General features: G+C 40.7%; 5 protein-coding genes and 3 long non-coding RNA genes across 21 annotated transcripts in view; 5 read left to right on the forward strand and 3 right to left on the reverse strand.

Annotated features, from left to right (window-relative positions):
* Positions 1-11,418: 11,418 nt before the first annotated feature.
* LOC117516997 (torsin-1A-interacting protein 2-like) lies at positions 11,419-33,088 on the reverse strand. 9 transcript variants are annotated; one of them, XM_034177899.1, is made up of 10 exons: positions 32,988-33,088; positions 22,422-22,511; positions 22,230-22,286; positions 22,055-22,102; positions 21,822-21,878; positions 21,647-21,715; positions 19,472-19,663; positions 19,083-19,199; positions 15,543-15,719; positions 11,419-12,801 (listed from the first exon to the last, which is right to left on the reverse strand). In XM_034177899.1, the coding sequence occupies exons 2-10, from the start codon at positions 22,456-22,458 to the stop codon at positions 12,041-12,043; spliced, it is 1,515 nt and encodes a 504-aa protein (XP_034033790.1). In that variant the 5' UTR covers positions 22,459-22,511; positions 32,988-33,088; the 3' UTR covers positions 11,419-12,040. The 9 variants fall into 9 exon arrangements, with proteins under 9 accessions (XP_034033790.1, XP_034033789.1, XP_034033785.1 ...); XM_034177898.1 differs by having other exon boundaries at positions 21,822-21,881; XM_034177894.1 differs by having other exon boundaries at positions 21,822-21,881; positions 22,055-22,123.
* A 4,900-nt stretch (positions 33,089-37,988) lies between these two features.
* ankzf1 (ankyrin repeat and zinc finger peptidyl tRNA hydrolase 1) lies at positions 37,989-51,954 on the forward strand. Of its 2 annotated transcripts, none has more exons than XM_034177902.1 (15): positions 37,989-38,171; positions 39,570-39,688; positions 39,766-39,868; positions 41,016-41,203; positions 41,290-41,402; positions 41,646-41,793; positions 43,455-43,677; positions 43,761-43,856; positions 43,962-44,135; positions 44,260-44,385; positions 44,680-44,977; positions 45,062-45,173; positions 45,251-45,418; positions 45,550-45,620; positions 51,803-51,954. In XM_034177902.1, exons 1-15 carry the CDS (start codon positions 38,036-38,038, stop codon positions 51,927-51,929), a joined length of 2,202 nt encoding a protein of 733 aa, XP_034033793.1. In that variant the 5' UTR covers positions 37,989-38,035; the 3' UTR covers positions 51,930-51,954. The 2 variants fall into 2 exon arrangements, with proteins under 2 accessions (XP_034033793.1, XP_034033794.1); XM_034177903.1 differs by having other exon boundaries at positions 43,965-44,135.
* Positions 51,955-53,205: 1,251 nt separating this feature from the next.
* On the forward strand, positions 53,206-66,467 carry LOC117517914. Its single transcript, XM_034179045.1, has 8 exons — positions 53,206-53,390; positions 54,816-54,935; positions 55,031-55,183; positions 61,170-61,271; positions 61,373-61,534; positions 64,895-65,023; positions 65,106-65,156; positions 65,259-66,467. Exons 1-8 carry the CDS (start codon positions 53,342-53,344, stop codon positions 66,041-66,043), a joined length of 1,551 nt encoding a protein of 516 aa, XP_034034936.1. The 5' UTR covers positions 53,206-53,341; the 3' UTR covers positions 66,044-66,467.
* Positions 66,468-70,799: 4,332 nt separating this feature from the next.
* LOC117516512 lies at positions 70,800-81,669 on the forward strand. Its single transcript, XR_004562438.1, has 3 exons — positions 70,800-70,899; positions 73,837-73,946; positions 81,485-81,669. It is a non-coding gene; the product is annotated as an uncharacterized LOC117516512 (long non-coding RNA).
* A 1,644-nt stretch (positions 81,670-83,313) lies between these two features.
* Positions 83,314-92,598, reverse strand: LOC117517002. The gene is made up of 3 exons (XR_004562610.1): positions 92,514-92,598; positions 88,782-88,786; positions 83,314-83,326 (listed from the first exon to the last, which is right to left on the reverse strand). It is a non-coding gene; the product is annotated as an uncharacterized LOC117517002 (long non-coding RNA).
* Positions 89,779-112,329, forward strand: slc25a14 (solute carrier family 25 member 14). 3 transcript variants are annotated; one of them, XM_034177906.1, is made up of 9 exons: positions 89,779-89,908; positions 90,431-90,532; positions 97,955-98,093; positions 103,842-103,936; positions 106,888-106,973; positions 108,849-108,944; positions 109,701-109,825; positions 111,046-111,259; positions 111,911-112,329. In XM_034177906.1, the coding sequence occupies exons 2-9, from the start codon at positions 90,469-90,471 to the stop codon at positions 111,950-111,952; spliced, it is 861 nt and encodes a 286-aa protein (XP_034033797.1). In that variant the 5' UTR covers positions 89,779-89,908; positions 90,431-90,468; the 3' UTR covers positions 111,953-112,329. The 3 variants fall into 3 exon arrangements, with proteins under 3 accessions (XP_034033797.1, XP_034033796.1, XP_034033795.1); XM_034177905.1 differs by having other exon boundaries at positions 89,793-89,908; positions 90,410-90,532; XM_034177904.1 differs by lacking the exon at positions 89,779-89,908 and having other exon boundaries at positions 90,286-90,532.
* A 9,972-nt stretch (positions 112,330-122,301) lies between these two features.
* pof1b (POF1B actin binding protein) overlaps positions 122,302-144,179 on the forward strand; it is a 111,346-nt gene continuing 89,468 nt past the window's right edge. Inside the window, exon 1 of one of the 2 annotated variants that reach the window (XM_034177907.1) lies at positions 122,302-122,889. In XM_034177907.1, the coding sequence (XP_034033798.1) occupies positions 122,509-122,889 (381 nt within the window). In that variant the 5' untranslated portion in view covers positions 122,302-122,508. The remainder of the gene's footprint in view (positions 122,890-144,179) is intronic. The other variant, XM_034177908.1, reaches the window with a different exon arrangement.
* LOC117517004 lies at positions 127,354-142,596 on the reverse strand. Of its 2 annotated transcripts, none has more exons than XR_004562611.1 (3): positions 142,554-142,596; positions 131,689-131,691; positions 127,354-127,562 (listed from the first exon to the last, which is right to left on the reverse strand). It is a non-coding gene; the product is annotated as an uncharacterized LOC117517004 (long non-coding RNA). The 2 variants fall into 2 exon arrangements; XR_004562612.1 differs by lacking the exons at positions 131,689-131,691; positions 142,554-142,596 and adding exons at positions 130,573-130,581; positions 131,051-131,065.

Here is a 144,179-nt window from a genome sequence, read left to right on the forward strand (position 1 = left end):
GAACCCTAAAAAATAGTTTACTTTGGGTTTTTGACCTTAAATACATATGGAATTGTAAAGAGAGTTTCCCCTGGGGCTCCAGAGAAGGTCCTGGTGAACTTCTAATGTCAAACTATGAAGGGCATTTTGGTGGATCCTTGAAAAAAAAAAAAGAACTGTGGATGCTCAATAACACTGTCCAGATTGGTTCCTGGTGGACAGTCATCTTTTACAAAGATGAAAGATGTGAACAATATTTGCTGTCTTGGGTTGTTCCAAGAGAATGTCTACTGTAAGCAGAGGTTCCAGGTAGATAGTGCGAGTCCTTAAGCAGAGATTCTTCATTCTCTGGATGTTGCAACTTCATCCAAACAAGCAATCAACCAGCTATCCTTCGCGGACTTAATGTTTTGTCCTCCAAGAAGAACAACGGGAACTATCTGAAGCTATCTGCAGGGGAAGTGTGTGTCAGAAAACTAAAATCCAATGAAAAGTCAGCATAGTCCATGTCCAGCTTTCTCCTCATACAACCCATCAGTCCTCTGAGATGTTCTGAAGAAATCAAAGATTTCCCAGATTTCCAGTGATTTTGGACAGGAATGTCAAAATGTCATTGAAGCATGTCATGCCTGTGCTTCAGAATGTTCCATGTAGCTCAGTGCAAATACTTCTCCATGGTGGTAGGCTTTTGGTTCCTCGCAGTAGAGTGGACATCAGTCGACACAAAGACCTTAATTGTCCTTTAAAGCAGGCCCAGGTTGGGGAAAAGCATGTCCACACTCTAGAACTAAACACTGCCTAACATTTCTTCAGAGGGACATATCTGGACTTTCTTCCTGTATGTGGTGGTGAAGATCGCTGTCTGGTTCATCTTTAAGGATGCAACGCTGAGTCTTATTCTGTTGGTCACTCTCTCTCTCTCTCTCTTTCTCTCTCCTTTGTCCATTTGACAAAAACTAAACCTACCTTCCATGTGCATTTCACTCTTTTTCTCGACTCTTCTTCCTGCCCATGAGCCAAACTACTACATCATCCATAACGACATTGACGGACTCAGTAGTCTTTGTCTCCAGCCGGACATCCTGACCACCGAATGACCACATTTTCTGCACGGCTGCCACACTTCTTCCATTTTTCACAGCTCCACACCATTTCTCACCGTCCTCCTTCAGTCCTTTCGTTACCCCCTTTAATCTGTCTCTCCAGATCCTCCTCACTTTGTCCCTGTCCTGGTTGGTCCTTCGCTCTCTCTTTTACTATCCTCAGTCTCTCTTGCTTTTTGTCTCACTGTCTATTCCCGCTTCCCAGCAGTGTGTGTACCCCCTTGTCACCCCCTCCCCATTTATCTCATCAATAACTGTACAGTGTGTGTGTGTGTGTGTGTGTGTGCTTGAAGGCTGTGCATTAGCAAAATTGGTTCTCTGCGACGCAGTGCTGTTTTACTGAAGTAATCACAGCTGATGGTGGTGGTGGTGGGGGGTTTCCTGGCTTAAATTCCAGTGGTGTTGAACTACGTTGCAACGCACGCACACACACACACACACACACACACACACACACACACACACACACACACACACACACACACACACACACACACACACACACACACACACACACACACACCATAATTCACACAGGCATAAAAGAGAAATAGGCTGGTCAACTTTTGAACTCCATTAAACTATGAGGACTGTGAGAAAGCTGTCTGTCTGTCTGTCTCCATCTGTCTGTCTCTCTTCCTCTTTCTTCAGTGCAGCTGCATTCACTGAGCCTTGTTGGTATGAAGTATAATTGAGTGGTGTGAACAATGAGTGTGTGTGTGTGTATATATATATATATATAATATATATATTTTTTTATCTATATGATAATAGCCAAGTGGCCCCTGTGTGCAGGCGTGCGTGTGTATAGCCTGGTTCACACAGGAGGATCTTAAAATTATCTTTAGGTTCCCAAAACCTGAGAGACAACACATGTGAAGATAAAAAAAAATCATGGATCTAACAGGTTTGGTCGTACAGTGTGTGGTGTTCAGCCACACGGTAAGGACAACAACACCACACACGAACAGATTTCACACACGAACATTTACAGCTCAGACAGGAAATCTCGCAAAATCTCTCGAGATTAAACGTGACTTCAGAGTAAACAAACGGAAGTACTTTGTGGACTATTTAAAACAGAGGGAAAACGATACCAAAAAGAAAAAGAAAAGGCGTTCTTTAAAGGAGTGGAGACAGCACGACCACCGGACTTTCTGGTAAGTCAGAACAGCTGTTTTGATTTTATTTTCCGCTCCGTGCGTCCGTCACCTCGCTTTCTGATTGGCTGCACGTCGCATTGCGCAGGCTGCGTGCTCGTTTGTGGTCGGAGGACACAACACACACTGCGATATCGGGCCAAGAAAATCCAACATGTTGAATATCCTCGATTTGCGATCAGAGCGCTCTGAACACACCACACACGACAGGAATATCTGATAAGATTATCTTTAGCGTCATCACGATTGTCGGGGCGTCCTTAAGAATGTCGGAAGGGGAAGATCGGGTCCGATATCGGCCTAATTATCCTGCCGTGTGAACCCGGCCTATGGCTTCAATCACGCAAAAACCGGGGACAACTGACATTTGCTGTTTGGTATGCTTGTGTATTTTGAATCAAGGATGAACTCTTTAAAAACAAAATGATAATAAGACTAATATTTTTGGAGAAATGAGCAATTTTAGCTAGCCAGTAAACAATGGACATTGTGCTGCAATGCACCATGGGAGCTCGGCGTTAGTTTAACAGTGTTGTTAGTGTTGTTGATTTATTGTGTTTTTGTAGTTAAATTGGTTTAGTCAGTTAAGGCCGAGTTCACACGGACCCGGTTTTCTCCTTCCGACATTCTTAAGGACGCCCCGACAATCGTGATGACGCTAAAGATAATCTTATCAGATATTCCTGCCGTGTGTGGTGTGTTAAGAGCACTCTGATCTGCTCGGAAGGATGTCAGGAGCGCTCCGATCGCAAATCGGGGGTATTCAACATGTTGGATTTTCTTGGCCCGATATCGCAGTGTGTGTTGTGTCCTCCGACCAAAACGAGCACGCAGCCTGCTGAATGTGACGTTCAGCCAATCAGAAAGCGAGGTGACGGACGCACGGAGCGGAAAATAAAATCAAAACAGCTGTTCTGACTTACCAGAAAGTCCGGTGGTCGCGCTGTCTCTACTCCTTTTAAGAACGCCTTTTCTTTTTCTTTTTGTATCGTTTTTCCCTCTGTTTTAAATAGTCCACAAAGTACCTCCGTTTGTTTACTCTGAGGTCACGTTTAATCTCGAGAGATTTTGCGAGATTTCCTGTCTGAGCTGTGAATGTCCGTGCGTGAAATCTGTTCGTGTGTGTACACTGTACGACCAAACCTGTTTGAGCTATGATTTTTTTTTTTTTTTTTTTATCTTCACGTGTGTGGTCTCTCAGGTTTTGGAAATCTAAAGATAATTTTAAAATCCTGTCGTGTGAACCAGGCTTTAGTTAAGTCATGTTGTTGTTACCATGTCTCTGTTTGTGCATGTGTAAAAATTAAAAGCACCTGCTTGCAGCAGGATGTAGAAAAAACCCCAAAAAAGTTCTACATGCATGCATGCATGTGACTGGGGACAGCTGACATTTGCTGTTTGGTATGCTTATGTATTTTGGTCAAGGATGAATGGCGAGAAAATGGAACGTTGATAGGACTAATATTTTTGGAGAAATTAGGGATATTAGCTAATGTTGCTATTTACATTCTGGACTAACACTCCATTCTAACGGGGTGGTAAATCATCTTTATATTAAAAGCGTGTGTGCATGATTTTATTTAGTAAGATCAATGTAAGTACAGAGTTATTACATTACAATTATTATTACAGAAGTAATAATAAAATAGAATAATAATAATGTGTATCTGATAACAACAAAGCAATTTATAAATACATTAAGACAATAAATTAACATTACAAAATTGCATAATTAACAGGAAGTAAAGGGGTTGAGTTTTCTAAAAACTTGATCTAAGGTTCTAAAAAACATTCGAGAATCACACGCCTTTCCAACTCATTATAGAAACTTGCACAATTTATTACCACCCTTGAAAAATATCAGCTACCTATTTTATAAATGTTACCCAATCTAGAGCCCATGGATCCCCACGGACAACACACTAGTTTTAATATAATGTATGTTCACAGGTACAGTTAAAAACAAAACGTAACAGTGATCACCCCTCAAAAGGCACCAAATTGCATTCATTCTCTGCAATTCTTAACATGTTTGCATCACCATGGCAACGTTAATGTCACAACAGTAAAAGGTTCTACCATTTACTAGTTTGGTTTCTGTGCCTAATCTAAAAGTAAGAACTGTTCCTCACTGGTGTAGATTAAAAACAAACAAACAAAAAAAAACAACTAATGAATGAAGTAATCAGCACTCACTGTAATACTTCATTTTGACACAAATTTATTTTTCAGAGATGTTTTTCAAAGTGTTGCCACGTTCTGTCAAGTTGAATCCAAACAACAGTAAGGTCAAACAGAACAAACATCAGTTTAAAGATATTTCAGCTTTGCTTATTTTAACTTTTAATACGTAAGCACATTTAACATGAAATATTATGTTTGATAGTTTACTTCATATTTATAAAGTCTTACCTGTGGTATTCCTCTCATCCGCTTTCCTAATCCTGTCCTTCCTCCTGTCTACCAAGGAAGAGGGCAGCATTTTCAGCTCCGTCTCCAACCTTTATGATGTCACAAAAAACCTTAAATGTGTAAAAGCTCAAGGGGGTGGCAAAAATTAATGAACAAGTATTACTACTTTTTTTTTGGTCATGTGAGCTTAAGGCGTAAGTGCAACTAACTACCTTGTCAGAACATTTAGGAACTGCATAGAAATGTAAACATTTGTCAATTAAAACATTGACGACTCTCCGTCAATCTGTCAGACTGTGATTGAAATCCAATCACAGCTGAGCGCTTTCACATCCTCTTGTCAATACAGCAACTGGACCGCCCACTCTTCAACACAAAATACTGAGTGTGCAGATCGGTGCGTGTGTGTGTGTACGCGATCCACTCAACAATTGAGTCAGCATGTGTCCTTTAATGTCTGTAATGACAGGCATAGCATATCTGGAAAGTATTCACAGTGCTTCACTTTTTCCACATTTTGTTATGTTACTGCTTTATTTCATAATGGAGTAAATTCATTTTTCCCTCAAAATTATACTCACAGAACCCCATAATGACAACGTCTAAAAGTTTTTTATTATTTTTACAAATGTATTAAAAATAAAAAACAAATAAGAATAAGAATGATCTTTGTTAATCCCGAAGGAAATTGTTTTGCCAGTGTGCCAAAACAGTGACAATGAGAAAAAAGGTTTTTCAGAGTGACCATTGGGTTCTTGTTCACTTCCCTGACTAAGACCCTTCTCCTCCGATCGCTCAGTTTAGATGGGCGTCCAGCTCAATGAAGAGTCCTGGTGGATGAGAACTTCTTCCATTTATGGAAGATGGAGGCCACTGTTCTCATTGGGACCTTCAAAGCTGCAGAAATGTTTCTGTACCCTTCCCCAGATTTGTGCCTCGAGACAATCCCATCTCGGAAGTCTACAAACAATTCCTTTGACTTAATGCTTGGTTTGTGCTCTGACGTGCACTGTCAACTGTGGGACCTACATGTAGGCAGGTGTGTGCCTTTGCAAATAATGTTCAATCAACTGAATTTACCAGGTGGACTCCAATTAATCTGTAGAAACATCTCAAGGATGATCAGTGGAAACAGGATGTACCTGAGCTCAATTTTCATGGCAAAGGCTGTGAATACTTATGTATGCATGATTTCTTCGTTTTTTATTTTTAATAAATTTAGAAAAATATCAAAATTAAAAAAACTTGACCGATAGTCAAGCCTCGGATTCAGGAGGAGCAGTGTGGTTTTTGTCCTGGTTGCGGCACACTGGACCACTCCATCGGGTGCTCGAGGGTTCATGGGAGTTCGCCCAACCAGTCCACATGTGCTTTGTGGGTCTGGAGAAGGCGTTCGACCGTGTCCCTCGGAGCACCCTGTGGGGGGGTGCTCCGGGAGTACGGGGTCCGGGGTAACTTTGCTAAGGGCTATCCGGTCGCCGTATGACTGCAGCAGGAGCTTGGTTCGCATTGCCGGTAGTAAGTCAAACCTGTTTCCAGGGCACGTTGGCCTCCGCCAGGGCTGCCCTTTGCCACTGGTTCTGTTCATTATCTTTATGGACAGAATTTCTAGGTGCAGCCAGGGTGTAGAGGGGGTCTGGTTTGGGAACCACAGAATCTCATCTCTGCTGTTTGCAGATGATGTGGTTCTGTTGGCTGCGTCAATTCAGGACCTTCAGCGTGCACTGGGGCGGTTTGCAGCCGATTGTGAAGCATCCGGGATGAAAATCAGCACCTCCAAATCTGAGGCCATGGTTCCCGACCGGAAAAAGGTGCTTTGCCCTCTTCCTTGCCTTAAGTGGAGGAGCTTAAGTGTCTCGGGGTCTTGTTCACGAGTGAGGGATGGATGGAGCGTGAGATCGACAGACGGATCGGTGCAGCATCTGCAGTGATGCGGTCGCTGTATCGGACCGTTGTGGTGAAGAGAGCTGAGCAGGGGGGCAAAGCTCTCAATTTACCGATCGAGCTACGTTCCGATCCTCACCTATGGTCATGAGATTTGGCTCATGACCGAAAGAACGAGATCGTGAGTACAAGCGGCCGAGATGAGTTTCCTCCACAGGGCGCTCCCTTAGAGATAGGGTGAGGAGCTCGGTCACTCGGGAGGAGCTCGGAGTTGAGCCGCTACTCCTCCACGTCGAAAGGAGCCAGTTGAGGTGGCTTGGGCATCTTTTCGGGATGCCCCCTGGATGCCTCACTGGAGAGGTGTTCCGGGCACGTCCCATCGAGAGGAGGCCCCGGGGAAGACCCAGGACATGCTGGAGGGACTACGTCTCTCAGCTGGCTTGGGAACGCCTTGGGGTTCCCCCGGAGGAGCTGGGGGAGGTGTGTGTGGATCGGGAGGTCTGGGCAGCTTTGCTTGAGCTGCTGCCCCCGCGACTCGACTCCGGATAAAGCAGAAGAAAATGGATGGATGGAAAAAAAACTTGTTCACATTGTCATTCAGGGGTATTTTGTAGAATTTTGAGGAAAAAAAAAATTGAATCCATTTTGGAATGTAAGATAACAAAATGTAGAACTACAACCCCTGGCAAAAAATTATGGAATCACCGGCCTCGAAGGATGTTCATTCAGTTGTTTAATTTTGTAGAAAAAAAGCAGATCACAGACATGACACAAAACTAAAGTCATTTCAAATGGCAACTTTCTGGCTTTAAGAAACACTATAAGAAATCAGAAAAAAAAAAATTGTGGCAGTCAGTAACGGTTACTTTTTTAGACCAAGCAGAGGGAAAAAAAATATGGAATCACTCAATTCTGAGGAAAAAATTATGGAATCATGAAAAACAAAAGAACGCTCCAACACATCACAAGTATTTTGTTGCACCACGTCTGGCTTTTATAACAGCTTGCAGTCTCTGAGGCATGGACTTAATGAGTGACAAACAGTACTCTTCATCAATCTGGCTCCAACTTTCTCTGATTGCTGTTGCCAGATCAGCTTTGCAGGTTGGAGTCTTGTCATGGACCATTTTTTTCAACTTCCACCAAAGATTTTTAATTGGATTAAGATCCGGACTATTTGCAGGCCATGACATTGACACTATGTGTCAATGTCATGACATCACTGAATATGACTTTCATCCAGTCATCCACAGTCCACGATTGCTTTTCCTTAGCCCATTGTAACCTTGTTTTTTTTTCTGTTCGGGTGTTAATGATGGATTTCGTTTAGCTTTTCTGTATGTAAATCCCATTTCCTTTAGGCAGTTTCTTACAGTTCGGTCACAGACGTTGACTCCAGTTTCCTCCCATTCGTTCCTCATTTGTTTTGTTGTGCATTTTCGATTTTTGAGACATATTGCTTTAAGTTTTCTGTCTTGACGCTTTGATGTCTTCCTTGGTCTACCAGTATGTTTGCCTTTAACAACCTTCCTACATTGTTTGTATTTGGTCCAGAGTTTAGACACAGCTGACTGTGAACAACCAACATATTTTGCAACATTGCGTGATGATTTACCCTCTTTTAAGAGTTTGATAATCCTCTCCTTTGTTTCAATTGACATCTCTCGTGTTGGAGCCATGATTCATGTCAGTCCACTTGGTGCAACAGCTCTCCAAGGTGTGATCACTCCTTTTTAGATGCAGACTAACAAGCAGATCTGATTTGATGCAGGTGTTAGTTTTGGGGATGAAAATTTACAGGGTGATTCCATAATTTATTCCTCAGAATTGAGTGAGTCCATATTTTTTTCACTCTGCTTGGTCTAAAAAAGTAACCGTTACTGACTGCCTCAATTATTTTTCCTGATTTCTTATAGTGTTTCTTAAAGCCAGAAAGTTGCCATTTGAAATGACTTTAGTTTTGTGTCATGTCTGTGATCTGCTTTTTTTCTACAAAATTAAACAACTGAATGAACATCCTCCGAGGCCGGTGATTCCATCATTATTGCCAGGGGTTGTAGAGCACCGCAGTCGTAGAGTGCAAACCGCCCCCAATACTAGTTTCCAATTCCATTTTCCAGTTTTTACCTTGGAAAAAAAAAAATTAGAAATTAGAAGTGACTTTTCATAAACTGCATTACATATGATCAAATGGCAGAAGTATGTATTTAGTTCATCCACTTGAATCAGTTTTTTTTTTGTGGTGTTGTCAGGGTTTTTTCAGCTTTTTCAGCAAAGAAACACAAACGGGGTGAAAGCATAACCTCTGCCCAACTTCCTTGGTGGAGGTAAAAAAATGAAGCACTCTGAATACTTTCCAGATGAATTTTATGAATGAATTTTTTTTCCACATAATTTGGTTTTCACACTTTCCTCTGTATTTATTTTAGTATTCCAAAAGATGTGGACTGAGTTCAACCATTTAACTGTCGTAGATGAACCGAACGTTGATCACTCCAGTCATCATCTATGTCAGCAACAGATATCTGAATCTTTTGTACAACAATCATTTCCACATAAATTCAACATTATTTCATCATAAAAGAAGGGAGAGCGATCAGAGTGCGACAGCAGCACGTCTGAGTCTGACTCTCTACACCCAAAGCGATCAAAGGGAATAATGTGATTATTAACCATCAGGTGATAAACGTTATCTTTCTAATATTCAAATTTAAATCATGTTGTATAGGGATTTGCATTCACCATGAGAATAAAGAACCTAATCTTAAAACACTTTGCATAACAAAACCCAACTTCTTTGAAGGGATGCCATTAAAAATATGTCCAAAATAAGTCCATGAGTACAGTGGGGGGTAAAAAAGTATTTAGTCACTCCCTGATTGTGCATGTTCTCCTACTTAGAAAGATGAGAGGTCTGTAATTTTCAACATAGGTACACTTCAATTATGAGAGACAAAACAAGAAAATAATCCAGAAAATCACATTTTAGGATTTTTAAAGAATTTATTTGTAAATTATGGAGGAAAATAAGTATTTGGTCACCCACAAATGAGCAAGGTTTCTGGCTCTCACAGACCTGTAACTTCTTTAAGAAGCTCTTCTGTCCTCCACCTGTTACCTGTATTAATGGCACCTGTTGGAACTCATTATCTGTATAAAAGACACCTGTCCACAGCCTCAGTCAGACACACCAGGTAGAAAATTGTAGATGTGCACCAGGCTGGGAAGAGTGAATCTACAATAGTCAAGCAGGTTGGTATGAATAAATCAACTGTGGGAGCAATTGTAAGAAAATGGAAGACATACATGACCATTGATAATCTCTCTCGATCTGGGGCTCCACGCAAGATGTCATTCTGTGGGGTCAAAATGACCCTGTGAACGGTGAACAAAAATTCCAGAACTATACGGAAGGACCAGATGAATGACCTGCAGAGAGCTGGGACCAAAGTAACAGGCTACACACTACGCGGAGAGGGCCTCAAATCCTGCAGTGCCAGGCGTGTCCCCCTGCTTAAGCCAGTACATGTCCAGGCCCGTCTGAAGTTTGCCAGAGAGCATATGGATGATCCAGAAGAGGATTGGGAAAATATCATGTGGTCAGATGAAACCAAAATAGAACATTTTGGTAAAAACTTGTCATGTTTGGAGGAAGAAGAATGCTGAGTTGCATTCCAAGAACACCATACCTACTGTGAAGCATGGGGGTGGAAACATCATACTCTGGGGCTGTTTTTCTGCAAAGAGGACAGGACGACTGATCTGTGTTAAAGGAAGAATGAATGGGGCCATGTATCATGAGATTTTAAGACAAAACCTTCCATCAGTGAGAGCATTGAAGATGCAACGTGGCTGGGTCTTCCAACATGACAATGATCCCAAAACACACTGTTTGGGCAATGGAGGAGTGGCTCCGTAAAAAGCAAAAGTTCCTGGAGTGGCCAAGCCAGTCTCCAGACCTCAACCCCATAGAAAATTTGTTGAGGGAGTTGAAAGTCCATGTTGCCCAACGACAGCCCCAAAACATCACTGCTCTAGAGATCTGCATGGAGGAATGGGCCAAAATACCAACTAGTGTGTGCAAACCTGGTGAAGACTTAAAGGAAACATTTGACCTCTGTCATTGCCAACAAAGATTATGTTACAAAGTATTGAGTTGAATTTTTGTTATTGACCAAATACTTATTTTCCACTATAATTTACAAATAAATTCTTTAAAAATTCTACAGTGTGAGTTTCTACATTTTTTTCCTCACAGTTGAAGTGTATCTATGATGAAAATTACAGACCTCTGTCATCTTTCTAAGTAGAGTTTGCACAATCAGGGACTGACTACTTTTTTGCCCCACTGTATGTAGACTTTTACTTTTTACAGCCACTTTAAATGGACCATGCTGTAAGCAGGTTTTTATAACCACGTTTAATTTTGTTAAGTTTCCACTGAGGTTGCAAATGTGCAATTTCAAAAGACCACACACTCGTGTTTGTGCATGTACAGACCCTGTACTGCCACCTTTCAACATTCGATATAGGTGATTTCTGAACCACCCAGCAGGTGTCAGGGTTCAACATGTCTTCTTTTTGATACAGACTCGAACAATTTTCAGCATTTCAAAACACTCCTGAACAGTGCATGAAGTTGGCCGGTACTAGTTCCTGGATGTTTAATTAAAGGAAACAATTGAGTCTTAATCATGCCAGCACACCAACACAAGCCGGCTGAATTAAAAACAAATATCTTGTGATGTGGGAGCAGTAGCGCGAACTTGTTCAACGAGTTCAGAATGTGTGAGTGCTACAGAAAGTGCAGGTAGTGTAGGACTGGATCCATTCGAAAACGGCACTGAAAATGCAAGGAATCTGAACAGCAAACATGTGACTTCTGGAGATCAAGCTTTTATTTTATTTGTACTTTAAGGCACATTCATGAGCAGATTTTCTCCATTAAAAAAGAACCGAAAAAAAAAACCCTTCTCCAGTGTAACGTGATCCAAAAAATTAAACAAAAAGTTCAGTTCCTGTGCACTGTGCCAGAGCTGTAATTTTTTTTGCAAAAAGATGTTGTTAAAATAATCATCTGTACTGTGATAGAAAAAAGTGCCATATTTTCTTGTCTTTATAAACAAAATTATCTACAGGAAAATTAAATTAAATACATTTTTACATGAAGGGAAACTTTCACAATCAAATCTCTCCACATAAATTTAAAAACATTCCCGCTTAATTCACTTTGCATTTGGTCTGTAGTTACATTATTACATTAAAATCATAAATAAAGTGCCACACATTTGTTAAAAAATGTGTAATTTAAAAAAAAATACACATCCCACATGATGTTCATGTGTTGTGATCATCTATTCATCAAAGTCTTTCAGCCTTTAATCGCACCTACAGGCTGAGTTGGTGAGACCTGTGAGGGTCGTGCTCACACGCACTAGTTTGGCACTTTGACCAGAACTTCAACAAAGTGTTTGCTTCTGATGTTACTATCATGTCCCTGAGCTAACATCCTTCATGTTCCACTGCTGCCTCTGCTGCCACAGGCAGGATGAGGTGAGAAATGCGACTCCACAGTCCCCCGTACTTGTTAATGTCCATCCTGTCAAAGGCAATGGGATGGTCATGTGACAGGAACCTCGTCTGAAGGTAGTCGTCCACCATCTCCTCCACGGCATTCAAACACATCTGAGGGGGAATCTCCTCTTCTCCTGCCAGCAGAACGGTGAAGATCAGAAAGGTCTTCTTGAAAGCAGCATTCTCATGGTCACAGTAGCGATAGAAAATGAGGGTGGAGCCTGGAGGTAGCTCGTCGAAGCGGTTAATGACAGCCACCGGTTTGTTTCCATCAAAAGCGCTCTGTAACTGACTGTCAATGTCGAGCTTGACCTGATCGCTGTCCTGGCCGGCTTTGCTGGCTCCATCGATGTGGAGGACAGAAGCATTGAGGGCAGAAGAGAAGGCGGAGCCTAGCCCACGAGCCAGGCAGCGCAGCGTCGTCTCACCTTTGAGGCCAGCAGTCAGGATGAGGCTGACGGGCTCTGTTGGCTGGACTGTCTGGAGATGTCTCTGGAGGTGGATCCGGCTCCTCTTCCACAGGTCAGGACGCTGGTTAGGGAACTCAGTCTTCATTTTTTCCAGCTCCGTGAGGAAGATGTCTATTTGAAACACATCACTGTTCTCACGTGGCGACATAGGGTGGAGGAGACGCACCAGCATGGCAACGAGAAGAATTAAGGCTGCGCCTGCCCACAGTCTTCTGTTTCCTACAGAGCAAAAACATGCACTAGCTCAAATACTCATTCATAAAACCATTTAGGAGTCGCTTATCATACATGTACCACACAAATACATACAGTATTCAAGAATACTTGGTTGCAGCCGATCTGCTCTATGTAAGCCTGATCCTGTCAGATCTCAGAAGCTAAGCAGAGCAGGATCTGGTTAGTACTGGGATGGGAAACTTCTTTGGAACACCAGCGGCTGTGTGTGTTTCTCCGGGTAAAACTGGAGTTGCGTCAGGAAGGGCATCCGGCGTAAAACTTGTGCCAATTACAGATGCGGATCTGGTTGTATCCGCTGTGGCGACCCTGGACAAAAAAAACTGGTAGCAGCCGAATGAACAACAACAACATTCAAGAATACTTGGTTGCTGGGACTAACAGCTCATGAATCTCAATTCTAAATATTCTCCTTTATTCTGAATATTCAGAACCTGTTGGCTTGAAGAAGACACGCTGGTTTCATGTTTACCTGATGGCTGCATCAATCAACATGGACAAAAAGTTATTTCAAACCCACAACGATGAGGTAAATGAAAAGCAGCGATGAAGTGGATGAACTGGCAGACATTTTAACAAGGAGGATACTTACGGGCAGGCAATGTGACCTAAAATTAACACCATAGTATTTTTCACTTTTTTGGATGGTGACAGTATTATATAACAGTATTACTAATTTTGTAGTATATCACTCCAATAAGTCATGTTTTTTTCTGCATTAGAAAAGTATTTTAACAGGTATTTTGAGTCACCACAACTCACGCACGCACGCACGCACGCACAAAACTTTATCAATCTCAAAATTAAGGGATATTTGCCATTACTTTTCATTATCTGGTCTGTTGTTCCTCCTTGGTATGAAAAAAAATTAAAAAAAAGCCCAAAGTATGTTCTGTATTATCAGTGTTCACTGTACTGCACAATCCATATCACAGCACACTACAATACCAGTGATGACTATGACACCAGCGTTCTGCCTACCCCTGGGACATGTAGAGAAGTTTTCCTAATGATAAGTTGCTCTCGACTTATATTTGCTTGAGTAATGTCACAGAATGTAGTTAAAGCTTGAATGGTGGCAGATTTTTTTTTTTTTTTCACAGCTACCTTAGGCAAGTCTGTAGGATTCCAGTCCTGTGGACAGTGGAGGAAGTGTGCACACTTCACATCACTGGTCCTTAATGACATCTTCATATATGATCATTTGTTCTTTCTCCGCAACATTTGCTAAAGTTGATAAATTCTTTTCAAATTCTTTTTATTAATTTTCCAAAGTGAATATAAAAACAGCAATGGTACGTTGGAAATGTGCATTACAGGTATAACAACAACAACAAAGAAACAAAACAACAACAAAAATCATCCTGAGTATTGGGCAGGTACAAGTCTTGAGCTACTCAAATGTCAGGGGCCTATCCCACAGCCACATTCTACAACACGAGCGTCATGAAAATAGGTCAGAAAAGATCCCCAGGTCTTATAAAATTTGCCCTCAGTGCCTTTCAATGAAAAACACGTTTTCAAGAGTAAGACAACGCATAGTGTCTCTCAGCCACTGAGTGTGTGTGGGCGAAGTTGCTTCCTTCCACCTAAGCAAAATGGCCCGCCTGGCCAAGAGGAGGGAGAAGGAGACCATGTGGTGCTCAGCAGAAGTTAGTCGGGGGTCATCAGGCCAAGAGGTACCAAATAGAACCATAATTTGGATAGAGTTCATGCTTCAGAATATTTGAAAGAGTATGAAAAATCTCATTCCAAAAGATGTGTAAGTGAGGGCACAGCCAATACATGTGAAAAAGGGTGGCAGCATCTAATTTGCATTTGGGACAGGTGGGGGTGACATCAGGGTATATGCTGGCTAATTCAATAAAGTTGTTAAATTAATTAGGAGTTTAGATCAGTGCAACTTTAGACCTGTTATTGCTCTTTAAATCTCCTATGGTTGTTTAAGTAGGGCACATTCCATGTCTGTAATTTTCATGATTCTGGTTCTTTGCTGGTCCACTGCATCTTAAATCTGGTGCATTTAGTCTCCACCCATTTCTGACCAGATTTTATTAACCTCAGGTTACTTTTAGGTCAAACTGGGCTCAGTTCTAAAAATGTAATTGCTGTTATTTAGTTGTCTGGCCAGTTCTGCCTGGTGGTTGCCATCTAAGACCCAAGGTTGGTCCATAGTGTGGTGATGCATGCTTCACCACACTATGTGTGATCATTGCATGCTTCCAGATCTGACGTGACATCAGTCGTGACGACATGTGTTGACAAGCTGAACTGTTTTTAATTAGCGTTTAGTCTGTGGAAGGCTGTGTGTTAAATTATCCAGGCAGAATATATGGATCCTGCACCCCAATCAGCATTTTGCCACCGACTGTCACTGAGCTTCACCATTTACCCTACGTGTTCACTGTGGGTGTTGAAGAACGAGGAGAAAAAAAAGCAGCTTACCTGCTCAAAATCAGAATTTTCTCAACCAGGTTCAAGAAGTCTTTCATTCAATAGTGTAATGCAGTTTCTTAAACAACCTGCTATTTTCTGTGGTGTTTTACTTTAAATTTTGATCACGGTGAATGGTTTTATTCTGGCTCTGTGGAATACTTAACTAATATAGCGTCGGTCAATTGTTACTTTAAATTTACAATACAGTTACTGTGAATTCAAACCCCCATTTACCATATAACTGGTAGTCAGACCATCTAAATAAAAAAATAATTTAAAAAATGAATTACCTCCAAGAATTCCAACAGCCACCGACATTGTAAAATTATCCTCATTGACACGACCAGTGGTTTCAACATTATTTGCCTGTTCAACTATGTTGTCTTCTGCTGGAGTCTCCTGTGCTGAGGAGGTTACAGTCTTATTTTCCGTCTCCAAAGCAAAAGCATTCCGAGCATCTCCATCATCTGAGCAATATGAGAGAAAAAAATACAGTTGAAGCAGGTGCAATCGTCATTTTTTGAGCAATAATATATCAAATAATTGTTTAATACAAGTATGTAAGGAGACCAACATGATAAACAATTGCTTTCTATCTTTATTCAAAGTTTCTCAGCCCAACAACTCATTGAGCTCATTAGTTTATTATCATGAAACTCAAGTTCTACAACTATAGACCCCATTTCCAGTATCAGCAAGATTCAAATCAAACTTTACACAAAAGCTTACAGCTGAATCCCAAAAGAAAGTCTGAGCATTTTTCATGTCCATTTAGATTAAAGTTTTGTTCTTTGCTTGACAGTGGTTGAGGTCATACTGATATACAACCCCTGGCAAAAATTCTGGAATCTCCAGCCTCGGAGGATGTTCATTCAGTTGTTTAATTTTGTAGAAAAAAAGCAGATCACAGACATGACACAAAACTAAAGTCATTTCAAATGGCAACTTTCTGGCTTTAAGAAACACTATAAGAAATCAGGAAAAATAATTGTGGCAGTCAGTAAGTTACTTTTTTAGACCAAGCAGAGGGAAAAAAATATGGACTCACTCAATTCTGAGGAATAAATTATGGAATCACCCTGTAAATTTTCATCCCCAAAACTAACACCTGCATCAAATCAGATCTGCTCGTTAGTCTGCATCTAAAAAGGAGTGATCACACCTTGGAGAGCTGTTGCACCAAGTGGACTGACATGAATCATGGCTCCAACACGAGAGATGTCAATTGAAACAAAGGAGAGGATTATCAAACTCTTAAAAGAGGGTAAATCATCACGCAATGTTGCAAAAGATGTTGGTTGTTCACAGTCAGCTGTGTCTAAACTCTGGACCAAATACAAACAACATGGGAAGGTTGTTAAAGGCAAACATACTGGTAGACCAAGGAAGACATCAAAGCGTCAAGACAGAAAACTTAAAGCAATATGTCTCAAAAATCGAAAATGCACAACAAAACAAAAGAGGAACAAATGGGAGGAAACTGGAGTCAACGTCTGTGACCGAACTGTAAGAAACTGCCTAAAGGAAATGGGATTTACATACAGAAAAGCTAAACGAAATCCATCATTAACACCCGAACAGAAAAAAAAAACAAGGTTACAATGGGCTAAGGAAAAGCAATCGTGGACTGTGGATGACTGGATGAAAATCATATTCAGTGATGAATCTCAAATCTGCATTGGGCAAGGTGATGATGCTGGAACTTTTGTTTGGTGCCATTCCAATGAGATTTATAAAGATGACTGCCTGAAGAGAACATGTAAATTTCCACAGTCATTGATGATATGGGGCTGCATGTCAGGTAAAGGCACTGGGGAGATGGCTGTCATTACATCATCAATAAATGCACAAGTTTACGTTGATATTTTGGACACTTTTCTTATCCCATCAATTGAAAGGATGTTTGGGGATGATGAAATCATTTTTCAAGATGATAATGCATCTTGCCATAGAGCAAAAACTGTGAAAACATTCCTTGCAAAAAGACACATAGGGTCAATGTCATGGCCTGCAAATAGTCCGGATCTTAATCCAATTGAAAATCTTTGGTGGAAGTTGAAGAAAATCGTCCATGACAAGGCTCCAACCTGCAAAGCTGATCTGGCAACAGCAATCAGAGAAAGTTGGAGCCAGATTGATGAAGAGTACTGTTTGTCACTCATTAAGTCCATGCCTCAGAGACTGCAAGCTGTTATAAAAGCCAGAGGTGGTGCAACAAAATACTAGTGATGTGTTCTAGCGTTCTTTTGTTTTTCATGATTCCATAATTTTTTCCTCAGAATTGGGTGATGCCATATTTTTTTCCCTCTGCTTGGTCTAAAAAAGTAACCGTTACTGACTGCCACAATTTTTTTTCCTGATTTCTTATAGTGTTTCTTAAAGCCAGAAAGTTGCCATTTGAAATGACTTTAGTTTTGTGTCATGTCTGTGATCTGCTTTTTTTCTACAAAATTAAACAACTGAATGAACATCCTCCAAGGCCGGTGATTCCATAATTTTTGCCAGGGGTTGTAGTACTCTCCTAAAGGTAAACAATATCATGTTCTTCCCAGTCACGCCTCTCCAGAACAATGGATTCTGCCACTGGAGTCCCGTACAGGACTCCAGCCAGGGACTCCAAGAAGGCTGAATACTCCAAACTGCTGTTCGGTACATACGCACAAACAGCAGTCAGAGTTTTAAGCAGTATTTTTATTGCCATGTTCATTTTCATGTCAGCCATTTTGTAACGTGCACTTCTCAGTTCAATGTTAAATTTGGCTTGGCGCCTCATCCAGACATGTTAGTCGTTACCATAAAAGGGAACAATTCAGGGGATGCTCACAGGAGACAAATGGTAACTTTTGAGAAGTCTGTTTGGGTGGTTGGCATCCAGGACCCAAGGTGGTTCAGTACTGGGGTGGATACAGCTATACGTGGCACCAGCACGTGCTCTATGGCCTGAACTCACCAGAACAGTCAAGAACGCTGGTTAGAAAATACCCTTTCATGCAGGGGGTTGGCTTTTAAACGTGCAGTGATGGAAAAGCAGCTTGTCGTTATATAGACATAAAAATTAAATTAGATATTCAGCCCTGGTAGATATATGTACAAAATTTTTCAACAGTGGTGTCTGAAGATATTCCCGAAAGAGCCTAGAGGGTGCAGGTTTTCTTCATCATGTGATTTCACTGATTAACAAATGTCTTTGGACACCACTGATTTAGAGACGTTGAAGGCCTGAACTCCGTTCAGTGCAATGATGAGTAATTATTTTATTTTTAATACTGCCTGAGAAGGGCAAAACAAAATACTCTAACAAGTAATGTGTACCATATTTTCCAGAAAATAATTACATTTTTTTTAATACGAGTTTGGGAGTTTCTGCGACTTATATTCCAAAGTGATTTATAGCTGAAAAAATACTACATTATCATCTGTGACCACAAAATAGCACTATCTACATGTGTGACAAGCTGCTCCTGTATACTGAAGAAGGTACTGTGATTCACACTCTGCAGCAGAAGATGGCAGTAATGCACTATTAAGCTGGATGTCAACCTCCGTAAAATAAAGCAGCAGCAACAGCAGCTCTGAATGAGAAAAACCTCTAGTATAATGAGTACATTTAAGAAACCATGCTCTCAAACGGAAAGATCACTCTCTAGAATAAAAGGGGGCAAAATAACTTCTATACCACTCGGAAAAACACTTGTTTGGACTGTGTGAGACAGCAAGAACAGCAATGGCATATAAGCTAATCTCAGTCTTCTCTTTTCCAATTTTTTTGTGTAATTTATAAATAATGTGCAGCGTTTGAAACACTTAATTACATTACACATTTACCTCACCTATGACTGTTTGTTCAGTGGCCACAAAAAGCAGATGTTGACTTTTCACTCCATCCGCTTCTTCGCCCTGTTTGTCACAAGGGTTCGGTGATGTTGTTTCTGAAGCATTGTTGAACCCTGTACGGTGTTTGCCAGATGGAAATGGCAACATTTTAACATTCACAAATCAAGCATAAATTACTCCAAACCTTGTTTAAAGTAAGATTTAAAACTCTAGGCTCTCTGCAAAGCTCAGAAGACACTGCATAAACATGAGTTGTGTAGCATTAAAGCTGCTGACATGGCAACAACCTTTCGACTCATTTGTCCCGTGATCAAGAAATCACAACTATCATTGCTTTAATAAGATCTATGATTTAACAATTCATTCATTCATTTAATTAAATTACCTCCAAGAATTCCAACAGCAATAGGCCTTGTAAATTTATCCACAGTTGTCTCATGCTCAGTGACACGACCGGTGGTTTCAACATTATTTGCCTGTTCAACTATGTTGTCTTCTGCTGGAGTCTCCTGTGGTGAGGTTAGTGTCTCTTTTTCCGTCTCCAAAGCTAAAGCAATCTGAGCGTTTCCTCCATCATCTGAGCAATGGGAGAGATAAATATAGATAGAGGTGGTGCAATAGTCATTTTTTTGAGCAATAAGCCTAATATATGGAATGATCTTCTAATATGTAAGAAGACCATTGTGATAAACACAATTATTATATGGCTACAACGCTACACGCACTCTGATTGACTGATTTCCAGTCTGATATTTTCCCATATCGGACCGGTTTCCTGACAATCAGTCCAAAATGCATATTTTCTTTACAAATCAAAACCTAAACACGCGATTAGAAAAGGCAAGTCAGACATGAACGTAGTCCATAAATATCTGAACACCATCTGAAAAAACACACAGATTGAAAGTTTACCAGCTAACAACCAGACCATCTGTTAGCAAGTTTAATAAAGTCGGTTAATAATCCTTTATTTTTATATGGCTACAACGCTATGTGCGCTCTGATTGGCTGATATTTTCCCATATCAGACCATTACTATGACAATCAGTCTGGATCGCGTATCACATTCGTTCCAAATCAGAAATGCAACGCTGACGTTACTGGAACTACGCAAACGATGAGGAGCTGTCAAGACAGAAAGCAAAACAGATTACAGATGAATTGAGGTTGTCGTCAGGAATCGTTCACATTTTTCAACAGTTTGAAAGTTCTGACGACGCGCCAGGTGCAGGAATGAAGCTGGACAACGGTTAAACGATGTCTCCGAAAGTCAACGCAAGTCCAGATTTCTTGTTTCGCTTTGGCGTCCTTCGTTAGTCCCGTGTGACCGGGGCTTAAGCAAGTTCTTCACAGAGGTGAAGAAATATATATATATAAAATACCCATATAATAAATGAATTATTAACCTCGCTTACTCAGTCTGTACGGGAACATCAGACCTCACTGTTTTTGCACAGACCTCACTAACGCTCAGCCTGATATTTTCCCGTACAGACCTTGCACTCAGTTAATAATACTTATTCTGCATCTTTCTTCAAATATGGCCCTGAAGAAGGAACCTGACTTTTGGGAATGAAAAATTGTTCTCCAGATGTTCTGACTTAATTATTTTACTTACTTTACATCCTCTCTCTCTCACACACACACACACACACACACACACACACACACACACACACACACACACACACACACACACACACACACACACACACACACACACACACACACACACACACACACACACACACACACAGTGTTCTGTTGCAAATTAATTATTTACTTAGGGCAATTTAAATAAATTAGCCTACTACAAATCAAGCCAGTAGACATTTAAGTCCAAAGATCATCATGATATTCCTATCACTCAAAAACTGTAATCAGTTTAAAACAAATCTCATCTCAGTCTTACCTCTCTGACTTTGTCTCCAAACCACCCTACCTGTTGTGTTCCTCTGATATGTTCAATCTGAATCCTGTGCATCCTCACCACTCCCCCTCCCATTCCCAGGGGAGGAGGAAAAAAACAGCATCTCCAGCTCTGCCTCCTGTCTTTTTGTTAGCGCCACCATCTCTAAGCCGTACAACATAGCTGGTCTCACTACTGTCTTGTAGACTTTCCTCTTTACTCTTACAGATACCCTTCTGTCATAATTCACTCCTACCACCTTCCTCCAGCCTGCCTGCACTCTCTTCTTCACCTCTCCACCACAGTCTTCATTACTACTTTGGATAGTTGACCAAGTATTTACACTCATCCACCTTCACCACCTCTACTCCTTGTAACCGCGCTATTAGACCGCATCCCCCTCTCATTCACACACATGTACTCAGTCTTGCTCCTACTGACTTCAATTCCTCTTCTCTCCAGAGCGCATCTTCACCACTCCAGGCTTATCTCACCTGCTCTTGAATGTTTAAATTAAACTCCATTGTGATGAATGCAAAACAATAAAAGCTGCACTGTTGTCCAAATACGTGTGAACCTGACGGTGGTGTTGCTAAAGATGCACAAACCAATCTGTGTGTAAATACTACATAAACTACACCGAATACTCACCTTGGAGTCCAAGCTGCTGTATGTCTTCTTCCTCGTCACTTTCAGCCTCTGCATTAGCTGATGATGTCACTGAATATTATAATTGTGAAACCAACACTATTATGTAGAATTATACACGCCCACACAGACTGCAAGACTTTTGACTTTACTTGTGTATCAGTATGTCTTATTTTACCTTGTAGATTTTGTTGTTTCAGAACAGCATGCGGTTCTTCCTGCTTGTAACCATCACCTGCTGAGATGTGATCCACATTTTACTTTCATTCTTCTTTATCAGTGAATATATGGCAATATTTTAAACCACAATGGTAAGTGTGTCCAAATACGTGTGGACCTGACGGTGGTGTTGCTAAAGATGCACAAACCAATCTGTGCGTAAATATTACATAAACTACACCAAATACTCACCTTGAAGTGCAAGCTGCTGTATGTCTTCTTCCTCGTCACTTTCAGCCTCTGCATTAGCGGATGATGTCACTGAATATTATAATTGTGAAACCAACACTACTATGTAGAGTTATACATGCACACACAGACTGCATAACTTTTGACTTTACTTGTGTATCAGTATGTCTTATTTTACCTTGTAGATTTTGTTGTTTCAGAACAGCATGAGCTTCTTCCTGCTTGTAACCATCACCTGCTGAGATGTGATCCACATCTTACTTTCATTCTTTATCAGTGAATATATGGCAATATTTTAAACCACAATGGTAAGTGTTTTCTCACTTAAACAGCCCAGGATAGCTGACTGTTGTTAGATGTTTTTGAGTACCTGTGATGTGCTGGTTGTCTGTGACTTGTTCTTCCATGTCTCTGAACTGTGGCACCTCACTCAGAATTCACTGGACACGTCAGAGTGGAGCTGAAAACATTCATGCACGTTACTCAGTTAACTGACAAAGCACTGCCAACTATTTTGATTAATGGGTGTGTCAATAATTCTCTGCTTCTTGCTACTCAGACAGAGTAATCATTTTCAATTTTCTGTGTTTTCAAGCAATTATTATAAATTAATAGCTTAACTGGGTGAAATATCTCAATGTTTCAGGCTCTTGGTCAGATAAAACAAAATATCTTAAGACACCAGCTTGAGCTAAAAAAAAAAACAACAACAAAAAAAAACCTGAAAGTGATCACCAGTTGCCCATCTGTTCTTTGCTTTCCAGATAATGTCAATCTCTTGCAGCACTCTTGCCAAGCCTGACTATTATAAGCAACTTTTTAAACCTCTGCCAAGAAGCTGTTTCCATTGCTGTTTATTTGTTTCTCAGCAAAATATCAAAAAAAAAAAAAATGCTGACAGACCTTAATGAAACTTTGTGGAAAGGTATGCCTTGAAAAGGCAAACCAGTCATTTGAGACTAATGTGGATCAGTTTGATCAGTCTCAAAAATCTAGGCGCAAGCATGGCACTTCATATAAATTTATCTTCCAAGTAGAAGACAAATGAGAAGATACAAACAATGGGTTCACAGTCCCAGACAAAATAATATTTCAAAGACCCAGCCAGCCTGCCACACTCCCACTCTTGATAATTTAGTCATAGGTGTCAAACTGATTCCAGAAAGGGCCAAGAGGGTGCAGGTTTTCTTTGTAACCACCAACTCCACCAGATGATTTCACTGATAAACTCTTTCCATCTGCTCAAAGTGATGTTCATCAGTGAAATCACCTGCTGGAGTTGGTGGTTACAAAGAAAACCTGCACCCTCTTGGCCCTTTCTGGAATCAGTTTGACACCTATGATTTAGGTGAATAAACTGCAACTACTCTTCATAAACAATTCAAAACAATACTTAACAAGGCAGTATTTAGTGTCATAAATCTGCTTTCTTATAAGTATGTAATAATTAATCAAATCAAATCAAATTTATTTATATAGCGCCAAATCACAACAAACAGTTGCCCCAAGGCGCCTTATATCGTAAGGCAAGGCCATACAATAATTACGTAAAAACCCCAATGGTCAAAACGACCCCCTGTGAGCAAGCACTTGGCAACAGTGGGAAGGAAAAACTCCCTTTTAACAGGAAGAAACCTCCAGCAGAACCAGGCTCAGGGAGGGGCAGTCTTCTGCTGGGACTAGTTGGGGCTGAGGGAGAGAACCAGGAAAAAGACATGCTGTGGAGGGGAGCAAAGATCAATCACTAATGATTAAATGCAGAGTGGTGCATACAGAGCAAAAAGAGAAAGAAACACTCAGTGCATCATGGGAACCCCCCAGCAGTCTAAGTCTATAGCAGCATAACTAAAGGATGGTTCAGGGTCACCTGATCCAGCCCTAACTATAAGCTTTAGCAAAAAGGAAAGTTTTAAGCCTAATCTTAAAAGTAGAGAGGGTGTCTGTCTCCCTGATCTGAATTGGGAGCTGGTTCCACAGGAGAGGAGCCTGAAAGCTGAAGGCTCTGCCTCCCATTCTACTCTTACAAACCCTAGGACCCACAAGTAAGCCTGCAGTCTGAGAGCGAAACACTCTATTGGGGTGATATGGTACTATGAGGTCCCTAAGATGGGACCTGATTATTCAAAACCTTATAAGTAAGAAGAAGAATTTTAAATTCTATTCTAGAATTAACAGGAAGCCAATGAGGAGAGGCCAATATGGGTGAGATATGCTCTCTGTTTCTAGTCCCTGTTAGCACTCTAGCTGCAGCATTTTGAATTAACTGAAGGCTTTTCAGGGATCTTTTAGGACAACCTGATAATAATGAATTACAATAGTCCAGCCTAGAGGAAATAAATGCATGAATTAGTTTTTCAGCATCACTCTGAGACAAGACCTTTCTAATTTTAGAGATATTGCGCAAATGCAAAAAAGCAGTCCTACATATTTGTTTAATATGCGCATTGAATGACATATCCTGATCAAAAATGACTCCAAGATTTCTCACAGTATTACTAGAGGTCAGGGTAATGCCATCCAGCGTAAGGATCTGGTTAGACACCATGTTTCTAAGATTTGTGGGGCCAAGTACAATAACTTCCGTTTTATCTGAGTTTAAAAGCAGGAAATTAGAGGTCATCCATGTCTTTAGGTCTGTAAGACAATCCTGCAGTTTAGCTAATTGGTGTGTGTCCTCTGGCTTCATGGATAGATAAAGCTGGGTATCATCTGCGTAACAATGAAAATTTAAGCAATGCCGTCTAATAATACTGCCTAAGGGAAACATATATAAAGTGAATAAAATTGGTCCTAGCACAGAACCTTGTGGAACTCCATAATTAACCTTAGTCTGTGAAGACGATTCCCCATTTACATGAACAAATTGTAATCTATTAGATAAATATGATTCAAACCACCGCAGCGCAGTGCCTTTAATACGTATGGCATGCTCTAATCTTTGTAATAAAATTTTATGGTCAACAGTATCAAAAGCAGCACTGAGGTCTAACAGAACAAGCACAGAGATGAGTCCACTGTCTGAGGCCATAAAAAGATCATTTGTAACCTTCACTAACTGTTGTGTGGGCCGCCAGAAGAGGAGGTACTGCTGGCCCACCACCAGAGGGCGCCCTGCCTGAAGTGCGGGCTTCAGGCACGAGAGGGCGCTGCCGCCACGGACACAGCCGGGGTTGACAGCTATCACTCATCAACTCATGACAGCTGTCACCCATCTCCACTTCATCAATCCACTCCATAAAAGCCGGACGTCATCTCCACCTCGCTGCCGAGATATCATCTACCTGTGAAGGTAATTTCTTTGCTGACTTAAAACTAAATAATAGTCTGAACTCCTTTGGAGCCGTTTTCCTGTGGTGTGCCTTATCTGCTGGATTGGCGTTTGGTGTGAACAGCGACAGCTTCGCTTCACACCCAAACCAGATAAGTGGTTTAACAGGAGCTGCACGAGTGTGTGATTAAAGGTGGAGGTGACTTTCCACCTTCTGACTGTTTTTGTTACTGGGTGTGCACACACCCACATCTCACTGTTTGTGCTCCTCGCCAGCAGTACCAGATCCGACAGTCGGGGACGGTGATCACCTGGGAATTTGGGACATGGCGGCTCCAGTATTCACCAGGTTCTGTGGCCGTGGAAATCGTGTGGTTCCGGCTCTTCTCAGGACAGACGTCTTCTATCCTCGAGCCTGCCCACACGTCACCTTTGTGTATTGACTGCTATCAGATTCTGTGATTGTCTGTATAATCATTGTGCACATTCACAACATTAAATTGTTACCTTTTGGCTCATTTATTGACCGTTCATTTGCGCCCCCTGTTGTGGGTCCGTGTCACTACACTTTCCCCAACAGGATATCTCGGCCAATGTCATGGATCCCGAGGGGCGTCAACCATCTGTTGGACAGCCAATGGAAGAGCAGGGTGCACAGGCGTCGGTTGGAGGCGTGATTGGTGAGTTGCAGCACATCCTCACCGCCTTTACCGCTCGGATGGACCTGATGACCGAGCAAAACATCATCCTTAATCGCAGGATGGAGGCTCTCACCGCACAGGTGGAAGCGCACGCTCAGGGCGCTGCTGCAGCTCCTCCTCCTGCCGACCCGGTGCCGAATACAGACATTCCACTGGTCATTCAACGACCCCCCCCACCATCCCCTGAAGCATACATAAGCCCCCCAGAGCCGTACGAAGGTTGTGTGGAGACGTATGCGGACTTTCTTATGCAGTGTTCACTCATCTTTGCACAGCGTCCCATGATGTACACGTCTGATGCCAGCAAGGTGGCTTACGTGATTAATTTGCTTCGGGGTGAGGCACGCGCTTGGGCTACAGCGCTTTGGGAACAAAGTTCACGGCTCCTTGCCTCTTACACTGGGTTTGTGAGGGAGCTCAGAACTGTTTTTGATCACCCTAACAGAGGCGAAACCGCGTCTACCGTGCTGCTGTCAATGAGACAGTGGCGCTGGAGCGCAGCCGAATATGCAGTCGCCTTCCGCATCACGGCTGCGAGATCCGGCTCCGCGCCGCCTTCATAAACGGACTGTCGTCGGTCCTGAAGGAGCACCTGGTGGCTAAGGAGGAACCGCGGGATTTGGCTGAGCTTATCGATTTGGTTATACGAGTGGACAATCGGTTAGAAGAACGCCGTCGGGAGAGAGACGAAGGGCGTGGTCAGGCACAAGCCGTCCCTCTTCCTCCGGGGTCCGAAAGGGAGCCGTCTTCCCCACGCTCCACAGCCACAGCGCTCCGTGTGGCTACAGCTCCCCCTGCAGACGATGCTAGGGACACAAGCAGGGCCACATTCAGACAGAGGAGGCTGGTCCGCGGGGAGTGCTTTGTCTGCAGCTCGAGTGAGCATCAGCAGAGAGACTGCCTCAAACGGTCAAAACACAAACGCCCACCCTTAGAGACTGGGCTGAGGGGGGGTCAAAACATTCACGTGGGTCATACACATCTTTCAACACGACTCCCAGATACAATCCTGAGCGGGGATTTAACCCTTCAAGCCCCAGCACTGGTGGACACGGGGTCAGAAGGGAATCTGCTGGATAGCATATGGGCAAGGGAGGCAGGGCTCCCTCTGGTGGTGCTTTCTTCGCCAGTGAAGGTGCGAGCACTAGATGGCACTCTTCTCCCTTTTATCACACACAAGACACTACGTGTAACCCTGGTAGTGTCTGGAAATCACCGGGAGGAGATTGAGTTTTTTGTTACTCCTTCTACCTCCCGCGTGATTTTGGGCTTCCCATGGATGATTAAACACAATCCCCGGATTGACTGGCCGTCTGGGGTTGTGGCTCAGTGGAGCGAAACCTGCCACCGTAATTGTTTAGGATCCTCGGTTCCTCCCGGTGTAAATGCTAATGAGGAGGTTAAAGTCCCTCCCAATCTGACGGCGGTGCCGGTTGAGTACCACGATCTTGCTGACGTCTTCAGCAAGGATCTGGCGCTCACCCTTCCCCCGCACTGTCCGTACGATTGTGCCATTGATTTGGTCCCGGGCGTTGAGTTCCTGTCCAGCAGGCTGTACAATCTCTCACGTCCTGAGCGCGAATCAATGGAGACCTACATCCGGGACTCATTAGCTGCCGGGCTGATCCGGAATTCCACCTCCCCGATGGGTGCAGGTTTCTTTTTTGTGGGCAAGAAAGATGGCGGACTCCGTCCATGCATTGATTACAGGGGGCTGAACGACATAACGGTTCGTAATCGATACCCTTTACCCCTGTTGGATTCAGTGTTCACGCCCCTGCATGGAGCCCAAATTTTCACCAAACTGGACCTTAGGAATGCGTACCACCTGGTTCGGATCCGGAAGGGAGACGAATGGAAGATGGCATTTAACACCCCATTAGGTCATTTTGAGTACCTGGTCATGCCGTTCGGCCTCACTAACGCCCCCGCGACGTTCCAAGCATTGGTAAACGACGTCTTGTGGGACTTCCTGCACCGATTCGTCTTCGTATATCTGGATGACATACTCATCTTTTCCCCGGACCCTGAGACTCATGTCCAGCATGTACGTCAGGTCCTGCAGCGGTTGTTGGAGAACCGGCTGTTTGTGAAGGGCGAGAAGTGTGAGTTTCACCGCACCTCTTTGTCCTTCCTGGGGTTCATCATCTCCTCCAACTCCGTCGCCCCTGATCCGGCCAAGGTTGCGGCGGTGAGAGATTGGCCCCAACCAACAAGCCGTAGGAAGCTGCAACAGTTCCTCGGCTTTGCAATTTTCTATAGGAGGTTCATTAAGGGCTACAGTCAGGTAGTTAGCCCCCTGACAGCCCTGACCTCTCCAAAAGTCCCCTTCACCTGGTCGGATCGGTGCAAAGCCGCGTTCATGGAGTTGAAACGCCGGTTCTCGTCTGCACCAGTTCTGGTGCAGCCCGACTCTAGCCGCCAGTTTGTGGTTGAAGTGGACGCTTCTGACTCAGGGATAGGAGCCGTGCTATCCCAGAGCGGAGAGACCAATAAGGTTCTTCACCCGTGTGCCTGCTTTTCTCGCAGGTTGACCCCAGCTGAACGGAACTATGACGTCGGCAATCAAGAACTCCTTGCGGTGAAAGAGGCTCTTGAGGAGTGGAGACACCTGTTGGAGGGAGCGTCTGTGCCGTTCACGGTTTTCACTGACCATCGGAACCTGAAGTATATCAGGACCGCCAAGCGGCTGAACCCCAGGCAAGCCCGCTGGTCACTGTTCTTCGGGCATTTTGACTTCCGGATCACCTATCGCCCCGGGACCAAGAACCAGAGATCGGATGCCTTGTCCCGGGTACACGAAGATGAAGTCAAGACGGAGCTGTCGGATCCACCGGAGTCGATCATTCCTGAGTCCACTATCGTGGCCACCCTCACCTGGGACGTGGAGAAAACCGTCCGGGAGGCCCTGGCACGGAGCCCGGACCCAGGAACCGGTCCGAAGAACCGTTTATACGTCCCACCAGAGGCCAGAGCTGCAGTCTTGGACTTCTGTCACGGTTCCAAGCTCTCCTGTCATCCGGGGGTGCGAAGGACCGTGGCAGTTGTCCGGCAGCGCTTCTGGTGGGCGTCTATGGAGGCCAACGTCCGGGAGTATGTCCAGGCCTGTACCACCTGTGCCAGGGGCAAGGCAGACCACACAAAGACACAAGGACTTCTGCAGCCTCTACCGGTGCCTCGTCGCCCCTGGTCCCACATTGGCCTGGACTTTGTCACGGGTCTCCCACCGTCCCAGGGCATGACGACCATCTTCACGATAGTGGACCGATTCTCCAAGGCGGCCCACTTCGTGGCCCTCCCGAAGCTCCCAACGGCCCAGGAGACAGCAGACCTCCTGGTCCGCCACGTCGTGCGTCTGCATGGGATACCAGCGGGCATCGTCTCGGACCGTGGTCCTCAGTTCTCCTCCCAGGTGTGGAGGAGTTTCTGCAGGGAACTGGAGGCCAGCGTGAGCCTCTCGTCCGGGTATCATCCTCAGATGAACGGACAGGCAGAGCGGGCCAACCAAGAACTTGAACAGGCTCTCCGCTGCGTCACGTCCGCGCACCCGTCGGCCTGGAGTGACCATCTGGCCTGGATCGAGTACGCCCATAACAGCCAGGTGTCCTCTGCCACTGGCCTCTCCCCGTGAGAAGTGTGTCTGGGGTATCAGCCCCCACTGTTCCCCGTGGTGGAGGGAGAGGTCGGTGTGCCCTCGGTCCAGGCCCACCTGCGAAGATGCCGACGGGTGTGGCGCACCGGCCGCTGTGCCTTGTTGAAGGCCCGGACGAGGGCTAAGGCCCATGCAGATTGCCGGCATTCCCCGGCCCCTGCTTACCAGCCCGGGCAGGAGGTATGGCTATCAACGAAGGACATCCCCTTACAAGTGGACTCCCCTAAGCTGAAGGAACGTTACATTGGACCATTCCAGATCCTCAAAGTCCTCAGTCCGGCCGCAGTGAAGCTGGTAGCTTCAGCTTCACTTCACTTTCATGTCTCACGTGTCAAGCCATACCACACCTCCACCCTCTGCACTCCTGGACCGGCGCCGCCTCCTGCCCGGATCATCGACGGGGAGCCTGCATGGACTGTGCGCAGGCTCCTGGACGTCCGTCGTAAGGGCCGGGGGTTTCAGTATTTGGTGGACTGGGAGGGGTATGGACCAGAGGAACGCTCCTGGGTGAAGAGGAGTTTCATCCTGGACCCGGCCCTCCTGGCCGACTTCTACCACCGTCACCCGAACAAGCCTGGTCGGGCGCCAGGAGGCGCCCGTTGAGGGGGGGTCCTGTTGTGTGGGCCGCCAGAAGAGGCGGTACTGCTGGCCCACCACCAGAGGGCGCCCTGCCTGAAGTGCGGGCTTCAGGCACGAGAGGGCGCTGCCGCCACGGACACAGCCGGGGTTGACAGCTGTCACTCATCAACTCATGACAGCTGTCACCCATCTCCACTTCATCAATCCACTCCATAAAAGCCGGACGTCATCTCCACCTCGCTGCCGAGATATCATCTACCTGTGAAGGTAATTTCTCTGCTGACTTAAAACTAAATAATAGTCTGAACTCTTTTGCAGCCGTTTTCCTGTGGTGTGCCTTATCTGCTGGATTAGCGTTTGGTGTGAACAGTGACAGCTTCGCTTCACACCCAAACCAGATAAGTGGTTTAACAGGAGCTGCACGAGTGTGTGATTAGAGGTGGAGGTGACTTTCCACCTTCTGACTGTTTTTGTTACTGGGTGTGCACACACCCACATCTCACTGTTTGTGCTCCTCGCCAGCAGTACCAGATCCGACAGTCGGGGACGGTGATCACCTGGGAATTCGGGACTTGGCGGCTCCAGTATTCACCAGGTTCTGTGGCGGTGGAAATCGTGTGGTTCCGGCTCTTCTCAGGGCAGACGTCTTCTATCCTCGAGTCTGCCCACACGTCACCTTTGTGCATTGACTGCTATCAGATTCTGTGATTGTCTGTATAATCGTTGTGCACATTCACAACATTAAATTGTTACCTTTTGGCTCATCTATTGACCGTTCATTTGCGCCCCCTGTTGTGGGTCCGTGTCACTACACTTTCCCCAACACTAATGCTGTTTCTGTATTATGATGAATTCTAAAACCTGACTGAAACTCTTCAGGTGATCAGTTAGCTGTTTTACAACTACCCTTTCAAGAATTTTTGAGAGAAAATTCTTATAATTAATTAATTAAATAATGAATTAACTAATTAATAAAAATAAAGCACAGAAAGCATCCAAAAATGTGGTCATTCAGTGTGTTTACTTGCAAGCTGTGCATCGCCATACTTGACAGAACATTACAATGAGACAATTTATGAGACAAGTTAAGACTGATACTCACGTCTCTATCAAATTGCTAACATTAGCCTACAGGCATTCCATTTGACAGCAGAGCTTTTTCCTGTGTTCTGAATGCAGCCACCATATGACTGGTGTTAAAATGCTTTTATTGTAGCGTGCAGACAGGAGAATAATAATAGTTAATAATTGGAGCTTGTAGACCTTTCACCCACAACACCAAATCTATGGTAGAAGAATCACTACCTATGCAGCTGTCAAAATGCACAGAAACATCTTTAAATGTGTTTGAGACCTGTAAACAACTGATGAACCTGGAATTTACAACTTACAACCTTGAATTTACAATTTAGAACTGATTTTGTTGAGTAGTTTACATTGTGACTTATTAATATTTATTACTTGCTATTACTGTTATTTATTATAGTAGCTGAGTTACCCGTTCTATGCACGGGTAATAAAGAAAATTTTAGCCATATCATTGTATATTTCATGTCACTTTAGTAAGTTGCATTGCATTGTGTGTATGTTGTCAGCATTGATGTTCATAGAGCAATTTGTGACATTCATGAGACTCAAGTGAATAATGATAAAAGATTATAGCATGTCATATCACTGCAATGCTCTGGCATGCTGTACACAGCAGGTCCATTTTAACTGAAAAAACGTACGCTTGAACTGGCACATGGCATGCGTTGGCCCGTTTGGATTGTAATTAAAGTGCACCCTAGCCAGTCGCTACTATGTAGTAAGTAAAGTGTGATGCTTGCTACCTGACCACCTGAGTATCATGTAAACTGGGAAAATAGGGGTTCCAGTGAGCAAGTCTTGATTTGACACATAAGACTGACTGTGTGTGTGTGTGTGTTCCCATACATACCCTTTCAACCTAAGGGCCCCAGTGACCTCCCCTTGGTGCCCCCATCACCATAGCAAGTTTGGTGTGGATTGCTTAATTACTGTGGCTGTGCATAGCAAACGAACACACACGGTCCGCTTTATATATTAGACACGTGAGTTGTTGGTTGGATCATTTTTATCTTTTTATATTTAACATGCATATACCACTGAGTCGGGTTATGTTCAGTGACAATGAAACATTGTCATTCTGACCAATGCTGACAAGCAATCCGCTGTGATTGGTCGAGCGCGACAACGTCATCACGTGACCCACTGGGTTTTTATATTAAATATAAATATTAAAAACATAAATAATATAATATTTTCGTTACGTGTTTTAATTTTTTCTAACCCTCTCTTCCCCTAACCCTAACTATAACTCCCCAAGTAAGACCTCTTCTGGTCACGGAAAAATATCCACTTCGTTAAATCAAATAAGAAAAAGTTTTTCAGCACAATAAGAGACACGAATTGGTCTGTAGCAACACTCACTTTAAAGACTCTGCTCCGAAGGGAATCCCTTCAGAAAAACCACAAATATAATTTAGAACTCAACGTGTAATTTTGACATCTGAATCAGAGTGAAGCAAAAAAGCTGAAGCCCACAATGCAACGCGCGCCTAAAACGAAACATTAGGATTTTTGCTAACTAGCTCGAGCTCGCAACGTCAACGACAAAGTCCAACAATTAGTGAAGTCATCGGATCACTTCGCCTAAATACCAGCCTACAGGCTGTTAAATATGTCGCGCTATGTATATTATCATAAACAACACACCTGAGTAATCACATCTCTGTGGTAAATCGCCCCTGAGCGTAACGTTTAGGTGTCTCTTGAAGCAGAAGACGATGACAACGATCGCTTCTTCTTCGTCTTCGTTGTTTGACAGCTGGCCGGAGTAAACTATCGCCACCTATTCGGCCGGAGGGAGTCACTCTGGGTAATATTTCACCTCAATAGAGTTGAAATTGAAGCAAGGGTAGTGGCCAGGTGGTTAATGCGCTTGGTTTCATTTCAGAAGGCTCCGGGTTCATATCCCACCCCTGCCACATTTCTCCATGTAACGTGGAGTTGCGTCAGGAAGGGCATCCGGCGTAAAACCTGTGTCAATTCAACATGCAGATCCACCTTGGATTTGCTGTGGCGACCCCGAGTGCAAACAAGGGAGCAGCCGAAGGGACTTACTAGAGTTGAAATTAAACATGCTCGTAGTGTACACTTTTAACTTTAATTCAAGGAATTGAACAAAAATATTGCATCCATCATTTAAGATTTACAGCATGATTTAAATATGCTCCCTACTGCCGTGGCTATTGGGGATTCCTTTTTGACTGACTTGAAATAGGAACATTTCTATGCAAAAATGTATTTTTGATAGTCATTTTGGTGGCCATCTTGAAAACTCACAGCCATCTTGAATTTTCAAGTGGCTAATTGACCATATATCTTGAGTAATATCATGGGAATCACCATGCAAAACTTGGTGTTTTTACCACCAAATGCATGATTTTCCCATTATCTGCTTCACTACAAGGGGAAATCCTGGTGGAATGATAGATTCATTCAAGGTGGAGGTGGAATTACACCAAGGATCAGCTCTGAGTCCTTTCTTGTTCCCAATGGTGATGGACAGGTTGACGGATGAAATCAGACAGGAGTCTCCATGGAATAAGATGTTTGCAGATGACCTTTTGATCTGTAGTGAGTAGTGAGCCGGTTGAGTCTAGCTTGAAAATGTGGAAATACACTCTGGAGAGCAGGGGAATGAAAGTCAATAGGAGCAAGACTTAGTATATCTGTGTGAATGAGAGAGAGGTGGAATAGTGCGGTAACAAGGAGTAGAAATGGTAAAAGTAGAGGAGTTTAAATACTTGGGATCAACTGCCAAAAGTATGTGGTAGAGAGGTGAAGAAGAGAGTGCAGGCAGGATGGAGTGGGTGGAGAAAGGTGGCAGGAGTGATTTGTAACTGAACAATATCTGCAAGAGTGAAGGAGAATGTCTACAAGACAGTAGTGAGACCAGCTATGTTGTTCAGCTTAAAGATGATGGTACTAACAAAAACACAGGAGGCAGAGCTGGAGGTGGCAGAGCTGAAGATGTTCCTATTATTTTTGGGAGTGACAAGAATGGACAGGATTAGAAATGAAGATAGATGGACAGCTCAGATGGGACAGTTTGGAGACAAGAGGTGAGATTGAGATGGTTTGGACGTGTGCTGAGGAGAGACCCAGAGTATACAGGGAGAAAGATGCTGAGGGTGGAGCCACCAGGCAGGAGGAGAAGATGGAGGCCAAAGAGGAGGTTTATGGATGTGCTGAGGGAGGACTTTTTAAATCGCTATGTAAAGACTGTGGTCCATACTCCAAAACAGCAGGTGGCGATAATGCCCCAATACGCTAGTTGCCACCCCATTAAACAAACAGTGAAACAAACAAACAAACAAAAAAAAAAAGGCGAAGAATTGTAATTCAACAAATGACCTGTCGACGGCAGCAACGCGTTTTTGCGACGTCTAGTTTCTCACAAACGTAATTAGAAGAAGAAGAAGGACACGCGCGTCAGATCGGTATGTATCGTTTGTGGCCTTTTAAATTTAACAGGCTTGAATTTTCTAATTGCTCAACGTCCGTCAGTCTGTTTTTTTTTGTGTGTGTAAATAAGGAGGAAGTGTCCTATCTGTGTTTTCCATATTTTCATATGTTACTGAAAAACAAATGTCTGTTCAGTGGAACGAAACCACAGCAGCTAATTTCGTCTGGTTTTCGTCATCCAGCTGTGGAATGTGCGCGCGCAACACTGTAATAAATATCACAGAGACAAAACAGGGACCGTTTCATTTCATTCTCCTGATTATACTACAACACTCAGATTTTTATGTCATTGTTGTAAGGTCACGTGTAGTGTCACCACTTAGACCAATGAATGGATCTCCTGCTGGTTATACTAACAACGCTCAGTTTGAAAAATAAGAAAAAAAATATATATTTTTTTTTTTTGCATAATTTTAAAGAATTATTTCTAAATTGCTAAAATATTTAAATAATGTAGTGGTCCCCAAATTCAAATCACACGCCTGTCTGTTGTTGCCGTGAGGTTGTGAAGGTTTGCATCCAGGTTAACTCTCACACTCCACAGTGGAAATTTCGGTTCTGTAAATCTTTTGTTTATGGTATTTGATTTTGGCATTGCACAACCTGAGCAAGGCTCCCTGGAGGTGCATGTAGTTCAGACAGAATATGTTCCATTCAGTGCAGTGTCATATCGTCGTCATGTCTGATACAACAAGCAGATCCAAGTGTTGATTATGGAAGACAGGCATCCACACATGGCGTATAATTACCTCTGCCAAGGAGGTTATGTTTTCGGTTGTGTTTGTTTGTTTGTTTGTTTGTTGGTTGGTTGGATGGATCGTTAGCAGGATTACTCAAAAAATCCTCAACGGATTTCAATGAAATTTTTACCAGGGGTGTATCTTGGCCTAACTTAGAAGTCATTAAATTTTGGTAATGATCCGGATCCATTAATTTTTAAGTATTCTTTATCGTTGCAGGATAGGGCCAATTTCAACATTTTTGCATCTAACTTCATGAAGACGGGTCACAAAGGCTGAACAAAAATTAAGGTACAACACAACAATAATTTAGCATTTGTTTCTCCTCATTGAATAAACTTATTAGAAAATAAAAAAAAACTTGTGTAGTTCATGCAGTTTCTCTTTATAAATACATTTGCTGAAGATCTAAGGGTTTAACCCTCTGGGGCCGATGCCATCGTACACGACGGCTGAGACCAAGCTTTACTAAATTATAAATAACTTTTTAATGATATGAGATAGAAACTTACTTTTTTGCTGAAAGGTTAACTCCGCAGACTTTTGAGCCACCGTCCACCATCTTTGTACTCCTCATAGAAGCTGTGTGATGGCGTGAGCAATGTGAGTGTCCAATCGGAATTGGTTCACCGTCACATGGTTTTCCAAAATCCAGTCGTAGGGCAGATTCACCTCACGTGACACACCAAAGATTGTTTTTAGGAGTGATGTGTTACTAGTTGGCCCGTTTGAATAGCCCCCTAGCTGCTCCAATGCACCCTGCGCCATTACGCACAGCGAAAGTGAAAGTGAACAGACGGAGAGCCTCTCATACAATCTCACATGCTCAAACAGTGTGTGAGTATCAGGATTGCTTGACTAGTTTTCCTGTGAATGTTGCTGGATAAGCCTGTGGCAGGCTCTCTCGCTCCGGCGTAAAGCACTGTTTACCATATCAATGGAATGAGGGGGGAGGGGCCGCTCCTCAAACTAAATGAGCCTTGAAGTGTGAATGTTGCTTTCAGAGCAGGAGAGAACAAACACACAGTCAACTTCATAGTAGAAGTTTGTGATGTAACCTTTGTGTAATACCAGACAGAAATTGCTTTGAGATGAAGACAAACAAAACACATAGACCATTTTGTATATATTGTTCAAAATCTGCATTTGTGTTTGACAAAGTTTGACAAAGTTTTAATTCGGCACACAAAATATTCAAATAGAAAAAAATGAACAATTCCACAAACAAACACAGACAAAACTAGTGAGTCTGAAAGGGTGTGGGCTGAAGCAAAGCTTATTAGCGCCCACCCCTGCTAGTACAAGTCCAACAATTCTAATCAGTCATATTTACATAAATATAAATTCACTACTACATGTCGACACACAGACATACACATCAATATACTATTCACTTATAATTATATTTATATAGTATCAGATCATAAGAAAGTCAAATCAAGGCACTTTACGCCAGTAAGGACTAACCTTACCAACCCCCAGAGCAAGCACTAGGCAACTGTGGTGAGGAAAAACTCCCTATAAGGAAGAAACCTCAAGCAGACCAGGCTCTTGGGGGTGACCCTCTGCTTGGGCTGTGCCACATATACCTATATACATATGTATATACTTTACAAACATAAATATATACATACATATACACAGTCACTTATATACATATACACCTACCCATATCTATATATCTACATACGCATATACATACCCACACATTCAAATATACAATAAGTCCCACTTATAAATTGAACATTCCATATAAATCAAATTATATTTGCTTCTTTATGATACTTAGACATAATGTTCTTTTTGAGTAGTTTCTTAAATCTCACTAAGGTACTACTCATTCTAACCTTTATTGTTTGAACCTTTTTGTTGTACAGTCTTTCACACAAGAGCCCAAATTACCTTTATAAAGTGTCAAAACAGTTATTATAGTTTGTTGTGTGTTTTGAATAAATGTGTGTGGAAAATTATTTCTGCTTTACTTTTTCCTTTCTTATTTTTGATTGTAAATCTTTATTACACTTATAAAACACAACTATAGCATATATATTTTGAAAGTACAGGTTGTCCTGAAAAAGAGACATAAAACTTGATTGTGGGATGGAGAGAGCTGTTAACAGCAATAATAAAACATTTATGACAGGCGAGTGAACTTTCCAAAAAATGCCCTCAGACCCCAGAGTGTTAACCACTGAATCTGAAACATGACGGTAGATGCGTGAAACAACGTGGAATAAGTCTTTTTGCCAAAGGGTATTCCATGTGACGTCAGCGACCCTATGGTCTTGGCGGAGGTTTGCGCTCTCCGAGTGCTTCTAGTTTTGATTGTATTTATTGATTTTTTTTTTTTTTTTTGAGACAGAAATGTCTGCAGAGCACTTGAAGTCCAAAACAATTTTCCCCTTGGGGATAAGAAAGTGTATCATATCGTCTAATTTTGAGTTCCAGACATAACTTACATCTGTTGTGTGTTTATAGGTAAAGAAGCCAACAATGAGCACTTGTGAACTTAATCTCTCCGTCTTTGATGAACTCAGTAATGATGCTGTGACTGGACTGAGGGAGGTGACAGCTGTTGCTGAAGCACTGACTGAAAGAGAGTCTGTGAGCACTGAGACACCTTCAGATGGTATGTTGTCTACACATCTGTGACAGAGACAAATGATACCCACTGACATGGAAACATATCTTCATCGGACTGGGGGACAGTATGCCTGAAATGACCCCCAAAATGAACAGTTTTTGTCCCAGAGTCTGCCTTAACATTTAAGATGTAAGAGCCTGCTTGACTTTTTGGAGAGTGAAGAATTGCCCCCGATCACTAAAAACATTGTATTGTAAATGGAATGAACATCTTTTGATCTAAAACGTCTCAAGCTGTCAGAAGCCCCTGTGAGTTTGTGTTATGAATTAAGCCAAAAATCAATATGTGACATGTTGCCCACAGACACCAAAGTTATATAAAATGCCATGAATATTGTTACAGTAACCATAAGTATGTGTTGGTGGGGTATTATTACAACGGTGACCTGACACCCTAACCCTAATAGCACAAATAGCCCAAATCTTCCAGAGACACATGAACCAGAAGAATAACTGAAAGAAGAAATGCTGGTTGATATGAAGGGAGGGAAAAACAAAAAATCTTGTTCTCAGAATCAGCGAATCAAACCCCAGTCTCCCACATGACAGGCAGGGATACTTACCACTATACTAATGAAGAGTTGTCAATGAGCACAGAGTCAAAAAACATCAAGTACAGTAGCTGCCGTAAGCATAGCCCTAAGATTCAGGGTTAAATGTGCCAGTGCTGGAAGAGAGATTGATGTGCTCACACCAGATTTTGTCTTTGTTTTCCTGTGCATTCTTTTTAACCATTTAAGTCAAAAAGTATTTTCTTACATTTATTCCATAGTATTCACATAAAGGAGTCTTGATATGACATCATCGATATCATCAAAAATAAACTTGTATAGAAACCATTTAGGATGTTGAAGCACATGGATTAAAATGCAGAGACAGGTGGGATGGGAATTGAGAATCCTTCCCAAAATTTTTCAGTCCTTCAGAATCATATGTGTCAGACATTATCAATTCCTCTTCTCAGTGCAGCATGTTTTTTTTTTTTTTCTGGGAGTTCTACATTTCAAGCTCGTGTCATAATTACATCATCATGTCAAACTGTGCATCTAGCAACCAGGAAAACCACTGCATTGACATTGAAAACCTCTGTCAGACTTAATTTTTCACACAATGTCCAACTTTCACATAGGAAAGTATGTATTTGTTTCAGCTATTCTCCTTTGTTTGGAAGGTTGGAGGGTTTGGAATCCTAACTAAACACATCCCAGATTCTCAGCCACGTCTATGATACTCAGACAAAGCATCTAGAAAAGTGTGTCGATGCACTGCTGTTTCAGACAAAGCTGGAAACTGTGACGGAAATAATATAGTAACTGTATCACATCTGGCCATCACTCCTCCTGTCATTTCCTTTTGTGACTACTATTTTATGTGTTCTTGACAGGGTTGGAAAATAAGTGCCCAGATGATGATAAGCAGCAGGAGTGCAGTTTGGCTAAAGAGCCATCACAAAATCTGATCTGCTCAGCCTGTAGGTGCCCCTTTATTAATCGTGAAGAACAGGTGATTGCACTCCTCTCTTTAGTTAATTTTCAAGCTCAGTCAAGTTTGGGTTTTGATTAAATGTTCTCATGTATCAGGTGGAACACTACAAGCTTGACTGGCATCTGTTCAACTTGAAACGAAAGATGACAGGTTTGCCGCCGGTCACAGTGGAGGACTTTGAAAAGAAGACTGGAGCTGGTGAGCAAATCTAAAAGACATTTTGGAGACAAACACAAGCTAAAATTGAATATTTTTCCACTTCTGGTAACATAAAAATTGCCAACCAATCTTAACTTTTAAGCAAACTGGTGTTGCTCAAAAATGGATCATATGATATCGATGCAAACACACCCAAAGGAGGCTTGATCAGTTTCCTGCAGTTTAATTCTTGTTAGATTTGTAGGAGGTGTCTTGTAGAACTCGCACAACAAAACCTTCATTTGTGTTATACATGAGGTCCTTTTTAGTGCAAGACTGCAAAGAGTTTTGTTGAATTTCACCTCACTGACATGGTCAGATGTTCCTCCCTGGAAAAAAAAAGCATTACTGATTGTGTGGTTCCTCAGTCTGTAGTCGGCTTTATTGTCTTAAATAATCATTGAACAAGCTTTTGTGAAAGGTTGAGACATTTAATAAAAGTCTGCAAAAAATGTTTTTCACTCCTGAGCTGCCTTTAGTGGCAGAATGTTGATTTAAAAAAAAAAAAGCCAATACTGGGCTGAAGCCCCCCACCTCTTACTCTGATATGACATGGTGACAAATTAAACAGTTATGCATGGACAGACACACAGAGTCCATTTCAATGGTTCCTCTATTTCATGGCCGGGGACATTGGAAAAATGAGTGGAAAAAGGCCAAATACTACAGGAGTAGTTTTTCATTCATTTTCACAAAATATACCCAAAAAGTTCTTTTTTTTTTCTCCATTTGCGTGTTTGATCTCGACCCTGAGGTTCAAGGTCAAATGTAGTTTTCTAAAGGGAGTCAGTATACATTATTTGCTATAGGTGTTCAATACAAATGTAAGCTCAAGAATTAATATTTGGAGAGAAAAAGTGGTGTTTTGGGGTGAGACAGTGGATGACTTTATCTTACATGACCTTGGAAATCTGGCTCAAGGTCATACGTGTAGATGTCACATTTGTGTCCTGTTACAGTATGATGCAGGGAAGTAATGTCTTAGAACGGGGCAATAGGGAAATCTATGGCACTCAAAATGTGATGGAAGGAGTCCATTTCAGTGGTCCCCCTTATTTCATGGTGGTGGACAAAAAACAGTGTCAGTAGTTTGTGGTCTGGGACAGGTATAGAAGCAGCTGACTGATTTTAAGTTGTCGCTTTACAGGAGATCTGTCAAGTATCTCAGGCTCCGAGTCTGATTCAGAAGACTCGGACAGTGATGTTACTCAGCTGTCGGCTGGCGAGAGCTCCAGTGAAACCAGTTCCATCCCTGGCCGGCTTTCCAGCAAGGTGGTATTGCAGAATTCTGCAGGACAGTATCTTGCGGTCTACCGCTGCATTCTTCAGGGAAAAGTGAGGCTCAGCATCAAACACAAACTCTTCTTTGCAGGCAGTATGATAACAGATTCTGACATTTGTGATGTCATGTTGTGATATAGAAATCAGAAGGTGAGCAGGACGTGGCTCTCTCTCTGAAGTCCATAACCCAGAAGACCGTGTGGGTCATTCTGATGACAGGTGGGGGGCACTTTGCTGGCGCTGTGTTCCAAGGGTAAGTGGTAGGCAGGTGTTATATCCCTACACTGTGCACATAGTATGTGGGACTTTGTGTTGTCATAACTTTGTCTGTTTGTGTGTCTGTGGTGACGTTCTTATGAACACAAGAACAGCTGATTAGATTTTATGGTTGTTTCGTGTATATCGCTGTATGTTGAAGGTGAGCTTGGAAGTTCAAATGACACTTCTTAAAATACCGTTGGGTGCATTTTCATAACTTGGTGCGTTTATGTTGCAGAAAAAATGTTCTTCACCACAAAACTTTACACCGGTACACAGTGCGAGCAAAGTGTGGCACCGCTCAAGGACTCAGAGACGCTAAGAACGGCTGTACTAAGTCAGCTGGATCTGCTCTGAGGAGATACAATGAGGCAGCGCTGGTCAAGGCAAGAATGCATTTCACGACAGTGGTTCTCAAACTGTGGGGCGGGCTCTCCTCCGTGAGCAGTGCAAAGCTGTTGCAGGGAGTGCAGATGACTTGGTGAAATGTTCAAAATACAGATGAAATTTAATAATGCTAACTATCAGCAATTTAAAAATAAAATAACATTCATGCAGAACTAAAATCAGCCAGATTTCGCTTAAAATAAATAACACCCCAAAACTTATACTCTGGAAAATACAGTACATGTACTTCTGTATGTTGTTATGGGCTTGGAAATTTGACCTTGACCTCTGAGCTTGATCATTGACCATTCTTAACAAAAATCAAATGACTATTTCCCATCCATAGGCCCAATGTACCTGCCAAGTGTGATCAAAATCAGGTTAAGCATTGTTAACCCTCTGGTGTCAATGACCGTTTCATGTTTCTACTAATAGCTCAGCAACAGAATGTCATAGAGACTTCATTTGACCACTTTCTGGAACAATGGAGTTTCACCTCTAGTTTCAGTTCCTGTTGTAGACCATCTTTGCCTCACAGCCAATCTTAGAGCCTAGAGAAGGTCATACAGATCTCTTTCTTTCCCCAACACAGTTTCTCTGGTCAAGATTCAGACTCATACGCACTGCACTGGCCCACCACCAAAACAAAATAGTCCTGTCCTCCTCAAAACTTTTATTTAGACATACAGACATTGCATACAGATAAAACAAAACAAAAAATGTTGATGGGCCATTTCCTTTTCCCAGTTTTATCACCCCAAAGGTGCAAATGTTCTTTTTTTTTTTTTTTTTTTTTTTTTTGGTGAGGGACTTTCCACTTTTCTTCGAATGACTGATATTTATCAACATTTCTGCATAGAGTCAAGACAGAACACATCTAACAGGAAATGATGAGTGATTACCCGAGGCCAAGATACTTCTTATATTATCTTGATATACAGTTTCCTTTATATATTACACTACTTTTGTGAGCCAAAGACTTTGATGAACCCATTTCTAACATAAAAAACAGTTCACCCAGATACCCACATAAAGGTATATTTTCTATAAAGATTTGAAGAATTTTCTAAAAATGCATTTCATTAGTTCAGCTTTACAAACAAAATATTCCTAGTCATAGTGTTCTCGACAAATAAGTGGCACATATTCTGAAAGCTGAAGATTGTTGTGAACATTTTGATATGCAACACATGAGCATTCAACTTAAAAACAAGAAAAAAAAGGAAAGAGAAATTCGCACCTTAAAATGGGAATTACTAAAAGTATTGTAAATTCTAGGAAATATCGCTAGACTACAGAGGGTATCTTGCTAATATACTTACAAATATAGTTGCATAGAGGCCAAGGCAATCACAAGAGCGACCACATCCAGCGGCATCACAAAAAGAATGTAGAAAGTTTGCTGTACCATCCAGCTTTTTTCCAAAAAGCAAACTAGAGGACCACACCTGTACAACTGGAGCTTTATCTATGTTATTTATCACACACTGTGGTCTTTACTATTTAAAACTTTGAAGTTACATGATAACGCAAAGTGTCAGGAATTCAATCAGTGTCTTTTTGGGAGTTAGTCATACATCATGGCTGACTGATTTTCTTCTCATGCAGCTCATGTTTTTTTTTCCCCTTTTGTTTCGCAAATGCTTTTGCACACTTGCAGGACATTCAGTATCTGCTGCTAAGCTGGGCTGAACATTTGAAGGAGGCCTCTGCTATATTCATACGAGCTCCTAGTTACAACAAAACCATCTTTTTTGGTGGTCGTACACCTCTGCTGGCCAAGCGGGACAGCAGGATCCGCACGCTCCCCTTTCCCACACGCAGGGCCACCTTTCATGAGGTGCAGAGAGTGCACGAGCTACTATCCACCATTCAGCTTTATGGTAAGCTGAGTGATGCGTGCTGTCCACTCACTGTCATAGAGTTGGGCTCTTATCATCTTTTGTGGAAAAATATCTTGATTTAGGGAAAGACACGGACATGTCTGTAGTTTTCAGTCCAACCAAGAAAGTGTGGAAAAAACCCATCAATCCTACAGTACAAATAAGCAGTGAAGAGAAGGGTGAGTTGAAGTGGTTCAGAAAGAATTGCTGAAATTTGGTTGATTAAAAATTGGATTCAGAGTTCACGATTTTAAAGTTTTTCCATTTACAATGATGCATCATTTCAGCAGCAGCAGCAGACTGTAACCCTGACAGCTCAGACAAGGATGATGATGGACTACTTGAGATGGTGGAGCTAACGCTTACAACTCTGGATCTGAGGGAGTCTGAAGTCCAACCCTCCAGACGCAAGAGGAGGAACAGGAGAAAGAAGGACGAACCCAAAATCCAAAATGAGGGTGGGTCAAATCCATTCTGTCACTTTATCACTGTACTCATCTCTACATCTGACAATACTATATTAACAAGAAGTTTTATTGTACAATTTGTGCAATGGTTCCAACTTTTCATGACTTCAAACAGAATTGAGAGTAGAGAGTCATGATGAGGAAGCAGTGAAGGTGCAAGAAGATGCAGTTGCAGAAGACAAGCCTCCAGAGACACAATCGAAGCAGAAGAGGAAACCACAGAGTAAGAAGCAAATGAAAGGTGAGGTCCAGCTTGCTTTCAACATGTTGTTCATCCTCCTCCTCTGGTTTCTTGCCATATAGATTCACATACATAAGTGGAATGTTTAGAAAAGCCTGCTCTGATGCACAGAACACCTTCAGAGTTGTCATGGGTGTCTTAGTGGCTTCCCTCACTAGTCTCCTGCTGCCTTTGTTTTGGAGAACTGCTAACTCCAAACAGCTTTTCCATACAGTGCATTACTGAGTGTATTTCTCTACAGATGCAAGATGGCAATATACTTGTGGGCCTGACTGTAGCCTCGTGTGTTTATAGACACTGTGGATGAGTCTTGGGAGTACGGCCTGAGGGACGTGCTCTTCACAGCCTGTAAAGTCGGGGATGTGGACACACTGTTTCGCCTTCTCCAGCTGCCTGAGGAAACTGCAGACTGTCCACAGGGGTCAGAGGGTGACATGTTAAACAAACATTCTTCAGGTGAACTGAGTCCACTGAGTCTCCTCAACAAACCCATAGACTCATCAGGGTTCACCTTACTGCATGTTGCCTCAGCAGCTGCGCAGAAGGCAGCGGTGAGGCTGCTGATGGATGCCGGAGCCGATCCAGCTTGCAGGTAAGATCTCATAATCCAAAGTTTTCCAAATTTTACCCCCTCCCCCAATTCCCAGCAAGTTATTTCTGCATTATTTCATCACAGGGATAATAAAGGTCAGACCCCCTACATTGTCGCTCCTGACAAAGACACCAGGAATGTATTTCGTAAATACATGGGCGAGAATCTTGACAAATACGACTACTCTAAGGCTCAGGTAAGAAACGTTGGACCTGTGCTTAGTTTTTCCACACCGACACTAAACCGGAACATTTTGTTCTTGTGCACTTCCAGGTTCCTGGTCCTCTGACAGCGGAGATCGAATCCAAACAGAAGGAGAAAAAGAAGGCCCAGAAGGCTTTGAGGAAGCAAAGAATAAAAGAGCAGAAGGAGGAGGACAGGAAGCAGGAGCTGGAGGCGGAAGAAAAGAAGAGGTTTGCGTCTTTGACTGATCGTGAAAAGGTATGCTGGTTATTGAGCAACTTTGTTGTGATTTGGCGTTGTATAAATGAAAATAAATTGAACTTGAGTCACTGATGCAGAGTAACCGCACTCTGAAATGTTTTACTCAGTGTTTTCTGTTTGGATTTCAGAGAGCGCTGGCAGCAGAGAGGAGGTTAGCAGAGCAGGTAGCTGCAGCAGGAGTAGGCATCTCAAATACGAAGTAAGAGCCTCTTCTCGCACAGCTTAGTTGTCATTTACAAACCAAAATAAGAGGGAATAAACTGGGACCATATGGAAAATGGGGGGAACATCTGCAGTGATATGAACAAAAGATACTTAATTTCCTCTGTTAATAAAAATCCATTCCTGCATTTAAGGCCTGTTAAAAAAAATTTTTTTCTTTACACACACACACACACACACACACACACACACACACACACACACACACACACACACATATATATATATATATATATATATATATATATATATATATATATACAGTAGTGTTCAGAATAATAGTAGTGTTATGTGACTAAAAAGATTAACTCTGGTTTTGAGTATATTTCTTATTGTTACATGGGAAACAAGGTACCAGTAGAATCAGTAGATTCTCACAAATCCAACAAGACCAAGCATTCATGATATGCACACTCTTAAGGCTATGAAATTGGGCTGTTAGTGAAAAAAAGTAGAAAAGGGGGTGTTCACAATAATAGTAGCATCTGCTGTTGACGCTACAAACTCAAAACTGTTATATTCAAACTGCTTTTTTAGCAATCCTGTGAATCACTAAACTAGTATTTAGTTGTATAAACCACAGTTTTTCATGATTTCTTCACATCTGCGAGGCATTAATTTTGTTGGTTTGGAACCAAGATTTTGCTCGTTTACTAGTGTGCTTGGGGTCATTGTCTTGTTGAAACACATATTTCAAGGGCATGTCCTCTTCAGTATAAGGCAACATGACCTCTTCAAATATTTTGACATATCCAAACTGATTCATGATACCTGGTATGTGATATATAGGCCCAAGACCATAGTAGGAGAAACATGCCCATATCATGATGCTTGCACCACTATGCTTCACTGTCTTCACTGTGAACTGTGGCTTGAATTCAGAGTTTGGGGGTTGTCTCACAAACTGTCTGCAGCCCTTGGACCCAAAAAGAACAATTTTTCTCTCATCAGTCCACAAAATATTCCTCCATTTCTCTTTAGGCCAGTTGGGGGAGGTGATGGTCTAGTGGTTAAGGTGTTGGACTTGAGTCCAGAAGATCATGGATTCAAAACCCACCTGACTGGAAAATCACTAAGGGCCCTTGGGCAAGGCCTTTAATCCCCTATTGCTCCCGGTGTGTAGTGAGCGCCTTGTATGGCAGCACCCTGACATCGGGGTGAATGTGAGGCATAATTGTAAAGCGCTTTGAGCGTCTGATGCAGATGGAAAAGCGCTATATAAATGCAGTCCAGTTGATGTGTTCTTTGGCAAATTGTAACCTCTTCTGCACATGTCTTTTATTTAACAGAGGGACTTTGCGGGGGCTTCTTGCAAATAAATTAGCTTCACACAGGCATCTTCTAACTGTCACAGCACTTACAGGTAACTCCAGACTGTCTTTGATCATCCTGGAGCTGATCAATGGGTGAGCCTTTGCCATTCTGGTTATTCTTCTAGCCATTTTGATGGTTGTTTTCCATTTTCTTCCATGCGTCTCTGTTTTTTTTTGTCCATTTTAAAGCATTGGAGATCATTATAGATGAACAGTCTATAATGTTTTGCACCTGCGTATGTTTTTCCCTCTCCAGTCAACTTTTTAATCAGACTACGCTGTTCTTCTGAACAGTGTCTTGAACGTCCCATTTTCCTCAGGCTTTCAAAGAGAAAAGCATGTTCAACAGGTGCTGGCTTCATCCTTAAATAGGGGACACCTGATTCACACCTGTTTGTTCCACAAAATTGACGAACTCACTGACTGAATGTCACACTACTATTATTGTGAACACCCCCTTTTCTACTTTTTTACTAATAGCCCAATTTCATAGCCTTAAGAGTGTGCATATCATGAATGCTTGGTCTTGTTGGATTTGTGAGAATCTATTGAGTCTACTGGTGCCTTGTTTCCCATGTAACAATAAGAAATGCACTCAAAACCTGGATTAATCCTTTTAGTCACATGGCACTACTATTATTCAGAACTCTACTGTGTGTGTGTATGTGTGTGTGTGTGTATATATATATATATATATATATATATATATATATATATATATATATGTATATGTATATACAGTAGTTTTCAGAATAATAGTAGTGCTATGTGACTAAAAAGATTAATCCAGGTTTTGAGTATATTTCTTATTGTTACATGGGAAACAAGGTACCAGTAGATTCAGTAGAGTCTCACAAATCCAACAAGACCAAGCATTCATGATATGCACACTCTTAAGGCTATGAAATTGGGCCTTTAGTAAAAAAAAGTGGAAAAGGGGGTGTTCACAATAATAGTAGTATGGCATTCAGTCAGTGAGTTTGTCAATTTTGTGGAACAAACAGGTGTGAATCAGGTGTCCCCTATGTAAGGATGAAGCCAGCACCTGTTGAACATGCTTTTCTCTTTGAAAGCCTGTGGAAAATGGGACGTTCAAGACATCATTCAGAAGAACAGTGTAGTTTGATTAAAAAGTTGATTGGAGAGGGGAAAACTTATACGCAGGTGCAAAAAATTATAGGCTGTTCATCTACAATGATCTCCATTGCTTTGAAATGGACAAAAAAAAAAAAGAGACGCATGGAAGAAAGCGGAAAACACCCATCAAAATGGATAGAAGAATAACCAGAATGGCAAAGGCTCACCCATTGATCAGCTCCAGGATGATCAAAGACAGTCTGGAGTTACCTGTAAGTGCTGTGACAGTTAGAAGATGCCTGTGTGAAGCTAATTTATTTGCAAGAATCCCCCGCAAAGTCCCTCTGTTAAATAAGACGTGCAGAAGAGGTTACAATTTGCCAAAGAACACATCAATTGGCATAAAGAGAAAAGGAGGAATATTTTGTGGACTGATGAGAGTAAAATTGTTCTTTTTGGGTCCAAGGGCCGCAGACAGTTTGTGAGAAGACCCCCAAACTCTGAATTCAAGCCGCGGTTCACAGTGAAGACAGTGAAGCATGGTGGTGCAAGCATCATGATATGGGTATGTTTCTGCTACTATGGTGTTGGGCCTATATATCGCATACCAGGTATCATGGATCAGTTTGCATATGTCAGAATACTTGAAGAGGTCATGTTGCCTTATGCTGAAGAGGACATGCCCTTGAAATGGGTGTTTCAACAAGACAATGACCCCAAGCACACTAGTAAATTAGTAAAATCTTGGTTCCAAACCAACCAAATTAATGCCTCGCAGAAATCATGAAAAACTGTGGTTATACAACTAAATACTAGTTTAGTGATTCACAGGATTGCTAAAAAAGCAGTTTGAACATAATAGTTTTGAGTTTGTAGCATCAACAGCAGATGCTACAAGTACTATTATTGTGAACACCCCCTTTTCTACTTTTTTTTACTAATAGCCCAATTTCATAGCCTTAAGAGTGTGCATATCATGAATGCTTGGTCTTGTTGGATTTGTGAGACTCTACTGAATCTACTGGTACCTTGTTTCCCATGTAACAATAAGAAATATACTCAAAACCTGGATTCATTTTTTTAGTCACATAGCACTACTATTATTCTGAACACTACTGTATATATACGAGTATGTATGTATGTATGTGTGTGTGTGTGTGTGTGTGTATATATATATATATATATATATATATATATATATATATATATATATATATATATATATATATATATATATAATTTATTTGTATGTTACTGCTGCAAATATGTATTTGAACACCTACCAACCAGCAAGAATTCTGGCTCACACAGACCTGTTAATTTTTCTTTATGAAGCCTTCTTATTCTGCACTCTTTACCTGTATTAATTGCACCTGTTTGAACTTGTTACCTGTATAAAAGACACCTGTTCACACACTCAATCAATCACTCTCCAACCTGTCCACCATAGCCAAGACCAAAGGGCTGTCTAAGGACACCAGGGACAAAACTGTAGACCTGTACAAGGCTGAGATGGACTACAGGACAACAGGCAAGCAGCTTGGTAGAAGACAACAACTGTTATGATTATTTATTAGAAAGTGGAAGAAACACAAGATGACTGTCAGTCTCCCTCAGTCTGGGATTCCATGCAAGATCTCACTTTGTGGCGTAAGGATGATTCTGAGAAAGCTCAGAACTACACAGGAGGACCTGGTCAATGACCTGAAGAGAGCTGGGACCACAGTCACAAAGATTACATTAGTAACACATGATGCTGTCATGGTTTAAAATCCTGCAGGGCAGCAAGGTCCCCCTGCTCAAGCCAGCACATGTCCAGGGCCGGTTGAAGTTCACCAGTGACCATCTGGATGATCCAGAGGAGGCATGGGAGAAGGTCAAATGAGACCAAAATAGAGCTTTTTGGAATCAACTCCACTTACCATGTTTAGAGGATGAGAACAACCCCAAGAAAACCATCCCAACCGTGAAGCATGGGGGTGGAAACATCATGCTCTGGAGGTGCTCTTCTGCAAAGGGGACAGGACGACTGCACTGTATTGAAGGGAGGATGGATGGGGTCATGTATTGTGAGATTTTGGCAAACAACCTCCTTCCCTCAGTAAGAGCATTGAAGATGGGTTATTTCTGGGTCTTCCAGCATAACAATGACCCCAAACACACAGCCAGGGCAACTAAGGAGGGGCTCTGTTAGAAGCATTTCAAGGTCCTGGAGTGGCCTGGCCAGTCTCCAGACCTGAACTCAATAGAAAATCTTTGGAGGTAGCTGAAACTCCAAACCTGAAAGATTTGGAGAAGATCTGTATGGAGGAGTGGACCAAAATCCCTGCTGCAGTGTGTGCAAACCTGGTGAAAAACTACAGGAAACGTTTGACCTCTGTAATTGCAAACAAAGGCTACTGTACCAAATATTAACATTGATTTTCACAGGTGATCAAATACTTATTTGCAGCAGTAGCATACAAATAAATTATAAAAAAAAACATACATTGTGATTTCCGGATTTTTCTTTTTAGATTATCTCTCTCACAGAGGACATGCACCTAAGATGAAAATTTCAGACCCCTCCATGATTTCTAAGTGGGAGAACTTGCAAAATCGCTGGGTGTTCAAATACTTCTTTTCCTCACTGTGTGTGTGTGTGTGTGTGTGTGTGTGTGTGTGTGTGTGTGTGTGTATGTATATATATATATATATATATATATATATATATATATATATATATATATATATATATATATAAAAACTAGCATGTTGTCCATGGGGATCCACGGGCTCTAGATTGGGTAGTGTTTATAAAATAGGTAGCTGACTTTTTTCAAGGGTAGTATGCAAAGTTTGTACAATGAGTCGGAATGGTGTGTGAGTCCAGAATGTTTTTAAAACCTTAGCGCTTATACCTCAACAGTTTTTAGAGGAAGATCTCAACTCTTTTATTTCCTGTTAATTATGTATTTTTTAATGTTAATTTACTGTCTTAGTGTATTCATAAATTGTTTAGGTTCTTGTTATCATATACACACTATTATTATATGGCTATGACAGTACGCGCACTCTGATTGGCTGATTTCCGGTCTGATATTTTTCCCATATCATACTGTTGCCATGACAATCAGTCCAGATCGTGTATCAGATTTGGGACTTTGTTTACAATTTACACACTGCGAAATACACATGCTCATCTTCAACCGTTTAGTCCAATTAAGGGTTGCGGGTGGCTGGAGCCTATCCCGGGAGGGGGGAGGGGTACACCCTGGACAGGACAGGACCAGTCTGTCACAGGGCCACAGACAAACACATTCACACCTGCAGACACAACTACGGACAATTTAAAGTTTCCATTCCATCTGACCTGCGTGTCTTTTGGATGTGGGAGGAAGCCGGAGCACCTGGAGAGAATCCACACAAACACGGGGAGAACAAGGAAACTCCACACAGAAAGGCCACGGGTGGGAATCAAACCCATGACCTTCTCGCTGTGAGGCTACAGTGCTCACCACTAAGTCACCGTGCTGCCCCATCGTGAAATAAAACAAAACAAAAACACGAACAAGAAAATTATGAGTGACGAGGAGGACCATTCTCCAAGTGAATTTTATTACACTGATGAGTTTGAACTGGAGGAATTAACTTCTATTTCATTGACCTCAATGAAATAGAAGTCACTGTGTGTCATATTTCTTCAACATTTTCTGATTTGGGGTTGTGGGATTTGTTGTGTGGAGTTCAGAAATTTGTGCTAAAATCTGACATGACTTTTCTTTTCCAGGAGGTGCTGGATGTGTGGCGAGTCTCTACTTGGGAAGATCCCATTTCACTACCTGGATTATTCCTTCTGCACCCCTCGCTGTGTCCAAGCACACCGAAAAGCTAACACCCCTCCAGCCAAGACATAACAAATGTGCAAAGTTTTTATTTTTTTATTTTATTTTTTTTATGTGAAAGGAGCTACCTCACTGACACTAAGAGTCTTAGTGATGCTTCTTCCTGTGCACAGTTAAGTTATAGCTCATGCTTTCTAATATTTTAAATATTATAGTCAGTTATTTGCAGTCCTGGCAATTAAATAAAAAAAAAATACTATAATGCTATTCCTGCATGAGTGAATTTTTTTTCTGCACCACTTAATATTTTCGGGATGTCTTCCTTTGTTTGTACTTTGATGTGTGGAGTACAGATAAACAGAGAAATGTTGGTGGAGGAATTTTCCTCTGAGTGTTCTCTAGTTGAAAATATGCAACAGTTGAGTTTTGGTCATTGTGTGATCAGACACACACTACTACCCATAAAGTGAGGGTTTTCAGATGTGTTGGTAACCACTTTTCTGTGTGAAAACTGCTAAACGTTTCACCACCAAAGTGCAGGTACAGTACATACCCTCAGGAACCTTAGCAAAACAGCTGCAGCACATTTTTTCAAATGGAAGTGACTGGTCAAGATTGAAGTTGGTGCAATCATTAGACACTTGGAAAAAGTGAAACAGACCAACTTTAAAAAAAGACTAGTTGGGGTGAAATACAATGGGGATCGTGTGTGCCCCGTGGCTGCTCCTGTAACCATGAAGACCCAACAGGAACCCTGAACATGAAATGGTTAACAAGAAGTCCTCGGTGGCGGATCAGGCAGAGGATGCTTGTAACCCAATGGCTGTGAAGGTGGCCTGTCTGAGACTTGCTTAAGAAACCATCTTCCTCATCACTGAGGTTTTGCAGGTAACAAGAGGGAACAAAGTTGCAAATTAAGGACTTAGGAAAGAAAACAACACAAACTCAAAATCAGGAAAAGCAGGATAAAATTCAACAGTGCCCAAAGCATTGGGATCAACAGTTAAAGCCAAGGCCTTTATTAAGTCATGAAAATAATGAGATTAAGGGCAGCAACTTAAATAGCACACTAAACGTTATGATGAAACTACACTTTGTGGTCTTTATCATAAGACTGAAAACGAGAAGTACAGAATGTTATGAGTTTGTGAGGACGGCAGAAGGTAACGGACTAGAATCCATTAGGTGGCGGTAATGCAACATGCCGTGTTGCGTAAAATCTCACAGTAAAGAACAAATGGACGGAATATCTATTTGTCCATTGACACATCCGGTACGGTAGGTGGCGGTATGGACCTAAGATGATGCCACCCGCCAATCGAAGGAAGGAAGGAAGGAAGAAGACGAAGAAGAAATAATCGTTGCTGTTTTGTTTCCGTGAAGATAATCGATGCGGAACGCGTTTCCGATGTTACTCAAAGTGAGAGTTTGAGTGGTGTTCACATTTATTTGTTGTTTAGCGCTGCCCGTGTTCACTCGGAGAAATGGCTTCAGAGGTTTCTCGCCCTTTGAGAAGGTCGACCAGACGCGGAGGTGAGCTTTTTCCTCTATTGTGAGATACTAACGCTACTGAAACGCGCGCGCGCGCGTGTGTGTGTGTTGGGGGGGTCATATTTATGTTTTAATGTTTCAAGTGAACACCAGTCTTGTTGAAAATGTGTGGCGCATCTAAAAACCCAGTTCCAATAAAAGTGAGCACTCTGGGCTTTCTTTCACTGTTTTAAGTTGTGACTAACCTACTAGTTGTAGACACCTTTGATTTCGGCAGTGGCTCGTAGCCGTATTGATCTGATTGGCCACTGTAGGTCATGTGATTATTAAATTCATTGATTGAATTTATTTAGTGCAATTCATGCCATTCATTCATTCATACAATTCATGAACCAAAGTATATTTAAAAAAATAAAACTTGTTTCAACGTCATATATGACTCAAAACAGGATTTTTAAAGGAGTCTTTAAGATGAGATTTTTTTAAAGCTGTGTTTTCTAAAAAAGTCCTGAAGTAATTTTGACTCATTAGCTGTAGATTTGATATTTTGACTGAAAATTACACAAAATGCTTGGTAACATTGTGTTTTTATACTGTGGGTCCTCAGTCTTTGAGGCTCAGAGGTGTGTGCGTGTGTGTGTGTGTGTGTGTGTGTGTGTGTGTGTGTGTGTGTGTGTGTGTGTGTGTGTCCTGTGTTATTGCGTGGCTGTGAGACTTGGATGCTGAGCAGTGACCTAAGGCAATGACTGAATGTGATTGGTACCAGGCCTCTTTGAAGGTTCCTTGGGCACTGCTTTAATGACTTTGTGTCAAACAGATTGTTACTTGGGGAAACATAGTATTTGTGTTGTGAGGGAACATCAGTTCTGACTAGTGGCGGCGCCAGGAAATTTTTGTTGGGGGGCTGAGGGGGGGCTGGGGTAAAAGTTGGAGGAGCTCCACAAAATGTCGTCGAAATGAACAATATATAGTTGGTCAAACAACGATATACAGCTTCTGTATATTCTGTGTTAGTGCGCGGCTGCGGCCGACGTGCTTGATGAATTCCTGCGCAAAAATAGTTCCCAGATAATTGTGATATATTCCTGTGAGATAATAAGTATATCTCATCTAAATAAATTCTAAAATTTACCAGTAATAAAATTATAAAGATAAGTGAAATTTTAAGAGTGGCTGTAATAAATATTTAGGAAACCTAAATTTTTGGAGTATGGAGTTAAATTTGTCTCATTAATACTTGCAAATGCACAGAGGGTGATTTACAAATATCCTTTGATTTGTACACATGCTTTGTGAACCACAAACACAAATTTCTGATTTGTAACTTCTGTGTAGGTTTTTACAAGTAAATGTTTATTTGCAAAACTCTCACATTTTTTTTTTTTTGTGTGTGTGTGTTTTGTGTTTCACTGACTATAGTTGAGTTCACTTGGTAAATATAACGGGTTGTTGTTATTTGTTCTTTAGTGTTGAATGTGTACGTCACACCCAGAGGCCCTCTGAAAAGGACCAAAAAGCATGTGGAGGTTCCAGTTCCTCCTGCAGCTGTGAATGGCTACAAAGATTCAGACAGCTCTGACAATGAAGGTGAGTTGGTCCCACGACAGGCTTTGCATCTCGCTACAAGTTCTCTACATCTGCTTTGCCCCACGGCAGCATAATTTGATATAACTTCCTAATAGATTCTCCAAGTAAGAAGAGCCGGGTGGAGACCAAAGACACGGAGGGTGAAACTGAGATGGATGTTCAGGAATCAGATGAGAATATGGACAAAGAGGATGTGGAAGATCAGCCTGAGGAAGAAGATCCCATTCATCATCCCAAAATCTGTCAAGGTTACATGATGTGCTTTATTATGATGTCATTACAGCACAGCTCCACATGTTCAACAGATTAGTTGTTATTGATGTTCCTTTATGGTGCATACTGTCTCCATTGACATTTCTCTGTGTATCACTGAATTAACAGTCAGGTTTATGCTCTCTGAAATTCAGGATCCTTTCAGGATTTTCTTTAAGTGTTCCTGCTTCCTCTCACCATGTAAAAATGTGCAAATTAGGCTAACTCTGAAAAGGTCCCGAGTTAAGAACGTGAGAGCACGTGGCTGTCTCCAAGAGATTAGTATGAGATTCACTGAGCTGACTGTCGCTCTGTGTGTCCCGCACCGTCGAGACGTCTGCACTCGACATCGGCCGTTAGCAGCATTTTTTGCTGATTCGACATGTTGAACCGGCTTTGGTGTCTGTGAGTGAGACAGCTGTTAACCAATCACTGCTTGAGAAGGGAAAACAAGTGAAGAAATGAAGTTGAGATGGCGTTGACAGATGTGTCAAAAGGTGACAGTAACTGGGTTTCTGCACAAAAGTAACTGATGGGATGGGACTTCAGGATTCGGGGCTCTCGCAGTAACTGCTCCTGCGAAAACTAAATCCAGTCAACATGGCAGCAAAACAATAAGACCGCAATATTGCCATGTTGTTGTTTGTTTGTTTGTTTTTTATCCATTATTGCTATAACGTTATCTTACAACGATTTACAAGTTCTGCATCTCATGTGTCATCCACATGTGCCTTATCGTGTATTCTAGAATGTCACGTGACACATTCTGTGTCATCTGACCTGTAATAACAGAAAAAATCTTTCCATTAGGCTTTCTTCGACTCGCCTGGAAAGAACCCACCTTATGCAACTATAAGAATGTTTTTGGCCCCCCCAATGATTAAAGTAATCAGGATCAACAGTCGGCAGCAGAATCAGCATCAAAGCTTAAAGATCAATCAATCAATTTCAATCAATTTTATTTATATAGCGCCAAATCACAACAAACAGTTGCCCCAAGGTGCTTTATATTGTAAGGCAAGGCCATACAATAATTACGTAAAAAACCCCAACGGTCAAAACGACCCCCTGTGAGCAAGCACTTGGCGACAGGAAAAACTCCCTTTTAACAGGAAGAAACCTCCAGCAGAACCAGGCTCAGGGAGGGGCAGTCTTCTGCTGGGACTGGTTGGGGCTGAGCGAGAGAACCAGGAAAAAGACATGTTGTGGAGGGGAGCAGAGATCAATCACTAATGATTAAATGCAGAGTGGTGCATACAGAGCAAAAAGAGAAAGAAACACTCAGTGCATCATGGGAACCCCCCAGCAGTCTAAGTCTATAGCAGCATAACTAAAGGATGGTTCAGGGTCACCTGATCCAGCCCTAACTATAAGCTTTAGCAAAAAGGAAAGTTTTAAGCCTAATCTTAAAAGTAGAGAAGGTGTCTGTCTCCCTGATCCGAATTGGGAGCTGGTTCCACAGGAGAGGTGCCTGAAAGCTGAAGGCTCTGCCTCCCATTCTACTCTTAAAAACCCTAGGAACTACAAGTAAGCCTGCAGTCTGAGAGCGAAGCACTCTATTGGGGTGATATGGTACTATGAGGTCCCTAAGATAAGATGGGACCTGATTATTCAAAACCTTATAAGTAAGAAGAAGAATTTTAAATTCTATTCTAGAATTAACAGGAAGCCAATGAAGAGAGGCCAATATGGGTGAGATATGCTCTCTCCTTCTAGTCCCCGTTAGTACTCTAGCTGCAGCATTTTGAATTAACTGAAGGCTTTTCAGGGAACTTTTAGGACAACCTGATAATAATGAATTACAATAGTCCAGCCTAGAGGAAATAAATGCATGAATTAGTTTTTCAGCATCACTCTGAGACAAGACCTTTCTAATTTTAGAGATATTGCGTAAATGCAAAAAAGCAGTCCTACATATTTGTTTAATATGCGCTTTGAATGACATATCCTGATCAAAAATGACTCCAAGATTTTTCACAGTATTACTAGAGGTCAGGGTAATGCCGTCCAGAGTAAGGATCTGGTTAGACACCATGTTTCTAAGATTTGTGGGGCCAAGTACAATAACTTCAGTTTTATCTGAGTTTAAAAGCAGGAAATTAGAGGTCATCCATGTCTTTATGTCTGTAAGACAATCCTGCAGTTTAGCTAATTGGTGTGTGTCCTCTGGCTTCATGGACAGATAAAGCTGGGTATCATCTGCGTAACAGTGAAAATTTAAGCAATGCCATCTAATAATACTGCCTAAGGGAAGCATGTATAAAGTGAATAAAATTGGTCCTAGCGCAGAACCTTGTGGAACTCCATAATTAACCTTAGTCTGTGAAGAAGATTCCCCATTTACATGAACAAATTGTAATCTATTAGATAAATATGATTCAAACCACCGCAGCGCAGTGCCTTTAATACCTATGGCATGCTCTAATCTCTAATAAAATTTTATGGTCAACAGTATCAAAAGCAGCACTGAGGTCTAACAGAACAAGCACAGAGATGAGTCCACTGTCCGAGGCCATAAGAAGATCATTTGTAACCTTCACTAATGCTGTTTCTGTACTATGATGAATTCTAAAACCTGACTGAAACTCTTCACATAGACCATTCCTCTGCAGATGATCAGTTAGCTGTTTTACAACTACCCTTTCAAGAATTTTTGAGAGAAAAGGAAGGTTGGAGATTGGCCTATAATTAGCTAAGATAGCTGGGTCAAGTGATGGCTTTTTAAGTAATGGTTTAATTACTGCCACCTTAAAAGCCTGTGGTACATAGCCAACTAATAAAGATAGATTGATCATATTTAAGATCGAAGCATTAAATAATGGTAGGGCTTCCTTGAGCAGCCTTGTAGGAATGGGGTCTAATAGACATGTTGATGGTTTGGATGAAGTAACTAATGAAAATAACTCAGACAGAACAATCTGAGAGAAAGAGTCTAACCAAATACCGGCATCACTGAAAGCAGCCAAAGATAACGATACATCTTTGGGATGGTTATGAGTAATTTTTTCTCTAATAGTTAAAATTTTATTAGCAAAGAAAGTCATGAAGTCATTACTAGTTAAAGTTAAAGGAATATGCGGCTCAATAGAGCTCTGACTCTTTGTCAGCCTGGCTACAGTGCTGAAAAGAAATCTGGGGTTGTTCTTATTTTCTTCAATTAGTGATGAGTAGTAAGATGTCCTAGCTTTACGGAGGGCTTTTTTTTATAGAGTAACAGACTCTTTTTTCCAGGCTAAGTGAAGATCTTCTAAATTAGTGAGACGCCATTTCCTCTCCAACTTAAGGGTTATCTGCTTTAAGCTGCGAGTTTGTGAGTTATACCACGGAGTCAGGCACTTCTGATTTAAAGCTCTCTTTTTCAGAGGAGCTACAGCATCCAAAGTTGTCTTCAATGAGGATGTAAAACTATTGATGAGATACTCTATCTCACTTACAGAGTTTAGGTAGCTACTCTGCACTGTGTTGGTATATGGCATTAGAGAACATAAAGAAGGAATCATATCCTTAAACCTAGTTACAGCGCTTTCTGAAAGACTTCTAGTGTAATGAAACTTATTCCCCACTGCTGGGTAGTCCATCAGAGTAAATGTAAATGTTATTAAGAAATGATCAGACAGAAGGGAGTTTTCAGGGAATACTGTTAAGTCTTCAATTTCCATACCATAAGTCAGAACAAGATCTAAGATATGATTAAAGTGGAGGGTGGACTCATTTACATTTTGAGCAAAGCCAATTGAGTCTAATAATAGATTAAATGCAGTGTTGAGGCTGTCATTCTCAGCATCTGTGTGGATGTTAAAATCGCCCACTATAATTATCTTATCTGAGCTAAGCACTAAGTCAGACAAAAGGTCTGAAAATTCACAGAGAAACTCACAGTAACGACCAGGAGGACGATAGATAACAACAAATAAAACTGGTTTTTGGGACTTCCAATTTGGATGGACAAGACTAAGAGTCAAGCTTTCAAATGAATTAAAGCTCTGTCTGGGTTTTTGATTAATTAATAAGCTGGAATGGAAGATTGCTGCTAATCCTCCGCCTCGGCCCGTGCTACGAGCATTCTGGCAGTTAGTGTGACTCGGGGGTGTTGACTCATTTAAACTAACATATTCATCCTGCTGTAACCAGGTTTCTGTAAGGCAGAATAAATCAATATGTTGATCAATTATTATATCATTTACTAACAGGGACTTAGAAGAGAGAGACCTAATGTTTAATAGACCACATTTAACTGTTTTAGTCTGTGGTGCAGTTGAAGGTGCTATATTATTTTTTCTTTTTGAATTTTTATGCTTAAATAGATTTTTGCTGGTTATTGGTGGTCTAGGAGCAGGCACCGTCTCTACAGGGATGGGGTAATGAGGGAATGGCAGGGGGAGAGAAGCTGCAGAGAGGTGTGTAAGACTACAACTCTGCTTCCTGGTCCCAACCCTGGATAGTCACAGTTTGGAGGATTTAAGAAAATTGGCCAGATTTGTAGAAATGAGAGCTGCTCCATCCAAAGTGGGATGGATGCCGTTTCTTGTTCTTCCTGGTCTTGTTAGGACAAGACCAGGTTTTCCCCAGAAGCTTTGCCAATTATCTGTGAAGCCCACCTCATTTTTTGGACACCACTCAGACAGCCAGCAATTCAAGGAGAACAGGCGGCTAAACATGTCACTGCCGGTCCGATTGGGGAGGGGCCCAGAGAAAACTACAGAGTCTGACATTGTTTTTGCAAAGTTACACACCGATTCAGTGTTAATTTTAGTGACCTCCGATTGGCGTAACCGGGTGTCATTACTGCCGACGTGAATTACAATCTTACCAAATTTTCGCTTAGCCTTAGCCAGCAGTTTCAAATTTCCTTCAGTGTCGCCTGCTCTGGCCCCCGGAAGACAATTGACTATGGTTGGTGGTGTCGCTAACTTCACATTTCTCAAAACAGAGTCGCCAATAACCAGAGTTTGATCCTCGGCGGGTGTGTCGCCGAGTGGGGAAAAACGGTTAGAAATGTGAACGGGTTGGCGGTGTACATGGGGCTTCTGTTTAGGGCTACGCTTCCTCCTCAGAGTCACCCAGTCGGCCTGCTTTCCCGGCTGCTCGGGATCTGCCAGAGGGAAACTAACGACGGCTAAGCTACCTTGGTCCGCACCGACTACAGGGGCCTGGCTAGCTGTAGAATTTTCTACGGTGTGGAGCCGAGTCTCCAATTCGCCCAGCCTGGCCTCCAAAGCTACGAATAAGCTACACTTATTACAAGTACCATTACTGCTAAAGGACGCCGAGGAATAACTAAACATTTCACACTCAGAGCAGAAAAGCGCGGTAGAGACAGGAGAAGCCGCCATGCTACACCGGCTAAGAGCTAGTAGCTGCGCTAAGCTAGCGGATTCCTAAAAACACACAAAGTGAATAATGTGTAAATAATTTAGAGGTGATTCAGCAGAGGGAGTGCTTTAGTTAAGGCACGTGAAGATTACACTGTGAAGCAAATCGTTATTTAGGTAACTAGATCAATCTAACTGCACAGATTAAACAGCTAACAGATACAGCAAAACACCGCTGTGCTCCGGAACAGGAAGTGATACAATACCGCAGTGAGAGCCAACCACCAGTAGAAGCAAGCAAGATCACAGACCAAAGGCAGGATTTGCACCTTGAATTGATTCTGCATGAGACTACAAGGGCTTCTTTGTTGAGCCAAATTCTACCCATCCACCATATTTCATTGAAATCTGTTCCTGCCATCTTGGGATGTCCTGTTGTAAAGCATGCAGAGAAATATGAATGAAGACATCATGGAGGTTGTAATCGATGGCCAGGTGCATGAATTCAGGGTAGATCTGGGTAGAAATCATGGGATTTGTTATTTAAACAAAATATTTTAGTTGCAGTTGCTCAGTAGTTGCTTTATTGCAAAGATTTCTTGCCATTATTACATCTAAGGCAGCATGGCATGCTTTATGGCTACATTTACAGATCTTCTCTTTATCATAGGTTACTTTGGAGACACAATTTTAGCCCCCTGTGTTTTACCACCAGAGCACCACCAAACTCAACCTGAAAATAAACCTGTGGACTTTCCACCATCCATCAGAGGTAGGATGGCTCTCAGGGTGCAGTATAGATTAAGAAAAGTTGTGTGATTGTGGAGGTATAACAAATTGCAGATATTTTACTCTGCCTTATTTGTTTTTTAGCAGACATGTCAACCAAAAGGGCTTCAGTTCACACTAAACCTGCCAGCCAAGCCAGAGTGCTGGGCAGACGACAAGATGATATGCCGATTCCACAGAACACATGGCTTGGTGATCCAGTGGCAGAGTACAAGAAGAGGATGGAGGCCAAAGTTACGAGTTGTGGTATTGTAGACTCTGTATTTATACTGCCATTAGAATCTTTTTGGTTTGTCCTGAATGCTCAGATCAGATCCCAGGTGGTGTTTTGTTACATCACTGAGTTTTCATGCCATGTAACGGGTGGGGGGGAGCTTTACATGGTGAGAGCAGTTCTTATCTCCCCTACCGCTTACAGCCGCTGCTGCTTCATGCTTTGCCCTGCAGGAAATTTTCATCCCGCACTATTAGTCACTTACTGCGCTCTCCAGAAAAATAAAACAAAACATTTGACGTAAGGTGTGTTTACAGGGAGGTGCTGCGCACACACACACACACACACACACAAAAGTCCAAACCTATAAAATTGCATTGGGAAAAAAATGGTCATGGAAATCAATGTGGAAAAAGTCATCCATCCATCCATTTTCTATACCAGCTTTCTCCAATTAAGGGGCACGGGAGGCTAGAGCCTATCCCAGCAGTCATAGGGCATGAAGCAGGTTACACCCTGGACAGGACACTGGACTCAGAGGAGTTTGTCACAGGGCCAAATATAGAGAAACACATCACACCCACACGCACACCTATGGACAATTTTATTTATTTTTTTTAAGTTTCCCGTCCACCTAATCTGCATGTCTTTGGATATGGGAGGAAGCCGGTCACCCAGAGGGAACCCACGCAAACACAGGGAGAACATGTAAACTCCACACATAAAGGCCACAATTGAGAATCAAACCCATGACTTTTTTGCTGTGAGGCAACCAGTGGTGGGCACAGTTCCGATAATCCGATAACATAATTATCAAAGATAACATTTTTATTATCGGATTATCTTTTAAGATAACTTTAAAGACCATCATCGGACTAATTATCTTCCGATGAATTTTTGTCTGATAACTTTTAAACCGATAAACAAAGCTGAACAGTGACAAGCATTTTTAAAATTAGTTCAGCACCCACCTGGTAAAAGTTTTGTATCAGATGCAGTTATAACCTTTGCAAACAGAAGAGAACTGCTTGTATAAAAAGAATCTCAATCCTCTGCAGACAAAGGAAAAACAGCCCCAAAAAGAAAAAAAAAAAACATTCTTTTCTTTTCTTTTCTTTTTGACCCAAGTCATCCAGAGGCATACATCTTTAACTTATGGTTCAAATTTTAACCAAACTAATTTTGGACAAGTTATTTAAAATTACTGTCATGTCTGAAGTTGTATAAAGTAAAAATATCAGATTTATGTTTTAGTTTTAAAGTAATGTGTTAATTTTTAAGGTTTTGTGAGCACATGCTCTGCCCCGCAGTGCATTATGGGTAGGATGATGTAATCTCAGTACGTCACGGCAGGACAAATGCATTTCAGACACTCTGTTCAGGCTCCAAGGACAACAGCATTAAACTCTAGTGCCTGAAACTCTCTTGTATATATTCTCTGCGTTTATAGACGTTGATTTTTTAATTGCGTTTGTTAAATTCCATGCATTTTAAATGTGAACAGACAGTGATTATCTAGAATTTGTTTTGAAAGCCTCTACTGCCATCTAGCATCTACTGGCCAGTAGTGTTCATGGCAGTGTCTGGGAACCAGTAGATGGCAGTGTTCTATTTATTTTGACCCCGGTTATGTCAGATATAAGACTTGTTCTTCTCTCTGCTCCTTTTCATTCTGGTGATTGTGATGCTTTATTTCTGTTTTTTCTGTTTTTTTTCTTTTAAATGAATGAAATAAATATTAAAGAAAGAAAGAAAGATGATTGTCAAATCAAATTTTTGCTTTGCAAATGGCTTTTTTTTTTTTTACAAATGAAGTTTAAAAACAAAACAACTGCATAATAATAATAATAATAATAATAATAACATTATTACAAGACAGCTCTGCAGTGTTTGCACAGGTACAGTGCGAACGGTTGGATGCTGCTTGTAGCTTTCAGCAGCAGGATAACCTCACGACGGCCGACCACAATAATATATCAAACAGGTTTGATTCTCATTCGACCATACGATCAGCAATCAGGAGGTGGTCGTCAGATGTTGACCGCAGCTTGATACTCCATGAACACTACATGATGCAGGACGCACGATTAATCTGAAACTTGGTCCAAAAAATTCCTGCATGAAAAATCATCTCGCACAGTGTAAAGTATGTTTTACAACATCAAATGAATGTTGTAAAGAGAGAATGCAAAAAAAATGAAAAAAAAAGAATGCAAAAAAAAACCATGCAAAAAAATTTGCGATGACACTTCCAGAGCTCCGTAAAAATGCCTGTTTTTACAAATAAAAAAATGGAATATTTTACAAAAGCACATTTAAACACCAACACACAACAGACGTCACATTAACGTGTTGGTTTACATAATGAATGACTGAACCAATCAGTGTTTAGCAGGCACCTTTACCCAGAATCCTTTGTGATCTGTCTCTTTGTTACAAAACCCCAGAATTAGTGCATTATTCAACATTAAAAGATATGTTATAGTTTAACTTTGTACAAATGACAGAATTGACATTAATGGAGTTATTCTATCGGTATTAATGTTATTTATAAATCAAAACCATAAGTCAATATGACTTTATTTTTCAAGACCTCCGCATGACCGGACCTTTATAGTTGATACAGGGTTGGCTTTACAGCTGCTCTGAGTATCTCTGTACTGGGAGGGTTGTAATAAACAAGAGCTTCCAGCAGGGGCTGAATGTTGAAAGAAAAAAGTGTGGTCTCAGTGTTTGGGTTTCGGGGTACCTCTGTCTGTGCTCGGAGCGCTGTAGAGCTTCCAGCAGGGGCAGACTGTTTAAAGAAAAAAAGTATGGTTTTATTGTTTGGGTCTGTTGTTATTTTTAATATTATTAAAAGCTATTACATTTGTTTTACTAGTAGTTGTAAATGTGCCAGAGATAATATTAGAATTTATCGGTTATCTGTAACTTCCGATAAATTTTTGTGTGGTTTATTGTTTTATCTTTATCGAAGATAACTTTTCAGTTATCTGATTATCTGTTATCAACGTTAATTTTTTGGATATCTGTGCCCACCACTGGAGGCAACAGTGCTAACCACTAACCCACCGTGCTGCAGAATAAAAGTCATATTAAAGACCAATTCTTTGGTTGTATTGGAGGTGGTGACTGTTCTGTCATTGCTATTTTAGAATACTGTGGTTTATTAACTGCCAAATCGTATGAAATAAAATAAATAAATTGCTCACAAACCAAGCAGTCATCAAATATAACTGAAGATAAAGATAAACTGATGGCTGTCAATCAAAGGGTTTGTAACTCTTAAAGGGTACAATTTTTTTTTTTCTCCTCGTGTCACAGTATTATTTTCCAAATGTCAGATCATTAACAATAAAGTGTTTACAATTGATGTTCTGCTCCATTTTTAGGTTTACACCAAATGAAAATGAACCACCATCCCCCAAAGTTACATCCAACCTCTGAAGTTTCCTCTTTAACACGACAACATGTAAACAACAATGCCCGCCAAGCAAAAGGTGCTCAGCACCAAAAAGAAGGTATTGCAGCAACAATTTGTCATTTTTTTGAATAGATAAGGACAGTTTTGATATTTGTTTAATCTAATTTTCTGTCCGAAAGGAATTAAGAAATCTGATCCTCCCAAAGGAAGATCTGGATGTTTCTTTAGGAGTGAGTTATATACATTTCATGTATATGGTCATTACGAACAATACCACAGTTATTTCTTGCATTATTAAACCTACATTTGGATATGATCTTTTGTCCTTCCAGGATTCGTTTGGTATTGTTTGTACCTTCTTGTCCTGGCATTGTTCGGCTCAGTCAGCTTTCTGGCAGTCAAGAATGCTCCCACTGTCCGTAGGACTTTAACAGGTGGAGGGCATCAGTTTTCTTCTGTGAACACAGGACTGTTTACAGCTCAGTTGTCTTTGTTGAAAGATCAGTTCTCCAGCCAGCGTCCTGAAGTGTGGAAGATGATCAGAATCCACCTGGGAAATTACCTCCAGGCAGTCCAGCCTACTGAACCCGTCAGCCTGATCCTCACTGCCGGACTCCGGGCTGAGAGGACACTGCACTGCCTGGCTCAAGGCTTAGCAACCGCGTTCGCTTCAGCCCTCAATTCTTCTGTCCTCCACATCGATGGCACCAGCTACGCAGGCCGCGACAGCGACCAGGTCAAATTCGAGGTGGACAATCAGCTGCAAGCCGCTTTTGGAGGGGACAAACTTGTGGCCATTATTCAGCGCTTTGAAGAGCTGCCTCCAGACTCCACCCTCATTTTTTATCGCTACTGTGACCATGAGAACGCCGCTTATAAGCGAGCGTTCTTGCTGTTTACTGTGTTACTGCGACAGGATGAGGTCAGGCTTCAAAAGAGTGTTAATGATGTGGAGGAGATGGTGCAAGACTATCTGACAGAGAGTTTGGTGGACTCAGGGACCCAAACTACCTTCAAAAGGATGGACGCGAACAAGTTTAGTGGACTGTGGAGCCGCATCTCCCATCTTGTATTGCCTGTGGCGTCTGAGGAGGAGGTGGAGGAGAGAGGATGCTGACACATGAACTCAATGTTCCACATTAAGACAGAATATCACTTTGGACCTGCATGGTCCCTGCTGGCACTGTTCTGCTGTTACCAGCAGAACAGTATTTGAGTATTTGAAGTTTTTATTCATTGTCCATGGTCATAACTGAGATTTTACTCATGGCTGCATTCCAGTTTTGCAAATCATCAACTGCCCTGTTTTTGTACCTCTGGTGTTCATCAGCAACACATAGACTGAAGATTTTGTGACTTTTTCCATTGATTTGACATTGAAGAAAGAGGACTGCAAATTTTTTTTTAATCCAGCACTGGACAAACAGTTTAAAGTACCCTAGAATTTTGCTAAAATTGTAGTGTTTGACTTTGCTTCAGTGAGTGTTTTTTTTTTTTGGTGATATAATACATCTTTGAAAAGCTTTTTTTATGTAGGTAGAGAAGTTTGAATCTTCGACTGGACTGGGTTGCTTGATGCGAGGACGTTTCGCTTCAAATCGCAGAAGCTTCCTCAGCTAAAATTCTTGCTCTGAAAGTCTGACTTCTGTCTGACTCTTGTAGAGAAGAATAATATGGAGTTTTAAACCTAACCAGACCCCTCCTACTGAGAGGCAGACTGCTATAGGCTAGTGACTAAACAATAGCTCTAATTAGCAACTATTGTGCTGTAGTTAGCACACCTTATGGCAGGACAGCTGTCCCTCTAATGATGGGATGGATGCCTTTCTGATGGCTCCCTTGATGACGTGAATGACTCATTACCATGAACAAAAAACTGAAACTCCTTTTGTGTAGGTGTTATGCTCTGTACACGACTAACACCAAGACAGTATTATTAAAGCTGATTTAAAAACCCAATTTTTCCCATAAATACTGCAAGAGACCACTTAAAAGCACTTAAGACCCTTTGAAAGAACTTTTTTTGCAAAGGTAAAAAGTTGACCTATATCTTATTTAAATTTGTATTCATTTATAAATATTAGATGTTGGAATGTTTAATTTGTAAACATTTAAAGGCACATTAGATGTACCTAAAATGTCTGGACAGTACTGTACATACTGTGTGTAATTTGAGAAAGACTTTATGTAAAGTGGCGTGAGATTTATTCCATATCTACTCAGTTTGGAATATATTTGGGCTTTATTTGCAACCACTAGAAAACACTTTGCTTTGAATGGCTGCATTTCTGAATGACTTGTTCTGTATCACATTCCAGCTGGCAAATGCGTCATTTTGTGTTGATACTTACATGAGATGGTGCCATTAGAATTTTTTGTAAAATAATTTGATCGCTTACGTGCAAATAGACTCTAGTACTTCAGTTGACAAGGAGGAACTGCTTTTACTAGGATGCATTAATGTTTTTTGTTTGACCTGAATTGGTGTGGGTGTTTGATGTGTTGTCTTTATTCTAGATTGAAATGTTTTGTAACGCTGTATATATTAAATATAATTTTTGTTGTCTTCACTTGTTGACAACGAAGCATTAAAATGTACAATTATTGCAAGCTCTGCTGTAGAAACACAGGTTCCAACAAAGTGACTGAATTTGTAAAGTAAGCTGAATAACAGTGTGGCTAGACATTAGTAGGATGCAAAAAGTGCCTTAAACATTTATGATGCCTAAAAAGATCCTTGTCAGTTGATTGGTGGATGCTATGACATTCATTATGTGCGCCATTAGTAAGTCCCTTCGGCTGCTCCCTTGTTTGCACTCGGGGTCGCCACAGCAAATCCAAGGTGGATCTGCATGTTGAACTGGCACAGGTTTTACGCCGCGCCATTGAATATGCTAATGTCACTGCTGTGCATTTTTCTACCATCTTCTTCACTGAATTGCGTAGCTCCATTGGCTGTAGCTGCAGTGTTTATGTTGACATGTTTAGTGGCTGTAGAAGCACTCTTTCACTCGATTCGGGAAAGTAGATGTTTCCACACATACCATTAAGCTTCTGAGGGCTCTGGCTTTGTTCGGTGGTGTGGCTTCTCTCGCCTCCCGGCTGGAGTAAACTGCTAGTCAGACACAGAGCCGACTCTGCCTCCTGTTGTCTGCTTCCTGAGAGTCAAATTTCAAATGACGTTGCTCTATTTAGGTGTCATATAAAACAAATAATGGTGATTGCCTGATTGAATAGAATGTTCAATTTTTCAGCTCATGCAACTGTTCTTGCCATTGTACTCAAACATTCATTATTTGTATAAGAAATTAACTGATTATATTTTAAAAGTACTTATTGTGCATTCATGTATTAAGCAGATAATGTTTCTTGCAGATACATCAGGTTCATTGTACATATGATTATAAACTTCCCCTGTTTGAAACTATTTTATTTACGCAATCACTTAAAAAAAGTTTGTCACCTGTATGTGAATATTTGAATGAATAAAGTTTATTTTGATACAAGAAACTGCTAATGATCTAGTGCAGAGTGGAAGCTCTGTGTGGTTTTCTTGAGCAGCGAGTAATATAAAATGTCAGAAATGTAGCACTTTTGGTGGGGGGCATACTTTTATCAATTTAAAATTTACTGTATATTCATTTTGTACATTGTCTGTAGCATGGCCCAAGCAGATGGTCGCCCCTTTTGAGTCTGGTCTACTTGATGTTTCTTCAGAGGGAGTTTTTTCCTTACCACTGTCACCTGTGTGCTTGCTCTGGTGTTGGTAAGGTTAGACCTTACATGTGTGAAGCACAGTGAGGCAACTTTGTTGTGATTTGGCGTTATATAAATGAAAAGAAATTGGGAAAAAAAAAATTGTGTGCCATTTTTCACAAGTGTTGATGTGGCTTCAAACATGAAATTCCTACATACTCAGTTTTTAAACGTTTGAGGGAATTAATATATTCCTTAGCAAGTAACTAAGAGATATGACTGAGTGTATGCAGTGATGTGGGCTATGTACTGTATGATTTCATTTCTGGTGTAGTGGCATTTGAATGCCAACTGATTTCTTTACACATTCTTTTTGAAAAGCCAGTGAAATTTTCCTTTTATTCACAAGCAGGAGTCTGTGCTTTTGAATGCATTTGCTCAAAGAGATGCAGAAGCATCAGAAGTGTAAAACCATCTACAAGGGCAATACTACTAAAATTTATAAGTTGTGCAAGATACCATCTGCAGTAGTACTGTTCATCACAATGCAAGAAGGCCTCCAGGCACACAAATCTTGTGCACACAAGGTTTTCCCATTATGATAACAGGCAATAGTATCCATGAGCATGAAGACAGTCACGATTACAGCAATCTGATGTTTGAGCCCAAATGGCCATGACTTTTACCCAAATTATTGATCTCTGACTGTCCTTGCCAGGGCAATTCTGAAATTCACCATACTTTGTGCCATATTTGGCTTAAATCTGGTTGAAATATTTGCCAAACTGAATTTTTTTACCATGAACAGGCACATTATCATCCACCTGTTATGACATCGCATGAAGAAAAAAGGTTTTCTGCTGCAATTTTATATTAACAAAATGACATCTAATTCAAGAAGCAACACGAGTGAATGGTTGTCACCAGCGGCCTGTTTAAAAACTGCTGGTGGACAAGTTGTTGCCACTTAGTGGCACTTTTTTTTCATATTTTCTCATAAGTAGTGATCAATACCACCACCACACCTCTCATGTTAAATTTATAATTATTTAATTATTGTTCACTGCAAGGAACCTATTGGAACTGTATTCGTGTTCTATTTTATATTGTTGTATGCTATTGTTTTTGTATTCACATACCCACAGTGCGGGGTCAAAAAAATCCACCCCAACACTAAATATTCATGTGCCCACCCAGCACCAAAAAAAAAAAAAACCCCTTTAGTGCCTCCAGTGGGTAATGCCAATAAATTTGAAATGACTTGTTTACACATTGCTGGATGGGACATTCTTAGACTAGTAATTGGAAGACTGCAGTGAAGTTCAGGATTTGAAACTTTATCCTTACCTTGGAAAACCTTGGAGCTTCCAGTTGGGTGTCCACAATAAACCAGTATATTCTGATTGTGCCGTGGTCTTGATTTTAACTGTGCCTGAATTTTTAAGCTGTTCGAAAATGTATTTTTGTCTCTTGTGATGACCTTTGTCATACTTCGGTAATCAATCCCTTGCATTTGACATGTTCCCCCATTATGAACAGGCAATTGTCTTATGTCAGCCTGTAACGTTGTAATATACATCATGCCATACCATCACTAGCAGGTTTTGTGGAAGTGCTACTGTTCTGCTTAAATGATACCATGGGTGTGCTATGGTATCTGTGGTTATGCTATTGCTGTTTTTGCACACACTGCATGGTACAAGTCAGGTGTGTCATCACATTGCACTCGAGACTAGCAGATTATATCTTCAAACTGTGCACTAGAACTCATTCACGGGCGACCTTGAGCTTCACGTGCTGTCACAGTTACCAGAATCAAGGAGTTATGTCATTATTATAGCATGCTAAACAAGAATAAACTTTAGGTTTGTGTAAAAATTCTCATGTTGTAGCCTTGCCTGGTTCATTTGAGATCTTGCAGCATTGATAGAGCAGGAAAAGTCCCTTTTCATTTTATCATCTCTAATGTTCAGTCAACTCCCTGTCAAATCAAAAGAGTTCCAACAGAGACACAATGTGAATGTTATTCAACCCTGCCAGACCTTTCAGGGCCATTCACAACAAAGTGTGGGTCAGCAGGAATTGTGCCCGATGCTCAACAGCGCCCATGGTCCTGTGTATAGCTCTGCCAGTACCATCCTCCTGCCACTGCGTCACCTTCTTGGAGCTCAACTATTTTAAAGGTGCTGTTGAGTGAACCAGAGTGAAGTTTCCAGTTTCTATAGCTCACACGCTGAAGAACCATTTTGGAGATTACAACTGGACTTAATCCGTAAGGTGATGATGACATGTGAGCGATGGTTTCAGTGCGTAAAGTTCAACCCATTTCTGCTGCTACATCTGCTACTGTTGCCTGCATCCCCGAAGTGACCGCTACTTGCCTTTCCATAAATAACTCAACTTACTTGTTTTTCCCATTCTTTATTAACTATTGGCAATACAAACACTGCTATTCTAGTTCATTCACTTGTGTTGTATTATGTTTCAACACCAGAGAGTGCAAGCCAACTGGAACTTTTCAAAACAGTTGATAACATAATGATGTCCATTCTCCATGACGTAGATATCTTCCTTTTTTATACAGACTCAGAACAAGCTTTTGAAACACAGTCGTTTGCAAAGATTTCTAAATGTTCCAAACAGCCCATTCTTTATTTCTAGTTTTACTTTCACATTTTATTGTATATTTTGTCCTGTATTTACCCACTCAGTGAGCATTATGGTTCTCCTCGAGGTTGCTAGCTTGTTTTTCTGACGCTTGCTTGAAGGGGGTTGCTACCTGACACTCACGTTTCTAATCTTCCATAATCCATTCAGCATCCACAAACCATCCAGCATGTGAGAAAAACAACTATGGGATATTACTGCATAGACTGTATTTATACTAAACAAAACCTGATGCCACCTGTAGGTTTTCTATCGAGACCCGGTGTTGCCAACCGAACGGTCCCCCCTAGAAATCGCTCCACTTTTTGCATCTGTGCATGCGGATTAAAACCTCATTTCTGCTTAAAACTTCACCCCAGTCATCATCTATCTCAGTGACAGATATCTGAAGCTTTTGTACAACAGTCATTTCCACATAAATTCAGCATTATTTCATTATAAAATGCGGTGGAAACAATCAGAGCACCGTGGCTAAATCAGCTGCTAGCTGATGTGTTCACTGAGCGTCAGCCATTTCAAAGCATCACGGAATTTCGTCGAGTTTCTGCTTAAAATGGCCTCGTTTCTGTTTCAAACTGACTTTAGAATAATTTAAGAGGTTTTGCCTTGTCATCTGATGGTTAATAATCCCATTAAGCCATTTGATCACTTTGGGTGAAGAGACTCTGTCTTAGACAAGCGGCAGAGCTCTGAAATGATGCACACGCAGATGCAAAAGGTGAACCGATTTTTAGGGGTGGACCGTTCAGTCTGTAACACCGGAACAACCAGCTGGTGTCTCGGCATCACCATGTTAAGAGCTTCTCCTGCACTGATTCATGATGATTCGCGGCCACATTAATGCATAAAAGGGTGGAGCGTGGGTGGCGCCCTGTGTGACGAAAGAAGCCTGAACACACCTCCCTCCCAATTTCAAGGCACAAGCTAACAATTAACCTCTGTTCAGGAGTTTATTAAATCATATTTAGGGGAAGTGCGTGGTGGTTTCCTTAACAATTTGCTTTGGTATGGACGTTAAAATTTACGAGCTGCTTATTCTCTCAATAATCATTAAGTGGACCTAACAGATGAAGCTACTGTTAATTTCACCCAGTTCCTATTGTAATACTGTCCCTTATAAAGTACCAAATCAAACTATTTTTCAGTTTAAATTTATTCAAGCATGGAAAAACAGGCCTGGATTCTGAAGACCTTCGCTCTCACAGAAGATCCATCTGTTCAAAGGACTGAAACAGTTTTTATAAAACACAACATGGGCGTGACAAAGGTGGACCTTATTTCACAAAATCCTTCCCTTATTGGTCCCCATGGGCATTAAAGGGAGGTCCAGCCCCTGCCCATAGTGATAACGGGATATATTATAATTTATCATGTAACTTGAATCTCTTTGTTCTAAGTGGTAAAACTGGTTCAACCCAGTTTGACATGCACATTAACACAAATAACAGACTAAAAGTATACCAAACTAAGGATATAACCATTTAAGTAAAGTAATTACTTAATACCAAAACAAATGGCAAAGAAAACAAAATAACAAACAAATATATAAACACAAATATAACACTACCGACAACTGCTAAAAGTGCTAACACTATTAGCGTTCAACATTAAATGTGACAACAGCTTCGCTTAGGGCCAATGACGCAGCAGAGACATATTAGATGATCTGTTAGGATGTTTTATCACACTACAAGCCATATTATCCCAGGTGTTTGTGATAAAATACTCCAGAACAACAAACACAACCTCCACAACAGCAAGTAAGCCACCACATCCAGTGGACTCTGAGCTAAAGAGGTGAAGACATTGACTCGGCAGCTGCCACGCAAAGCAAATGCGGCCACAATTATACAGAACTTTATGGCTTAAAATGTCATAAAATAAGACGTTAGGAAACATCCCCCCAGGTACAGTTGTCATGAAAGAGGAAACTATCTACAGAAATTAGAACCGTGTTTTGTGCCAGGCTGTAAACATTTATATCTGCTCTAAAGTGTGACATTATATCAAACAGTCATATGGGAATGTTGTTTTGGAGCTGGCATGAAGCGGCCTCTAGCTCCCCGCGACCCGATCTTGGATAAGCAGTTGAAGATGAGTGTGTGTGTACTATTAATCTGTTTCCATAAAGGTTTATATATCAGTGGTGCAGAACTAAGATGGCTCTGTGGCAGCTGAGAAGCTGTTGAAAAATTTAGAAATGTTTGGAAATAAAGTTATATAAAAAAGCATACATACATTTTATTTAATGACAAGTTGGCAAAAACACAAAAAGGCACTTTTTCAAAAAGTTTTTATTTTTTATTTTCGCTCTTGATAAATTGTTATCTATAATGTTGTCAATCTTTGAACAGTTTCTTAAAATTGTTCCTGGCAATGAGAAGTGGTACGTTTCATATGTTGTTGTTTCCACCAGCAGCTTTTGCTCCTTTTACTTCCTTTTTCTGTGATTATTTTTGGCAGTGATGCACATTTTTTGTTCATGTGTGGTTCCTTGCACATGAAATTGAAACAATTAATTGTGGTTGTGTTTGTGTTGGGCTGAAGATGTCTTTAAAGCAAAGGCTGCTGTCCTTGTTGTTGTGCTGTGCTTACGCCGTGACCTCATTCTTCTGCCTCCACCCACAACGCAGCAACCGTTTCCCTGTCCGAACTCGGTGAGTCTCTGTGTGTGTAATATACACAAACACACAATAGAAGTAAATGATTTACCTCAAGGCTATCATTCTTTTTCAAGTGAAGACTGGGCTTTTTGTGTAGAGTTATAGGATTAGATTAGGGGCAGACTGGGTGTGGGTCTACCATGGGTGAAATTCTATATGACACTCTAACACAAGAATGTTGGGGAAGACATCAAATTAAAAGTTCTTTCTCAGTTGTCAATACTGATAACACTCATTCATTCATTCATTTACTTACTCCAATCAATTGTCATGGGTGTGTTGGAGCCTGGCAGTCATAGGGCCAAAAGGCAGGGTACACCTTGGACAGGATGCCAGTCTAGGTCAACAACATCTGAATCAAATATTTGATTTCCCTTAGCTCATTTGTCCCTCACATTGGAAAAGAAAGCGATAACGAGATAAACTTTTAATGACGTCATAAGACAAGAATATTTGAAAAGAGATAAAAGATAAAATCGGTCCATTATCTCTCATAATGTAAAAGAGAGATAACGGGATAGGTTTTGATCATGCCATAAGACAGCAATGTTAGAAAAGAGATCAAACAAAATCCTGTCCCATAATGCAAAAAAAACAAAAAAAACCCAAAACAAACAAACAAACAAACAAAAAAAACAGATAAAGGGAAAGGTATTGATGATGTCATAAGGGAAGGAAGTTAGAGAGATCAATGGAAACCCTATCTCCGAATGGAAAAGAAAGAGATAACAGGATAAACGTTGATGATATTACAAAACCAGAAGATTTGAAAAAAAAAAATAAAAATAAAAGGAAAATCTGTCTCATAAAGTAAAAGAGAGATAACAGGACAGGTTTTGATCATGTCATAAGACAACAATGTTAGAAAAGAGATAAAACAAAATCTTGTCTCATAATGCAAAAAACAGATGAAGGGATAGGTGTTGATGATGTCATAAGGGAAGGAAGTTGGAGAAACCAATGGAAACCCTATCTCACAATAGAAACAAAAGTGGCAACAGGATAAACTTCATTAGTAAGATGAATGTTTGGAAAAAGATGAAAAGAAAACTTGTCTCATAATGCAAAAGAGATAAAAGGATAGGTTTTGATGATGTCATTAGACAACGATTGTTATGTGGGCCGCTGAAGAGGAGGTACTGTTGGCCCACCACCACCAGAGGGCGCCCTGCTTGGAGTGCGGGCTCCAAGCAAGAGAGGGTGCCAGACCCAGAAGTGACAGCTGTCACTCATCACACCAGCTGTCACTCATTCACACCATTACATAAGCCGGACTGCAACTCCACCTCTCTGCCGAGAAATCAACTACCGAAGAGGTAATATTCTCTGCTGTATCCCTACTGTGACTTACGTCTGATCTGTTTTGCAGCCGTTTTTCCTGTGGTGCACTCTGCTGGGTTGGCGTGTAGTGAGAGAAGCGACGTCTTCGCATCTCACTCCATCCAGATAAGTGGTAACAGGAGCTGCTAGTGTGTTCCTACTTGGAGGTGGAGGTTCTCCCTCCTAACTGTGTACAGACTGTGGGATTACTGAGTGTGCGAATTCACACTCATCCATCCTGTCTTTGTTTTCTGCCAGCAGTACCAGGGTCGACAGCCGAAGACAGAGGCCACCTGGGGACTCGGGACTTGGCGGCTCCGGTGTTCTTCAGGCCGTTGGTGGTGGAAGCCGTGTGGGACGCGGCTCATCTCTCGTCAGGGGTCTTCTATCTTCGAGCCTGCCCACACGTCACCTGGTGTTAATTGTCTATTTATATCTTGTGTGAATTTAGTTGTGTGTTGTCACAACATTAAATTGTTACTCATTGGCTTATTCATTGTCCGTTCCTTTGCGCCCCCTGTTGTGGGTCCGTGCTACGACACCTTCCCAACAGGATTTCTCGGCCATTCGTCATGGATTCCGAGGGGCGTCAACCCGAGCTTGAACGGCCAATGGAAGAGCCAGGAGCGCAGGCGTCAGCGGGAGGCGTGTTGAGTGAGCTGCAGCAGATTTTAACCGCCTTCACGGCTCGGCTGGATTTGGTGACCGAGCAGAATGTTCTCCTTAACCGGAGGGTGGAGGCTCTCACCACCAGGTCTGGAAGCGCGCGACCAGGGCGCTGCTGCAGCCACTCCTCTTGCTGGTCCTGGGCCTGTAACAGACGTTTCACTGGTCGTTCAACGACCCCCCCCACCGTCCCCTGAAGCATACATAAGCCCTTCGGAACCGTACGGAGGCTGTGTCGAGACGTCCACAGACTTCCTCATGCAGTGTTCGCTCGTCTTTTCACAGCGTCCTGTCATGTACGAGTCAGACGCCAGCCGGGTGGCTTATGTTATTAATCTGCTTCGAGGAGAGGCACGCGCCTGGGCTACGGCGCTTTGGGAGCAGAATTCACGGCTCCTAACGTCTTATGCTGGGTTTGTACGGGAGTTCAAACAAGTTTTTGACCATCCCAACAGAGGTGAGACCGCTTCGAGCGTGCTGCTGTCAATGAGACAGGAGGCTGGCCCGCGGCTCTTGTGAGCATATGCAGAAGGACTGCCCCAAACGGTCAAACTACAACGCCTGTCCTTAGAAACTGGGCTAAGGGTGGGCCATAACACGCATGCGGGGAAACCCCGCAAATCTGCACGAATCCCAGTAACAATTCTTTGTGGGGATCTAACCCTTCACGCCCCAGCACTGGTAGACACGGGGTCGGAAGGGAATCTGCTGGATAGCAGATGGGCAAAGGAAGTCGGGCTCCCCCTGGTGGCTCTGCCGTCACCATTGCAGGTGCGAGCACTAGATGGCACCCTGCTTCCGTTAATCACACATCAGACACAGCCTGTGACCTTGGTTGTGTCTGGAAATCACAGGGAGGAGATCGTGTTCCATGTAACACCTTCTACCTCCCGAGTGATTTTGGGATTTCCGTGGATGGTGAAGCACAATCCCCGGATAGATTGGCCGTCCGGGGTTGTGATGCAGCGGAGCGAAACCTGCCACCAGGAGTGTTTAGGATCCTCGGTTCCTCCCGGCATGACGGCTAATGAGGAGGTTAAAGTCCCCCCCAATCTATCAGCGGTGCCAAAGGAGTACCACGATCTCGCTGACGTCTTCAGCAAAGATCTGGCGCTCACTCTTCCCCCGCACCGACCGTACGATTGTGCCATCGATTTGGTCCCGGGCACTGAGTACCCGTCCAGTAGGTTGTACAACCTCTCACGTCCGGAACGCGAATCAATGGAGACCTACATCCGGGACTCTTTAGCTGCCGGGCTGATCCGGAACTCCACCTCCCCGATGGGTGCTGGTTTCTTTTTTGTGGGCAAAAAGGACGGCGGACTCCGTCCATGCATTGATTACAGAGGGCTGAACGAGATCACAGTTCGCAACCGATACCCGTTACCTCTGTTGGATTCAGTGTTCACGCCCCTGCATGGAGCCCAAATTTTCACGAAATTAGATCTTAGAAACGCGTACCACCTGGTTCGGATCCGGAAGGGAGACGAATGGAAGACGGCATTTAACACCCCGTTAGGTCACTTTGAGTACCTGGTCATGCCGTTCGGCCTCACTAACGCCCCCGCGACGTTCCAAGCTTTGGTAAATGACGTCTTGCGGGACTTCCTGCATCGGTTCGTCTTCGTATATCTGGACGATATACTCATCTTTTCCCCGGACCCTGAGACCCATATCCAGCATGTACGTCAGGTCCTACAGCAGTTGTTGGAGAACCGGCTGTTTGTGAAGGGCGAGAAGTGCGAGTTCCACTGCACTTCTTTGTCCTTCTTGGGGTTCATCATCTCCTCCAACTCCGTCGCCCCTGATCTGGCCAAGGTTGCGGCGGTGAGAGATTGGCCCCAACCAACAAGCCGCAGGAAACTGCAGCAGTTCCTCGGCTTTGCAAATTTCTACAGGAGGTTCATTAAAGGCTACAGTCAGGTAGTTAGCCCCCTGACTGCCCTGACCTCCACCAAGGTCCCCTTCACCTGGTCAGATCGGTGCGAAGCCGCATTCAAGGAGTTGAAACGCCGGTTCTTGACTGCACCAGTTCTGGTGCAGCCTGATTCTGATCGCCAGTACATAGTGGAAGTGGACACCTCTGACTCAGGGATAGGAGCAGTGCTGTCCCAGAGCATGGAGGCTGATAAGGTTCTCCATCCTTGTGCCTATTTTTCCCGCAGGTTGACCCCAGCTGAACGGAACTATGACGTCGGCAATCGGGAGCTCCTCGCGGTGAAGGAGGCTCTTGAAGAGTGGAGACACCTGCTGGAGGGGGCGTCGTTGCCTTTCACGGTTTTCACGGACCATCAGAACCTGGAGTACATCCGGACCGCCAAGCGGCTGAACCCCAGGCAAGCCCGCTGGTCTCTGTTCTTCGGGCGCTTTGACTTCCGGATCACGTACCGCCCCAGGACCAAAAACCAAAAATCGGATGCGTTGTCCCGGGTGCACGAAGAAGAAGCCAAGGCGGGGCTGTCGAACCCCACCGAGACCATCATCCCCGAGTCCACTGTCGTGGCCTCCCTCACCTGGGACGTGGAGAAGACCGTCCGGGAGGCCCTAGCAAGGAGCCCGGACCCGGGGACCGGCCCCAAGAACAGAATGTACGTCCCACCAGAGGCCAGAGCTGCCGTATTGGACTTCTGTCACGGATCCAAGCTCTCCTGTCATCCCGGAGTGCGTAGGACCGTGGCAGTGGTCCAGCACCGCTTCTGGTGGGCGTCCCTGGAAACCGACGTTCGGGACTACGTCCAGGCCTGTACCATCTGCGCCAGGGGCAAGGCAGATCATCGAAGGACCTCGGGACTCCTCCAACCCCTGCCGGTGCCTCACCGCCCCTGGTCTCACATCGGCCTGGACTTCATCACGGGCCTCCCGCCATCCCAGGGCAACACCATCATTCTCACGATAGTGGACCGGTTCTCCAAGGGGGCCCACTTCGTGGCCCTCCCGAAGCTCCCGACGGCCCAGGAGACGGCAGACCTCCTGGTCCACCACGTCATGCGGCTGCATGGGATACCATCGGACATCGTATCAGATCGTGGTCCCCAGTTCTCTTCGCAGGTTTGGAGGAGTTTCTGTAAGGAGCTGGGGGCCACCGTGAGTCTCTCGTCCGGGTACCACCCCCAGACAAACGGCCAGGCAGAGCGGGCTAACCAGGAGTTGGAGCAGGCCCTTCGCTGCGTCACCTTTGCGCACCCGGCGGCCTGGAGTCACCATCTGGCCTGGATCGAGTATGCCCATAACAGCCAAGTCTCGTCTGCTACCGGCCTCTCCCCTTTTGAGGCATGTTTGGGGTACCAGCCCCCATTGTTCCCGCTGGTGGAGGGAGAGGTCGGTGTGCCCTCGGTCCAGGCCCACCTCAGGAGGTGCCGCCGGGTGTGGCGGACCGCCCGCTTTGCCCTGTTAAAGGCCCGGACGAGGGCCAAGACCCATGCGGACCGCCGGCGTTCCCCGGCCCCCACATACCAGCCCGGGCAGGAGGTGTGGCTTTCTACAAAGGACATCCCTCTCTGTGTGGACTCCCCGAAGTTGAAGGACAGATTCATAGGACCCTTCAAAATCCTCAAAATCATCAACCCGGCCGCAGTGAAGCTCCAACTCCCAGCTTCACTGCGGATCCACCCTGTGTTCCATGTGTCCCGCCTCAAGCCACACCACACCTCGCCCCTCTGTGCTCCTGGACCTACGCCGCCTCCTGCCCGGCTCATTGACGGGGAGCCTGCTTGGACAGTCCGCAGGCTCCTGGACGTCCATCGTAAAGGCCGGGGGTTCCAATATCTGGTGGACTGGGAGGGGTATGGACCTGAAGAACGCTCCTGGGTGAAAAGGAGCTTCATCCTGGACCCGGCCCTCCTGGCCGATTTCTACAAGAGACACCCGGACAAGCCAGGTCGGGCGCCAGGAGGCGCCCGTTGAGGGGGGGGTCCTGTTATGTGGGCCGCTGAAGAGGAGGTACTGCTGGCCCACCACCACCAGAGGGCGCCCTGCTTGGAGTGCGGGCTCCAAGCACCAGAGGGCGCCAGACCCAGAAGAAGTGACAGCTGTCACTCATCACACCAGCTGTCACTCATTCACACCATTACATAAGCCGGACTGCAACTCCACCTCCCCGCCGAGAAATCAACTACCGAAGAGGTAATATTCTCTGCTGTATCCCTACTGTGACTTACGTCTGATCTGTTTTGCAGCCGTTTTTCCTGTGGTGCACTCTGCTGGGTTGGCGTGTAGTGAGAGAAGCGACGCCTTCGCATCTCACTCCATCCAGATAAGTGGTAACAGGAGCTGCTAGTGTGTTCCTACTTGGAGGTGGAGGTTCTCCCTCCTAACTGTGTACAGACTGTGGGATTACTGAGTGTGCGAATTCACACTCATCCATCCTGTCTTTGTTTTCTGCCAGCAGTACCAGGGTCGACAGCCGAAGACAGAGACCACCTGGGGACTCGGGACTTGGCAGCTCCGGTGTTCTTCAGGCCGTTGGTGGTGGAAGCCGTGTGGGACGCGGCTCATCTCTCGTCAGGGGTCTTCTATCTTCGAGCCTGCCCACACGTCACCTGGAGTTAATTGTCTATTTATATCTTGTGTGAATTTAGCTGTGTGTTGTCACAACATTAAATTGTTACTGATTGGCTTATTCATTGTCCGTTCCTTTGCGCCCCCTGTTGTGGGTCCGTGCTACGACACCTTCCCAACAACGATGTTAGAGAAAATCCTATGGAAAAGAAAAAGAAAACAGGATAAACTTTGATGATATAAAACAAAAATGTTGGAAAACAGATAAAAGGAAAACCTATTTCATAATACAAAAGAGAAATAAGGGAATGAGTTTTGATGATGTCATAAGACAAAGATGTTAAACAACACATCAAAGGAAACCCTATCTCATAATGGAAATGAAAGATATTACAGGTTAACCCTGATGATAAGACAAGAACATTTTAATAAAGAGATAAACGAGAACCTGTCTCACATTGTAAAAGATGTAGGGATATGTTTAGATGATGTCATAAGGTACTGTAAGTACACTACCAGTCAAATGTTTGGTGACACTTTCCCAACGGGAAAGTGTGTACAACTACTACATATTAGAGAAGATAGAAAAGAAAAATCTATCTCACAATGGAAAAAAGAGATGCAAAGGAAAACCTTTGATAATGTTATATATCAAGAACATTAGAAAAGTAATTTCAGGAAAATCTGTCTCAAAAGAGGTAAATTGCTCAACTACACATATTTGAAATAATTCCTGGTATGTGATCAGGCGCACTGTGATATTTATGACAATATTACAAAAAAGAAGAAATTGAATGTGAATAAATGCAAACATATGAATATTCACATATATTCATAGTTTATAACAGCATTCTTGCATTTGTTATTTATTATGAAATTGCAAACAGTGATATATCTTTTGTATATATATATTTAAGGTTAAATGAAGGTGTAAGAACCACACACCACACCCTCACTTTTCGCCAGATTCTGTTTTTTCAGTCCTGCTTCATTTTGTCTCAATCACTCTTTCCTGTTGTCTCTGTTTGCCCTTTCCCCCCCTCAAACAGAAATCTGGCTTCAGTTGTCCAACAGATTTGCCAGCGTGTCGTCCGGCTGCTGCTCAGCACTCTGTGATCCACAGCGCCCGCAGTCTTACCTGGACTGGACAAGGCCGGTCCTGTTCCTGTGCTCACTGCAGATGCTGCTAACATATCCACCAACAGCACATCACCAAATCACAGATTAACCAGAAGAGGAAGCACAAACAGAGCAAGAGGAATGGTTCCACTTCAGTCACAGCTGGTTGGTGCTACCTTCTTATTAACTACATCGTATCCTGTAGATGATTCCTGTGCTGGCTCAACACTCCTTCGACAGCCACCACTGAATCAACAATGAGCAAGGCACTAAATTGTCAGTGTACCTATACTGAGGCTTGCAATGGAAACTGAGTCCGAAAGTTGCATGGTGCACATACTCAGCATGCAGCTTTTAATCCCACTGGAGGTCAAATCCATTTCATGACTTGACTGCAAAACTAAAGCACAGATCAGAGAGGAGTGTTTGATGCTTTTGATATCTGCACTATATTTACAATTTTAGGGACTGCATTTTCAAAAGCTACAATTATGATTTAATCGGTCAAAGTCTCAGAAGAATTTTGTGAGAGACTATGTATGGAGTTTCTAACAAGGCTTATACTGCTCTCATACAAGTAAAATGCAAAGTATAAAACAGGAACAATGGCATGATGCACAAAATGACCTCATTAACTGAATATATATATATATATATATATATATATATATATATATATATATATATATATATATATATATATATATATATATGTGTGTGTGTGTGTGTGTGTTACATGAATAATTTTACAATTTTGAAGAAGACTGCAAAAGAGAAAAAAAAAACGATGAGTTTCTGCAACTGTAGATACCAAAATTGTAAAATTATTCATGTAACTTTTGATATTATAAATATTTGACACCAAGGAGTGTTTTTGTGTTTACCCTGTATATAAGATATAAACTTGACTGATTGTACTGTGTAAGAATCCCAACTGAATACCTAACCTCAGGGGCTGCATCCTTCAAAGGCTGCATTCATCAACTGTATGAGTTATAGCGCCATGACTACAGTCTTATTTCAAAGGTTTCTTGGAATGTGGACATTTAATGCAGCCTTCTTTCCCTGAAAATGGAGGATACAACGGTGTATCCTTCGGGGCCCAAACAATCCCAAGAGTAATTGTGCAATTTTTTTCTAAAAACGAAATGTTGGTAAATTTAAAAAAAAGGGGCAATTTTAGGCTCTATGTGTACAATTATAAATAAATAATGTTTATAAGTAAACTTTAGGTAAGGTAAATTTATTACAAACAATTATTACAAAAACTATGGGTAACACCCTCTACGCTAGCTTGTCATGTGCAGCTGTCAAGGTTGCTATAAAGTAGGAGACAGGGCTGGATATGCTAATGTTGGAATTCCAAAATGCTTCATGGGCTAGATCATCTTATTTCAGGACAGTAACTTCAACCTCCACTGTCTCGAAAAGCCAGATATTTGTAGGGTGCAGTCTTTGAAGGATGCAGCCCCTGAATTGAGACACAGCTAGCATTTTATATGTTGGGCGGATGATAATGGGAGTGGTGCCCAGTTTCAGTACAAGATGGTCTATATCAGGGGTGGGCAATTAATTTTTACAAGGGGCCACATAGGGAACCTGAATTATGCCCAAGGGCCACACCATCGATAACGCGACTGTCTCCCATTACAAATTTTACAAAAAATTACCTATTTAATAGCTTTTATAGGTAATTTTTATTATTGTAATAATAATATGTAAATATTTAAATATACCTAAATAAACCTCTCTAATGATTTGCAACACACAAGCTTGACATTTTTAATATATGTAATAATAATCACAGACCTCATGACGGCCGGACAGAGACATGCAAAGGGCCGCATGTGGCCCCCGGGCCGCAGTTTGCCCAGGTCTGGTCTATATTCTTGCCAATAGTAAGCAACTGAGTACAGCTGTTGGTGAGAAGAGCTGAAAACATTCTGACCGGAAAAAATCTTTAAAATGGAAAAGGTTTTACTCAGTGTTGTCATGTCTTCTGTTACCTGTTCAGAAACGCAATGGATTGATCATATGTGTGGGAGTGATCCAAGAGAATTCATCAGCTCATCACTGAAGATGAGCATCCTGTCCTACAGTTCCTTGAAAGAAGGACAACCTTTGTTAATCTGCTGTAATTTTGATGACGTGGCTTTTTTGGGAGTTGCAAAGGAACATATATTCACTGACCATACAAAGGGAAAGACATAAACTCAAGAGACCCTTACCAAGTTGAAGAAGCTGTTAAGGTGGAAGGGTTTTGTTTCATTGATTTGGCAACACACATTTTATTTGAAAAATAACTGATTGCAAATGTAATTTGAGTGTTTGAACTAATCTTAGTCCAGTGTCTCACGGCAAGAAGGTCCTGGGTTCACGTCCACCCATGCCCATGTCCTTGGGTTTACATCCACCCATTTTTTTTCGGGTCAGACCAGGGCTACATTTATCAAACTGTATGTAGAAAAGGTTCTAAATGCTGCCGTATGAACAAAATTTAGTATGTGCGTAAGTACAAAAAAATCTGTACTTATCAAACAGGTAGTACGCCAGTCGTACACACGTTAAGAAGTATCAACTGTTGATAATCCCACATGTTCTAAACCACCATACTTGTGCCAGCTCATTGTGTCATTAATTGAACTGAATTAATTTTTCAATTTATTTTGTTTGTATAGCGCCGAATCCAGCCTTGGGGAGTAACGGAATACATGTAACGGCGTTACATAATTAGGATACAAAAAAGGTAACTGTATTCTGCTACAGTTACAGAAAAAAGACATATTCAGATTACAGGTATATTTAGTAAAAATGGGGATTAGTTCGCAGGATTACAATTTTAATGCATTTTATGACATTATCTGTATATAATATATATTTTTTTCTTTGAAACGAAAATGTGGACAGCATGACATCTCTGGCAAAATATTGATGAAGTGCCCGGATGCATTTTCAATGGAGATTCGCGACTGAACACACTCAGAAAAATGCTTGCAAAATACGTGTTAAAAATGACATTTTGATCTGGATATTGAGCCAGTAAAATTAAATTACATTAAATTATGTCAGGAAAGTATTAAACTTACTCTGACACACACACATTCCCAAATATTAGTGCTGAAAGTTACGGATCTGTGCTGTTCAAGCTGCTGAGCTGAGGTGTCCTGCAGCAGCTGCTGCTCTTCAACGCAGCTCCTAAAACCATTACAATACATTTATATATATATATATATATATATATATATATATATATATATATATATATATATATATATTTTTTTTTTTTTTACACAATTATCCTTTATTGATCGAGTTTCATTCATGAAGTCAGTGGTGTGTGTGTGCACATCTCTATGTGTGGGTGTGACTGTGAGCGGCACAGCGCGGGAAACCTACCTGGAAACCTGGAAACTTACTAACAGACCTTATTCTCTGTGAAGCCCGTAAAATTTTCACCAAAAGCCAGATAAATTTTTCGAATGGTTTCCAGGTGCCAGTCTCTAACAGCTTCTGAAAAAATTCTGATGGAAAAAAACCCCCAAATCATTCCGCCATTTCCAGACAATGAAAATCCAACGACGGGGCGGGACCACTCCTTCCACAAGGCGTGCTCACAGGTGAATGACATCACCGACAGGCGTGGAAAAACTCACGCATGCACACAAGGGTTCAAGCTTGTCTGACGTGAAAACATATTAATCAAATCCATATAGTTAAAAAAAAAAATAAAAAGGTACGATACTTTATGGACAGACCTCGTACAAGTAAGCCTGCAGTCTGAGAGCGAAGCACTCTATTGGGGTGATATGGTACTATGAGGTCCCTAAGATAAGATGGGACCTGATTATTCAAAACCTTATAAGTAAGAAGAAGAATTTTAAATTCTATTCTGGAATTAACAGGGAGCCAATGAAGAACAATTGAAGGACATATCCTGATCAAAAATGACTCCAATATTTCTCATAGTATTACTGGAGGTCAGGGTAATGCCATCCAGAGTAAGGATCTGGTTAGACACCATGTTTCTAAGATTGGTGGGGCCAAGTACAATAACTTCAGTTTTATCTGAATTTAAAAGCAGGAAATTAGAGGTCATCCATGTCTTTATGTCTGAAAGACATTCCTGCAGTTTAACTAATTGGTGTGTGTCCTCTGGCTTCATGGATAGATAAAGCTGGGTATCATCTGCGTAACAATGAAAATTTAAGCAATGCTTTCTAATAATACTGCCTAAGGAAAGCATGTATAAAGTGAATAAAATCGGTCCTAGCACAGAACCTTGTGGAACTCCATAATTAACCTTAGTCCGTGAAGAAGACTCCCCATTTACATTAACAAATTGTAATCTATTAGATAAATATGATTCAAACCACTGCAGCGCAGTGCCTTTAATACCTATGGCATGCTCTAATCTCTGTAATAAAATTTTATGGTCAACAGTATCAAAAGCTGCGCTGAGATCTAACAGGACGAGCATAGAGATGAGTCCACTGTCTGAGGCCATAAGAAGATCATTTGTATCCTTCACTAATGCTGTTTCTGTACTATGATGAATTCTGAAACCTGACTGAAACTCTTCAAATAGACCATTCCTCTGCAGATGATCAGTTAGCTGTTTTACAACTACCCTTTCAAGAATTTTTGAGAGAAAAGGAAGGTTGGAGATTGGCCTATAATTAGCTAAGATAGCTGGGTCAAGTAATGGCTTTTTAAGTAATGGTTTAATTACTGCCACCTTAAAAGCCTGTGGTACATAGCCAACTAATAAAGATAGATTGATCATATTTAAGATCGAAGCATTAAATAATGGTAGGGCTTCCTTGAGCAGCCTGGTAGGAATGGGGTCTAATAGACATGTTGATGGTTTGGAGGAAGTGACTAATGAAAATAACTCAGACAGAACAATTGGAGAGAAAGAGTCTAACCAAATACCAGCATTAATGAAAGCAGCCGAACATAAAGATATGTCTTTGGGATGGTTATGAATAATTTTTTCTCTAATAGTTAAAATTTTATTTGCAAAGAAAGTCATGAAATCATTACTAGTTAAAGTTAAAAGAATACTCAGCTCAATAGAGCTCTGACTCTTTGTCAGCCTGGCTACAGTGCTGAAAAGAAACCTGGGGTTGTTCTTATTTTCTTCAATTAGTGATGAATAGTAAGATGTCCTAGCTTTACGGAGGGCTTTTTTTATAGAGCAACAGACTCTTTTTCCAGGCTAAATGAAGATCTTCTAAATTAGTGAGACGCCATTTCCTCTCCAGCTTACGGGTTATCTGCTTTAAGCTGCGAGTTTGTGGGTTATACCACAGTCAGACACTTCTGATTTAAAGCTCTCTTTTTCAGAGGAGCTACAGCATCCAAAGTTGTGCTCAGTGAGGATGTAAAGCTATTGACGAGATAATCTATCTCACTCACAGAGTTTAGGTAGTTACTCTGCACTGTGTTGGTATATGGAATTGAAGAACATAACAACGAAGGAATCATATTAAACATAGTTACAGCGCTTTCTGAAAGACTTCTACTGTAATAAAACTTATTCCCCACTGCTGGGTAGTCCATCAGAGTAAATGTAAATGTTATTAAGAAATGATCAAACAAAAAGGGGTTTTCAGGGAATACTGTTAAGTCTTCAATTTCTATGCCATATGTCAGAACAAGATCTAAAGTGTGGTTAAAGTGATGGGTGGGCTCATTTACATTTTGAGCGAAGCCAACTGAGTCTAATAATAGATTAAATGCAGTGTTGAGGCTGTCATTCTCAGCATCTATGTGGATGTTAAAATCACCCACTATAATTATCTTATCTGAGCTAAGCACTAAGTCAGACAAAAGGTCTGAAAAATCACAAAGAAACTCACAGTAACAACCAGGTGGACGATAAAACTGGTTTTTGAGACTTCCGATTTGGATGAACAAGACTAAGAGTCAAACTTTCAAATGAATTAAAGCTCTGTCTGGGTCTTTGATTAATTAATAAGCTGGAGTGGAAGATTGCTGCTAATCCTCCGCCTTGGCCCGTGCTTCGAGCATTCTGACAGTTAGTGTGACTCGGGGGTGTTGACTCATTTAAACTAACATATTCATCCTGCTGTAACCAGGTTTCTGTAAGGCAGAATAAATCAATATGTTGATCAATTATTATATCATTTACTAACAGGGACTTAGAAGAGAGAGATCTAATGTTTAATAGACCGCATTTAACTGTTTTAGTCTGTGGTGCAGTTGAAGGTGCTATATTATTTTTTCTTTTTGAATTTTTATGCTTAAATAGATTTTTACTGGTTATTGGTGGTCTGGGAGCAGGCACCGACTCTACGGGGATGGGGTAATGAGGGGATGGCAGGGAGAGAGAAGCTGCAGAGCTGCAAATCACAACAGCACTGCCTCAAGGCTCTTCACAAAAGTAAGGTCTAACTTTACCAAACCCCCTGAGCAAGCACACAGGTGACAGTGGTAGGGAAAAACTCCCTCTGGGATAATGAGGAAGAAACCTCAAGCAGACCAGACTCAGAGGGGTGACCCACTGCTTAGGCCATTCTAACAGTTACAAGGTTTTTACAAATTTTACAAGAATTTCTTAACAAATAGAAGAAACAGAAACAGAAAAAACAGAACAACAAACACAGAGTCCTTAATTGAAACAAAAAATTAGAAACACTCTCAATTAACCATATGGTAACAAAACATTGGTTTAAAAACCATGTGTTGCTTGTGTTCCTCACCAGAGTAAGAGAATGAAGAAAATAAACTTTTCTGAAACAGAGTGTGCGCAGCTTGTGTGTGGTCACAGCAAGCAGTGGGATGACAAAAATAAATGCAGTGAGTGTCAACACTAGGTGGCGACGATGAATCCACAAGTAGTTTTGAACCCAACCATTTGTTATGACCATTCATTCATGGCGTTATATATTGCTTCTTAATTTAGACATCACAATCAGTTATGAACATAACTTTAACAAGCTTTAACAAGCTCACCACAAGAACTAGCATGAAACGTTTTACTTAACAGAATAACTGGACAATTATTTGCCATTACAGTTGTTTCAGAATCTTTGGGCTCCTGTGACATCACTGCTGTCTTTATTACAATAAAATCTCTCCTAACAAAATTTGAGCTGTGAAAAAACAAAAACAAAACATATTTTAATATAAAATTGCAACAGGGAATCTATTTGCTTCATGCCTTGTAGTAGCAGGAGGAAATGTAGGCATGTTGCTGAGGACAAAAGCTGCTGTTTAGTTCACACAGGCTACATATCTGCTTCGAACTTGATATAATTACTTATGGTGTACATATTAATTCAAGGAAAGAAACAACACATGTATGTACACATTGTCAGAGCTCTGTATATAATTACTTACATTTCTGCAGTAAATACAAGTTGCTAATTCCACTTTTTGCATAGAAATATTTGTATGTACTGTTTACGCACAAATCTGTGCATATTAACAGATAATAAGTGAGGGCACTATACCAGATGTTGTGTGGTGACCCAGAGTGAACGGGAAAATCCAAAAGAATCTTGATACTTCTTGTTAAAGATGTTGGAAGGATAGATGATTTTCTGCTTCCTAATATACTGCTTCAGTGAGGATGCCAACTACCAAAGGAGCTACAAGTCTATATGGGACAATATGGCTTTTCTTATGTTGTAGTTCATGCTGCATATGCGCTTTACAGTAAACTGAACATGCAACGTGATTTACAGCTAATTTCTTCCCTCTGGAGGCAATAATAATCAAAGACCTGTAAGCAGTGATGATGTTTGCAAAATAAATGAAAATGGCTGTCAAATAGTGGCTATTGAGTGGCCATGACTTAGAATGTACATTATTTTTGCTCCATAAAGAAATAAAAAGAGAAACATTTTCTAAACTATGTGTCAGTTTTCGTTTTATACCTACAAAACTTTACTTATAAGCAATTAGTTGCATATCCATCATCCATATACTTTTTAGAGGTATTTCAGAAATTTTGTTGAAGGATATTGTCATCAGCATTATTTTTTGTTTTGTTTTTATTTTTTCTTATACATGGAATGTTTATTATTATTATTATTATTATTATTATTATTATTATTATTATTATTATTATTATTATTATTATTATTATTATCATCGTCATCATCATCATTATTTTACATTAATTGAAGTTTCAGACTTTTCGTCACTGTAGACGTTTATTTTGAAATGGCTAAACGGAATCTATTTTTCCGCTGGTGCGCTTGACATCAGCAAAAATGGGGACTTGACAGCAAAGGAGAACTTTTCATATTTTGCTAAAGTCAGGTTGTTAAAGTGATGGAAAACCAACTCAAATAGCAGGCGGGGTGTTTTATCAAGCAGCACAGGTATGTGACTTTCCGACTTATGTAATATTGACGAGTTGCTAACAAGTAACCTCGGGAAAGCTATTCATTTTCAGAACTGTTTGGTGACTTGCAGTTAGCTTAGCATAAGCCATCTGAAAGAATTGGACATTTTCCATTAAAATATTTAATTGTTCTTTATCAAAATAACAATGAGAACAAGATGGCTTAGTTCGTGTACTCCCGTCTTCTTAACTTGGCTAAACTCCAGTAATTAATTGAATTATATTCTCGTGACTGTTGTCACTCATGCTTTATTCTTCCCGGCATACCAACCAATTGAAAGGCTCACAGCTTTGATTGACTTAATTCTCAGCCAATAGGAAGCCTGAAACAAACGAGAGCGTCCCGTTAGCGGTGCCGAGGTCGTTTTTTTTCCGGCGCAGTACCCTGAGATGCTGATGCTGAGCAGCGTCGTTGATGTGTAGTATCGTTTTGTCTCCATGTTCACCGACATGTTGTGTTGTGTTGACCTGTGTCTGGGTGGCCTTGTTTTGTTTTTAGCCGGGCTACAGGAGGTGGAAGCCGCGGCCACCGCGGACATGAGCAATCTGAACTGGAAGCCGTTCATCTACGGAGGGATGGCCTCAATTGTCGCAGAATTCGGTACGTGATGCACCGCAGCATGCAGGTGTAGGCTAATCGTGTTAATTTTGCAAAGGAAATAATGTGCAAATTGCGTTTTTTTTTTAAATAAATACTTTAAGCAACAACAGCCACAGGCAGATTCAGCTGTCTTTGGTGCAAATCTATTGCTGCTTTCTGGAGCTGCAAATGAGTCCTACAGTTAATATCAAACGGAATGTGAATATTGTTAGATCCATTAACATAAATTCTTTCTGCATGTGCTATATGTGTGACACTTCAGCAGGTAATTGCATAGTAATAAACATAGAGTGAATCACACTTTGTTTGATAAGTGACCAAATAAAGAGATGAAAAAGTAAGTGGGTGGTAAATATATCTCAAGATAAATATACTTAATCATGGCTGCAAGATCTCTGCTTTTACTGTCAGGTTTTCCCACATAGACTTGACTTGGATGTGCCACCTGGGTATATTTAGCAGCACATTTGAGCATTCTCTCTCTCTCTCAACACAGAAGGATTTTCATACAACACAACAGATCAAATTGAGGCTGGCATCTCCCATGTGTCTTCTGGAAAACTGTACTAGGTCTGCGAGAAAAATAACGTACCTTTTTATTTTTTTCAAAAACTGTATGGATTTGAATCACGTGCGATTACATCAGCCAACCTTGAACCCTCGTGCGCATGCGTGAGTTTTTTCACGCCTGTCGGTTACGTCATTCGCCTGTGGGCAGGCTTTGAGTGAGCACTGGTCCACCCCCCTCGTCGGAATTCCTTTGTCTAACAACTTGCTGAGAGACTGGCACTTTGCCTCATCAAAATTTTTTCAGAACCTGTGAGGCAGATCGAAGTGGACACCATTCGAGAAATTCAGCTGGTTTTCGGTGAAAATTTTAATGGCTGATGAGAGATTGTGGAGTGTTACTGTCACTTTAAGGACTTCCCACGGAGCGGGACGTCGCGCCGCGCTCTGAGGCACTGTCGTCACCCTGTTTCGAGCGGAAAACCTCCAAATTTAAGCCTCTGTTGACCCAGGACGTCGTGAGACAACAGAGAAGTTTCAGAAGAGCTCGGGATCAGCAGTTTATCCTGACATTCCACTGTTAAAGGAGATTTTGTAATGAAAGACGTGCGGACGGATTGGCGCGCCGCCACAGGAAAAACACCTCCGTGTTGATAACCATTTGTAAAAACCTGGCGGCTTTTGATGGCTTTCAGTAGAGTGAGTATCTGAGAAATTGTTTAACAGCTGGACATGTTCCAACTTGACCTTAAGGCTTCCAACGGAGGAGTTTTTCCTGTGGCGCCGCGCTGCGCCGGCTGCCTGCCGACTGCCTGCCGACGCGCCAATCCATCTGCATGACTTTCATTACAAAATCTCCTTTAACAGTGGAATGTCCGGATAAACTGCTGATCCCGACCTCTTCTGAAAGTTCTCTGTTCTCTCACGACGTCCTGGGTCAACAGAGGCTTAAATTTGGAGGTTTTCAGCTCGAAACAGGCTGACGACGGCACCTCAGAGCGCGGCGCGACGTCCCGCTCTGTGGGAAGTCCTTAAAGCGACAGTAACACTCCATAATCTCTCATCAGCCGTTAAAATTTTCACCGAAAACCAGCTGAATTTCTCGAATGGTGTCCACTTTGATCTACCTCACAGGTTCTGAAAAAATTTTGATAAAGCAAAGCGCCAGTCTCTCAGCAAGTTGTTAGACAAAGGAATTCTGATGGGAGGGGTGGACCACTCCTCACTCAAAGCCTGCCCACAGGCGAATGACGTAACCGACAGGCGTGAAAAAACTCTTGCATGCCCACGAGGGGTCAAGCTTGTCTGATGTAATCGCACGTGATTCAAATCCATATAGTCTTTGAAAAAAATAAAAAGGTCCGATACTTTTCTCACAGACCTCGTAATTGAAATGTCACATCTTTGTTTGAAAAAAAATTCTTTCTATGTGCCTGTCCACTGTGAAGCTGAATAACTTTTGATGCACCAGGACCTGCACTGTGCCCAGTTTCCGCAATCACAACCACAGAAGCCGAACTACTACAGAGTTGTCATGGGTGTCTTGGTGGTTTTCCTCAGTCTCCTTCTCGCAAGGTCACAGTTTCTAAAAACTTTCTCCCCCAGAGAGATTTACTATGCAGTATCGTTCTGATTGTATTTCTTAAAGATTGTTCATGTATCCATCTCCTGACTTGCTCCAAGAAAATATAGAAAGAAAAGAAAAGTATCTCAAAAATATTACATTTCATTTCAAGTTTGAATAACTTACTGTATACAGTGCATCTGAAAAGTATTCACAGTGCTTCACTTTTCCACATTTTATGTTACAGCCTTTTTCCAAAATGGAGTATTTTTTTTCTCCCTTAAACTTCTACTCACAACACCCCAAAATGAAAACATGAAAAAGTTTTTTATTTTTTTTTTTATTTTTTGCTAATTTATTAAAATGAAAATCTAAGAAATCACATGTACATACGTATTCACCCCCTTTGCTCAGTACGTTGTGGATGCACATTTGGCAGCAATTACAGCCTCAAGTCTTCTTGAATATGATGAGGCAACCTTGGCGCACCTGTCTTTGGGCAGTTTGGGCCATTCGTCTTTGCAGCACCTCTCAAGCTCCATCTCCATGCTTCACTGTAGGGATGGTGCCTGATTTTCTCCAAACATGACATCTGACATTCATGCCAAAGAGTTCAGTCTTTGTCTCATCAGACCAGAGAATTTTGTTTTCATGGTCTGAGAGTCCTTCAGGTGACTTTTGGCAAATTCCAGGTGGGCTGCCATGTGTCTTTTACTAAAGAGGGGCTTCCTTGTGGCCACTTTACAATACAAGCCTGATTGGTGGATTTCTGCAGAGATGGTTGTCCTTCTGGAAGGTTCTCCTTGTTCTCATTCAGGACCACAGACAAGAGTTCCTCATTTTCATTACCCATTAAGTCATTGTTAATAGAAATCTTTATTATTGGCGCAATATCTCAGAATAAATAACATAAATAAATAACAATAAACAATAACAATAAATAACATTGTGCTGATATTGCAGTCTGTAATTCCAAGATGGATGTCGGCTATTTGACTTTATGTCTCCCTTCAATTCTTTTAATTGCTAAATCATGCTTTGTATAATAATTTGTCAAACTCTGTATTTCTCTATTAGTGCAATTGACTATACAAGAATCTTAAGTACAACTTGGATACTTTTACTGCTGTCCACATAATAGGCCTACCGTTGGTGACACCTTTATTATTTACATGATTGTCACGACATGTGGAACTTTGCTAATAAATAGACTGCTGTATTTCACAATATTTCTCAATTCTTCTCAGGAAATTCTTTTTTGCCTTCTTGCTCTCGGTCGGGACGGTCGCATTTTTCTCTCCTCCTCCCTCCCCAACTTTCCTGCTACTGTAGCGTGTTTTGTCTGTGAGGCTGCCAGCCCTGCTCCTCTGGAAAACGGCAAAATGGATCTGATCTAGTGGTCTCTGAACGCAATGGATACTATTTTTTCCACAAGGCACTCGGGAGAGGAGGACCCGACCTGTCCTGCCAGGACACATGTGGCGGGTTACGTGATGGACAGCTGGCGGAGGTGGCAAGTCATGTGCCTGTACACACGTTATCTGTGGAGGACGTTGAAGATGTTTACTTATTTGGAGCTGTGGTGACCGGGTTTCTGCTGTGTGGAGTGGCCACAGCACTGGTTTACCGGAAAATTAAGAAGGTGGAGGCGACATTAATTGGCCCGTCCAGGCTGCCCCACATGATTGATTCAATTGGAAGGGCAGTGTCAGCTCAGTCGGCGGGTGTCAACCACACGTTGGAATCCATCTCGGGGAGAATGGCTGCACTGGAAAACCGCTTTGATCGTCAGTAAGACTACATCTCCTCTATTCAGATGTATTTGGGAGCCACTCTGAAGTTTCAGACTGTGGAATCTGCCAGGCGTCTGTTAATCTGGATATCTATTTGGTTTCCAAACACCAGCTGTCCTTCAAGGCCGCTGGGATAAAATCCTCCCCCCGAAGAACACTCCTGATAGCCTCGCTCCTCGTCTCCCCTGCCTCTTTGTCTTCCCCTCCCTCCCTCCCTTCCCAGTCCTGAGATGTTGACTGTGGGACCTTGAGACTCTGGTGGACTAATTCAGGACTGGGATCCCCCCCCCCAGGATGGACAGATAAGGCCTGTCGATGGCACCTCAAGGGTGGCCTTTCCGGGCTGTCTGTCTGGACACCGGACACATCCAAGTCTCGGCTGTTGTCTGTCATCTGTTGTGATTGTTTTTTTGTTTTTGTTATGACTGTTTTTCTGTGCTATGGTTTTTTTTTGCTTTCCAGTGGTGCTGCAGGAGTTCAACGCAGCAGCAATGGAGGTTTTTCTTTTCCCAGTTCTTTCCTTGTGTGTGCTTTTATATGTGTTCATGTACCGGACCGGCTTATGTGTATTGTTGTTTAAGTGTGTCATGAGGCTGGTCAAGGTTTACTCAGCCCTGCTCGTGACCTAGGGCAGGTATATACATCTGGAGCTGGGTCCCCGGGCATCAAAAAAGGCAACCTCTGCTCCTAACTGGCAATTAGGATGGGTAAAAATGCAGTAAACACATTTCATTGTGCAGGGAACATGTTCCTATGTGCATATGACAATAAACTTCTTTTGAATCCTTTGAATCCTTGAATCCTTGAAAGTCTCATGAAATTTCTTCAGTTGATTACTCTAAAATGCAGGAGAATGCATTTCACAGGATCTAGAACCCTTCAGTGGGACCCCCAGTCTAATGGGCCTTTCACACTGAACACGTCGGAAGTGTCAAATGCGTCAAAAATCAGTCTAAAAAGCATTATTTTCAATGAGACGCGTTGCTTTTTAGATGCATCAGAAGCGTTGCGTCAAAAGCTGAGCTAAAGCGATGCTTCTGACAGGAGCACGCATTGCCACTTCACGCGCTCAAAGTTCAACCCAATCAAACTTTCAATGCTCTGAGCTGTGACGTAGCTTCGCGCTGTCCAATAGGAACGACGCGTCGGGCCAAAACATGGAGGACTAGTAGCAGAAACCACTGATCTGTACAAAACGGATCAGTGCAGAAACCACTGATCTGTACAAAACAGAAACGTGTAACAGGACTGCTCATTTATAGAGCAGTTTTCTGAAGAAAAATCCTTGGAAATGTTTTTTTTTTGTTGTTGTTTGTTACCTCAAAATTTCTGATTACTGTTAAAAAAAACCCCCAAAATGTTTAGAACACTTGTACTTAAAATAGCTAAATAAATCAATAAATGGTTCTTTAGAAACCTTTTGCTTCTCCCAGCAGGGCGATGGGAAAATCGTTCTACTTCTTTTTTAAAGCTTTTTTGTGGTTCAGGCAACGCAAATTCAAGATGGCGATCGCTGAACTTTTTTCAGGTTGTGGAAACTTTTGACACGAAGCAGAAAGTACAACCACATTACACCCATTTTAGCATCCCTTCACTGGCTTCCTGTCCCGGTGAGATCAGATTTTAAGGTTCTGCTACTAACCTATAAAATTATTCATGGACTGACACCTCCCTACCTAGCTGACCTAATTAAACCTTGCGTACCGGCCCGGGCTTTACGTTCTCAGGGTGCAGGACTACTTTGTGTCCCTAAGCTGAATAAGAAGTCTGCAAGTCACAGAGCTTTCTCTTATCGTGCCCCTGTTCTGTGGAATGATCTTCCTGCGTCCATAAAACAGTCAGATTCTGTAGAGATTTTCAAGTCCAGACTTAAGACGCACTTATTTTCCCTTTCATATGGCTAGCATACTGGTACAGTTTTGTTTTACGGTTTTTACTCTTTTAATTAATTTATTAGTAATTGGAGCGGGCTGCGGCCTCAATTTTACGTAAATTCTGGGTATTTTAGTGAAGTTTAGGGCTAGTGGCTGTCGGTCACCTTAGCATTTCTCTGTTTTTCTTGTTGTTTAATGCTGGCAAATTATACAGTATTTTTTTTGTCTTTCTGATGCCTGATTCTGTTTTTTCTCTGTTTAAGGTGCAGCTCCATCCTCCTGTCCTGTGCTCCAATAGCATTTCTTGTATATTCGTCCGTGAATTGTTGTGTAATTTATGTTTGTAGCATGGCCCAAGCAGAGGGTCACCCCTTTGAGTCTGGTCTGCTTGAGGTTTCTTCCTCTGAGGGAGTTTTTCCTTACCACTGTTGCTCTGGGTGTTGGTAAGGTTAGACCTTACCTGTGTGAAGCGCTTTGAGGAAACTCTGTTGTGATTTGGTGCTATATAAATGAAAATAAATTGAAAATAAATTGAAATTGAATTAAAACAGCCAGAGTGTGATGTAGCAGTCTCCGCCCCCTTGCCGCTTCTGAAGTGAAGCGTCTGACGTCACGACGCGTTGGAAATGCATCCGATGGATTGGAAAGCGTTGACGCATTGGCCTAATGTGTTCAATGTGAAAGGCCCATAAGGGTTTACGTTTCCTCACATTTCTCTGTTACTGAATCACGTCACTGCAGGTAAAAGTAAATTTTACATTTCCTTTGGAAATCAAGTTCTCGGAGTCTGGAGAAAGAGTGGAGAGACACAGAATCCAAGTTGGTTGAAGTTCAGTGTGAAGTTTCTACAGTCACTGATGATTTGGGGTGCCGTGCTATCTGCTGGTGTTGGTGCACTGTGTTTTATCAAGTCCAAAGTCAACACAGCCGCCTACCAGGAGATTTTAGAGCACTTCATGTGTTCTGCTGACAAGCTTTATGGAGATGCTGATTTTCTTTTCCAGAAAGACGCACCTGCCCATAGTGCTAAAAATATTAGTAACTGGTTTGAGGAGATTCACACAATATAGGACAAGGTTTTGTCTTTAAATTAGGGATTGTCTTAGAGTTGCTTTATTGATAGCTGTCTATTTTGAATTTTGTTGCTGGGGAGAATTTGTTGAATGCTAGTCAAAGGCCAGCAGGTAAAACTGTACTGTGGAGGATGATCAAACATCGCCTTTTACAAAACCATGTATTTTGTTGTGAACCTCTGAACAAATTCTGCCAGACTATTCTCAGTTCTGACATCTCTGGTGCATAGAAGTCAGTAGTGAATGACGTCAGGAAGCTTCGGATGTATGGAAACTAGCCTACTTAGGGTAATGAGTACATGAACTCTCAGGCAAACCTGTCCATGCTTATGTGATCATATGCCAGACCTTCCTTGGTCAAGTCAAAGTTTCAGCTTCAGACTTCACAGATGCAACTGCTTATTTACATGGTAATTTATATATTTCTGTTTAAGCAATAAATTAGTTTGTGTTGTGTCTGCCCTACCCCAAGCCGTTTCTGTTTTATTAGTTGTCAAATTTCTTTGGAGTAGACCAACTATAAATTAGTGCTAAAACAGGTTGAATTGACAGTGTTATTGTAATGGATATTATTGATTTTGTATTTTAATGTTTTTATTTTTAATCCTCAGGGACATTTCCTATTGACCTGACCAAGACCCGGCTGCAAGTTCAGGGCCAGTCCCAATACACAGAAGTACGTTACAGAGGCATGTTCCATGCCCTCTTCAGGATTGGCAAAGAGGAAGGCATCAGGGCACTGTACTCTGGGTAAGGAGTGTTGTCTTCTTTTATTTATTTGTTAGGGGTGTCACGGTTCGGTTCACACCTCGCTTTAGACATCATTTGGTTTGATTTTTGAAAATTCTTCAAATATTTATACAGTAGCTGTATTCTGTGAGCAGCAGAGAGCTGACGTCAGTCAGACAAAATGTAAATGTTAACTTTTTTAGTGCTGGGATGAATTTACTGTGCAGTGCTTTAAGTGATTTGTTTTTTGCTTGTTTTTATGTGCCGAGTCAGTCCCCCTTCAATATTTTGTCTATTTAGAGATTGTTTGATTTTTGTGCAACTAATGGCATCTTATAAAACCTCACTATGTACAGATTTGAAGTCACTGTCTGCAGTGTCTGTATTCGGCATCCATCTCATTAGTCAAATTTTACACTGAGTCATATAAAGTGTCAGCTTTTGTTATAAACTGGTGGAGTTGTTTGTCTAAACTCAAATGCTCGGACTGATCTAACCCAGAGACAGTGATTCAACACGGATAAGATCAACTTTATTTATCCCAAAGGAAATTATTTTGCCAGAGTGTCAAAACGGTAAACAGTGAACAATGTTTTTGTTTTTTTTTTGTTGTTGTTTTTTTACAATAAGTACAACAAATTTATATGAAATGATTGGAAGACATTTGAACAAGATGTTTGATAATATTACACATAACTCTGAGTAACTGAATAACTCTGGATAACGCTCTTCATTATGTATTCATCCTGCAGAACGGGGGTGGAATTATACAGTCTGATTGCCACAGGTAGGAAAGACCTCCTGTGGCGTTCTGTAGTGCACCTTGGTGGTCTCAGTCTATGGCTGAAGGAGCTCTGACACGACATCAGTGTGTCATGCAGAGGTGGTGTCCTGGATGCTGAGCAGTTTCCTCAACATCCTCCTTTCTGACACCTCCACCACAGACTCCAGCTCAACTCCCAGGACAGAGCCAGCTCTCCTGATGAGCTTGTTGAGTTTGTTTGTGTCAGCTGCCTTCAGCCTGCTGCCTCAGCACACTACAGTGTAGAAAATGATGCTGGAGACCACCGAGCAGAGGTGGGACGAAGTCACTGTCAAGTCTTTCTCAAGTCAGTCTCAAGTTATCAATCTGCAACTCCCAAGTCAAGTCTCAAGTCAACTTGCAAACAGTTGGCGGTCATTATGACTTGAGACTTGACTTGAGACTTGCTGATTCATGACTTGAGAGTGACTTGATGGTGACTTCCTCCCACCTCTGCCACCGAGTGATAAAACGTGTAATTTGCCCCAAAAACTCAGAGAGGGTTGTCCCTGGATGTAGGATTATTGCTTCATATGCGTCATATTTTAATCCTTTAGCGCCCGCCCTCAAACGAGACTACGCTCCCCAATTTGGCCACCACAACATAATCAAACTCCGTGCTAGTTGTGACAAGGTGCTTTAAAACAAAGCTCTCAAAATGACTGTCTGAGGAATCAAGAGTAGTGTTCAGAATAATAGTAGTGTTATGTGACTAAAAAGATGAATCCAGGTTTTGAGTATATTTCTTATTATTACATGGGAAACAAGGTACCAGTAGATTCTCACAAATCCAACAAGACGAAGCATTCATGATATGCACACTCTTAAGGCTATGAAATTGGGCTATTAGTAAAAAAAAAAAAATAGAAAAGGGGTGTTCACAATAATAGTGGCATTTGCTGTTGGTGCTACAAACTCAAAACTATTATGTTCAAACTGCTTTTTTAGCAATCCTGTGAATCACTAAACTAGTATTTAGTTGTATAACCACAGTTTTTCATGATTTCTTCACATCTGTGAGGCATTAATTTTGTTGGTTTGGAACCAAGATTTTGCTTGTTTACTAGTGTGCTTGGGGTCATTGTCTTGTTGAAACACCCATTTCAAGGGCATGTCCTCTTCAGCATAAGGCAACATGACCTCTTCAAGTATTTTGACATATCCAAACTGATCCATGATACCTGGTATGCGATATATAGGCCCAAGACCATAGTAGGAGAAACATGCCCATATCATGATGCTTGCACCACCATGTTGTCACCACAAACTGTCTGCGGCCCTTGGACCCAAAAAGAACAATTTTACTCTTATCAGTCCACAAAATATTCCTCCATTTCTCTTTAGGCCAGTTGATGTGTTCTTTGGCAAATTGTAATCTCTTCTGCACATGTCTTTTATTTAACAGAGGGACTTTGCAGGGCTTCTTGCAAATAAATTAGCTTCACACAGGAGTCTTCTAACTGTCACAGCACTTACAGGTAACTCCAGACTGTCTTTGATCATCCTGGAGCTGATCAGTGGGTGAGCCTTTGCCATTCTGGTTATTCTTCTATCCATTTTGATGGTTGTTTTCCATAAAATTCCACGCGTCTCTGGTTTTTTGTCCATTTTAAAGCATTGGAGATCATTGTAGATGAACAGCCTATAATTTTTTGCACCTGCATATAGATTTTCCCCTCTCCAATCAATTTTTTATTCAAACTACACTGTTCTTCTGAACAGTGTCTTGAATATCCCATTTTCCTCAGGCTTTCAAAGAGAAAAGCATGTTCAACAGGTGCTGGCTTCATCCTTAAATAGGGGACACCTGATTCACACCTGTTTGTTCCACAAAATTGACGAACTGACTGACTGAATGCCACACTACTATTATTGTGAACACCCCCTTTTCTACTTTTTTTTTTTTACTAATAGCCCAATTTCATAGCCTTAAGAGTGTGCATATCATGAATGCTTGGTCTTGTTGGATTTGTGAGAATCTACTGAATCTACTGGTACCTTGTTTCCCATGTAACAATAAGAAATACTCAAAACCTGGATTAATCTTTTTAGTCACATAGCACTACTGTTATTCTGAACACTACTGTAAATCTGTCTGAATGAAAATTTGTATGACCTTGTTGTTAAATTTTTTTTTTTTTTTGTGCAGAGGAAAATCACAAGATCCTCTCTGAATTTTTCAGAATGGTTAAAGAAAACAAGTCACGTCATGAATAAAGTGCAAGATCGTGAAGATGTGCAATGTCTGGTTGGGATTACACAGTTATCTACTGATACAGTAGCTACTTGGGAGGTGATTCAATGTGTATCATGACAACCCCCCCTCCCAAAACCCCCAGAACCCATACAAATTGTAATAAATCCTACAAAAGTCCAGCAGATTTCTTGAAATTTGACTATCATATCATAAATCTATAAAAATCTACATGTTTGCCTCATTAAATGTGGCAAGTGTGAAGGTTATTCCCTCTTCTTATTCAAGGGTGTGGTCTTTCAGTTTGAGATCATGGTTTATTAATTTTACTCGTTCACCAAGACCTGGCATGTCCTCATTCAACTCCTTCAATTCAGTTTCAGTTTAATTTCATTTATATACCGCCAAATCACAACTAGGTTGCCTTAAGGTGCTTCACACAAGTAAGGTTTAACCTTACCAACCCCTAGAGCAAGCACACAGGCAACAGTGATAAGGAAAACCCCCTCTGAATGGGAGCGCTCACACAAGTCTAACCTTGTGTGTTTGTTCCCTTTTCTTTTACAGTGGTTTGCATTCAGCTTAGTGGTGCATTACTGAAGATGGTACCTCATTCAGATCAGTTTATAGTAGCAGCTTGTCACGTGTGTAGATGATGTCATCTTGTGGCCATAGATGATAATGCAGGTTTTCATTTATAAGTCACTTCAAAATATAAATCACAGGACCAGCTAAACAAGTTTAGTCCTGGCTCTGGGGGTGGGGGTGGTTCGTGTACATTTCTCTTTGAGAGCCAAAACTTGCATTTTCACCTTACCTATGATGAGGACATTCAAAAAAGCTTGGTTAAGATTTTTGTCTGTGGTACGTTTTTTCTGCAGCGCCCAATTTTCAATTATGGTTCAGTGCTATTTGGCCAAATTTCTAGAATTCCTATCTTACGGAATAACTAACAAGACGACAGTGGCATAGTAAATAAATTACCTTTACCTGTCATGTTTAGATGTAGCATATACATTTGCACCATGTTTAGATGTCATTTAGAGAATATTTTGACAAAAAAAAAAAAGATTTTTTCCCCCTAATTATGCCGAAAAATCACTTTCAGTTTGAAAGCCACTAAAAGATTGCAAGCCTCCCTAGATACTATTTGTATACAAAATAAGCCAGCTTTTGTTAAAAACATCCTTATGGGGTCCTTTTAATAAAAACACTTTCAATTTTTATTTTCATTATACTGCAGGGTCATTGAGGGGGTTAATGTGACCCAAAGTTTGATTTCATGGATGGATTTTCTTGGATGTCTGGTATGTAGGCCTATTGAACCCAGGCACATTTCACTAGTAGCCTACAACAGAAATAGATTATGTTTATGTCATTAGTGTATGGACACAGTGATCTCATCTAAATCAAGAATTGTACTTTTATTTGATTTCATAACAAGAAGGGACTCTAGCAACTAGTGCTGCCGTCTTTTTTTGAGCTTTTGTACTAAAATTCCAATGGTATACAGTAGGAAACTGTGAGTGAGTCCACATCTTCAGTCCAACTTTGAAGAAGCTGACCTGTGCATCCCTATTCATGTCCTTGACTGTCTTGAGAATGGACACAGAGTATGTGTTGTGATTATGAGCGACACTGATGTGATTGTTGCCCTTTTGTACCACATGCCTGTATTTCTAAGGAAAAACCTTCTGGAGCTGTGGGTACGTGCAGGAGTTGGAGACACTACTCGCTATGTGCCCCTTCATACTCTGTATGACAAACTTGGAAGTAACCTTTGTTCAGTCCTTCTGGCTGTGCACAGCCTTACTGGATGTGACATCACAAGCAAAATTGGTACTAAGAAGGCTGCCTTAAAAGCTACACCCGAGGAGCTGCTGAAGCAATTTGGGCAGCTGCAACACCTTTCTGCGCCCATCATCAGTGATGCAGAACAGTACTTGGTGAAAGTGTTCAGACCAGGAAGTGACGCCAAGGATTTCTCAACTATGCGGGCAGAGGTTTTCCACCAGAAAAAGGACAGTTCTCATCAAAATCTGCCTTCAACCAGCCAGGGACTTCTTCTACATATCAAATAAAAAAATAATGTTTTTGGATACAAAATGCTGTTAATGACATTAAATCATGTAGCAAATGTGTATGCTATGTCTAAACATGATAGATAAAGGTGATTTTTTTTTCATTCTGATAGTGTCTTCTTAGTTATTCTGTCAAACCTGAATTCTTGAATTTTTTAGCCATGGACTGTGATGGCATAAATCGTGCTGCAGAAAAAACGTACCACGGATGAAAATCTTAACCAAGCTTTTTTGAATGTCATCATATGTAAGGTGAAAATGCAAGTTTTGGCTCTCAAAGAGAAATGTACACGAAACCTCCCCCCAGAGCCTATGCTAGTTACAAAAGAAGAAGGAGAAGAAGAACCCCCCACATGACTTAATGGGAAAATATGACACTTTTCTGTATAATCAGGTTGTGCTTTTTATGATGGTAGATCCTGTATGGCATCATTCATCTGTTTGTGACCCAGACAAATTCATCTGTCTCTATGTGACCACAAATTCTCTTTTTTGGTCTGTTGAAGTGCTTCCTTTGGCTTTGTCACACCCCCCACCCCCCTCAGCAGATGTCTTGAATTGGTTATTTAATTGCCATGAAACCATAACTAACTATGCCTTTTGAAACAATGTGATTTTATGGTTAAACAGAGGTAAGCAAAGTTTGAAGGTGCATGGTAAACAGTCACTTATACTAACCATTGTCCTTTCAGAATTTCCCCAGCCCTGCTGAGACAAGCTTCTTATGGGACAATTAAGATAGGAACCTACAACTCTCTGAAGAGGTTGTTTGTAAGTCGACCTGAAGGTGGGTGTCAACTATTTCTACTGCTCATATGCTATCTTTTACCTTTTGTCCACCTCTCCTATATAATGTCTTTTTTCAACATCTAAGATGTTAGCTTATCTACCAGGATGCAAATAACATTTTTAGAAAACAGGTTTCAGGTGAGTCTTAAATGTCAGCCACAATCTTGAAAGCATTTTTACTCTGAAATATTAGTCTGAAAAACTGGGCCTGGGTCACAGGAAATGGCTGTGCTTTAATATTTTGGATAAAGTTTACTTTAATGACCTGTAATTCTTTTTTTTTTATAGCTCAAACAGCTGTTGGACATTGCTGTCATGTATGGCTATAGTCTGTTTCAATACTGTTTCAGAAGGAACTTAAAAATTTAACATTTTTTTGTGTGTCAGGAGTACACCACTATGTGTGACATGTTACCACATCGTCATTTTTCAAACTATACTTTGAAGAATTTGTGATGAGTAATGAGAACTACAGTACCAGTCAAAGGTTTGGACACAGACAATTTACAGTTTTATTTGAAAATATGAGTTAAACCACTATTTCCCCAATCCTGGACCTCAGGACCCAACGTACTGCACATTTTTCTTTTGTTTCTGAACTAATCAGAGTAGATCAGCTTAGTCAGGTGTGTTCAGGTAATCAACATTGCTGTCCTTAGTCCTGCACACCAGTATGTATAAACTTAAAATGAGAAATCTGCAGTATGTAGGTAATGTAAACATACCACGCCACCATTTGGTGGTGGTACAGCAGTAATGCACACACAGATGTAATGAGGGTCAGTTTGTTTGGTCATATTAAAAAACTGTGATTCATATCATGCAGTTTGATTTCATAAGCAATAATAGCAAAATGTGAATCGAAGATCTGTTATGGTTCATCTTGATTTTTTTATTTTTTTATTTTTTTTTTGGCTGGTTAAATGAATTCACTACGCAGTTAACCGGCAGTTAAAAAAAATGTTGTTGTTAGCATGACTGTTTGCACCAGCTTAGCTAAGCCTGTAAATATAATGTAAATAATAAAAGTGAAACTTGATCATTATTCATTAGCCTGTTCAAAATGGCAGCTAATAAATAGATGAAATAAATGCCCAGATTTATATATTACTTCCATCAGCTTGGCAGTGAAATCTGAATGTTTTACGCAGTGTTCACATAGCATCTTGCTCCGCCTCGTGTGTCTGTTGTAACTCCTCCCACTTGCTGTCCTTGGGACGCAAGCAAACGATCTCCAGCTTGGGAGGTGGACTAAAACCTGGGCTCTGGTCTAAGTGGCCACAGAATCGTTTAGCTGTTGGGGGAGTGAGGCCTATTGACTACTATTACACAGCGACTCCTGCTGGCCTCCGTCACATTAGTTCAGTCTTTAAGGTGCACAGACATTTGCGAGTCTAGTTTTATCCCTCTTTTAAATCAGATGTCTTCTTTTGCTTCTTACACTTGATCTTGGACTTTTCTTTCTTTTCCAGTTTGTGTAAATCCTCGGAGCCAAAGGGGGATTATATCGGGTTTATGTCTGCCTGTCTGTTGGTCTGTCTGTCCATCCGTCTCAGAAAGGGTATAAGCGTTCTGAACTCAGCTCCTCTCACACTTTTTGGAGGAATTTTGTGAAACTTGGTACAAGTCTTTGTTATAGGTTGGTAATACGCATATTATCATATCGTTGGAGTTGGGCCCATTGTACCAGAGTGATGGCCCTTGATTAACAAATCGAGACACCGTCAGTTTCATGAATGGGTGCCTGCATGCTGAAATCAACTCCTGTTGTGCTCTCAGACCAGTCTTGTTTGTGTTTGTCTTGGCTGTTATTGTAAAGAGACTCATGTTTGTGTTTACTAACAAATGGAACCTAAACAGTATGTAAAAAAAACAAAAAAAAAAACAACAAAAAACAAAAAAAGACTGAGAGATGCTAAGCCTGTAAGTCACCAGGAAACTTTTGTATTAAGACAGATTGAACTGATAGATGGAGAAAATGCACACTGTAGTGACTGCATACCATTTAAAGTACCCCAAACCTTGTGGTTCAAGCTTGTGTACGCGTGCACACACACACAGACACACACAGTCGATTGTTATAAGCTGTGTCTAAGTTCTTCTTTCTTTTCTGTTTTTCTTATATCTTTTTAGTTAATTTTGTTAAATTTCTTCACATTAAGTAGAGCCTTTCAGTACACTCTGGTTTGTGTGTAATTTTGGGACAGCACAGGCAGTGGTACTTTGCAAAAAGTATCTTGTGTATTTATTCAGACAGGTTTAATGAGATCCGAAGTAATGCTTACCCGGCCTTGCAAAATATTTGACGGATGCAAAAAGGTGCTTCTTTTTTAAATTTGCATTTACCGTATGTTGATAAAAACTAAAGGATCTTCTGGCTTCTGTTTTCTTCATGTATTCTCTTTTTAAAAAAGAATGATCCTAAAACAACCCTTTAGAATGACTGACTGTAAGGGAAATTAAGGTGTTTACATCACAATAAGATATTTTTTAGGCAAATTTTATGCTTTTATTTTGGTAGATGTCAGTGGAGAGTTGCAGGAAATCCTTGACCTGTTGGGGTGCTGTACAGTAAACATTCCTGCCTGCATGTGAAATCAGGATGTTGTGACGTTTTTAACCCCTAGGCACAGGATTCCCCAAATGTCTTCATCATAATGAAATTATTATTATGAGCAGTGTATTTGAATTGTGGCTTTTTGCTGTTCTAGTTTATTATATTCTGCCACAATTGTGATGAGAATTTTCAGTTTTTATTGTGTTGTCCCAAAGGAGCGCAACCAGTGTATTGAGAGTGATACAGTACGTATGATAACTTCATATTCTGAGGGAGTAGTCCAACATCTCTCTGGGCATACATGGGAACTACAATTTAGGTGAATTGCTTGTGTTTGATTGCTTTTAGCTGCAGGGATTAATTATCAACATATTCTGTCTGTTTTTTGACAGATGAAACCATGGTCATCAATGTCTTCTGTGGTGTTGTATCAGGAGTCCTGTCCTCCTCCCTGGCTAACCCGACTGACGTCCTCAAGGTGATTCTTAAGACTTGGCTATACTAAGATGAACAGTATTTGCTACAAATACTGGAACAGGTCCCAGATGATTCTTTATGAATAGTGAATATAGACCCCTAGTTTTGTTTAAATTCCACCGTGGTTATACAGTAAAACTTGCTGGTATATCTGTCCTTATATAGGTGTTGTTTGCTCAACCTATGACTGTACTCTGGCATCAATCAGCCACGTGATGGAAAGTAATACTGGTCCAACATCTTCAAGGAAATATAAGACTGGATTTTTATGTTTTTGGAAAATCATCTGAAAATGGGGTTGTCTTATTCAGGGTCTAGACTTTTACAAGTCATTACATTCATAACAATAAGTGGCACCAAATGCCCATTAAATAAATGTATATAAAAGAAGACTTCGTCTTCATAAAGTTTTCTTTCAAAAATATGTCTTGAAAAAGAGGGGTTGTCTTATAATCAGGCTTGTAATATATTTACAGCAATACGGTAATTGAATTTTTTTTCATTTATCATATACATCCAAACAAATGTTATGGCAGAGCAGGGGATATCACCAAGTGGGAAGCTTTGATGGTCCCAAATGAGGCATACCCAGAAGAAGAAAAAGTTGCAGCTCCTTGACTGGCTGCTTGAGGCTGGCTCCAAAAGTGAGCAGATTCTCATAGGGTTCCATGTTAAAAATATCCAGCTTTAGAGCAGAAATAAACATGCTCACAGCCATGTACAAAAAAAAAAGATCTCTGTTGCTAGTTTCCCCTCCATGACAGCTGTACAAGGGGTGAATTTTTTTTTTCTTACTTCTTAGTAAAAGACTGCTTAACATGTAAAGTTATGCGTGGTTAGGGGCGTTGCTGCTTTAAATGACGGCTTGTGTGTTGCTGCTGTGCAGAGCTCAGAGGCCCCATATGGCAGCTAGTTATTTTGGAGGATTGTGTCTCATTTGAGCAGTTTTTTTTTTTCCCCCAGATATCTGTAATAATATGGTTTAACCCAGGTAAGTAGCAGACTTAGGGTCTATAGAAAACCCTGTGAGTGATTTCACACAGGGTTTGTCCAGTATATGTACAGTCTGTGGATGTCACATTAACTTGCTCACAGTTCTGTAGTTCCATCTTCAATAACAGCGCAGTACAAATGTTGCCACTCCCATGGTCGTTTTGTTTAATATATCACTGTATTTATTAATCTGAATGCCATAAAAGATACAGAATTACAGTGTCTTCACTGTTGCCTCAAAGCAAGAAGGTTGTGGGATCACGTCACACCTGTGGAGTTTGCATGTTCTCCCCATGTTTGCGTGGGTTCCTTCCAAGTGCTCCGACTTCTTCCCACATCCAAAGACATGCAGGTTAGGTGAATTGGAAACTTTACGTTGACCGTAGGTGTGAATGTATTTGTCTGTCTGTATGTGGCCCTGCGATGACATGGCGTCCTGTCCAGGGTGTACCCTGCCTCATGCCCTATAGCTGCTGAGATAGACTCCTGCCCCCCTATGATCCTTAAATGGAGTAAGTGGGTATAGAAAATGGATGAAGGGATAAAAGGTACACAGTAATGGAGTAGAAAGGTGCTGACGTGAAAATGACCACATGATTTCAGAAGCCGTATCGGTAATACGTTTGAATGGGAAACCATTGCAAGTGTGAATGTTAAATCTCAGTTGTTGCTGTGTTGATTGTCTTCTGTAAATATCTGAAAGGGGCTAAGTTGATTCACTGAAAACAAAAAGACAAACAGAAATTTTGACAATGGATGAATAAGTACAACTTGATTATCTTTAAGTTAAACAGACAAGTCAAAGGAAGCAAAGAATAGTCATCTTGGGTCAAGTTGGCTTGGTTTGATGTCTTTTTTTTTGTTTGCCTCCTTTTTGTTTCAGATCAGAATGCAGGCACAGGGGAGCCTGCTCCAAGGCAGCATGATGTCCAACTTCATCAACATCTACCAGACAGAGGGCACCAGAGGACTGTGGAGAGTGAGTGCTGGTGCTGAGTGGGTGAATTTACCTCGATTTTGTGTGTGTGTGTGTGTGTGTGTGTGTGTGTGTGTGTGTGTGTGTGTGTGTGTGTGTGTGTGTGTGTGTGTGTGTGAGCCTGAGCCTGAGACCTGAGCAGATAGAATTAAAAACAAAATCTCAGGATTGTATGTATGTGCATGTTATTTTCTTAGAATTTAAACTTCTGCACAGTGCAAACAGTCTTACAAATAAAGCAGTAGAACTGTTTATCTATGTGTGTACATTTTTAGGAGTTGCTGGTGATACTTTATCTTTACAGTTTTAAATTCTGAAATGGAATTTCCAACTTCAACTTAGGCACGAAAGTCTGTGTTTCCACTGTACTACTGTTTCATGGTAAGATGATTTAAAAGCATGAAAGCATGCTTCCACTGATAGGGGAGTCTGATATATATATATATATATATATATATATATATATATATATATATATATATATATATATATTTGGGTTCTTATTTACTACAAATGATCACAAGGAAATTTTGAACTAATCAATGAGCACCGAGTATTGGACTTTGGTTCTCGATCATGATAGCAGTGTTGGATGGATGAGCCAGAATGCACCATTTTAAGGTCATTTTTGCCAGACGCCCCTAACCCTCACTCACAAACAGCACTGTCTTTTCTTTTCTGGGAAAATGTTTATTATCACCTACGGACCTGTACTGTCGTAGTGGTACAACCTCACTTACTTTCTTCCTTTTTCCTCAGGGTGTCATTCCCACAGCACAGCGAGCAGCCATTGTTGTTGGTGTAGAACTTCCTGTCTATGACATAACAAAGAAGCACCTCCTTCGCTCTGGCCTCATGGGAGATACCATTTTGACACATTTCATGTGAGGTTATTTAAGCTTCAATTTGATTTACTTGTTTTGTCCTTGTTGAAAAATACTTTGTAAGATGCTGATTATAACATGACATCTATAATGTAATAGCCAAGTGGCCTCTGTGTGTGTGTGTGTGTGTATGGCTTTGATCATGTGAAAAAATGGGGAGAGCTGACATTTGCTTTTTTTTGGTGAAATTAGTAATTTTAACTAACCAATAAACAATGGTTGCTGTGCTGCAATGCACCATGGGAGTTTGGGGTTTTAAATGTTGTTATTATGGTTTATGTTAGTTTAACAGTGTTGTTAGGTTTATTGATTGTGTTTTTGTAGCTCAATTGGTTTATTCAGTTTAGATAAGTCTCATGTTGTTATTACCATGAGTGACGTAAGTTTCATGTTGGTGCCATCAGTGAAATGTTTAGTGGTTTTAATGTCTTCAGCCACTGTCTTTGTCATATTAAAACCACCTGCTTACAGCAGCTGTGCGTGCGTGCAACTTCAAACAGGGACAAACAAAGCACAGCTGACATTTGCTTATGTATTTTGGGTCAAGGATGAATGGCGCCAAAACAGAACACTGATAGGACTAATAGTTTTGGAGAAGCTACAAATATTAGCCAACCTTGCACACACACCTTTCCAGCAGGGGGGCAGTAAATCATCTTTATATTAAAAGCATAAGTAAGTGCATATAATTGTAAATATGTTAAAAATACATGGATGACACAAGAAAGTGAAAACACTTATTTCCATTGTGGTCCATTTAAAATCTAATAACAGAATAGAAGTAGTAGTAATAATAATAATAGTATGTATATGATAACAACAACCTAAACAATTTATAAATGCATTAAGACAGTAAATTAACATTAAAAATGACACAATTAACAGGAAATAAAAGGGTTGAGTTCCTCTTCTAAAAATTGTTGAGGTCTAAGGTTCTAAAAATATTCTGGACTCACCCAGCATTCCAACTCATTATAGAAACTTTGCTTAATTTATTACCACCCATGAAAAATGTCAGCTAACTATTTTATAAACATTACCCAATCTAGAGCCTGTGGATCCCCACGGGCAACCCGCTAGTCTGCTTTATTCATTCATTCATTCATTTATTTATTTATTTTCAGAATACTTTTCACATTGTGACTTTCTCAGTTGAGTGCGAGTCTCATCACTGTTAGACTGGTCCATTAATCCTGTTGCATGGGTGGATGTGCCTGCAGTTCCAGTTTCACGTGTGGCTTGGCAGGGGCACTGGCATCTAACCCTGTTGATGTGGTTCGAACCCGGATGATGAACCAACGAGTTCTGTCAGGAAACCCCATATACAAAGGAACACTGGATGGACTGATGAAGACATGGAGGAATGAGGGCTTCTTTGCACTCTATAAGGGATTCTGGCCTAATTGGCTGCGACTGGGGCCTTGGAACATCATTGTATCCTTTTTTAACTGAGAGCTGGATGAGGTCAAACATTTGTCACTTGTACCATAATTTTATTTCTGTGTATTACATTAACCTTTGGAAATTCAAAGGAGTTTCCAATGAATGGCACAAACACTACATTTTTGTAGTGTTTTTAAAGATATCCCTCTGTGTTTGTCTGCTCTGAGTGGATTTCTCAGCTTGAACTAGGGGAAGCCAGCGTGTTGTCCTACCAACAAGAAAACAAGAAACTTATTTTAAAAGTTCAAACATTTGTCATGTACTGAGATTATCCCGTGCCAGATGTGTATGTTCGCTATCTGCGCATACGTGAAAAATGGGAAGTTTGTTCTGTATATAATGTAATTCATACAGAACAAACTTTTGTTCTGTATAAATTACATTATATACAGAACAAAAACGGATAAACTGAGTTTATCCTTTCTTAGTGTGGACCAAAATCCGATTTAATGTTAATAAATTGTGATCACTCACAAAAATGAAGCATAAAATCTGAGTTTGTAGTGTTTACATGTTAAATAAAACTTGTAAGATGTACAGCTGTCTGTTTTCAGACGGGTTTGCTGAGAGGTCAAGTCTGTGGAGTGCACTATGCAGCTGTAGGTTGTTATATTAAGAAGTATTCCTTAACAGATGTCTCAGTTCTTCATCACCTTTGAGCAGCTGAAGAAGCTCCCGTTCTAACCCACAGAAACTGCACTCATCTGCTCGGCTTTGTTAGGAATAAGTGGAGCAAGGATGACACTGTCTGGATTTGTGGCACCAAATACAAACACACTCCCTACTGATATTTTCAATAAACACTCTACTCTCTGACTTTGCCCTTTTAAATGCTATGTTTGTTTGCCCTGAAGGTCTTGCAGACTTATTTATTTTATTACCAAGGTTTATTTATGTGTGTTTGTTCAGTTTTGAGGACTGTTACTTTTGATGGTTCCTCTGACACTCTGTCAAATGTGACTCCCTCTCCCCCACCTCCCCCAGGCAGCTAAATGATTGGTTGTAGCAGAAGATGGACAGTTTGGAGGAGCTAGCTTTATTTCCTTTGAGCTGATGAGAAAGGTGGAATGTACAATTTTTGGATTGGGTGAGTGGAGTCTTATGAGTTTATTGTAAAAGTAATTCCAACACTGATCCATTAAGTTTTCTCACATGTCATAAATTGGGTATTTGCACAGTCTGAAACAATAAAGGAATGCTGCTGTTTATTTCAGATACACAAGGCCATGCAGTTGACGTAGAGTGCAGTGGTGGGCACAGTTCCGCTAATCCACTAACTGCTAATTATTGAAGCTAACTTTTTTGTTAGCAGATTAGCTTTTCAGCTAACTTCAAAAACCGGCGGCCCAATTAGCTTCCGATAAATTTAATTCAGATAACTTAGACCGCTAATGTTTTTTTACATAGTAACGGTGAAAAACATTTATAAACCCTGTTGGCTCCTGCCTGCTATGTATTTTGCAGCAGTGAGGCAGCTGAGAGGAGCTGAGCTCAACTCTACCCCAGCAGAACGGGCCTGGCTGAAAGGCTGCTACAAAAAAACAAACAAACATAAAAGTCATTACCTTTTACAGCATACAGCGGTCCAGTCGTGAGGTCAAAGTCCTCAAAAGGAAAGCAGGTTTGACTTATGGTTTTGATTTCTAATCCACATTAATCCAGATAATTTAACTACATTAATGTCAAGTCTGTCATTTATACAAAGTGAAAATATAACACATATCTTTTAACTTTAAAATAATGCACTAATTCTGAAGTTTTGAACATTAACACACACAGATGCCAAAATGCATTATGGGTAAACTGAGCCTCCGCTCATCACTGATTGGTTGATTCATTATATGTAAAAACCAACACACAAGTTAATATGTGTGTTGGTTTTTATAAATAGATGTGTATTTGTAAAATATGTCATTTTTTTTCATTTGGAAAAAAAAGGCATTTGCAAAACTGACAATTCTGTTTAAATTCTTGTGATATAACCAGGCATCATTCACATTTCCATAGCAGTGTTCTATGCATTTTGACCCATTTTGATGGAATCCTATATTTAAATAATATTTTAAAATAGTAAACTTGATTCCTACGGTCGATTCTAGAAAAAGAAAATAGCCGGTAGAAGTTTGGTAACTTTTTTTGCCCATTCTGTATTTGCATTTTCTGTGCAGTTTGATAACTGCTGTTTAAAAACAGCGAGGACAAACAGGTGCACTCCAGTTTTTTTTTTTTTTTTTTTTTGCCTTGTTCTGGTGAAAGCTACATCTGGGTGATGCCTTTGGGTGTGCATTAGCATGTTCAAGATGTGTCCATTAACAAACTAACTGCGAATAACGTCAGCACACAGTTTCTGCGCGATCCACCACTCGCGCTCTACTGCTGCCACAGCACACCGGGAACCCACAGTTTTCCCCACACGAGATTTAAACGAGGCTATTGGGTCAACTAACTCCTGTGTGCAACAAGCTTCACTTTGTTTCCTTTTAAAGTGTGTGACTGACTCCATCCGACACCAACCAGCAATATGACCTAAGCTAAGACTTGCCCTTTCTTAAGCCGTCTGGGTGGCGGCTTGCGTCATGTGAGCTGTGATTCCACTTAGCTTTCGTCAAGTCACATTATGCTGTGTGTAATAACAATTTTTAATTAGTTTTAAGATGGCACCCAGAGATATTTAAGAACACAGTTTCATCAAACATTTGTGAACTTTGAGATCCACTGATGTGATAGTTTTACTTGAAACAATCAGAAATTTGTACCAAAGCTTTTCTCTCTCACTCATTTGCAGCAAAGCATATTTTTTTCCCACTTTTTTATGGAATCTGTCATCTTGCATAAAGGTTTTTTTTTTAACTCTTCTCAAACATGTATGTTTTTGTTGTCATTTCTTTTTGGTCAGTTGCTGTGCCGGTCACACTAATAATAATTGTTGTTCAACAACACTTAGTACATAATGTAAATGAGCACATTTGGATGAATTTTATTTTTAGGCATGCCCGGGTGTGTATAAAATCTCTCCACTGTTTTTAAGTCATTATCATTTGAGGTGAAGTTAATCAGGAGAAACACATTAGGGGATAAGGGGGTTGTGCCAAAATGAGTTTTTCTGTTTTTTTTTTTTTTTGTTTTGTTTTTTTTTGCAAATACTTTTGAAAGAGGCTGTGATGTCACATGTTTATCCTTGTAAACTATGTTGTGAATTTTGGCTGTAGTATGTAAGTATTTCAGAGTCACTGCAGTGAGCATCAGCAACTTATTTCAAGCATTTTTTTACTTAGTGAATCATTTTCTTAAAACATTTGTTGGTAAAAAGTTTCCTATCCTCACAGAATTTCTTGCCAGTTGTATTTTAATTGACATTCAGTCAATGCAGAAGCAATTCTTTTTGCAGCAGGCTTTTGCCCTGTTTTCAAATTTACTGATGTCCTTCCAGATTTCACATGCTGCTGTTCAAATGGAAGATGGAAAAATTTTGTCTTATTCATTGGATATCCTTGACACAAGGAGTGTTCATGCAGGCAATTGAAACACAGCAGAACATGTTGAAGACTTATATATTTGTACATTTTCAAAAATGAAAATTACTATTGTTTTTTTTGTTTTGTTTTGTTTTTGGCCCTGTGCTACTCTTGTCACCATGAGCTGATTTAATTTTTTATTTGATTTTTTTTGAAGCAGCAAGATTGCATTAGCATTGGAAATTTTCTAAAAATGCCTTGCACTGAGAATACAAATGAAGAGTGTGTGCCTGTACTTGCCTGACAAAAGGCTATGTGTTGTCTGGACACATTAGACAGTTCTGATGCCAACTCCTAGACCAGAAGATATTTGACCATCACATGCTATGGCATCATAAATCTTATGTTATCACTAAACTTTAATGCAGAGCCACATCAACCCCCCCCCCCCCAAGTTCCCCCTCTGAAACAAACACCATTGGGCTAGTGTTAGAATATTCTGTTCTCAGTAACTGATACACATAGATTGATATATTCAACAGTATGTGCACATCTACACATATTGTAAAATGTATGATTTATGTGTGTGTGTGTTGTGGTCAGTTGTGCAGTTGTCATGTTGGTTTTGGGTACCAAATTGTAAGTGATATGATTGTATCATTCACATCATCCGACATTCTGCATTCTAAGGTACTTAGTGTGTTGTCTGCCCAGTCTTGTTGAAACATGTTCTGAAGTAGTCCGGAGTTATCGCAGGTGCAGAAACGTCACAAATAGCCTTTTTACACAATAGTTGAGAATTAGAAGAGTGTGAAGTGTTACGGTATCGCCCCCAGATATGTACATATTTACAAGGACTTTATTTAAAACAAGTTTCACCTGTAATCTGCTCCGTTTCCTTTCTTTGGTTATTGCATTGTGGGGCAGCTATATGAAGCAACGCCTCACTTTAAAAATGGACTGATCCACTTTGTAAGAAGAAAACTCAGCCCTCAGAAGAACTCTGCATGGGTTAAAAACCTGGGCTGGGTTAGGGTAGCCTTCTGTACTTCCTCCTCCCTTACTGGTTGTGTGAGGTCCTCAAAATGCAATTTGAGTATATTTTGCAGTTTGGAAAATGGCACTTTTCCACTCTGTGTGCACAGGAGAAAATATGTCTGCTGTTCATTGCGTTTCTTTCTTGTGGCACAGACACTGTAAAGAAACCTTTACCCAGAAGTGGCCTGGGAGGCCCAGCAGAGGAGCATGATACAGTTTCTGAAGGCTTACATGGGTTATGATTGATTGTTAGTAGTTTTAAGTTCATGTAATGTTACTGTATTTTACATAGAATTTTTTTTTTTCTAATTTACCATCTGTAGATTGCAATCATAGTCCTCAATAGGGAAGTTAATTGTTTAAAAACTCGTCCAAGTACATGTTAGAGCTACAATTAGCTCTCAGTTAACAATCCAAGGCAGAAATAAAATGGCTCCCCTCCTGCAATTTTATATTAAAACTGGACTTATATTATTTTCAATTGTTATATTTATTTTGGAGAGATTTTATCTTGATAAAGACAGCAACGCAATGATGTAACAGAAGTGCAAAGGAGTCTTGAACAACTGTAATAATAAATACTTGTTGGTAAGGTTAAACCTTACCCTTGTGAAGCACCTTAGGTGACTTATGTTGTGATTTGGTGCAATATAAATAAACTGAATAGTTATTCTGTTATTTGGAAAGTTTTATGCTAGGTGTGGTGGTGTGCGAGTTAAAGTTAAGTTAAAATTATGTCCATAAGTGATTTTGATGTCTAAATTAAGAAACAACATGACACCATGATTGTTGCAAATGGTGGGGGTTCAAAACTACTGGTTGTTGCCACCTGGTGATATATATGTATATATATCTATAACTTTTTTTGTGTGTGTTACAACTGGAACCACACATGAACACCTCTAACTCAGTTTCATAAAAGTTGATTTTTTTTTGCTCTTAGCCGTTACTCCAGTGACGAACACAAGCATCAGCCAGACGTTTCATGTCCGCACAGCATATGGCTAATTGAGTGTTTCTGAATGCAAATAACCATAAAGGTGCGCGAGCATGTGCTTTAGAACGTGGGATTTATGAACAGCTGATATTTACTGATGTGCGTACGAACAGCGTCCTCTAACTGTTAAAGCAGTTTCTCAGCTTGAATAAAGTTAACCAACAGCTTTTGTTTTTTGTTTGCGCATTGTGTATGTAATTGCCACCAGGTAGGCTGTGTTTTCATTCGTACCTCTTGGCTTTATTTCTCTCACTCTCTTGAACCTGGACTGGTTTGATAATCATCACATTATATAGGGGATCCCGTTATCCCTCTGGGGTTCAGGGACTCACTGATGCATCCATGTAATTTTACCATACCTTCAGTAATTCCCCTTTTAAGGTACTTGCATGTACAACCCGTGGCAAAAATTATGGAATCACCGACCTCGGAGGATGTTCATTCAGTTGTTTAATGTTGTAGAAAAAAAACAGATCACAGACATGACACAAAACTAAAGTCATTTCAAATGGTAACTTTCTGGCTTTAAGAAACACTATAAGAAATCAGGAAAAAAAAATTGTGGCAGTCAGTAACGGTTACTTTTTTAGACCAAGCAGAGGGAAAAAAATATGGAATCACTCAATTCTGAGGAATAAATTATGGAATCATGAAAAACAAAAGAACGCTCCAACACATCACTAGTATTTTGTTGCACCACCTCTGCCTTTTATAACAGCTTGCAGTCTCTGAGGCATGGACTTAATGAGTGACAAACAGTACTCTTCATCAATCTGGCTCCAACGTTCTCTGATTGCTGTTGCCAGATCAGCTTTGCAGGTTGGAGCCTTGTCATGGACCATTTTCTTCAACTTCCACCAAAGATTTTCAATTGGATTAAGATCCGTTCCTCATTTGTTTTGTTGTGCATTTTTTAGATATATTGCTTTAAGTTTTCTGTCCTGACGCTTTGATGTCTTCCTTGGTCTACCAGTATGTTTGCCTTTAACAACCTTCCCATGTTGTTTGTGTTTGGTCCAGAGTTTAGACACAGCTGACTGTGAATAACCAACATCTTTTGCAACATTGCGTGATGATTTACCCTCTTTTAAGAGTTTGATAATCCTCTCCTTTGTTTCAATTGACATCTCTTGTGTTGGAGCCATGATTCATGTCAGTCCACTTGGTACAACAGCTCTCCAAGGTGTGATCACTCCTTTTTAGATGCAGACTAACGAGCAGATCTGATTTGATGCAGGTGTTAGTTTTGGGGATGAAAATTTACAGGGTGATTCCATAATTTATTCCTCAGAATTGAGTGAGTCCATATTTTTTTCCCTCTGCTTGGTCTAAAAAAGTAACAGTTACTGACTGCCACAATTATTTTTCCTGATTTCTTATAGTGTTTCTTAAAGCCAGAAAGTTGCCATTTGAAATGACTTTAGTTTTGTGTCATGTCTGTGATCTGCTTTTTTTCCTACAAAATTAAACAACTGAATGAACATCCTCCGAGGCCGGTGATTCCATAATTTTTTTCCAGGGGTGTAATATAAGGCCCATGTGCTACAAAATGTTCAGAACAATCTCAGCTTTCTGAAGGTGAAACATATTTGTCAAGAACACTGGGCAAAGAAATAATTTGGCTCTAAATCTGGAAATATGAAATATGTTCTTAGAAATTATTCACACCTTTAGTGGATGTAGCTTTATGTCTGGACAAAATGTTTTGGTGTTAGAATTGGCTTACCAAAGTAATGTAATATATGAAAAAGATTTTAAATGAACTTCATAATAAATGACAAAAAATACTATGTGCCGTGCAGTGCAGCAGCACCAACTGCTGAGAATTGGAAAAAGAACTGCAAAAATGTCCATTTGCACCATTGAAAAAGAAAGAATTACTCTGTAGACCCTGGGGGGTGAAGCCCTCCGCATGTTTACATGACTATTTTCTTTGACTGTAAGATTAAATAAGATGTGAAACACTCTGCAGCCTTTTGCAGGGAAAGAGACAGGCTATATAATCTCCAGCTTCTAGGATTGGTTGTAAGTGAAAGATACTCTAGAGAGAGGATGGAAACGATAGCTGAGAAGTTGTAATTGTAGGAAGTGGTCGAATGAAATCTCTGACGTGTTGTAGATTGGATGTGCCAGTGCCTCAATGGACCCCAGAGAGTTAAAAGAATTGAGAGAGAGTGCTTTGGGTCTCTGCCCTCAGATGAGTGCTTTTCTAGCTGCCACTGTATCGCTTAGAGTAATAAAGGATAAAGTGTGTATCAGTGCAGTGACTCGTGGTGTGACTGATGTTTGCTGGTAGATGATGACACTTTTTGCACAAAATTTGTAAACCTCATTTTTCTCCACATCTGTTTTCTAGCATGATATATTCCATGAACAAGGTTCTCATGGGCAGTCTGCAAAGTGGTGGTGGACATGCTGTTTAGTGTTGCATCAACTTTAATGCACCCAAGAGATTCTCGTTTAACTTTTATTATCTTGTATATTAATGCTGTGATTACGCTTCTGCTGTAAACATTGATTGAATTATTTTGGAGCCATATTTGAGTGTTGCTTTTGCTTAAGCTTGGAAAAAGTTTGATTTGTTTCAAAATGGTTAAAAGCATTCTGATTATCATGTCTTAGATCATCCTTGATCTTGCAATGATTTATGTCTTTTACTGGTCGTTGAACTTGAATGCAGCTCAGCCGATGCTATTTTTGAATCCTGTGTTGCTTGATCATGATGTTAAAAAGCGTTTATTGTGGTCTTATTTATTTTTTGCTGGACAATAGTTTTTAACCTGAGCCAAAATTGACTTTGTCAGACCTTTTCTGCCTCTGACTGAGCAGGTCTGCGCTGTCTGTTGTTGATATTATTCTCAACGTACTCTTGTCTAACTTCTAAGCTAACATAGCTTTATTAGGTGGGGCTTTTAAGACAACCTGTATGGTCCTGCTAGAGGCCAGAACCTGTTTCAGAAGCTTTTCCAGAGTATGTCACAGGACCTCTCAAACTAGCAAAACACACACACACACACACAAAAACAAACAACAACAACAAAAAAGCTTGAGACTTATACTCCAGAAAATAGAAAATACAGGACTGTCATTCTTCAGAAAACAATAAATACTTGGAATATTTTTATATTGATAGCGTAAGGTTTAAAAATGCATTTTGGCACAAATGATTCAGCAGTGGCAGCCTCAGTACACGTCTTTATTAGCTAAAATCAGCCATCATCTTTTTTGTTTTGTGTTTTTTTTTTTTTTTTTTTTGACAGAAGAAAGTAAAAAAGTTTTTGTAAATTTTCTCCCGATCATTTGCACTTTGCTTTTGTGTGCTTATGTTTTATTATTGCTGTTACTCTTGTTGGATTATGACAGAGGGATCTTATTTTTCTCTCACAGAATGGATTTGGCGTTGTATAAATTAAATGGAAACACAAATAAAATATATCCTCTGATTTTGTATCGGTTTGTCTTGTTTGTTCGGTGTAATGTTAAATCAATGAGTTTTCTGATTAATATACAACCCAACATCATAAAAAGTTGTGATAATACGGATAATGAAAAAAGCAGTGATTCTTACATTTACTTTGACTTATATTTCACTGCTCACAACATGAACCCTTGATATTTCACATTTTGTGTGGTCAGCTTAATTTCTCACTATACATCTAGTCTTGCATTTCAGGTTTGCAACATATTTAAAAAAGTTGGAACAGAGGCACATTAGGGCTATTAACGTTAAAAAACAACAAAAAACAGATGATATCAACAGGTGATGGTAATCATGATTGGGTACAAAGGAGTATCAACAAAAGGCAGTCTTTGAGCAGCAAGGTCTCCCGTTTGTCAACACTTGCATGACATTGATATGATCAAGAACAATATTACTCAAAGAAAGACGGAAAAACATGCATATTTCTCCCTCAACAGTGCAAAATATCATTGAATGATTCAGTCTGTAAAGGGCACTGGCACAAGCCTAAAATGAACATTCATAATCTCTGATCCCTCAAACGGCACTGCAGCAAGAACAGTCATTCATCAGCTGCATGGGCAGTGGATTACTTTGGGCAACCTTTGTCAAGTACTACCATGCAGAGCTACATTCAAAAATGCCACTTAAAACTCTACTGTGTAAAAAAAAAAAAAAAAAAAAAAAAAAAAAGCTTTATCTTACTTTAGCAGAGATGCGGAGTCAAATTCTCTGAACTCTGAAGTTATCTGGGTTGGACCTTCACAAAATGGATTATTGAAAGGTGCTGTCAGAAAACAAAGAATATAAAAATATGTACAATCCTACACATTTTCTCAGATATCATTACAACCAAGAGTTTAACAGGAATGATCCATAGCATATATCAATAACTGAATCGTTATAAGTGATGTGAGTGACATCATGATTATTGCATCATAATGGCCCAAACAACACCAGGATATCCCCACAACCAACATGGCTAGGATGGTGATCCAAAGCTTATGTTTATCATGAACTGGTATAAGTGACATCATGATGACATCACTACTACTCTGAAAAACATTTATTGGATATCTGCAACCAACAGGGCTAGTTGACCAGTGTCTGGTTCAGTATTGTAGGCAAGTCCATCTCCCTCAAAGCCAAGTCCAAGTCCTGAGTCTCTGAGGCCAAGACCAAGACAGATTCATAATCGAGGCAGAGTATTATACAAAGTGTATTGTAGTCACCGCTGTCCCTTCCCGTAGAAGACTCATGGAATTTCGTGCCACAGCCGAGTCGGTACATTCATGATGGAATGACTTGGTATCACAGACATTGTTACCCGGATGAAGGAATATAATAATTCTTGGGTAGTGACAAGGCTGTTGCAGAAGATTTTTACACGTTAATACTTGTAGACGTAGCACGTGTCTTTGTGCGTGTAGTACTTGTGGTATTGCGCTGTAAGTATTGCGCTGGCAGACCCTGGTTGACTCTGCCAACACTGGTTTATTGGTCTTGTTGCTGAGTCATTGGTTTTCAAAATGACTTAACATCCTCTGCATCCACAGTCTTCATTGACCTGCGAATGTGATTTGATTATTTTGAACACATAAAAAATAGAAATAAATAAATACAATTTCATGAGAAAATTTAACTTTTAAAAGGTGTACACTGCACTCGATTGCTAAGGTGCCAAAAAACAAAGAAGATAAAAGTAACAGATTTAAAATAGGCTTTTTGGCTTACTCAGATCCATGCAACACTTTATAATTTCTTTTTTACCCAATTTTTCGAAAAAAAAAAAAAAATTCCATGGATATAGTGAGCTGAAAATTCTTTAAAAGAGCAAATTTAACAAAGACATACAAAAAAAATAATAGCAAAGTTAACCATTTAAACATTACGAAATTACATGTTTGAAAATGAGCACAAAGAAATTTTCACTAATTTCTTGTTTTTGACGTTTCTTTGGAGTTTACAGGTTCAGGTGATCAACCTGCTGAGATCATCCAGGTGACATCAAGGTTCCGCCCCCTGTGGTGACGTCGGTGGCCCCTCCCTCAAACAGCACCTCCTTCAGCAGTTGTCCCTCCGTGGAAAGAGTCACGCACTCACCGACCTAACTTAAACCGCTTATCCGGGATCGGGTCGCGGGGCCGTGGAAGGACTCCTAACCCTAAACCTGAGTCTCCAGTCTGTCTTCCACGCAGAGGAGGAAGTCGGGTTCGGTCACTCACCTCTGTCCGTCCCTGCCAACTTTTTCAGGACGAACTTTCGCTGCTGCTTTTGTTGATCCGCCGACATGTCCGTCGAGACGAACCGCAAAACCACCACGACCAGAACCTACCGGACGGTCAACGTTGCCCCCTCGGAGCCGGTAAGCGGCACCACGACCAGGACCTACCGGACGGTCAACGTGGCTCCGGCAGAGACGGTGAGCGGCGGCACGGTGATCTCGGCCCGGACGGTGTCCCCGCTGCCCTACACGATGAATGGTTCCTATGAGACGGTCCGGTACCTGGTGCCGGTGCAGCAGGCCGTGCAGCAGCAGCAGTCCTACGTCCTGATGCCGCAGACGGTGGTGTCTCCGCAGGTGGTGTCCCCGGTTTACCTCCAAAGTGTTCCCCGTCTGAGCGTCAGCAGCCAGGAGTCGGACGTGTACCAGCAGCACAGCGCGCTGGAGGTGAGCAGCAAAATAAAAACTCAAAGTTCTGTCCGGAAACTACCCGGCCAAAGTTTAATCAACAAGGAAAAGAAACGATTTATGTCAGTGCATCAGAGGCGATTTTAGACTTCCAGTTTTAGGGGTGCTTAGCACATTTTTAAAATTGTTAAAATCTAAATGTCCAGAAATACAATTTCCCATGATTTCAGAGTGAAAACATTGCTTGTAAAAGCTGCATTCATTGTCAAAATGATTAAAAAAAAACCCGCATATTAGCAATGGATAATGGCCCATACATAAAATTCCTGCATTCTGGTGCAGTTTATATAACAAATAATTTAATCTCCTAATGTGGTGAGGGGATATAGTAATTGCAATTTAGGAGCAGGTCTGAAATACGAGGTCTGTCAAAGTATAGGTCCTTTTTTATTTTTTTCAAAAACTATATGGATTTCATTCATATGTTTTTACGTCAGACATGTTTGAACCCTCGTGCGCATGCGTGAGTTTTTCCACGTCTGTCTCTAAATAGAAATAAAAGAAGCGTATACAACCGTGTGAAGTTCAGAGTGGCGTCACAGCAACAAACAATCCGTCAGAAGCCAGGAAAAGCCAGGTACAACAGCCCAAATCCCTTCATCATGTCCAGAAGGCTGGGGAAGTTTGTTGAGTGGGCAATCTCATTCTGGGTTAGCCAGTACATGGCCCTCAGTGAGGCAGTCCGAGTCCGTGCACATTTTTAAGTCAAGACTTAAAATCTATTTTTATTCTCTTTCTTATGAGTAGTTTTATTTTATGTTTTATTCTTTTACTTTTGCTTTTAATTAGGTATTTGATTTTTTTTTTATAATTTTTATTAATTTAATTTTTTTATGTTGAACTGTTCTGTGTGAGGCACCTTGAGATGGCTTTTGTTGTAATTTGGCGCTTTAAGTTGAGCTGATTAAGTTGAAATTGAACAACATTTTATTGAGTCTTAAAGTAAATAAATATGAAATTGGTTACTGGATCCTTAAACTCTGGACATAAACAGAAATAAAAGCTGTTAGTTTTTGTCAAAAGCATTTCCTTTCAGACATTATTAGTGGCATGAATGTCTTTCCATACCTATGAGCTGAGCTCTAGCTGCAGATGTGCGTCCCAGTTAGTGACTTTAATCCACACAAAAGTGACTCATGATATTTTAATGGCTTTCAGAGGGGTTAAGAAGCGGACTTACCGCTTCTGAAGAGCAGCGAATCAAAGAGCTATGAGCCATTGAATCGAAGCATTGCTTCGATTCATGATTCAAACTGGAGTCACGCTGTATTGAAAAGTGTAACAGTCCAAAATAAGCGTAATGGTCCGAAATTATAGCGTAACGTGCTAGCTAGAACTCTGTATATATGTGTGTGTGTGTGTATGTATATATATATATATATATAATATTAGGGGTGCTTGAGCACTCCTAAAAATAGGCTAGCTCCGCCCCCGCTCTGCATGCTTCATTATGTACAGTTAGCTCTGTTTATACATGTGCAGGGCCGCAGCCAGGCTTTTGGGGGCCCTGTGGTGCCCCCATTACCCTAGTGGAACCCCCCCTCCTCACCAAAAAAACCCAAAAAAACAACAAACAAAAAAAAACATGTGGGACTACAGTCTCCTTTACCTTATGTCCTAGTTAAAAAATAATGAAGCCAAAATGTCACACGACTGAAAAGCCACCGAAAGCCGTCTGTATCTTCCGAATGGTGCAAGAGCTGGGCGTGTTACAACATGTCCTGTGAGATTTCAACACGGTGGCGCTTTTGCTGCGCCATCAGCTTCGTGACGATGAATTTCGCTGCAACTCTTTTCATGGCCAAATCTTCTGTCACAGTGGAATGTGCCGAAAAAGTGCTGATGTCCACCTCTTCCGCAATTTCTCGGATAGTCACACGACGGTCCCACATTACCACAACGTTCACTTTGGAAATGATCTGGTCATTTCAGCATATTGATGTCCGACCAGAGCGTGACTCGCTCTCCACTGCTGTGCTACCGTCTTTAAACCGGTTGTACCGCTCCTTAATCTGTGTGATGCCCAGAGGATCGTCACCAAAAGCCGTCTGAATAATCCGAATGGTTTCCACCTGGCTGGTCGCGCTGCTCCAGTCGTTCCGCCATTTCCTTGCAAAGAAAAAACGACGAGAGACTCCACCCATCCTCACACAAAGGCTGCTTACAAGCAAATGACGCAACTGACAGGCATGAACAAAAATCACGCATGCGCACAAAGGTTCAAAGGTTGGCTCATGCAAGCACACGTGATTCAAATCCATCAGGTTTTTGAAAAAATAAAAAGGTCTGATACTTTTCTAACAGACCTCGTAAATCAAGGACTTATTCTCAGCGTTACACTAGCGACAGTTACCTTGCTTTAGAAACATGATGTTTTTTCTAGGAAATAACATTTCTACCTTTACAAAAAGGTATTACTGTGTGTTAGTATGAAGCACAAACAAACGGACAAAATTCAAGGTTATTTCTTTAACATTCAACTTTAAATGATGATGAATATCAATGTCACACAAAATTGATGGGGGAAAAAAGTGCTAATTTTGGGGTAAATTTCGTGCATATCTCTGGAACCGTGTCGAATTTTTCCATGAAATTTTCAGTACCTGTCAAAGAGACTATAGGCAACTCACAGATAAATCTGGATGGTGCTAAATAAAATAATGGCTTGTTTATGACAAATGCAGTGCAAATCAGCAGTTAGGCTTCATTATTTTTGAACTAGGTCTTATGGTCACATTAGCTACAAATGACTGTGACAATCATTTGGTTTTGACAGTTGATGGGTGTTTCTGGTGCGTGCATGCCAACATCGCTGTAAGATGTTTTGTAAATCACTATATGTTATCTGATACAAAAACTGTTTTTTGTTTGTTTTAGAAGTGTTTATTTCTTGCTAACCTTTACAAAATGCACTAGGAACATTTTTACAGAACAGCTGTTTCAGAGCATTTTTACAATCTTGGATTATTTTTTATTCAAACGAACACCCAGCTGACATCATGTTGCTTATTCAGTTGGATTGGCAGTTGCTGTTTGTTTCAGCGTTTGCATAAAATGGACTTGTGGTCTATTTTGGCTCCACCTAGTTTGCTGTCGCTTGTAGCGAACGTAACCATCATGTTTTTCTGAAGAATTAGATTCATTTTCTGAAGTTGTTTATTCCTGTTAATGTTTCAAAGAAGGAAAGAACAAAGAAACCATAATTTACAACCAAGGAAACATATATATTACTCCAGAAATCGGGTAAAAACACAACAAAGTGATTCAGCAGTGCTCTCAAAGGTTTCAAAGCTATGATAGCTTTGAAACCATAAAAATAACTATATAATATAATATACATCTTGCAGTGAAAACCACCTCTGATATTTTGCGAGATTTGAAACCTCAATAGGGCGAGTTGATTGCCAGCTACGGAAAGCAAAACTCTTGGTATAGCTATAAAGTCTTGTCTAAAACACAAATACGTAGATCCAAAATTTAAAAAGTTGCCCTTTATTTTTTAAAATAAATGACTATTAATAAATACAAATAGGGAAAACATACAAGTACAATTAGTCTTTCACTTGCTCGCATGTTACATTAACTATAACTTGTAAATTCAGTTATAAATTTAACAAATAGCTATTTTATTTTGTCTTAGAAGTTGTGAAAACATTAAAAAATATAACATAATGCTAAAATACCCTCAGCTGTATGAGCATTGTGTACTTTATAATTTGCAGTTGTTTAATTAAGATCCTATTGTCATGTACAATGTGACATGTTCAATTAAACCCCCTCTATCAATCAACAACATTTATGTTTTAACTGCATCTGCAGGACGCTTTGTGTGTGTATATGAGCTTTTGACAAGAGCAGAAGTTGTGCAAATCAAGGAATATTTTTAGATCACCCTCTGTGCATTTGCACGTATTAATGAGACAAATTTAATGCTTAGGAAGTTAGCTTAGTTAGCGGAAGTTAGCATGCACGCTGACATCTGCAAAATATCTTGTAAATGACGGCAGAGGTGTTATAAGGTTACACAAACAGCATTTTCGGTTTTAGAACTGTTTATTTCTCACTGGCTTTTACCTATGTGACACAGAGGATATATTTACACACAAACGAAACAGTTTGCAGCTAGTTACCAGCCTGTGACGTCACCATGTTAACTTTTCATTTATATAGCGCAAAATAGCAACAAAGTTGCCTCAAGGCGCTTCACACAAGTAAGGTCTAACCTCGCCAACCCCTACAGCAAGCACACAGGTGACAGCAGTAAGAAAAAACTCCTAACTAATGATTTGAGGAAGAAACCTCAAGCAGACCAAACTCAAAGGGGTGACCCACTGCTTGGGCCATGCCACCGACACAATTTACACAATTAATATATAGGAAATTTTGCCGGTGCACAGGACAGGAGGGTTGCAGAAACAGACACCAGCATTGTGGGAGAGATCATTGAATACATTATCAACCTTTTAATATTGTTTGTTTCAAAAATGCAGAGTACTGTAAAGGGATTTACAGACTTCTGGCTGAATTTGAAGAATATATAAACAGTGTTAAGCTTATAGATTCTCCCAAATATCATAAAACTGTCATGCTGTATAAGGATTTTTTTTTAAAGAATTAATGTTAAAGAAACCCTTTACTTTTGTTATTGTACACTGTAAAAAAAAATTACGTTTTTACGGAAAAACACTGGCAGCTGTGGTTACCAGAACAATACTGTAAAAAAAAAAAAAGAAAAAAAAAAAAGAATCAAACCGCAAACACATTTACAACGTAACATGTAGATTTAACATTTTAAACATGTGAATTCAACATTGGATTTCAGTGATGGTTACATGTTTAAAATGTTAAATTTAGTCAGCAAACTTGTTCGTTTAGTGCATGGGTTAAAGTTCCCCGTCACCGCGACGGATTTCCGTCATTTGGAAAATTTAACCACACATACATGTGCGCACGTGGTGTCGTGCGTGTTTTGGGGCCGAAATATGATAGTCTCACTGTCAAAGCAACATTCCATTCTGCGCTAATCAAAACAGGAGCAATGTCAGCGTGGACTGCGGAGGAAGGGACAGTGTGAATTTTCACTCCTCTCCGCTCTGTTTACTGCTTGCTATGAGCCACGGTCCTTCTCCTCTCTGTCTTCGTGGGAACATTGGCAGACACTCCTCAGGTAGAGCGAGGCGTGGCTTTGCTTTGAACCAATGAAGCAATGATCCGACTTTGTTTCGATGGTTTGTCGCTTTACCTTAATTTTCCCCCGCTAAAACCCTAAAGAGCATATGTCTGTGAGTAATACAACCCCTGGCAAAAATTATGGAATCACCGGCCTCAGAGGATGTTCATTCAGTTGTTTAATTTTGTGGAAAAAAAGCAGATCACAGACATGACACAAAACTAAAGTCATTTCAAATGGCAACTTTCTGGCTTTAAGAAACACTATAAGAAATCAAGAAAAAAGATTGTGGCAGTCAGTAACGGTTACTTTTTTAGACTAAGCAGAGGAAAAAATATGGAATCACTCAATTCTGAGGAATAAATTATGGAATCACCCTGTAAATTTCCATCCCCCAAACTAAAACGTGCATCATCATCATCATCATCATCTATTTTATTTGAGCAGAGGATAAGAAATACAGAAAACAAAAAAAAAAAAAACAGAAAACAATTTAACAATAACATAAAAAACAAAAAAACTGAATTTACTATTAACTCAGAACATTGAATCTGCTCAAAAAGGAGTGGGAGGAAGAAAACTTATTTAATCCCACCCCTTTATTCAAATTTAACATAAAGTGCATAGCTGCTTCCCGTCAATTAGATAGAAAATTAAGAAAATAATACATTTAAATACTTGTAAATTCCCACAATAGATACCAACAGCAGCAAGAAAACAATACCAGTATAATAAACAAGCGACAAGCACATACCAACAACGGTAAGAAATCAACGATACCAGTTATGGCAAAGAAAACAAACATATGATGCTCATACCAACAATGGTAAGAAAACAACAATACCAATTACGGTAAGAAAGCAAACATATAAAAAACATACCAACAATGATAAGAGACAACAATACCAATTATGATGAAGAACCAAACATATGAAAGAAAGAAACATATAATGCACAAACCAACAATTGTGATACAGAGTCATGAGCCATGAATGTAAAATGGCTTTTATTGTTAAGTCTCAATCATTCTATACCGATCCCAGACCCTCTGTTTATAATGTGACTTGAATTCATGAATGCTTTGGCATTGCTTGAGTCTGACGTCCAAACCATTCCATAACTTTGCTCCACAGACAGACACACAAAAAATTTTCCGAGTGGTTCTAACTTTTAATAATGTGAATTTGGCAAAACCTCTAAGATTATGAACACACTCTTTAACTGAGAAGAACTTTAGAATGTTACTTGGCAGTGATTTGTTAAATACCTTAAATAAAATCTGTAATGTAGAATATTTTACAAGATCATGAAATTTAAGCAATTTTGATTGCATAAAAAGATTATTGCTATGTTCTAAAAATCCAACTTTATGTATGATCCTTATTGCTCGTTTTTGTAGTATAAATAGTGGTTGTGTTGAACATTGATAGTTGTTACCCCACACTTCAACACAATATGTTAAGTATGGGAGAACTAAAGAACAGTATAATGTACGGAGTGCATTATGATCAAGAAATTGCTTTACCTTATTCATAATAGAGAGGCTTTTTGAAATTTTCATTTTTATGTGTCTGATGTGGGCTTTCCATGTTAATTTACTGTCTATTATTACTCCTAAAAATTTGTTTTCAGCTGAGTTTTCAATTTGGACACTGTCTATACATATTTGTAATTTAGATTTAACCTTATAATTACCAAATATCATTGCTTTTGTTTTATTTAAATTTAATGATAATTTGTTACTGTCCATCCATTTTTTATTTTACTTAGTTCGTCATTTACAGTATTTATAAGTTCATTGTAATTATCACTACTGTAGAATATATTTGTATCATCAGCGAATAATATTAGTTTCAATGATCTAGATGCATTAAAAATGTCATTAATATACATATTAAACAATTTGGGACCCAACACTGCCCCCTGGGGGACACCACAAGCAATGCCAAGACATTCAGATTTGTAATTTCCCATTTCCACGTATTGGACCCTATCTGTAAGATAACTTTTTATCCAATTTCCTGCAACTCCTCTGATACCATAATTCTCTAATTTGTTGATTAAAATTGAATGGTTAATTGTATCAAATGCTTTTTTAAGATCAATGAATATTCCAACAGCATATCTTTTTCTGTCCAATGCATTAGTAATTTCTTCTATTGCCTCAATAACAGCCATTGAAGTGGTTCTTTTCTTTCTAAAACCATATTGACCTTCGTTTATTAACTGATATTTTTCTATGAATTTTTCCAAACGAGAGTCAAACAATTTTTCTAGGATTTTTGAAAACTGTGGGAGTAAAGAAATTGGTCTATAATTGGTAAAAATATGTTTGTTGTCATTTTTGTACAGTGGTATAACTTTTGCAATTTTCATTTTTTCCGGAACACATCCAGTTTGGAATGACAAATTACAGATATAGGTCAGAGGTTTTGAAATGTTGTTGGACTTTTTTGACTAATACCATGTCTATATCGTGACAGTCTGTAGACAGTTTGTTTCTGCATTTATTAACAATGTCTTTTATTTCCTGTTCATTTGTTGCTGAAAGAAAAATTGAATTTATGTTTCTTTTTATAGTTTCATTAGACTGCTGAATTCCTGGATTTGGGATTTCAGCTGCCAAATCAGGGCCAACATGTACAAAAAATTTATTAAAACCATTCACTATATTATTCATGTTGTAATCATGAACATTTTTATCAATAAAATAATCTGGATATCTTGTATTGGAAGATCCTGGTTTAATTAGGTTGTTCAAAATGTTCCAAGTTTCTTTGATGTTGTTTTTATTTTTTGTAGAATTTCATCATAGTACAACTTTTTACTTATTCGGATGACTTCTGTTAATTTGTTTTTATATACTTTATATCTTATTTCAGCTTCTTTTGTTTTTGAATTAATACATTTTTTATAAAGGCTGTTTTTTTTTTTTGCAGGCTTTTAATATTTCTTTAGTTAGCCAAGGACATTTATTGTATCTTTTATTTTTATAGTATTCTTTAAGGGGACAATGTTTTTTATACAACGTGCAGAAAATATCTATAAAATTGCTATATGCACCATCTACATCTGACTCACTGTAGACTGTACTCCAGTCTTGTATACTTAAACTGCTGTTGAAAGCATTTATTGTTTCTTCTGTTCTTATTCGTTTATGGACTACTTCTCTGTCATGATTAGTTTTTTTAAGGTCACAGTCATAAACAATAAAAACAGGTAAGTGATCAGTGATATCACATATGAACAGGCCACTTGTAACTTGATTTTCAATAATATTCGTAAAGATATTATTGATTATTGTGGCACTGTGAGATGTTATTCTACTTGGTTTTGTAATTGCTGGATAAAGGGACATACTATACATTGTGTCAGAAAAAGCATCTATTGATTTCAGTTTTTCAGGATTCAAAAGATCTATATTAAAATCCCCACAGACAAATATATTTTTAGTACTTATTTCCGAGAACATTTTTTCCATTTGTTCATTAAAAATGTCAATACTTGAACCAGGTGACCGATATACACAACTTACAATAATATTTTTCTTCTTTTTGTTGTCTATTTCGACTGTCAGACATTCCATTACTCCATCTATTGTTACTGACATACTTTCTACAACCGTAAACTGAATTGTTTTATGAATATATAATGCAACACCACCTCCTGTTTTGTATTTCCTGTTTACATAATGCAACTCATAATCTTCTAAATCAAAATCAATACCTTTTTCCTTTTGTAACCAGGATTCTGATATGGCAATAATACTAAATGGTGATATAAACTGTTGCAAATATTCCTTTATAGAGTTAAAATTAGTGTACAAACTTCGGCTGTTGAAATGTATGATTGACAATTTGTCGTCCGAAGTCGTAACATTTGTATACTGGTCTTGTGTATAGTAATCACAGTTCATATTTATTGAAACAAGAAGGTTGTTGACCGGGTCAGTTTCATTTTCCTGATCTTGTGTGTTGTGCTCAGTATATTTAAATGTTTCCAGTTCCTTTTGTTTAAATTGTAAGATTCTCTGTAACAAATCTGTATCTTTGTTGTTCTTTGGTGTAAATATGTTTGTTGTAATGTTCATGGTGGTGTATAGAGTCTCACATTGTTACCTTTATCTTTCAGTTATATTTGTCAAGCTCTTCTATATTTCTCACCACCATAACTTTTGCTTCTTCTGGTGTACCATTCAGTTTGATGAGAATCCTACAATTTGTTACCCACGTTTGCTGAATTCTTTGCTGTTTCTTTAGGTTTCTTGCTTTCTTGGCTATATCGGCATTCTTTTTGGTTAAGTGATCATTCATGAATACATTTGTTCCTTTTAGTTTGAATCTTTGCTTCAAGAGTGCCCTTTTGTTTCTTCTGTTGGCAAATCTTACGATGACGGTTGGCCTCTCTCCGGTTTGTCTCAGAGTGTGACACGCCTCAATGTGCTCCAGGTCCAACTCTATCCCTCTACTCTGGAGGTAGGATGCCACCTGTTGCTCCACAGAGAGCGTCTCCTGCTCACTGGGCTCCTCACCACCACCAACAACCGCACGCGCGTACGAGCGCGGCTTAATTTGGATTCCTGAGATGACCACATCGTTCATACGAGAATGTTGCTCCAGTTCCTCCACTCGCTGCTCCAGGGTCAATGTCTGCTCGTTGACATTGACCCTATGCCCTGACATTGATCCTATGTGTCTTTTTGCAAGGAGCGTTTTCACAGTTTTTGCTCTATGGCAAGATGCATTATCATCTTGAAAAATGATTTCATCATCCCCAAACGTCCTTTCAATTGTCCAAAATATCAACGTAAACTTGTGCATTTATTGATGATGTAATGACAGCCATCTCCCCAGTGCCTTTACCTGACATGCAGCCCCATATCATCAATGACTGTGGAAATTTACATGTTCTCTTCAGGCAGTCATCTTTATAAATCTCATTGGAATGGCACCAAACAAAAGTTCCAGCATCATCACCTTGCCCAATGCAGATTCGAGATTCATCACTGAATATGACTTTCATCTAGTCATCCACAGTCCACAATTGCTTTTCCTTAGCCCATTGTAACCTTGTTTTGTTCTGTTTAGGTGTTAATGATGGATTTTGTTTAGCTTTTCTGTATGTAAATCCCATTTCCTTTAGGCGGTTTCTTACAGTTCAGTCATAGACGTTGACTCCAGTTTCCTCCCATTCGTTCCTCATTTGTTTTGTTGTGCATTTCTGGATTTTTGAGACATATTGCTTTAAGTTTTCTGTCTTGACGCTTTGATGTCTTCCTTGGTCTACCAGTATGTTTGCCTTTAACAACCTTCCCATGTTTTTTGTATTTGGTCCTGAGTTTAGACACAGCTGACTGTGAACAACCAACATCTTTTGCAACATTGCGTGATGATTTACCCTCTTTTAAGAGTTTGATAATCCTCTCCTTTGTTTCAATTGACATCTCTCGTGTTGGAGCCATGATTCATGTCAGTCCACTTGGTGCAACAGCTCTCCAAGGTGTGATCACTCCTTTTTAGATGCAGACTAATGAGCAGATCTGATATGATGCAGGTGTTAGTTTTGGGAATGAAAATTTACAGGGTGATTCCATAATTTTTTCCTCTGCTTGGTCTAAAAAAGTAACCGTTACTGACTGCCACAATCTTTTTTTCTTGATTTCTTATAGTGTTTCTTAAAGCCAGAAAGTTGCCATTTGAAATGACTTTAGTTTTGTGTCATGTGTGTGATCTGCTTTTTTTCTACAAAATTAAACAACTGAATGAACATCCTCCGAGGCCGGTGATTCCATAATTTTTGCCAGAGGTTGTATTTACCTTTTTTATATTAAACCGACCTGTTATGGTCTTCTAAAACAGTTGATAGATGTATTTTATAACTTAAAAATGGGACCGATGCTAATGCGTTAGCATGTCGATGGCGTTTTCAATGATAGTTAGCATTAAGCAGTTTGCATCAGCACGGTTTGTGTGCATGTTTTCTGTATAATAAATAATGGCTGTGTTTGTTGTCGTAAAAGGGTCAAATGTATTACGAATTATAATTTATTTATTTTTACTTGTATATTAATAATAATAATCAGAAGAATCAGAATCGCCTTTGTCATTGTAATTTCCATTACAACGAGATTTGAGTGCAAAGGTGCTTTCCGTGGTGCGAGTAATTTTTAGCCAAATGAAAGATCGTGAAATTTAACGGTAAATTATTCAGAGTATATGCACAACTAATATAAACATAAAGTAAGTCCCTTCGGGTGCTCCCTTGTTTGCACTCGGGGTCGCCACAGCAAATCCAAGGTGGATCTGCATGTTGATTTGGCACAGGTTTTACGCCGGATGTCCTTCCTGACGCAACTCCACATTACATGGAGAAATGTGGCAGGGGTGGGATTTGAACCCAGAACCTTCCGAACTGAAACCAAGCGCATTAACCACTTGGCCACCACCCCTGCTACAACTAATATAAACATAAGGTAAAATAAAATGAAATGTGGACTAAGTAATGTAAAATGAGAATTATATACAACTGGTTAAGTGTAATGACAATTTGTTTCGGTCAAACCACATCTAAGCTGTATTTTTACCCCCCCCCCCCAAAAAATGCAGTAAATTGCACATTTGTGTCTTTTTCATGAAAATAACTTACTAAAGATCACATATTACCCTTTAGACAGGCCTTTAAAATACTTTTGTGGACTCTTGCTGTAATATGTTGTCAGTGGTTGAGAGAGTTTCTGTAGGCATCTAAAAATGCTCATAATCGGATGAAACCTGATGGAAATCTCTCAAAACAGGTATGTTTTTGATGAGAATATAACATCATAACTTTATTACAAGGTCAAAGGATGTTGCATGATAAAGGCCTTTTAATAATAACTCACTTCAAGAAATAATGGCAAAACTCACATGTAAGTAAAAAAAAAAAAAAAAAACAAAAAAAAAAATCGATTACTAAAATAATCGTTAGTTGCAGCCCCAGTTTGTTTTAGGAGTGAGACCATTTTACAGATTAAATGTGAATAAGCCAGTTTTGAGTTTCTCAGTGCACATGCGTTTTCAAAACTGGTGACAGTGTTACTTTGTGCACAGCAGAACAACGTTGTCAGTTGCTTTAGGCCTTAATTTAGTATTTTATTGACTGTACAGCGACACAGCACCCATTTGGTGCATTCACCGGATTACAACAGATCAAAATACTACAGAAGACAAAGAATTTTTACTTGACAGTTTGAAGTGCGTTTTCTTTGTTTCAGAAAACTTCGTACTCATTAAAATTCACCAGAATATACAAAATTTGACTTGCTCTTTTAAAAAATTTCTGGGGGAGGACCCCCCATAATCAATAGTGTGTTTTTACTTCACAGATTGAAGTGACTTTTCTTTGTTTCAGTGGGATTCATACTCATTAAAATTTACCAGAATATACAAAATTTGACTTGCTCTTTTAAAAAAAATTCTGTGGGCGATCCCCCAGACTCTCATAGTTTGAAGTGACTTTTCTTTGTTTCAGTGGGCTTCATACTTATTAAAATTTACCAGAATATACAAAATTTGACTTGCTTTGTTAAATAAAATTCTGGGGGAGATCCTCTAGACCAGGTCAGGCAAAACCTCCGTGATGGTGGAACATAGAAATGATTCAGTCATCTCTGCAATTTGCATTTAAGACATAAAAGGAAATATTACAAAATAACCTGACACATTTACTCAGGAACAATGTACATATCTATCCACACACAACTCTAATTCCAACATGAAATATGTTCAAAACTATGCAACCTAGTCAGGGAAGATCAAAAACAGAGAACCACTAAAGGCTGAAATTATCATTACATTCACCATTTGAGGCCACATATGCTCTAAAACTTGTCCTTAATCATTTTACGGCCACTTTTAAATCTCTACAAACATGGCCAAGATCACTTTGACAAAATGCTGTGTTTCAGTGGAATGACTCTGTATCCATCACTGATGTATGATGTTAATGGATAAAAATCTACCAAGTCATTAATGTTAACACACTGTATTCCTGTACTTTGTTTTGTCATAGAGTACAGATGGTATTTGGGAAGCTGGTCAGATTTGTGAGTGTCCATAACAAAATACACAGTGGCATTATCCTGAATTAAAATGACAAGCTCCCCAAATTCCATGGACTCCTCATTATTCAAGACCAGGAAATCACCCTTCTTGTATGATGTACCTTTGTACTGAATTTCTGTAGAGACAACAGTATCATTTTCTGAAAATCCAAATTTACTGACAGCATGATTGATTGTGTCACTGTAAAGGTTGGGAATAAAAGCACAACCATTTTTAATTTGCAGAAGCGTGCTGCATGCTGATCCTGCCGAGACATATGCCTGAAACATCTGATGCCTTTCAGAAAAAGTTAAGCAAATGTTCTTAAAGTTTTTCAAATGCCTGGCACATCTCTTGAAGTAACTGTTTACTTTCAAAATTCATTGTCCATAATCTGATAAGGGGGCCAAATTTCATAATTAGTGAGGGATAATGTCTCATATAATGGAGTTTTGGTTTTAGAGTACTCTCAGGAAACAAACTTTCTTGAATCAAGATACTCTTGGATTATGACTTCAAGATAAGCTATCTGTGACAACGAAATCTTTTGTGCACAAATCATATCGACAATATTTTTGAGAAGGAGAGTCAACTGCCACACCTCATCATCAGCATTTTGGACCTTGTTGCCAATTAGAACAGGTAGCAACCTCAAAAAATTCCAGTTCTGGACAGCTTGACCAGAGAGTTTAAGTGCACCAGATTTGACCGTGCATGGCTTCGGGAGAGCATCAGAACCTTTGTACTTGAATTGTTTGCTTCGTCTGTTCGAAAGGGTACATGTGAACCATTTTCTTTTTTTGATGAAATATTTCAAGTACAGAGCAAGATCATAGGACAAGACACCCTCAAAAATGTCATGGCCTAAACAAGGTGGTAGACCGGGTTGGCATACATGAAAGTTTGGCAAGTCATTGAAAACTGACCTCAGTTTTATTCCTTTGACTTCTGTGCTCTCCTCAGACAGAAAGGCGACAGCAGCATAGATTTGGGTCTTTATGAAATTCGTCTTTGGTGACCTTCAGTATCTGCAAAAATAAGTATGACCAAAGTTTTCAGTAAACCCGCCAATGCCATGCGACCCTAAATTATTCCCAGCAATACAGTACAAAGCCCCTTGAACTGTTTCCCCTCCTACAGTGACTCCATTTTCTTCTAAATCTTTCAAATCCAATAATGTGTCAGAAAAAAGTTTAGCACATCCAAAGTGTTTTAGGTCATCCTCTCCACACAGCAAGACAAGGGACATAAGATCAGTGTTGGACCGCACATGAACTGGCAAATTTGCCACAGAAAGATAAACAGCGAGAACTTTGTGTGCCTTTTTTGCTGAGCCAAGATAGATAGAAGTGACCCTTAAATACTGCATAGGTGCAAAATGTCTGCCTGCAATCAGTGCTTTCCACACTTACACACAACGTGGTTCATTTCTATGAATCCTACAGTGCAACACATAAGCCTTCAATGTGTGCAACATTCTGCTGCAAAAACTACACTCAATCATGTTCAAAACTACCTTCTTCTAATGGCCCAGTCACACGGCACTTAACGAAGGGTGACGAAGACCTGACGAAACAAGAAATCTGGACCTTCGTTGACTGTCGTTGGCATCGTTTAGCCTTCGTGCAGCCTTGTTCCTGCAGCGGGCGCTTCGTCAGGATTTTTAAACTGTTGAAAATTTTGAACGAAGGGCAGTGAAACCCTCAATTCGTCTGTGTCTGGTTTTGCTGTCGTTCTTGACGTTTTTTAAGCGTTTGTGTAGTTTTTGTAACATTATTGTTTAATTTGACTTCGTTGGAGCAGCTGAACCTTTTCACACAGCGCAGAAGCCGGTGTCCCGTCGAGATGAGGTGAACGTCGAGATGAGGTGCGTCGCGCTACTGCACATGTGGAGATGATGTAACTCGCTCGAAGCGCAACTGCGCATGCGCATTTTTTTGTTTTTTTTCCGTCAGTTTTTTTTTATTAATTGTATTCAGTGTATTTATAGCCTAGTAAGTAAAACATTTTCTGTATTTTACGTTAGGAGCAAAAATGTATGTATATGTATATTTTGCCTTTCGAAATAAGCTAACTCCAGGTTAAAAATACTTATCGTTTTATAGTGAGTAAATTTTATACATTACTACGTTCGGATGAACAATTTATACATTTACTTGCTCATCAAAATAACCGAACTTCGTCAAGTAATTTTTTTCAGTGCGCACATATGCAGTTACGCGAGGACCCTCATCTCGACGACGCACCTCCGCTCGACAGAACACCGGTTTGTGAGCGCTGAGGCTGCTGCTGCGTTCATGTACATCGGAAATTACAAGGCAAACAGCTTGCTTGCTTTGATTTTTTTTTTATGTGTGGGGGGGGCAGCTTCAATGGGCTCAGGCACCTTACATAGGCCAAAATTAATATTTTGTGTGGATATAATTAATTATTTTGCCACAAGCAACTGTTGAATTTGAAACAACAAAAAAGTGTAATTTCCGACGGTACTTGAATGCAGCATCAGCGGCAGCAGGAGCTCCTGCGTGCGCTTATTATTTTTATTAAATATAACAATCTGAGTGTAGGAATGACAATCCAGTCCTTCTGTACATGTGGCAACAGGTAGATGAATCAAAATGATTATATAAAGAGCTGTTCTGGAAGGAAGAATTCACGTTGTGGATCAGTGATCAGCTGGTGGAAATAACCGCACATGTGAGTCAATGCGCGCGTTCACACGCACTGATTAATTTACTGTTCTGATATATTCAAACATCTTTACACTTATATTTATATTTATTCTCCCTTTTGACAGTTTTCTGTTATAAATAAATATATATGGCTTAGAACATAATACTGTGATACAGCAGTGACCACGGCGCACTTTTTTTTTTTTTTAATTGGAGGAAGACGGAGTGCGCAGAGTGTCAACAGACAGTGTGGATTCTGATAATGATGGACATGATCCCTCTTTCGTTCTGGACGAGGAACCAGAGCAGGTGGTCCACCGACGTGCGCACAGATCTCCACAGATTCTGTTTGCAATTTCTCCAGGACTCAGGTGCTGAGCTCCGTCCCAGCGCCGAGTCCTGGAATGCAGAGACGCAGACACACTCTGCTCCAGTTGTGGCTCCAGGTGCGTTTCGTCGAGATCGTGAGCTTCGGTTTTGTTAATTTCCTCTTTCGTCCCTTTTGCGCTTTTGCTTCGCAGACTGTTCGGTGATAAAAGCTCTTTCGTCCACCGTTTCTCAACGAATTGTGACGTTTTTTACTTTTTCCCTTCGTTCAGGAATCGTCGTTTGCCGTGTGACTGGGCCAAAAGACTACATTGTGTAACTGATATTACCACCACTGTATACTATGCTAGCATCTTGGGGATAGCCCACATAAGGGGCTCGAAAAAACAAAAAATATAATATTAGCAGCCAGCAGCAAACGTAGCAACATAAAGTTAATAGTTCCCCATCTATCAACGACTGAAATAAATAAAACGACATTGTTTCTTTTAACTAAATTGCCTTTTTGAGTTAACCTGACAATCGACTATGCTTCTGTGATATACGAGGTCTATTAGAAAAGTATCTGACCTTATTTTTTCAAAAACCATAAGGATTTGAATCACGTGTCATTGCGTCAGCCAAGCTTGAACCTTCGTGCGCATGCGTGAGTTTTTTTTCACGCCTGTCGGTTGAGTCATTCTCCTGTGAGCAGGCTTTGAGTGAGGAGTGGTCCACCCCTCTCGTCATTTTTTCATTGTTTAGGAATGGCTCAGACTGCTGCTTTGCTTGATCAAAATTTTTTCAGAAACTATGAGGCACATCCAAGTGGACACCATTCGAGAAATTCAGATGGTTTTTGGTGAAAATTTTATGGGCTTCAAAGAGATTACGGAGTGTTACTGTCGCTTTAAGGATGGCCCAGAGCGACTGGTGGTGCGCCGTGCTCTGAAGCCGCCATCGACAGGCTGAGCGACCATTTCATTTCTAAACGGATGGCTGTCTGGATCCTTGACCATCGTGTGCAATTTCTCTGGTTATCACAAGAGCTGGACATCAACCATTTTCTGGCAGATTTCACTTTTAACAAGAGATTTTGTCATGGAAAGTCGAGCGGAGGCTTCGCCCGTCATGATGGATTCGCTACTGGAGTGAGACAAAACCACCTCCGTTTTGGTCTCACAGGACGGCTTTGAGACGGCGTTCAGACAGCTGACGGTGGTTTTTCCATCGAGTGATTATCCGAGAAATTGTGGATGTGCCTGGACATGCCAGAACATGTCCTGTGAGGCTTCATCACGGCGTTGCTTTGCTCCATGCGGCACCGCGCGAAGCCTCCGCTCCTCTTTCCATTACAAAAACTCCTGTAACAGTGGAATGTGCCATTCATTTCCAAACTGGACACTGTGTTTTATCCGGGATGTCATCTGACTAGCACAGGAATTGTGAAAAGACGTGGACATCAGCACTTTTTCGGCACATTGAGACAGACGTGCGGAGGAATTCCACGCGTCGCGTTTGTGCCGCATGGCGCAAAGCAACGCCGTGATGAAGCCTCACAGGACATGTTCTGGCATGTCCAGGCACATCTACAATTTCTCGGATAATCACTTGATGGAAAAACCACCGACAGCTGTCTGAACGCCATCTCAAAGCCGTCCTGTGAGACCAAACGGAGGTGGTTTTGTCTCGCTCCAGTAGCGAATCCATCGTGACGCGCGAAGCCTCCGCTCGGCTTTCCATGACAAAATCTCTTGTTAAAAGTGAAATCTGCCGGAAAATGGTTGATGTCCAGCTCTTGTGATAACCAGAGAAATTGCACACGATGGTCATGGATCCATACAGCCATCCGTTTAGAAATGAAATGGTCGCTCAGCCTGTCGATGGCGGCTTCGGAGCACGGCGCACCACCAGTCGCTCTGGGCCGTCCTTAAAACGACAGTAACACTCCGTAATCTCTTTGAAGCCCATAAAATTTTCACCAAAAACCATCTGAATTTCTCGAATGGTGTCCACTTTGATGTCCCTCACAGTTTCTGAAAAAGTTTTGATTAAGCAAAGCGGCAGTCTCGGAGCCATTCCTAAACAATGAAAAAAACGACGAGAGGGGTGGACCACTCCTCACTCAAAGCCTGCTCACAGGCGAATAACGCAACCAACAGGCGTGAAAAAACTCACGCATGCGCACGAAGGTTCAAGCTTGGCTGACTCAATCACACGTGATTCAAATCCATATGGTTTTTGAAAAAAATAATAAGGTCGGATACTTTTCTAATAGACCTTGTATCTGCTACACAAAATTAGCAAAGTTAACAATCTGATAACTTTTTAGCAGGTAGGCTACCTAACATCGCTGGGAGAGACAGAGAACAGGGAAATAATTTGTACAACATGCAGCAACACATGATTTATAGACGCTCGGTCTTCAACTATACTTTTAACGTTTGAAACTACAAAAAGACACGTCATTTCTTATGAATAATTTACCTTTCCATTTTGACGAGTGTTCAGCAGAAAATATCGCGCTCAAACTAGTTGACGTTGACGACTTCTTCTTCTCCTCCTTCTTCTTCTTTGGATTTTATTGGCGGTTTGCATACCATGGCAAGGATAAACAAAACAGTTTACTTACCACTGAGATTACCGTGGGTTTAAATATCAATGAGAAATTCCAATAATTCAAACACAAATGTTATTTTTTGCTGTACAATTATGTAAACACAGATTAAACTTTGTTACTGTCATGTTTAAAAGTATGTTACCTACTAACAAATACTGTATCTATCTATCTATCTATCTATCTGTCTATCTGTCTATCTGTCTATCTGTCTATCTATCATGTCTATCATCTATCTAATCATTAATTCATAATTATTACAATGCACAATTAATCTTTTCTTTATATTTGAATTTTAATAATTACAATGCAAATATATGGAAGAGATATGCTATTAATTGTCTATCTAGCAGATAAAATAGTGCAAAACGATGACCTTATGTTTAAATATCCCTCCAGAATGTAGGTCAAACAGACACATCACCTCTTCTTTCAAGTATTTTACTGTATTGGTGATGATTCTTATGTGTAAAGTCTAAAACAATTATAAAATTCAAATTAACAGAAAAAAACATTATTTTAACACTGTCATGTTGTAATTTTAACTGTATTGTACAGTTTATAGTATTACGGTTTTTCTGTGTTTAAACTACAGTTATTTGTAAATTCTACAATGGTATATGATTATTTGCACAAATTTGTACTGTTAAATTCACAGTTCAGTTCCGTTCCATATTTTACAAATTTTTGCTGTCAATTAAATACTACTCTATTGTTTTTCTTTTTACAGTTTTTTTTTTTTCCGTTGTGATTTTACAGGATTTCCCTGTTAATTTCAGACATTTTTTACAGTGTACAATTTATTTATTTTTTTTATCTGTCTCTTTCTATTCATAATGATAATACTGTGAATGGTATCATGGCCTTGTCCTTTATTCGTTTACTGTTAATGTATTTGTTGAAATACAGTTTTGGGAAAAAAAAAACATTGTTGGAGCGACAAAAGTGATTCTATGTTTGTTTATTTTGCCATTAAATTGGTTATCACTCCTCCAAATAAAATAACTTCTCAAGGCCAAGGAGCCTCAAAGTCTGGAGACTTACTCCTGCAAAAATACTCATGTAAAAATGTTGGCATTGCAAAACACTGCTGTCCAACTGACCTTTCTCCATTAGGCTCTTTCTGAATGTCTCTCCATCTCCAGGACACAAACATTTGCAAAGATAAGTGACAACTTTAAAACTTTCATCACATATTGTACCTATACTCTTCCACAAAGTGAACCTGTCATATTTCATTAGTGATGAAATGCAGCATGACATGTACTTAACACAAAGCAAATCGTGAACTTTGACCTCAGCAGGTTAAAATGGAAGGCACCAGTCAGAACAGCTGGGAAGTGTTCTGTATTTATATGCAACCAGAAAAAAACATCACCAAGCTAATGTCCAGAATTCAATGGATAAAACACACACATGCATGAATTTAAAAATAAACCACACAGACATGTTCTGCCCCATGTCCAACACATCCAGGTCCAAAACTGACATTACAAACATGTTGGCTGACTGGCCCTTGAGAAATCCAAAGAGACTGTATGTCCTTGGAATATTTCCGAATCACCTTATATGTTGAAAAAATGGGAAAATTAATTAATCACAATGCAGCAAATGAGGTAAAGTTTGACTGAGTCCGAGTCAGGTTTTCCACTCGATGTGGGAACAGCGTGGAGGCATCGCGCATGCGTGTTTGAACGCGGAGGATTGTGGATCCCTCCCCTCAGTGGAGGACAGTAGAGACACTAGATCAATACTTGGTTTCACTTTTGAGTTGCCAAACACCAGGAAAGTCTCCAGTGACGCCAGGAAAAGTAGCTAGATTTGTGGCTAGTCCCTTTTAAGAAAATAAGTCGTCAAGAGGGTTTGGAAAGTCGACAGATTTAGCGAGAAAGTCGGCAAGTTGGCAACACTGACAAACACACAAAACAAAGTGGTTTTGGCCAACCACTGACGTCACGGTGCAGCTCTACTCTGATTGGCTGTCACCTCTGCCACTCAAAACAAAAATGGAGCAGATTGAAACAGAATGTGACTTTTTAACCTCTTAAAATATGCCAAGGTTAGCCCTCATACAGATGCTTAAAGAATGTGATAACTGATACCAGGAGGCATCAAACACACTTTTTCATGGATTTCAACACACTGGAATCGGTGGGAATGAAACTAACAGCCATTCTGTTAAAGGTCAGTACCTGGGTCTATAGTCAGGGCCACCATAAGTATTTGGACAGTGGCACATGTTTTGTAATCTTGCCTCTGTGCACCACCACGAAGGAGTCAAAATGTCAAAATCATGATCAGGAACACTGAAATCAACAGTAAAACTCTAAATATCTGCATAAGAGACACGGAGTTCCAGTCCAACAAATGCCGTCGCATCATACCTCAAGAAGATAAACAGTCAATTTTCTTGTTCTGTTGAT

The sequence above is a fragment of the Thalassophryne amazonica genome, chromosome 9 (assembly GCF_902500255.1).
Source record: "Thalassophryne amazonica chromosome 9, fThaAma1.1, whole genome shotgun sequence".
Taxonomy (NCBI): Eukaryota; Metazoa; Chordata; class Actinopteri; order Batrachoidiformes; family Batrachoididae; genus Thalassophryne; species Thalassophryne amazonica.

Bases quoted from the DNA above. Each gene is read 5' to 3' on its own strand.
- LOC117516997 (XM_034177892.1), bottom strand. From the start codon at position 22,458: ATGGAAGAACAAGTCACAGACAACCAGCACATCACAG. The intron at 19,664-21,646 runs GTGAGTATTCGG...CCCATTGCTCAG, and splicing joins ACAGCAGCTTGGACTCCAAG to ATGATGGAGGAAACGCTCAG. The intron at 15,720-19,082 runs GTGAGGTAAATG...CATATTGCTCAG, and splicing joins CACTGAACAAACAGTCATAG to ATGATGGAGATGCTCGGAAT.
- ankzf1 (XM_034177902.1), top strand. From the start codon at position 38,036: ATGAGCACTTGTGAACTTAATCTCTCCGTCTTTGATGAACTCAGTAAT. The intron at 43,678-43,760 runs GTAAGCTGAGTG...ATCTTGATTTAG, and splicing joins ATCCACCATTCAGCTTTATG to GGAAAGACACGGACATGTCT. The intron at 45,621-51,802 runs GTAAGAGCCTCT...TTTCTTTTCCAG, and splicing joins GTAGGCATCTCAAATACGAA to GAGGTGCTGGATGTGTGGCG.
- LOC117517914 (XM_034179045.1), top strand. From the start codon at position 53,342: ATGGCTTCAGAGGTTTCTCGCCCTTTGAGAAGGTCGACCAGACGCGGA. The intron at 53,391-54,815 runs GTGAGCTTTTTC...TTTGTTCTTTAG, and splicing joins AAGGTCGACCAGACGCGGAG to TGTTGAATGTGTACGTCACA. The intron at 65,157-65,258 runs GTGAGTTATATA...TTGTCCTTCCAG, and splicing joins ATCTGGATGTTTCTTTAGGA to GATTCGTTTGGTATTGTTTG.
- slc25a14 (XM_034177904.1), top strand. From the start codon at position 90,370: ATGTTCACCGACATGTTGTGTTGTGTTGACCTGTGTCTGGGTGGCCTT. The intron at 108,945-109,700 runs GTGAGTGCTGGT...CTTTTTCCTCAG, and splicing joins GCACCAGAGGACTGTGGAGA to GGTGTCATTCCCACAGCACA. The intron at 109,826-111,045 runs GTGAGGTTATTT...ATGTGCCTGCAG, and splicing joins ACCATTTTGACACATTTCAT to TTCCAGTTTCACGTGTGGCT.